Here is a 144,179-nt window from a genome sequence, read left to right on the forward strand (position 1 = left end):
TCTTTGTGCTTGCTCCTGACCTTTATTCTGCCTCTCTCTGCTCATTACTGCCCTTCATTCTGTCTCTTTTTGCTCGATTTTGACGTTTAGTTTGAGTCTTTGGGATAGTTTCTCTCTGACCTTTATTCTGCCTCTTCCTTCTCATTGCTGCCCGTTATTCCTACTCTTTCTGTGTGTTTCTTACCTTTATTCTGCCTCTTTCTGATCATTTCTGACCTTTATTTTGTCTCTTACTGCTCAATTCTGATCTCTATTTTGCCTTTTTTTGCTCCTTTCTAACCTTTATTCTGCATCTTTCTGCTTATTTCTCATCTTTATTCTACCTATTGCTGCTGATTTCTGACCTTTATCTTGCCTCTTTCTGCTTCTGCCCATTATATTGCCTCTTTCTGCTAATTTTGTACCTTTATTTTGCCTCTTTGTGCTCATTTCTGATCTCTATTTTGCCACTTTCTGTTTGTTTCTATCATTTATTCTGCCTCTTTCTGTTCTTTTCATCTTTAAACTGCATGTTTCTGTTTGTTTCTGACCAGTATAATCCTTTTTTTTGCTAATTTTGTACCCCTATTCTGCCTCTTTCTTATCATTTCTCAGCTTTATTCTGCCTCTTTCTGCTTGTTTCTCACCTTTATTTTGCCTCTATCTGCTCATTGCTTACGTGTATTCTGCCTCTTTCTTCTTGTTTCTGTCCTTTATTTTGCCTCTTTCTTCTCATTGCCGACCTGTATTCTGCTCGTTTCTAACCTTTATTTTCCCTCTTTGTGCTTGTTTCTGATCTCTGTTTTGCCTCTTTCTGTTCGTTTTTGACCATTATTATACCTCTTCCTGTTTGTTTCCCATCATTAGTCTGCCTATTTCTGTTTGACTCTGACTTTGTTTTTGCCTTTTACTGCTCATTTCGGACTTTTATCTTGCTTCTCCTCATTCTACCATTATTTTGCCTCTTTCTGCTTGCTCCTAACCTTTATTCTGCCTCTTCTGCTCGTTACTGTCCTATTTACTGCCTTTTCATCCTCGTTTCTTACTTTCATGTTGCCTCTTTCTGCTTATATCTAACCTTTATTGTGCCTATTTTTGCTTGTTTCTTATCTCTATTTTGCCTCTTTCTGCTTGTTTCTCATTTTTATTCTGCCTTTTTCTGCTAATTTTTTTAACTTTATTTTGCCTCTTTCTGCTATTTCTGACCTTTATCTTGCCTCTTTCAGCTTCTTATGCCCATTATTTTGCCTCTTTCTGCTCGCTCCTGACCTTTATTCTGCCTCTTTCTATTTGTTGCTGTCCTTCATTCTGCCTCTCCCTGATCAGTTCTGACTTTTAGTTTGCCTCTTTCGGCTCATTTCTGACCTTTATATGGCCTCATTCTGCCCATTTCTGACCTCTATTCTGTCTCTTTCTAATCATTTCTGACCTTTATCCTGCCTCTTTCTGCTCATTCCTGACCTTTTTCTGTCTCTTTCTGTTCATTTCTCACCTTTATTTTCCTTTTTTCTGATGGTTGCTGACCTTTATTCTTCCTCTTTGTGCTCATTACTGACCTTTATTGTTCCACTTCCTGCTTGTTGGTAACCTTTCTTCAGCCTCTTCCTGCTCATTTGACACCTTTATCTTGCCTCTTTTTGCTAATTTCTCACCTTCTTCTTAACTCTTTCTGCTAATTTCTCACCTTTATCTTACCTCTTTCTGCTTGTGTCTGGACTTTATTCTGCCTCTTTCTGCTCTCTTCTCACCTTCCCCAGGACTGCAGGTGGAGCCTGAATGCCCCCAGGGTCACTGCTGTCTCTCCACCTCCTGCGGAAGCTGGCATTGCTCTCACAGACAGGGAGTTGCTAAACACCCAGCTCTCTGTCTGTGAGAGCAATCCTTTCGTCTGTTTCCCTACCTGCTCGACAGCAGGCAGGGACACAGACAAAACATCAGCTTCCAGCAAACAAGAGTATTTGCTGGAAGTGGGGTGCTTGCTCTGACATGGCAGGAGCTTTCAAAGTTCCCACCAAGTTACAGTAAACAGCTATGTCCTGGTGGTGGGCGCCCCTGGACTTAGCAGTAGCCTGCCGTGGGGAGTGGCAGAAAAGGAGAGGGGCCACGCTGCTCCCCTCCTGCTGCAATGTATTGCTGCAGGAGGGGAGCAGCGTGGCCCCTCTCCTTTTCTTTGGATGGCGCACACTGGGGAAGTGGTGGTCCCTGGAGCTGAGAATGGCCCAGGAAGGGGCCGCTTGGCCCCCATCTTTCTTTAAAAAATAAAGCCATGGGGAAGTGGTGGGCCTCAGAGCTCGGGGTCTGCGTGGGCCCCATAAGAATTTTTTTAAAGCCCTGGGTACGTTGTGTGCCCTGGGGCTCAGGAGTCTGTGATGCCCCTCCAAGCACTTAATAAGGAGCCCTGCGGAAGAGGCGGTTCCTGTGGTTGTTTTAAGCCTTTGAAGGGGACCCATTGCGCCCCTCCATTGTTTATAATAATTCTCCACATGCCTTCAGATTTTAGACCACCTGTGGGCTATACTTTAAACAAGCATGGTAGCCTACAATATATTTTTTCAGTAAATGCTTTTCTGTCATGACGTGGTCCCATGAGGATCCAAGACCAAGGCTTCGAGGGTCAGGGTATTCCTACCCTGCCCCCTTTTCTTTCTTTTTACCATTTTTTTGTGGGAGTCAGCTGAACCTAAGTCCTAAGATGGCTGCCAACAATTACTGGTTGAATTGTTAATAGCCAATCAGAGCTCTACATTTCCCTGCATGAGCTCGTTATTATTTGCGAAGTCATCGTGGCCAAAGATATCACTAATGGTATTTTCTTAAATTTGCTCATTAACTACTAAACAGATTTAAACCAAATAACAAAAAGCACAATCTGTGTAAACAAAGTACCTTTCTGCCAAATTTGGTGTAACTCTGTTCAGAGTTTCTTGTTGCAGGCGTATCTAAAGACCCCATGGGAGTTAACATGGGAAAATTCACTTTTTTTTACACTCCTTCTCATCCCCCGCTTGACTAATCATCCTGAAACTTGTGCAGATTTATCAACAGGCGCCAAAGTTAATGGCAAGTCACAAAAATGGAAACATGATCCTATCTATAACATGGTCCTATCTATAACTATCTGAGGGCGACCGTCAGAATATAATATGTATTACCTACTGGCGGTCACCAGTAGGTAGTTATAGGTAGAACCTGGTTTCCAAAGGAAGACATTTTTTTCCTTTGCCTATAACTTTGAAGCCATTTGATGAATCTTCACAAAATTATCAAAACTGGTAACACGCTGAGTTCAGCTGCTGTCCTGAAAGTTTTAGGGTGATCCGTCAAGCCAGAGCTGTGAACCGGGGGGTACTTAAAAGCATGTTTTCCCCATCTTAATTCCCATAGAACCTTTAGACATGGCTACAGCCCGAACTGCTGGATGGAATTACACCAAATTTAGCAGGAAGCTAGATGTGGGTCCAAGGAAGTGTCTTTTTGTGATTTGGTATGAATCTAATCAGTAGTTGCAGAAAAATGTGAAGAAATGCCCAGTTGTATATTTAGGGATGCAGTATGTCCGTGACCCCCCCAGATCTAGTGCAGAGATCTGATTTGGTTGCCAGCACTTCAAACCAGAAAGTGTTGGCAGACATCTTGTGACTTAGTTGAACTGATTCACATAAAAACATTAAAAAAAGAAAGTAGGAGGGGCGTGGCTAAGCGGCCGTGAGGAATGGCTGCTGCTTAAACGGGCTCTTCCCGAACTACGGCACTAAATTGCCTTGCAGCCTGCTAACCCGGACAACGGCCCTCCCGCGGTGCCCAATGGGATAGCTGGTACCCCCGTGGTGGCTGTGAGGTGGCTCTCCGGCGGGCGGCTCGCAGTTTCATAGACATTCAGGCGCTCGGCCGAGGAGGCGCCTGGACGAAGCAAGATGGCGGCCCCGATGCGCTGAACAGAGCGCGATCTCCCTTGCCCTTTGGCGACCTCCTGACGACTGCTCCCCCTCCACCAAGTGAGTCGTGGAGGGGGGCTTGGCTCCGGTGGGCGCTGTGGGGGCTACGTGAACAAATTGGAGAGGCAGCGACCTGATCGCCGCTGCCGGTTGCTGCGGTAGAGTCGTCCCCGGATCGGGGAGTAACTCTAGGCCCCGGCTTGGAGCCTACCTGCAATCCGGCAAAGTGACGACGGCGCGGCGCAGCTGAGGCGGGGGTGAGAGGTGGCGCGGTCCGCGCTGACCCGCCGCAGCCCACATATCACACGGCGGTGCCTGCGTGGACCGGGACCTCCTGGTGGCCTCTGGGAGAGCTCCGTCCGGACCTGGACAGCGCTTGGGGTGACGACGCCTTGGCAGTGCCTGGGGTAGACTGCGACGCTGGGAGGCTACTGGGGCCCACTGGATGCCGGCCGGGACCCTTGTGTCACCCTCTCCTTCCCCGCCTTGCTCAAGGCGGCCCCGGCTGAACTGCTTGGCTGCCGATTGTTTGACCCCTCCCCTCCTCCATAGCAGACTGTGAAGTACTGGAGGCTGCGTCGAGCCATTTAAGGATCCAAGGGTGAGGGGTGTGCCTATCGGTGATCTGTCAGACGTGAGATGCAACATATATAGATTACTGCGGTCCTGGATGCCGGTGGCAGCGCGCTGACACATCTTCCTTGCCGTGTCTAATCGGCTGGCCTTTCGCTGGGGGGTGACAATGGCGTCAGGAAACAGGAGCTCCAAGAATAACGTCCAGGCAAGGCTGTCTAAGTATGCGTGGCAGCAGGGTGGAGACAAAGTGGATTCGATGAGACCGGACAAAGATGGCGCGAGAGGGTCATCTCCACAGCCGAAGGAGCCCACGCTCCATGATGTCTTGGCAGCCATCCGGGATATGCGCACATCTATGGACTCAGTAACAACAAAAGTTTCGTTACTACGTGTCGATTTTAAGCAGACAAATGAAAAAGTGCGCGAACTCAAGGTGGTGACGGCGGCACTCCAGGATGATACTTCCGAGCTCCAACGCCAAATGTCGGACATGGAAAAACGACAGGCTCGTATGGCACAGCAGCTCGATGATTATGAAGGGAGGGCCCGTCGCAATAATGTCCGGAACCTTGGGGTTCCGGAAAAAACGGAGGGGCCGGCGGTTGACCTTTATGTGGAGGAGCTAATCACGAAGCTTTTGAAGCCCAAGTCACTATCTGCATATTTCTCCATAGAACGAGCCCATAGAGTGCCGGGCAGGAGGCCTAAAGTCGGGGCCCCTCCCAGACATATTATTGCCAGAGTCTTTAACTTTCGGGACTGTGATAATATTCTACAAACTGCCAGAGCGGGCCTCCCACTAAAGATTGACCACTAGGAGGTCTCCTTCTTCCCGGATTTCACGGCTTGGGTCTAGGCGCAACGACGCAGCTTCCAGGCAGTGAAACAAGAACTGCAAGGCAGAGACATCAAGTACGCGATGCTTTTTCCAGCGAAAATAAGAGTAGAAAGGGACGGTAAATCCTGGTTCTTCGACTCACCTGAGGCGACCTGGGACTGGCTGGATGGATGGACTAAAGTCAGAGGCAAACCAGGTTGACGCCGCGGCGCACCGGAGCGGGGACCTGGAGATGACCCAGAGTCAACAGCGATGGGTGATGATCTGGGGGCACGAGGCCTCTCGGAACAGGAGTGAGAGGCACAGGAAACCTACAGGAGGACTGCCTTGATGACCACTTGCAAGTATTGGGGGGGCGGGCTGTTTACGAGGGGTGATGCTGGGAATAGATAATAAGATGTATAATGTGGTGAACTGTATTTACATAGACATGTTATGGCGATTCTTCATAGGCAAATATTCTTGATTGCGGGCTGCAGTGTTATGACCTTTCATTTGATAATTATGCTGAGGGGGGGGAGGGAACGATTTGCCTCTGCGCAATTAGTACGGGTGGAGGACTCACAGGCACTCTGCCGGGTTGGGGGGTGGGCAGTTTACAGTCCACGGGCAGGGAAGCAGGGAGGGGGGTGGAGGGAAGTCAAGGGGATGTTTCAAGGGTAAGAAGGTGAAGTGATAATGGTGAAAGTGACTGTAATGATTATGTACAAATTCAGATTGCATTGTTTGAGGGGGGATGGGTTGGTTGCACTTTGTTTTGTGCTTTAGTTTTGGACTGTACTTCAAGGACACAAGTGTTTGCTGGGGTTCCAATGCTGCTGAGCTTTCAAGGATATTTTAACTATGATGGCGGAGGGGGTCTTGGCTGATGTGATAACATATGATAGTGCCCCGATTATGGCTCCGGTACCCCCCCTGACCCTGCTCACCTGGAATGTGCGCGGTTTAGGGGACAAAATCAAAAGGGGGCTGGTGTTGCAGTATCATTGGTACTACTTCAAGAAATGCATCTGGTGGGGTCGACATGTAAGGCTTTGGATCGATGGGGTTACACAATGGTGATACATTCTGAGTTCTCCTCCCGTTCTAGGGTGGTGGGAATCCTGATGCGTAAAAGTTCTCCCGTGGTAGTGCAACAGGTGTGGAAAGATGCAAGCGGGCAATTTGCAGCTATCTCCTGTTTATGGGAGGGGAAAAGATTTAACGTGGTATCGGTATACATTCCCCCTGCCCTGCACTTGATAGCTTTCCCCACCATCAGTGCATTTTTGCTCGCGCTCCCGGACGGCGAGCTCATAATGGGCGGAGACTTTAATGCAATTCTTGATGTAGGTCTTGACCGCCACCCCAACAGGATGACAGGGATGAAAAAGATAAGGCTAAAAGGCTATGTAGAAGCTATGGGTCTTACAGACAGGTGGAGGTTCAGGAACCCCGGGGAGCGTGGTTACACTTTTTATTCAGGGGTACATAATTGTCTTTCTCGTATTGACCATTTCTTTGTTTCTACTGACAGTCTGCCACACATACTGGATGTAAAGATAGGTCCAAGGGGTATATCAGATCATTCTCTGCTTCTTATGGTGTACACCTCTCATGTGAGAACCCGGAGGCGTATTTTCCCGATCTCACCCCACTATTTGCAGGTTTCCAAAATTAGACGGGAACTAGTTGCGACTACAACAAGTTACTTCCAAGAGAATGTCACTTCCGTGGAATCACATGGGGTCCTATGGGAAGCATATAAAACGGTGCTAAGAGGCCAGGCGATAGCCTCAATAACAGGTCACAGATGAACTGTACAGGAAGACCTGGTAACACTAGAGCGAGACCTAGACCTTTTGCAGGCCCAACACGATCAAGATCCTACTGAGGCGACTCAACGTCAACTACGCCTTAAACAGGCGGAATTCACGGAGTATCAGCGGGTGCAGGCCAGACCAAGGCTTCTGTGCATCCAACATATTGTGTATGAAGTAGGCGATAAGGCAGGGAGGCTTCTAGCATGGCTTGAAAAGAAAGACAAGGCTTGGAGTGCGATAGCACAGCTTCACTCCACCGATGGTACGGTGCACAGTTCCCCCATGAATATAGTAAACACGTTGGCTGATTACTTTGAAGCGGTTTACACATCCTCTTCAGACATGTCTTCTGAGGAGGCACAGACTTACATTAAAGATATTCAAATGCCCTCCATTTCAGATGCAGACGCTGTTCTTTTGGAGTCTGACTTTACTGTGGACGAGGTTGTGAGCGTTATCCACTCCCTGCATTCGGGTAAGGCTGTGGGGCCAAATGGAATCCCAATAGAACTATACAAGCGTGTCTCAGATCATGTAGCTAATAATCAAAGGAGAATGGACACTAGTTTCTACAAAACCATTAGTTTTAGTACCCGAGGCTACTTCCGGTGCATGTAGAAGTGTCCAGAAATCAAAAAAAGGGGGAAAACTAAGCTAAAAAATAATGTCTAGTCAAAAGGAAAATTTTAATATAAAAGAACGACTAGTCACTATCATTAAGAACCATTGCGATATATAGGTAGTTGAGTTATTGGGCTACCATATCATTTTAGAAAAGTGTCGACATGTTTCAGCTCATAGGCCCCACAGGGGTTTGGGGAGCTTTCGTCAGGACAATAACAAAAAACAAACATACATAAAAATAACACTCACACCTTTTATGTGTATATCGCCATGGTTCTTAATGATAGTGACTAGTCGTTCTTTTATATTAAAATTTTCCTTTTGACTAGACATTATGTTTTAGCTTAGTTTTCCCCCTTTTTTTGATTTCTGGACACTTCTACATGCACCAGAAGTAGCCTCGGGTGAGGCAGGCATCCTGCACGTTAATCGTTGACCCAATGACTATGCCAGGACTCCTGATGGGGCGGAAAAAAGATATACCGCAACGATAATTCCAGGAAGTCTATGAGGGTTTTCGATAAAAAACTAATGGTTTTGTAGAAACTAGTGTCCATTCTCTTTTGATTATTAGTAACTTGTGTAGGGGAAACAAATGGACTTTCTATCCTCTTCCCTCCATTTTTGATATTAGTCAGATCATGTAGCTCCGCATTTATTGCACATGTTTAACGATAGCTTGGCCATTGGGGAATTACCTAGAGATCAACGGACCGCAAAGATAATAGCCATACCAAAACCCGGTAAGCCCCCAGACGACTGTACGTCATATCGACCTATTTCGCTATTGAATGCGGAAGCCAAAATACTCGCCAAAATGATCGCTGTGCGCCTAACCCCGCATTTGGAGACTCTGGTGCATCCGGATTAATCCGGATTCATGCCAAACAGGAGCACTGCTTTAAATCTACGAAGAGTTCATGCGGTTACGGCACAGATCCCAGTCCTATCAGAACCGGCTGTGATCTTATCCCTGGACGCACGAATGGCCTTTGACATGGTCGAGTGGCCGTATCTATTTGCGGTGCTGCGACATCTTGGCTTCCGGCCGAAGTTTTGCGCATGGATCAAACTTTTATATACGAATCCACTGGCACATGTTGTGGCCAATGGCCATATTTCCAGGGATTTCCGGCTGGGTCGTGGTACGTGTCAGGGATGCCCCCTGTTGCCTCTGCTTTTTGCGTTAATTCTGGAGCCGTTGGCAGCATGGATAAGATGGGACCCCGTGATAACGGGTCTCAACCGGACTGAATATTGGGAGCACAGCATATCGTTATATGCTGACGATATCCTTCTTTATTTGACTCGCCCCAGGCGTTCTCTCATTGTCCTCCTTGACATCTGTGAGATTTTTGGGAGGGCTTCTGGATATCCCATCAATTGGGCCAAGTCGGTATTATTTGTCCTCAAGGGTCCCCCACCAGTCCTCCCGAACGACTGCCCCTTGAGGGTTACCGGCGAAACCTTCAAGTACTTGGGGGTGTGGGTGACGCCGAACCAGGAGATTTTCTTTCGCCATAACTTGCTGCCACCATTGGAGCAACTCCGCACGGATGTGACGCATTGGCACACCCTACCGATGACCCTATTAGGAAAAGCCGCTCTATTTAAAATGATGACGCTACCGCGACTTCTGTACATCCTAGAAAATACCCCATTTCTGGTGCCTCCAAAATACTTTCAGTCCATAAATGCATTAGTCGCGGGCCTACTCTGGGGGGACAAACCTCCACGCATTTCCCGACTAAAGTTGGTAAGGGGAGGGTTTGATGGAGGCATCGCGCTTCCGGATGTCCAGTTATACTATTGGGCATCACAACTTAAGATCGTAAATCACTGGCTCCACGCCCCGCAGACAAAGCCCGCGTTCGAAGCGGAGGATTATGACCTAGGGGTTGGAGGAGTGATGACCGCTCTCTATGATCCCCGGGGTGTAGCAACCCTGATAGGCCCGACAGCCCACACGGTGAAGCTCTGGAACATGGCATCAGTACGTCTCAAATGTCAGAATACGATCACGCAGATGACACCATTTTGGGCGTCGCGCCGCCTCGGCCTTCTTTGTAACAGTAAGGGATTTGAGGCCTGGGACCGCATAGGAATTTCAACAATAGGATACATTTATAGACGGGGCAAAGTCCTTACTTTTGATCAACTAGCGGCACAGTACACCTTGGCGGAGACGGAACGTTTCCGTTACTTGCAAATCACTCATGCCCTGCGGTCAGTACTCCTGGCAGAGGGAAAACTACCTGAATCTACTCCCCTAGAGGTTAGACTGCTTACGGAACACATGCTTAACAAGGCGACCTCACTGGTTTACCGTAAGCTAGTTAATAATATGCCTGACCCTATGGATAGACTTAAAACCGCCTGGGATACAGACCTAGCAGATTTAGCAGGAAGCTAGATGTGGGTCCAAGGAAGCGTCTTTTTGTGATTTGGTATAAATCTGTTCAGTAGTTGCAGAAAAATGTGAAGAAATGCCCAGTTGTATATTTAGGGATGCAGTATGTCCATGACCCCCCCAGATCTAGTCAAAGATCTGATTTGGTTGCAAGCACTTCAAACCAGAAAGTGTTGGCAGACATCTTGTGACTTAGTTGAACTGATTCACATAAAAACATTAAAAAAAGAAAGTAGGAGGGGCGTGGCTAAGCGGCCGTGAGGAATGGCTGCTGCTTAAACGGGCTCTTCCCGAACTACAGCACTAAATTGCCTTGCAGCCTGCTAACCCGGACAACGGCCCTCCCGCGTTGCCCAACGGGATAGCTGGCACCCCCGTGGTGGCTGTGATGTGGCTCTCCGGCGGGCGGCTCGCCGTTTCATAGACATTCAGGCGCTCGGCCGAGGAGGCGCCCAGACAAAGCAAGATGGCGGCCCCAATGCGCTGAACAGAGAGCGATCTCCCTTGCCCTTTGGCGGCCTCCTGACGACTCCTCCCCCTCCATCAAGTGAGTTGTGGAGGGGGGCTTGGCCCCGGTGGGCGCTGTGGGGGCTACGTGAACAAATTGGAGAGGTAGCGACCTGATCGCCGCTGCCGGTTGCTGCGGTAGAGTCGTCCCCGGATCGGGGAGTAACTCTAGGCCCCGGCTTGGGGCCTACCTGCAATCCGGCAAAGTGACGACGGCGCGGCGCAGCTGCGGCGGGGGTGAGAGGTGGCGCGGTCCGCGCTGACCCGCCGCAGCCCACATATCACACGGCGGTGCCTGCGTGGACCGGGACCTCCTGGTGGCCTCTGGGAGAGCTCCGTCCGGACCTGGACAGCGCTTGGGGTGACGACGCCTTGGCAGTGCCTGGGACAGACTGCGACGCCGGGAGGCTACTGGGGCCCACTGGATGCCGGCCGGGACCCTTGTGTCACCCTCTCCTTCCCCGCCTTGCTCAAGGCGGCCCCGGCTGAACTGCTTGGCTGCAGATTGTTTGACCCCTCCCCCCCTCCATAGCAGACTGTGAAGTACTGGAGGCTGCGTCCAGCCATTTAAGGATCCAAGGGAGAAGTGTGGCTCACTGGTTAGAGCAGGCAGACCCTGAGGCAGAGGTCAGACCCGGGGCCAGGGTTCAATTCCCGACGCGGCAGGGTGTTGAGCTCAAATGTCCACGGACTCGATAATTCTCGCTTCGGTGCCTGACCTAATCATGGGTTCACACTCTGCAACTCTGGGCATTAAGCTTGCTTAATATCCACAACGGCCCCCCCGCGGCGGGATGCCTGGCTTTCACCTTGGGGATGCCCTGTAGGTGCTATCTCACAGGGAAAAACCAGGACGGGTTCCCAAGGCAAGCGTGGGGATACCCCTTCGGGGGTCAATTCTGGCGCTATATAAGAAATATAATAATAATAATAAAAGGGTGAGGGGTGTGCCCATCGGTGATCTGTCAGACGTGAGATGCAACATATATAGATTACTGCGGTCCTGGATGCCGGTGGCAGCGCGCTGACACATCTTCCTTGCCGTGTCTAATCGGCTGGCCTTTCGCTGGGGGGTGACAATGGCGTCAGGAAACAGGAGCTCCAAGAATATTGTCCAGGCAAGGCTGTCTAAGTATGCGTGGCAGCAGGGTGGGGACAAAGTGGATTCGACGAGACCGGACAAAGATGGCGCGAAAGGGTCATCTCCACAGCCGAAGGAGCCCACACTCCATGATGTCTTGGCAGCCATCCGGGATATGTGCACATCTATGGACTCGGTAACAACAGAAGTTTCGTTACTACGTGCCGATTTTAAGCAGACAAATGAAAAAGTGCGCAAACTCAAGATGGTGACGGCGGCACTCCAGGATGATACTTCCGAGCTCCAACGCCAAATGTCGGACATGGAAAAACAACAGGCTCGTATGGCACAGCAGCTCGATGATTATGAAGGGAGGGCCCGTCGCAATAATGTCCGGATCCTTGGGGTTCCGGAAAAAACGGAGGGGCCGGCGGTTGACCTTTATGTGGAGGAGCTAATCACGAAGCATTTGAAGCCCAAGTCACTATCTGCATATTTCTCCATAGAACGAGCCCATAGAGTGCCGGGCGGGAGGCCTAAAGTCGGGGCCCCTCCCAGACATATTATTGCCAGAGTCTTTAACTTTCGGGACCGTGACAATATTCTACAAACTGCCAGAGCGGGCCTCCCACTAAAGATTGACCACTAGGAGGTCTCCATCTTCCCGGATTTCACGGCTTGGGTCCAGGCGCAACGACGCAGCTTCCAGGCAGTGAAACAAGAACTGCGAGGCAGAGACATCAAGTACGCAATGCTTTTTCCAGCGAAAATAAGAGTAGAAAGGGACGGTAAATCCTGGTTCTTCGACTCACCTGAGGCGACCTGGGACTGGCTGGATGGATGGACTAAAGTCACAGGCAAACCAGGTTGACGCCGCGGCGCACCGGAGCGAGGACCTGGAGATGACCCAGAGTCAACAGCGATGGGTGATGATCTGGGGGCACGAGGCCTCTCGGAACAGGAGTGAGAGGCACAGGAAACCTATAGGAGGACTGCCTTGATGACCACTTGCAAGTATTGGGGGGGCGGGCTGTTTATGAGGGGTGATGCTGGGAATAGATAATAAGATGTATAATGTGGTGAACTGTATTTACATAGACATGTTATGGCGATTCTTCATAGGCAAATATTCTTGATTGCGGGCTGCAGTGTTATAACCTTTCATTTGATAATTATGCTGACGGGGGGGAGGGAACGATTTGCCTCTACGCAATTAGTACGGGTGGAGGACTCACAGGCACTCTGCCGGGTTGGGGGGTGGGCAGTTTACAGTCCACGGGCAGGGAAGCAGGGAGGGGGGTGGAGGGAAGTAAAGGGGATGTTTCAAGGGTAAGAAGGTGAAGTGATAATGGTGAAAGTGACTGTAATGATTATGTACAAATTCAGATTGCATTGTTTGAGGGGGGATGGGTTGGTTGCACTTTGTTTTGTGCTTTAGTTTTGGACTGTACTTCAAGGACACAAGTGTTTGCGGGGGTTCCAATGCTGCTGAGCTTTCAAGGATATTTTAACTATGATGGCGGAGGGGGTCTTGGCTGATGTGATAACATATGATAGTGCCCCGATTATGGCTCCGGTACCCCCCCCCCCTGACCCTGCTCACCTGGAATGTGCGCGGTTTAGGGGACAAAATCAAAAGGGGGCTGGTGTTGCAGTATCATTGGTACTACTTCAAGAAGCTCACCTTTCCGGGGCAAGATGGCGGCCACTTAGTGGCCGGTGCAGAGTTGCGGTGAGGGTGCTGTATGTCTTTTGCCCGGTGTCCGTCTGAGCAGAAGCAAGGTGCGGCAGGGAGCGGCAAGTAGCGGAAAAAGGAAACCGACCGCGGTAATGCTGTCGGCTTTTACCGTATCCATCTCGTTTAGGGTACTTCTGCGGGGAGCGGTGTGGACGCTGGAGAGGCTCGTTGCTGGTCGAGGAGGCTTCTCAGCAACAGGAGGGCGGAGCCTGATGCGGAGCCGGCGGAGTTCGCGGAGCAGAGGAGTAACGAGAGCAGAAACTGCGGGAGTTTGTGTACACAGCTGCTCTGGGATCCAGCAGAAGTGGCTGTCGGCGGCTGACGGCGTTGGACGTGCATACACGCGTTCTGGGCGGCTGCAGAGACGGCTACTGGTTAGAGGTATGGCACCTAAACAGAACCAGGGTTCCAAAGCAAATATCAAGAAAAAGGGAGCAGTAAAGGGGGAAAATGAGAGCACCGCCCCAATGACATTTGCGAGGATAGTCAGCTCCAGCCCCAGTCCCAGCAAAAGAAAAGGCAGCAAGGTGTTCCTAAGACACCTAAGACTCGGCAGGCTGCTACAATTGTGGACTTATTCACAAAAGCAGGCAAGGAGAAAACTCCTAAAGAACTGGAAGGGGACATTGTTTCCAGTGAGATGCTAAATGTGGCCGCAAGTTTGGAAAATGGTCCGGCGGCAGCAAGTTTGAGCCAGGAATCCCTTACAAGCCCTCCTGGGAAGGGGCAGCCAGCTGGGGACCACCATCCCTCGGCGCAAAGTGCTGGTGTGGGGCTCAGTGGCAGACCCCCTGGCATAATAATACCCCCAGAAGCAGCACTGGATGAAGCTATTGATGGGGCGACTGGCACTAGTTTTGAGAAAGAGAGCGCTCCAAGTGAAGCCTTCTATTCTGTCTCGGATGGTGGAGCAGAGTGGTCTGAAGATGAGGATGAACGTAGCTCTTTTGTGGAATCAGAAAGTGACCCCGAGAACGATCAGCCGGCTACAGCCTTGAAACTCCAAAATGCCGCAGGGGATCTACGACAAGAACTAACCTGGGACCACTCCTCGACTTTACCACTGCAAGGTAGCCCTCTGCTGGGACAGACACAATTGTCTCTGTTGGAGACAATCCATCAAGAGATCTTAGCACACAGAGAGGAAACGCGTCAAGACAGTCAGAAATCCCAGGCCGCTATGAGAAAAATGCAGGGAGTGGTTCGGAAACTCTCTAGAGCTTGTGCCACCACGGGGGATAGAGTGTCAAATTTGGAGGAGAGGGTGGTGGCTACAGAAGCCGAGGTGGCAAAGGCAGTGGAGAAGGTGGACTCACAGTACTCCCAGGTTTCAGACATACAATGGAAGCTGGAGGAGATGGAGAATAGACTCCGAAGGAACAACCTAAGAGTCCTGGGAATTCCGGAGGGGATTGAGGGGTCCGACATCAGGTCCTACGTCATTAAACTTTTTCAGCAAGCCTTTCCCGAGCTGTCCGGTTGGGACTGGCCAAATGAACTACAAAGAGTCCATCGTACCCCGTTTAAAGTCCGTCGGAACGCCAAAGAAGGGGATAAACCCAGGGCGGTGCTGATTTTCCTTGGCAATTTTATCCTACGGCAGGCAATCGCAGAGAGGGCAAGACCTGATGCCAGGAACAGCTGTGATGGGGTTTCGTTCTTTGTCCACCCTGATTTTTGCTACGTGACGGTGGAAAGGCGCTGGCGCCTCAGGGGGTTGATCAAACCCTTCCAGGACAGGAAACTCCAAGCCTACTTAATTAACCCAGCGCAGTTAAAAGTTATCAATGAGGGGAAAACACTGTATTTCTCTTCTGAAATCAAGGCCAAGGAGTATCTGGACAGTTTGGGCAAATAGGCTTTACACGGGGGATATTATAACGGTAATAGCGGGTGCCTCTAGCTGAAGGATAAGCTGATTCACATGCCCTGCTTCTGTTTGTAGCTTTTTCACGATTTGTATATCTTTTGGGCACAGTTTAGATTTAAGAGAAGTATATTGCTGTCCTCACCGCAAACACTGCACTTTCATCACATGCACAGGCTAGTTCTGTGCGCCTTGCTGAGTGGGGGGGGGGTGCAGGGTGGGTTGGGTTGCAGAGGGGTTGGGTGGGGGTTGGGATTGGGAGGGAACTGGGAGGGTGTGGCAGGGAGAAAAAAGAAAATGGGAGAAAAAGTTGCATCAATGGTATTGTATTTGTGGTTGTATTATCTGGTTATAAAGGGTATCTTAGGAACCTTGGAAGGCTTAAGATATATGGTCAATTGGAGGATCAAATTAAAAGCAAGGATGGCTGACATTAGAATTTGTACAATGAATGTGGGTGGACTAAATGATTGGCAGAAGAGACAGAAATTGGCATATTTTGTTAAATTTAATAAGATTGATGTGCTATGCCTCCAGGAGACCCATATTCCTTGGTCAAAGCGGAACCTGATGGCTATCAATGGGTACGACTTGGCCGCCTGCTCATCACAATCCTCTACAATTAGGGGTGTTGCTATATTGATCAGGAAAGCCTTGGGAGGTGTGAAAAGGACAAAGGTGGATAGCTGTGGTAGATGGGCTATAGCAGAAGCAGAGATGGGCTTTACTTTGTGTGCAGTGTATGGCTCGAACAGCGATGACCCTGAGATCTTTAACCATTTGGAAATTGAACTAGCTGGATGGCCTGCACCGCTTTTAGTATGTGGCGATTTTAATATCTCTGCAGACTGGGTTAATAAGGGGCAGTATGCCGGGTGTAAACCTAGGGTGTTTAGGGCCATATACGCACTTATGGACTCACTCAGATTAGTGGATATCTGGGGGACTAAGGAGCCCCAAAGTTCTGGAGTTACTTATTTCTCAAATCCAGCCCAGAAATATTCTAAACTGGACTACTTCTTTATCTCTACCCCTGAAATTAATAGAGTCAGCATATCCAGGCTACCAATGTTAATATCCGACCATAATCCTTTAGTAAACGTATACCAAAGAGAGAGGTATGAAAGGGTAAGATCCACCTGGTCCTTTGAGAGGAGGCTACTGGAAGAGACCAGATATGTAGCCCATATCAAGAGGTGGACGGATAATTTTTTCGCTGCCAACAGATATAGTTCCTCTCGTAACGTAGTGTGGGAGTCCTTTAAAGCGGCATTCAGAGGTGAAACAATTAGCATCGCAGCCAGGCTGAGAAGTGAAGATAGGATTGAAGAAATGAATTTAGTGAAGAGGTTAGCAGAAGTAGAAGAGGAGCACATTAAGCATATCACTCTGGGGGGCGATGACAGTAGCAGTCATAATACCCTATCAGCAATTAAGGCAGAACTGCAGAGATTGATAACTCAAAAGGCGATAGGGGAATATCAGGCCACTAGAACTAAGAGATATGAAACGGGAGAACATGCAGGCAGAGCCCTAGCCCTTCGATTACGTCAAGAGAAGTCAAAAAATGTCATCCTAAAAATAGTAGTGGCAGGGAATTCACAGGGGCTAAAGAGATTCTAGGGGTATTCAGGAAATTTTATTAGGGATTGTATCGTGGAGAGGTTATGGATACGAGACAAGTGGATGATGTCGCTGATATAGGACCTCGATTGGATAAGGCACTTCAGGAAGAGTTGGATAGGGATATCACGGAAAAGGAGATCAAGGCTGCCCTACAGGAGCTAGCCTCAGGGAAGGCTGCCGGCCCAGACGGCATTCCATTAGAAGTGTATAAGCGTATTGAACCAGAAGTTATGCCGCTTTTAATTGATCTCTTCAATGGAGTAATATGCACCGGGCAGATCCCGGATTCTTGGAAAGAAACTAAAATTGTGATATTTCATAAAAAGGGGAAGCCTAGTGAGAACCCGGGGTCCTATCGGCCAATCTCATTGATCAACGCCGATACTAAGTTTTATTCAAAGATCTGGGCTTTGAGGTTGGGCAGGATTATCGGCGGTCTTGTTTCCCCTTGGCAGCATGGGTTTGTCCCCGGACGTGGCACCACGGATCATACCAGCAGGGCAATAGCCTTATTTGACGCCCATGCTGCCACGGGAGGCGAGATGGCCATTCGACCGTGTGGACTGGAGTTTTCTTTGGGGTATCTTGGAAGGCAGAGGGTTTGGACAGAAAACCATCAGAGCACTTAGAGCAATGTACTTAGAGCCTAGGGCCAGAGTCACAGTTATGGGGGAGAAGTCTGACCTGTTCTCCATAGAGAGAGGAACGCGCCAAGGGTGCCCGTGCTCTCCGATCCTCTTCTCTCTTTACATTGACGGTGACCCCCTCATTCAAGCCATCTTGGGTTGTCCGAGGCTAAGTCCGGTGGTTTTTAATGGATTCGAAAATAAAATCCTAGCATACGCAGACGATCTTGCTGTTTTTTCAACAAATCCCCAACAGGCAATGGTTGTTCTGTCTGAGCTCACCAAACAGTTTGGTGCTTCATCAGGGTATCTATTGAATGAGGCAAAGACACAAATTATCTGTACAAAAAATATAGCAAAGAACAACTCCAGATATGTTGATGCAGCAATTTATTTAGGAGTGAAAATTAATGCTTCAGTAGGGAAAATAGTCGAGGAGAACTATATACCGCTCTGTAAATCTATAGAGACTGATCTGAGAAGAATGGATGGGCTGCATCTCTCATTGATTGGGAGGGTTAATGCGGTCAAGATGACAATGTTCCCTAAGATATTATATCTCTTTAGGGCAATACCGCTACTCCTGGATGAGAAAATAATTAAGAATTTGGAATCTGTCTGTATTAGATTTATCTGGCAATTTGGGAAAGTAAGGCGGTCTACAAATTTATTGTCACTTCCAAGAGAAAGGGGTGGGCTATCTCTGCCAAATCTAAGGTTGTACCACTGGACCTGTCTTTTATCACAAATGTCGGTACTTTTTCAGACAGAGCCATGTTCTAACGAGGTAAATTTTGAAGATCAGCAACCCCCCTCTATTTATGAGTTGCTGTTAGGTAGGAAGGCGATGGGCCTAATGCTCTGTGAAGTGGACCGTAGATTTTATAAGAAAGCCAGGTATAAGGTTATAGACAGTGTTTGGCGGGTGTGGTCGGCCTGTCGAAAGCAGTGTAACATCCCAAAGATCAATCCTTTCCTACAGATTTACAACTCAAGCCTCTTTTCAAGGATAGGGGCAGATAGGACTTTTAAAATTTGGAGGGGGCTGGGCATCAAGACTCTGGGAGAAGTAATGAATGGAGATGTAGTTGTAAGCTTTCTGGCCCTGCAAAATAGGTTTGGAATCCCCTCCAATCATTGGTTTGTTTATGGTCAACTGCTTAGATCTTTGGGGGCACTCAGACCAAGACCATTACCCCACGATAACTGTCCGCTTTTGGAGGCCTTGACTAAAGGCTGTAAAAAAATTAAGACTTTGTATAATATACTTCTCTTGGAAGTGCAAGATGATGTTGAGAAAATGGAAGCAGCATGGTCTAGGAAACTTGGGAACCCCGACGTAGATTTAGACCTGGCTCTACTACTGAATAAAAAGATCCTTAGAGCCTCAAATTTACGGGCCCAGCATTATAAAACTGTCTTTAATTTATACTACACACCCTCTAAACTGTTTTCTTGGGGTCAGAGGGATGATGATACCTGTCCTAGATGTGGGGCAGGACAAGCAGACTTATTGCACATGTTTTGCAATTGTAAACTCTTGACCCCTGTAAAGACTGAGATTGAGAAGCTCTGGGAGGGGCTGCTAGGAAAAAAGATTGTCCTATCCCCTACCTTAGCAATAACGGGCATTGATTTTAATCAAAAGCTGGGGAAAGAGGAAGAAGCACTCGTTTTTATTTCTGTGGCCGTTCTTAGGATCTTAATTTCAGCAGGGTGGAAGGATGTGGTGGCTCCGTCCTTCCAAATGTGGCTTTCTAGGTTTCTGGGAATCCATAATATCGAATCGTGTCTGTACGAACAAAAAGGGGCGAAATGAAGAGAGTTTGGGAGGAAGATCTGGGCCCCAGTAACTAATTGGAGGCAGAATAAGCTCTAATTAGTGGAGTTTCTTATTGTTTTTTTTTAATTCTATTATCTGCTTTTATCTCTCTCTCTTATTCGATGAACTGTTTTTTGTATTGTAAGACAAGATGTATTCGGCTATTTATTGCCTATGGATTGTATTATTGTACTGTCGTTCATACCCGATGTAGGATTATTCTTGTTCTTGATTGGATTAATTTATTAGTATCTGTTTTTTTTCCTATGATGCACTGTAAAATCCCTAATAAAAATTAATAAACAAAGGTACTACTTCAAGAAATGCATCCATGTAAGGCTTTGGATCGATGGGGTTACACAATGGTGATACATTCTGAGTTCTCCTCCGGTTCTAGGGTGGTGGGAATCCTGATGCGTAAAAGTTCTCCCGTGGTAGTGCAACAGGTGTGGAAAGATGCAAGCGGGCAATTTGCAGCTATCTCCTGTTTATGGGAGGGTAAAAGATTTAACGTGGTATCGGTATACATTCCCACTGCCCTGCACTTGATAGCTTTCCCCACCATCAGTGCATTTTTGCTCGCGCTCCCGGACGGCGAGCTCATAATGGGCGGAGACTTTAATGCGATTCTTGATGTAGGTCTTGACCGCCACCCCAACAGGATAACAGGGATGAACAAGATAAGGCTGAAAGGCTTTGTAGAAGCTATGGGGCTTACGGACAGGTGGAGGTTCAGGAACCCCGGGGAGCGTGGTTACACTTTTTATTCAGGGGTACATAATTGTCTTTCTCGTATTGACCATTTCTTTGTTTCTACTGACAGTCTACCACACATACTGGATGTAAAGATAGGCCCAAGGAGTATATCAGATCATTCTCCGCTTCTTATGGTGTACACCTCTCATGTGAGAACCCGGAGGCGTATTTTCCCTATCTCACCCCACTATTTGCAGGTTTCCAAAATTAGACGGGACCTAGTTGCGACTACAACAAGTTGCTTCCAAGAGAATGTCACTTCCGTGGAATCACATGGGGTCCTATGGGAAGCATATAAAACGGTGCTAAGAGGCCAGGCGATAGCCTCAATAACAGGTCACAGATGAACTGTACATGAAGACCTGGTAACACTAGAGCGAGACCTAGACCTTTTGCAGGCCCATCACGATCAAGATCCTACTGAGGCGACTCAACGTCAACTACGCCTTAAACAGGCGGAATTCACGGAGTATCAGCGGGTGCAGGTCAGACCAAGACCTTTATGTGGAGGAGCTAATCACGAAGCATTTGAAGCCCAAGTCACTATCTGCATATTTCTCCATAGAACGAGCCCATAGAGTGCCGGACGGGAGGCCTAAAGTCGGGGCCCCTCCCAGACATATTATTGCCAGAGTCTTTAACTTTCGGGACCGTGACAATATTCTACAAACTGTCAGAGCGGGCCTCCCACTAAAGATTGACCACTAGGAGGTCTCCATCTTCCCGGATTTCACGGCTTGGGTCCAGGCGCAACGACGCAGCTTCCAGGCCGTGAAACAAGAACTGCGAAGCAGAGACAGCAAGTACGCGATGCTTTTTCCAGCGAAAATAAGAGTAGAAAGGGACGGTAAATCCTGGTTCTTCGACTCACCTGAGGCGACCTGGGACTGGCTGGATGGATGGACTAAAGTCAGAGGCAAACCAGGTTGACGCCGCAGTGCACCGGAGCGGGGACCTGGAGATGACCCAGAGTCAACAGCGATGGGTGTTGATCTGGGGGCACGAGGCCTCTCGGAACAGGAGTGAGAGGCACAGGAAACCTATAGGAGGACTGCCTTGATGACCACGTGCAAGTATTGGGGGGGCGGGCTGTTTACGAGGGGTGATGCTGGGAATAGATAATAAGATGTATAATGTGGTGAACTGTATTTACATAGACTTGTTATGGTGATTCTTCATAGGCAAATATTCTTGATTGCGGGCTGCAGTGTTATAACCTTTCATTTGATAATTATACTGAGGGGGGGGAGGGAACGATTTGCCTCTACGCAATTAGTACGGGTGGAGGACTCACAGGCACTCTGCCGGGTTGGGGGGTGGGCAGTTTACAGTCCACGGGCAGGGAAGCAGGGAGGGGGGTGGAGGGAAGTCAAGGGGATGTTTCAAGGGTAAGAAGGTGAAGTGATAATGGTGAAAGTGACTGTAATGATTATGCACAAATTCAGATTGCATTGTTTGAGGGGGGATGGGTTGGTTGCACTTTGTTTTGTGCTTTAGTTTTGGACTGTACTTCAAGGACACAAGTGTTTGCGGGGGTTCCAATGCTGCTGAGCTTTCAAGGATATTTTAACTATGATGGCGGAGGGGGTCTTGGCTGATGTGATAACATATGATAGTGCCCGATTATGGCTCCGGTACCCCCCCTGACCCTGCTCACCTGGAATGTGCGCGGTTTAGGGGACAAAATCAAAAGGGGGCTGGTGTTGCAGTATCATTGGTACTACTTCAAGAAATGCATCTGGTGGGGTCGACATGTAAGGCTTTGGATCGATGGGGTTACACAATGGTGATACATTCTGAGTTCTCCTCCGGTTCTAGGGTGGTGGGAATCCTGATGCGTAAAAGTTCTCCCGTGGTAGTGCAACAGGTGTGGAAAGATGCAAGCTGGCAATTTGCAGCTATCTCCTGTTTATGGGAGGGGAAAAGATTTAACGTGGTATCGGTATACATTCCCCCTGCCCTGCACTTGATAGCTTTCCCCACCATCAGTGCATTTTTGCTCGCGCTCCCGAACGGCGAGCTCATAATGGGCGGAGACTTTAATGTGATTCTTGTTGTAGGTCTTGACCGCCACCCCAACAGGATGACAGGGATGAACAAGATAAGGCTGAAAGGCTATGTAGAAGCTATGGGTCTTACGGGCAGGTGGAGGTTCAGGAACCCCGGGGAGCGTGGTTACACTTTTTATTCAGGGGTACATAATTGTCTTTCTCGTATTGACCATTTCTTTGTTTCTACTGACAGTCTGCCACACATACTGGATGTAAAGATAGGCCCAAGGGGTATATCAGATCATTCTCCGCTTCTTATGGTGTACACCTCTCATGTGAGAACCCGGAGGCGTATTTTCCCGATCTCACCCCACTATTTGCAGGTTTCCAAAATTAGACTGGACCTAGTTGCGACTACAACAAGTTACTTCCAAGAGAATGTCACTTCCGTGGAATCACATGGGGTCCTATGGGAAGCATATAAAACGGTGCTAAGAGGCCAGGCGATAGCCTCAATAACAAGTTACAGATGAACTGTACAGGAAGACCTGGTAACACTAGAGCGAGACCTAGACCTTTTGCAGGCCCAACACGATAAAGATCCTACTGAGGCGACTCAACGTAAACTACGCCTTAAACAGGCGGAATTCACGGAGTATCAGCGGGTGCAGGTCAGACCAAGGCTTCTGTGCACCCAACATATTGTGTATGAAGTAGGCGATAAGGCAGGGAGGCTTCTAGCATGGCTTGAAAAGAAAGACAAGGCTTGGAGTGCGATAGCACAGCTTCGCTCCACCGATGGTACGGTGCACAGTTCCCCCACGAATATAGTAAACACGTTGGCTGATTACTTTGAAGCGGTTTACACATCCTCTTCAGACATGTCTTCTGAGGAGGCACAGACTTACATTAAAGATATTCAAATGCCCTCCATTTCAGATGCAGATGCTGTTCTTTTGGAGTCTGACTTTACTGTGGACGAGGTCGTGAGCGCTATCCACTCCCTGCAGTCGGGTAAGGCTGTCGGGCCAAATGGAATCCCAATAGAACTATACAAGCGTGTCTCAGATCATGTAGCTCCGCATTTATTGCACATGTTTAACTATAGCTTGGCCGTTGGGGAATTACCTAGAGATCAACGGACCGCAACGATAATAGCCATACCAAAACCCGGTAAGCCCCCAGACGACTGTACGTCATATCGACCTATTTCGCTATTGAATGTGGAAGCCAAAATACTCGCCAAAATGATCGCTGTGCGCCTAACCCCGCATTTGGAGACTCTGGTGCATCCGGATTAATCTGGATTCATGCCAAACAGGAGCACTGCTTTAAATCTACGCAGAGTTCATGCGGTTATGGCACAGATCCCAGTCCTATCAGAACCGGCTGTGATCTTATCCCTGGACGCACAAATGGCCTTTGACATGGTCGAGTGGCCGTATCTATTTGCGGTGCTGCGACATCTTGGCTTCCGGCCGAAGTTTTGCGTATGGATCAAACTTTTATATATGAATTCACTGGCACATGTTGTGGCCAATGGCCACATTTCCAGGGATTTCCGGCTGGGTCGTGGTACGTGTCAGGGATGGCCCCTGTCGCCTCTGCTTTTTGCGTTAATTCTGGAGCCGTTGGCAGCATGGATAAGATGGGACCCCATGATAATGGGTCTCAACCGGACTGAATATTGGGAGCACCGCATATCGTTATATGCTGACGATATCCTTCTTAATTTGACTCGCCCCAGGCGTTCTCTCATTGTCCTCCTTGACATCTGTGAGATTTTCGGGAGGGCTTCTGGATATACCATTAATTGGGCCAAGTCGGTATTATTTGTCCTCAAGCGTCCCCCACCAGTCCTACCGAATGACTGCCCCTTGAGGGTTACTGGCGAACCCTTCAAGTACTTGGGGGTGTGGGTGACGCCGAACCAGGAGATTTTCTTTCGCCATAACTTGCTGCCACCATTGGAGCAACTCCGCACGGATGTAACGCATTGGCACACCCTACCACTGACCCTATTAGGAAAAGCCGCTCTATTTAAATGATGACGCTACCGCGACTTCTGTACATCCTAGAAAATACCCCATTTCTGGTGCCTCCAAAATACTTTCAGTCCATAAATGCATTAGTCGCGGGCCTACTCTGGGTGGACAAACCTCCACGCATTTCCCGACTAATGTTGGTAAGGGGAGGGTTTGATGGAGGCATCGCGCTTCCGGGTGTCCAGTTATACTATTGGGCATCACAACTTAAGATCGTAAATCACTGGCTCCACGCCCCGCAGACAGAGCCCGCGTTCAAGGCGGAGAGATATGACCTAGGGGTTGGAGGAGTGATGACCGCTCTCTATGATCCCCGGGGTGTAGCAACCCTGATAGGCCCGACAGCCCACACGGTGAAGCTCTGGAACATGGCATCAGTACGTCTCAAATGTCAGAATACGATCACGCAGATGACAACATTTTGGGCGTCGCGCGCCTCGGCCTTCTTTGTAACAGTAAGGGATTTGAGGCCTGGGACCGCATAGGAATTTCAACGATTGGATACATTTATAGACGGGGCAAAGTCCTTACTTTTGATCAACTAGCGGCACAGTACACCTTGGTGGACACGGAACGTTTCCGTTACTTGCAAATCACTCATGCCCTGCGGTCAGTACTGCTGGCAGAGGGAATACTACCTGAATCTACTCCCCTAGAGGTTAGACTGCTTACAGAACACATGCTTAACAAGGCGACCTCACTGGTTTACCGTAAGCTAGGTAATAATATGCCTGACCCTATGGATAGACTTAAAACCGCCTGGGATACAGACCTAGGTGATCTCGACAAATCAGACTGGCAAACCGCGCTCTCCTCGCCTCAGGAGGTCGCTGTGTCATCATTGCTCAGACTGGTACAATTAAAAGTCCTACACAGAGTATATTACACTAGGGTCACACTACATAAGATAGGTAGAGCCACACACCAATATTGTCTGAGAGGCTGCGGAGAAGAGGGGATGTTCTATCATATTATCTGGGAGTGCCCTGTGATTGCTAGTTACTGGACCAAGGTAATGCAAACCATATCCCAAGTGGTTCATGTTTTGTTGCTTCCTGAGCCGAGACGGTGTCTATTAAACTTTTGGGAACCGAATGACCTGAGTAACCCCTTGCAGGCTTGGGCAACGTTAGGTATTATGTATGCTAAACTAAATGTGGCCAAGGCATGGGGATCCCCCGTGTCGCCAGCGCTCAGAGACTGGAGCAAGGATTTAGACTCCTCAATGTTTGCAGAAAAGATGGTGTATTTACATAGGAAATGTCCGCGAAAGTGGGGGGCAATTTGGGAAAACTGGAATGAATATAGAGGAAATATTTGTGAACCACCCCAGTTAGAAAGCGATACTGATTCGGATGGTTAGAGAAGAAAGATGGGGATATTCAGGATTGAGGGGCTGTTGCTGCTGAGATATGTTCATTGTGATATTTGTTTTATCTTGCGAGCTTACAATGTGTCCACTACGTGCCAACATATTAATTATGTACGATTGATAAGTACACTGTAACCCTTGAAAAAGTCCAATGTTTACTGTTATTATCAATAAAAATTGTTTAAAAAAAAGAAAATAGGATTACATGCAGAGGAGCCTCATGACTCCCCTGCTGCCCCGGGGACCACCTCCTCCCTGGGGCTCATAATGTATTAATGCGGGGTACCTGCTAGGCCTCCCTGCAGTCCAGGTGACAGCCACCTCCCGGGGGCAATAAATAATAGATACAAATATGGGGGCCTGACTGGCCCCTCTGCAGCCCCGGGGGAATGCTACCTCCCCGGTGTTCAAATCGTATATATGCAGGTGTCTGTTGCAGACCCCAGGGACCCCTACATCCCCAGGGCAAATTTGAACAAAGGAGGGTGCTGCACGGCCCCCCTCATGGAGACCTAGATGGCCTTGGGGTCTGCCACCCCCCAAGTCCAGCACCAGCAATGTCCTGGAGTGCCCACCCCAGGACATTGCAGTTTGCTGCGGCTTGGTGGGCGCAGTGCCAAAGCAACCAGTGCTCCGCTTTGAGCATTTTGCTCTCGCTGGCTCAAAGTGGAGCACAATTTAATTTAACACACAGGGAGCTGCATGTTACCAGGAAGCTGGCATGGACCACAGGGGCTTCAGACTCTCACTGCGGGGGCCGTGGGTGGGACCAGGACAACCACACTACAGGCCGGGCCAAGGGATGGGGTCAGCATGGGAGGAGGGCCACTCAGCCCTCACTCTATAAATTGCATTTTTGTTTTAAAGAAATGGCCGAGCCCTGTGTGATTGGGGTCCCCAGGGTCAAAATCGGCATGGGGAGGGGGCTGCTTAGCCTCCCTAACTCATTTTAAAAAACTTTTTTTTAAACAATAAAAAAACATTCAGTAAGTTGCCGGAGACATGCCCCTTTCACCACCACTCTGCAAACGCACCGCCTAGCCCAATGGTGTTTGGAGGATGAAGTCCCCTTGGATTCTAAGGGTACTTTAGGTCAAGGGACCCCTTATATTACTTTCAATAAATCCCAGACAGGGGAATTTCTGAGTGGACTTGTAGGCCATGCCTCCTTTATCCACCACTCTGCAAACACATCTCCTGATGCACTGCTTGTTGGGTAAAGAATTCCACTTTACTCCAGAGGGCCTCCGGGATAAAGTGATCTCATCAGTGATGTCATTTGAGATGTCATGTGTGAAGTCGCTGACCATGTCATGAGTGATGTACTATGTGAAGTCATAAGCAGTGTATTGTGGGGGCATGAGTTATAGCTTACTCAGCCAACAATAACTGCCAAATTTCACTGGTTTTGAATGAGTGAAACTTGAGTCTAACTATAACATCCCTGTAACCTTTGTGTTTTTTTCCAGTGTATTTCTAAGGTTTTTTATTTCATTTTCTAACTATATCTTCCCTGAACATTTGTTTTTTTTTCAGTATAAACATATTACCTACTGGCAGTTGCCAAAAGATGGTTATAGATAACCATGTTTCCATAGGAAAATCATTTTTTGATGTTGCTATATCTTTGGCACCATTTGACCAATCTTCACAAACTTTTCCTCACAAACTTGCCCTGGTGATTCTTGTTGTGAATAGAACGTTTTGGGGTGATCCATCAAGCAGGGGTTGACAAAAAAGGGTAGGTCAAAAAAGTGTGTTTCCCATATAAATTCCCATAGAGTCTTTATACACACCTGTAGCCCGAACCGCTGCATGGAATTACACTCAATTTTGCAGAAAGGTAGATTTTGTTCCACAGATCACACTTTTTGTTATAAATAGTCTTGGAGATATTAAAGGAATGTGTATCTCTGGGTGAAGCCTAGGCACAGATCACATTGTGGGATCTGATTGGCTGCCAACACTTCAACCAGAAAGTGTTGGCAGCCACTTTTGACTAATATACATGATTGCACGTGTCCCGCTTCACTTCCCTCAGCACGCCAACTGCAGAGCTGCTGACGCCCCCAGAGGGGCTTTGCAATCAGGGACTGGGGACATCCCTCACCTGTGGGGGCAAATCCAGCACGCCGCACGGGACTCCAGGGTCCAGGAGTCCGTGCGTGATTTCACCTGCACGGAGGCCCGCCCACAAGCCACCCAGCTGCATTTAACGACTTGCCGGACCCGCTGGCGCGGGTCCCGCTTCACTTCCCTCAGCACGCTGACTGCAGAGCTGCTGACGCCCCCGGAGGGGCTTTGCAATCAGGGACTGGTGACATCCCTCACCTGTGGGGGCAAATCCGGCATGCCGCACGGGACTCCAGGGTCCAGGAGTCTGTGCATGATTTCACCTGCACGGAGGCCCGCCCACAAGCCGCCCAGCTCCACTTAACATCAGCCTGCCCACGCAGCGCGGGACGTGCGCTGGACGATCCGGACGAAGCCCGGACAAAGGGCGGGCCGTCTGTGGCCGTCCGGGGACGGAGGAGGACGGGACGGGCCTACCCCCCTAACATCCATCTGCTAAAGGTACTGTTCACCCATTTCTATCCAAGTGCCAGTGGTCCTAACGGCCAGGAACAATGGTGAAAAGGAAAAACCCAGAGGACCCCATTGATTCTGCTATAGGGGCTGCCAAGAGAGGGAAACATGCCAAGAGACAGAAATGCAAGCCCCCTAGAAAGCGCCAGCTCAATGCAGGGGCAAATTGTGTTATGGACCGACTTGATTAAATTGACTAACTGATCCATGACTGTACAGAATTGCTGATTCCCGATTTAGGGGGAGATGACGGCGTAGTAACTAGCCCAGTGGTTACAGAGGGGGGAAGAACAAAACAAGGGGCCCAGCAGTCATACCTAGAATGTTTATGGGTAAACCTTCTACTGGGGTGAATCTACCAGTTCCCAAGACTACTGAAAAAAATCCTGCAGCGAGTGTAATAAATGTAGACCAGATTACTGAAAACCTCTCAAACATACCCTGTTCTAATAAGTTTACAATCCTAGCCCATAAATTCTCATTTAGAAAGTGGGCCAGATGTGATAGGTTCAGACTTAAGACCTACAGAAATCACCACCGAGATATTCCCCGTGATTGCTGATAATTGTGATAACCCACTGTTAACCTAGTAAATCATTTGTGTGCTCTAATGAAGGGTATGCAAGTTAAGATTGATAATTTAACTACTGCTGTTAATAACTTAAAGATGGAACAAAATAAAGCTGTTGAAATACCTAAAGTCCCAAGCCCCAACCAGATAAACGTATCAACCCACGTAGGAACTGTCCCCTCCGTGTTAACTAATAAATTAAGATCAGATGTTGTAGCACCCAAAAGCTCTAGAAAAAATGAGTCTTCCAGACCAGGGAATATAGTGCCGCCTGAAAATATCCAACCCCATGGATACAACTCAATTCCACCAAAGGGATTAACAAGGCAATCTGTGGATAATCGACCACCCAGATTAACCCAGGCTCGGCAAAATCCCCCACCTAGCCGGCAGAAAATAGGCTATGATAGGTCAAATCCTGGTCATACTACGCCTAGTTCTAATTTTTCCATAACTCCTCCAGTATATTTGATAAACATCCCTAAGCTCCCTGTTGGCAGGGAACGTGAAACTCCTGACTCCTTGACCAACAAAGCTATCCACTGGATTAGGTACGTAAGAGGATGTAGATCAGTGATCAGGGAGGATATTCTGCGCACAAGCAGGCTAACTTTCCAGGGCAATGCCTACGACTGCAGAGAACGTATCTTAAGAAACCCAATGGTGGCTGGAGAACTACTAAATTTAGAGTATAGATCCTGTTCCCCAGATTACTCCAGGATTCAGATGAGAGCAACCCCCCCCCCCATTCCTGGAAGCTTACAAGAGAGAAAGGGGATGATAGTCTATATGGGGAAAGTTCGAGACTAGACTCGAACGATTGACTTCAATTCCTACCCTCAATCGATTCAGCAAGGGAAACAGGCAACAGTAAAACTGCAGGAGTGGATGCTAGCTTTACTTTAGTAAACACTCCTACACATCTAATCTCACTAGCCTGTCCTGCTGATGAATTGATCCCCCCCATTATTCACCAAGAATCTACAGGGGAGGCTTGCCTTGTGCCCTGTGCCGTTTACTCTGGCTCCGTTCTTTCATGGAATATAGGTGTTAGCGGATTGGGCATTATTCATTAGAAAACACGAAATATGCCTATTTCAGGAAACTTGGGCCCTGGAGGAAATACACTTCCCTGGTTATCTAAATTATAGTATTCCTGCGGTGAAGGAAGGGAAGGGGAGACCATCTGGAGGGCTAACTATTTGGGTAAGACAGGACCTGGGGATTGTAGTAAAATCTATTCCTACTAACCATAGAGATCTCCAAGTCCTATTTATAAAGTTTCCAAATCTTGTTCCAGTTTATGTTTATAATGTGTATGTAAGTGGGGAGAAAATCAGAGGGTCTTGTGTTCTTGGAAGATCTACTGGAAAACCAATGTTCATCTTACAATGTAATTGTTGGGGGGGATTTCAGTGTAAATTTTGAGCCTCTCATGAAAGGAAGCTGGAATGTGTCTGAGGAGGAGGACAGAGTGTGGGGGATCCCCAAATTAGAACTTGAACCAGTCAGTAAATGGACTGATATAGTGGTTCAAATGAATTCTATCTGCTTAAATAAGTGTCTAAGAGCAGCAAATGGAAGGACCGCAGGTGATAAGGATGGGGCACTCACATTTAAAAGTGGCATACGTAAGAGTAGAACAGACTATAGTCTGCTCAACCTGGGTCTGTGGAAATACCTTCAGGATATGACGATTATAGATAGGGTTGAGAGTGACCACAATCCCTTGTCTATGAATCTCACCTACTGGGAATCTTCCAATTATCCTGGGGGTGCAACAGTTCCTATTCTCGCCCATGACATTGTGATATCAAATGACATGCGTCATGTTCGATGGCCCAAAGTTTCTCTTTACAAAGAGAACTTAGATTTTATTACTAGCAAGGTTGGCCAGGCTAAATCAGATTTATTATTGATATCAGAAGGAGACAATAATACTGCAAAATCACAAGAAGGAACTAGGATCCACGAGGTCCTTTTTGGCGAACTTAAAAGCCTTTTTGTTAAGCCCTGTAAGTGGAAAGGTCCCCATGCACCGGAAGTACCCCGTTGGTACTCAAGTGAATGTAGCAAGGTCCGCCTTGACTTGGGACTAAGCATGGGCGAATTTTGCGGATCTCGCGTTCGCGAATTTTGCGGATTTGCGGATTCGCAATCCGCAAAATCCGCGAATTCCTGCGAATTTGCGGATTTTTTTTTTTTTGTGTTCGCCCGTGTTTCTGCCAGTTCGCGAGGGTTTTTACAATTTCGCAATTTGCGAACTTACCTGTCGGGTCGCAAGTTTTGCGAACTTGTTGTTTCTACATGTCCAGCCTGTTTGGGACACTCTTCTTCATCACTGCCACTCTCTGTCACCACTGCCACTCTCTGACTACTCATGCCACCCTCTGGCCCACCCATGCCACCCTCTGTTTCATCACCACACCCTCTGGTTGTCCAGTGTACATTATTTTCGGCAAAGCAAAGCACACCTTCCCTGCCTCAAGTGACCTGAATTAATTTGGGGCTGATTAATGTGTCACAGAATATTTTTTTAGCTGGCACCTGCTTCCTTAGTGCGCCCTGATTAGTGATCTTTTGCACTTGCTAAGTGCTTTCATTGTTGCAAAATTAGTTACAACACCTGCCCTGCCCCAACTGACAATAATGAATTAGGGGCTAATTAATGTGTCACTGAAAGAATTTAAAGTTCCAGCCTGGCACCTGCTTGTCTGCTCCTTTAGCTGTAAATCAGGACCTTTGTGGCATACAGTTAAGGTCAGAGCAGGGTCACACAAAATAGTTGCAAGCAGGCAACCGAATTCTGGAGGGCCCCCTCAGGAAGCACTACAAAGAATCGTTACAAATCATGAGGTTGACCTTTTGCACCTGCTCATTGCTTTTGCTTTTGCTGAAATCGTTTTTCGTTTTTTTTCGCGCTATTCGCGGGGCGCGGCGTCGTGCGAAACCGACCGCGGAAGCCGCCAATTCGTGCGAATGAGCATTTTATTTTTTTGCGGCTTGTTGTTTCGCGAGTTTTTTTGCAGTATTCGCGAGCCGCTTGCAGCGCAACACGCGAATTTACCCCAAGGTCGAGTACGGGCGCGGCCATTTTGTTTCCGTGACGTATTTCCGTTTCCGCCCGCTATGTATAATCTCGCGCACTAAGCGCATTGCGAGTAGAGGTTCGCACGAGATCGCGCGGGAAATCTACAGGTTCGCACGAGATCGCGAGGAAAATCTCGCGCGAACTTTCTTTCGCGCTCGTGAACGGGCGCCGGCCATCTTGTTTTTCATTCATTTCCTGTGTCTGGGCATGGTGTTTAATCCTCTTGGTATCTTTGCCATCCTTTGCTTGTTTTCAGTTTTTTTTTTACGATTTTGCTTCTTATCTATCCCTCTCTTTTCCTAGCTGTATATTTTTGTCTTTTCTGCTATTTTTCTTTACTTTTAAACTACTTTTTTAAACTCTTTTCTTTTCTTCTTCCCTATCCTATTCTTTCTTAATTTTCTACTTCTTCCTACCTTACCTGCCCAGACCATGGTCAAGCCAGGCGCCGTGAAGCTGCCCAGGCACTTGAGGGCCGCAGCGGCGGCGGGGAGTAGTGCTGGACCCAGTGGCAGGACAGCATGCGGGAGATTGAGGGGGGAGCAGGTGACGCGACGGGAGATCTTCAGCCCGGAGGAAGTGGGCGCGCTGGTCTACTTCGTCCAGCGCCGCCTGCCCAGGACCATCGCGGAAGGCGGCAGGATCGCGGCCGGCGGCTACAACATGCGGGAGCGCCGGAAGCGGTGGGAGAAGGTGTGCTGGGCCATATCCCACCTCTACGGGGTCCAGCGCACCTACAGCCAGGTCACCCATCGCTGGACGGACCTCCTGGACCGCGAGCGCGACCTGCTGGACCAGCTCGGCTTGGAGATCCCCGGGCTTGGTGAGTAGTAGTAGCCATTTAATCACTCACTACTATGATGTTTTCTCCTGCTCTGTGTTGTTGTATTGCAAATATTTGTTTTTTACATGGAGCAAGCCAATAATGCCGCTGATGACGATTACATTGTAGTTAAATTATATTTCAAAATCTTCTGTGCATTTCAGGTGCACTGCTCTCCTTCTCAGTGGCGTTGCTACTATGCTTATTTGTTTTCTATTTCGTGGTCTCATTGGCCTGAGTAACTATTATGTATGAGTGTACTTTACAGAACTGCGTAATGCTAGACACTAGGGGGCAGATTACATTTACAAGCCCCTTGCGCCACGTTTACGTTGCCTTGCGTGACGCAACAGCGGCGTAAACGTGCCGCATCCCTGCGAGTCATTTACAGCATGACGCATCTAGGGAGATGCGTCATGTTATAAAGCCATGGGCCTGCACCACAATGGGTGCGTTCCTAGTACGCAGGGTGGGCGCCGCGGTCCAGCGGCTGTGCGCCTCGCAAAATTGCCTGCGTGAAATGTACAAGATTTAACGCAGGCACTTCTGCGACGCTGCTACGTCAATTCAATTCCTTATGTCTGCTCGAAGCAGGCGAAAGGACTGACACAGCATGTTAAGTATTGGGTGGCCCTGAGCATTACTGGAGTTGCATTGCGTTGGCGACGTGACTCCAGCGATGCGCCGCTCTTACGTGACGAGATGCCTCACGCAAGTGCCTACCCTTGCGCCAGGGCGCGCCGCATTGTAAATGAGGCACATCTGCCGTGTCGCAAGGGTAGTTTTGCGTGACGCATTTGATCTGGCGCATCTCTGGAGATGCGCCAGAACGCGTAAGTAAGTATGCCCCTAAGGGGCAGAATTGCAATTACCGTCGCATCCCTGCAAAGTAGCAGGGATGCGCCATTAATTGTGCGGCCCGCTACCACCACCAAACATGGTGCGCCGTATTTGCAATGCGGCGCACCATGGGCCCAAAACGTCACCGAAGCTTTACTGCTGGAGTTGCGTCGCAACGATGGCGCAGCTCCATCAATGCTCTGGGGTACCCTATCTCCCCAATGCTGGGTCAAGCCGTACGTCTGCTTCAAGCAGGTGCAGGGTTTGTGTGACGCATCATTGTCCTAAAGGTGACTGATTGATATTTTGTAGATTTCCCTCAGCCACTATTAGGATGTGTTCCAGCGCAGGAATGCCCTCCCTTGCGCCGGAACGCCCCCTGATGGCGCAGGGCTTTATAACGGGATGCATCTCCCAAACGCGTCACGTTGTTATAATATTATACGCCGCACCATGGCGCCCTTTTTTGTTTAGCTGCTGCGTCACAAAAGTCACGCAAGAACGGCGCAAAAGAGCCGCAAGGGCTTAAATCTGCCCCTTCCTTTGTAACCCTGACAATAAGAAAAATAGTGGCGGTGGATTGATAGTTTGACTATTTAAATGACTGGTAATGTAGCAGGCAACTGTTAGTGTTGTCACTGATCTGACTGAAATCACAATGGAGTTTGTCTGTCACTTTGCGTCTTGCCTGCGGACTGCTGCCTGCCAGTCCTAGGTGAACGTTTCAGTACTTTGTTTAGTGAGTTACGTGACTTTCGAAGTCACAGGTCCGCAAATAAATGAAAAGTAACCATAATCAATATAATTTCGCAGAAATATTTTGTTATTGTTCTTTTGAAATGTTTGATTTGGTTGACATTGACAAGCAACAATCATCCATGTTTTCTGTTCTTTCTTTCATGTTGTACGTCAGCTCCCCCCAGGGGCGAGAGGAGGACACAGGAGCAGCAGGCGGCGGATGCTGTTCATCAACAGGGCCAGGATCGGGCAGGCGAGGGCTCCTCTGCTGGCCCCAGTAAGTTTTCATTTTAGACTAGTACCCATTTTTCCTAGCGTTCCTCATTTGACTTTTTTCAAAATTGTCTTTGCTCTTCTTGTAGACTGTATCTAAATTCTTATCCTGCCTCTACTATGACTCCCTGTGGTATTACTAGATTATTCTTATTAGTCTGTCTGTGTAGCTAACTAAGATTGCACGGTTGGCGAAACTCCCATGATTCTAGTCAGCAATAGCTCTATCAACTTAGTGCAGTCCTCTGGGATTGTCCATAATGTCTTTTGAACTGTTCTATCTGGACTCATGCTTGCAAAAATTGCAAAACCTTTCGCTCAGTCACTCTAGTCTGGACCAAAAAACACAGATTGTATTTAAGTTTAAAAGCTTTATTAAAAGTAAACACATTTATTAAAATGAAGTCATAATAAAACTAAACGTTTAACTGATAATGGAAAAGTGGTTAGTGCTGACGATTAATTGAAGACATTTCTTGTGGTCGAGCCGAGCTCTCACCTGGTTTCAACTTGATCTTGTTGTTAGAAGTCCATCTTCTGTCTGTGTGGAGAAAAATGGTGCGTGTTAAAAAAACAGATTTCATCAGTTGTGCCTAAAAGTGCAGCAAGACAACCTTCCCTGGAAAAAGGGACATTTTTTTTAAGTTTAACGTAGACAGTCACAAATTACATTGTTTTCACATGTCTTCATTCCTAGACCAAATACTAGTGACTAGTGAGTGCTTTATTCTAACATTCCTAAATGTACTTTGTAGGTGGAACATCTGGTGGCGGGGCCAGTGTGGAGGTGGTGGTGCTCGACACGGAGGCGGAGGGCGATTCTTCAGGGGAGGAGGCGGCGGCGGCAGCTGTGAGAGTTGAGACGGTGGTGGTGGCGGCCAGAGGTAAGCTCTTATATATTCCTTACTTATTGAGATTGAAGACTAGCTGGGAAGGCAAGAATATGAGATGCATGGCTGGGTGAATGATGAAGCAATGATGGGTGGAAGGACAACAGCCTGGGTGGGTGACACAGAAACTGTATGTGTCCATATACCTGGATCATGCTACTATCTGACTCTTAGATAGCATATGTGTATCTAGAGCAGGGGTACTCCGAGTACGGCCCGCGGGCCGGTGGTGGCCCGGCAAGCCTTCGTTGGCGGTGCGCAGACCTTGCAGACAATCACTGCTCCCCCGGCCCCCACAGAGCAGAGGCTTTTTTGTATTTCACCTGTTAGCGCCCCTGCATCTCCACTCTGACAATCACTGCTCCCCCGGCCCCCACAGAGCAGAGTGGAGATGCAAGGCCACAAAGAGGTGAAATAGAACAAAGCCTCTGCTCTGTGGGGCCGGGCAAGCAGTGATTGTCAGGGTGGAGAAGCAGGGGCGCTAAAACAAACAAAGCCTCAATAATATGTTAATGGTCTTTTAAAGACCTGTTAAGTACTTTGGTGTTGTTGTCTGTGTGTGCGCGTTGAGGAAGCGGTCTCAACCCGGGCTGAAGGCTGACACAGATAGACACACACACAGTGAGATGACAGAGGGGGAGGGAGAGGGAGGGCAGGAGGGAGAGAGAGATGGAGGGAGGGCAGGAGGGAGAGCAGGAGGGAGAGAGATGTATGTAAATGCTGGGTCTGGTGGCTCAGTGGATGAGGGCATCTGCTGCAGGGACCTGTGTGCAACCTCATGGTCACAAGTTATCGTTTTGCTTTAGCCCCGCCCCCTCTGACTCCGCCCCCACCAGTGCGGCCCTCGGCCCCAAACTACACTGTAAATGTAGCCCCTGAGAGAAAGTTTGTGAGTACCCATGATCTAGAGAGAGTAGATGGTCAGTGGATGAACTAAGTGTAACTTTGAAGAGCATGTAACACTGCACCCGCACGTCCGTTCCAGTGTAGGAAAGGCAAGGAAAAGAACTTTTAATTTTGTCCAAATACTACCATAAATAGTAGCAGTAGTTTGTATTGCAAGCACTGCATAGATCCGGTTATTATGGTGGCCACTCCCTACCTCTCTTAATAAGTTTAGTAGTACTCAGTCATTCATGTGTGGATGTATCACTGGTCACTCAATAAAAAGCAAAGCACCTAAAGTCATCCCATATATAAGCAAAAACATCCCATGTGAAGTGATAGATAATCAGATTATTTATCTTCTTCAATTTTCCATTTCTAGTACTCATTTCCACTGTAGGGTGAAAGTTAAATTAATTAAGCAGTAGCCCTTGAGTTGTAACAGAGTATTCTCAGTGCCACCCGTAATAGAAAAGTAAGAGATTCACCACCTGCATGTACTGGACGGGTACAGTAACGCAACGGCAACGCAAGTCTAGGTCACTCCTCATGGCGTGCGTCTCTTTTTCTCGGGTACAAGTTTACCGCGCTGGCATTATGCCGGCTTGCAGAAAATAACGTACCAATTTTCCAAAACAAGAGATAAGAAGAAGAATAAGACTGGTGTACTTTCATAGTCGACTCCAATGGAAGTCCACAGTGCTCATAGAATTTGTTCCTTAAACTCCCACTAATGTTAGAGCAAGGATGAAGAAGTGTGAGGTTAGATAGATACTGGCCTCAATAGTTATGTAATGCGCTTGCAAGTTGCTAGTTGTACTGCAGCACAAATTTCTGCTGAATGATTGAGTTAATCTTAAAGAGCATTGGTTACAGACTATGTCTTTCTTTCTTCATATAGGTTCTCCTTCCAAACGAACAAGGAGGAAGGAGCTGGCTAGAGCGGCCCGGCAACGGAGGATCGAGGCCACTGTTGCGGAATATCGGCGGCTGGTGGCCCTGGAGGACGTGGAAAGTGTGCAGTCGACAACTACGACAACGTCGTCTGCATCGGCCTCCGTGGCCCCACGGGCTGCCACCCAGCACAGTGGTCCACCGAGACTGAGCCGGGCTGCCAAAGGCAAACGCCACCGCCGAGCAGCAAGGCCAACAGCTGCTTCTCACAGGCCTTGCACCTGCAAGGCAGTGAAGGCACGCCTGCGCCGCACTACCCTGATGGTGTCCCGCCTTCAGCAGGAGCTCGCCTTGCTCCGCGAGGAGCATGATGCCCTGGCCCAAAAAGTTAACAGCATCCACCCATAGTGTCCCTTGCCCCTTTTTTAGAGACTTTTGGGGGGTGGGAATTGGGAGTTGGGTTTTTGGGGACTTTTGAAGGACAATCGTTGGGGTTAGGGAGGGTCTTGCGGGAGATTATTTTGTTAGGGATATAAATATACTTTTTCAAACTTTATCTGAGCATACCTGTTTTTTACTGCTTGCCTGGTGGGTGGGGGTTTAACGTTGACTGTTTTCCTGAAAGTTTAGTTCCATTTTCTTCCTTTAAGTGTAAATGCCCAAATGTTTTCAACACTAAGTGCCTCTCACAGACTAAGTGAAGTGAATCCAAGAGTCCTAGGACTTTAGTAGTACTACCTTCAGTCTCTCGTCTCTCGTACTAATACTCCATTATACCCCCAAACCACCAAACGCTTATCTTACCTGTAATTTGTGTTTGAAAGTAGGGCTAGGCCCAGGGCTGGCTCCACGGGAAACACCGAATAACGTTGGCAATCTTGGTCGGATAAAATTTCCTCATAGCGGTGGTACTAGTGGTGTGACACAGTGGCAGTTGCATGCCTATGAAAAAAAAGAAAATGAAATCTGGTTTGTCCTCCTGAGCAATTCAACGGTACAACTGAGAATATAGCAGGTGACAGAAGTACAGTAGAGCAGTGCCACATTGTAGCCTAACAAATGGTAAAGTATAACTACTAATTCGGTTGAAGTTCTTTCACATTAGCAATGGTTCTTTGTCAAGCAGAGTAAGAATATATCATCGACAACTGTGGAAAGAAAGAATGCGACAGTACAGGGCCTGTGTGGAATTATTGATAACGATATTCAACATAAGGTCTCTGTAGCCAGATACCCGAGAGCCTTGCTGGTCACTATAAATCCATTCACAACAACACTCAATGGGGTTGGTCTGGAAGGTGTCAGGTTTACTCCCCGTGATCCAGTCGATGCAAATATGGTTCCACCTCCAAATGTCACCAACACCCAGAAGTGTAAACACAGGGTGTTCGAGGCATTAGGCGGGGGAGAAAAATAACAAACTAAAATAAAAAATGTGGGATGGGTAAAGGTAGGGTCAGCAGGGAAAGGATACCTGTAAGAGAAGACAAGACAGGCATCAGTGAAGTGATGTCCTAACATACAAGGGTACTCTCATATAGTCTCACTAAATAGTCTGCAAGTCTCCCGCCTACTCATGGGAAATGTAGTTTCATAGTACGGTAGGCGCTTAGGGGCTGCGTAACCTGACAGAAGGTATAGTAGATAGAAAAGGAGAAATTGCTTTTTTTCTAGGTGTCCCCTCACTCACCAGGGTTGCCCCTTGGTGACATGCTTCATCATTGGGGCCATCCCAGTCCTCTACGGCCTGGGGCGTGCTGCGACTTGCGAATTACGTAGGAGCACTTACAAATGACTATGTGTGGTGCAGATAGTGGAGTGGACTAAGTGATGTGTTAAGGGATCAATGTAGAAGCCGAGAGAGAGCCAAGAAATGCAGTCACAGTCAGAGAAAAAGGCAAGGGATACTGTATCTATGTGGTTGTAGTGGTCCTGTTGGAAGTGGTAAGTAAGTTGCCCGCAGAAAAAAAATCCTCCTATTAGCGGCACTCCTCCATTGCAGCCGACGCTTCGTCCACCGATGTTGGTCACCAGAAGACACCCTGTCCACTGCCTGCCTGATGCTGAATTGTGGCTCGCTACTGTGAAGCCTGACTCCATCCTTTTTTCCCCATTGCAGAGACTGAAACCCGGCCTGTAATTATTCAACGAAAAACAGGAAGTGATATAATATTACAACACCACTGATAAATAAATATAAGGTATGTAGGCTGTGGAGTGCAAAAAGTCACAATTTGTTTTTCCTAGTAGACAGTACAATGTTTTTGAAAGTGCGTACTCTGAGTCACCTTTTGAAGGATAAATAAGTATGGGCAAATTAATGTAGCGGATCTTGCCCCTCAAGCTAGGTGTACTGTAAACTGTGTTTTAGAACAAAAATAGATCTTCCTAGCAGTGCTCCCACCCAGACCCTTACTAAAGCCAGTCGCAAAAATGTAGAAGACCCCCAATCAAATCTCAAAAAACGAGGCCTAGCAGAAAACTGGTGACAAAACTTACTTTGAAAGTAAAAGTAGGCCGAAGTACCCTAATTACCCATTACCCACCGTGGATTGCATTCAAACCACTTGCAAGCAACCAAGCAAAAGTAGCCATAGCCAGCATCGCTCCAAGACTCGAAATCCCCCCCACTCAAACACATGCAATAGAAATACTGCTAACCCTAACGAACCCTAAGTTAAGAATAGTGGCAAAGGCTTTCTTTAACTATGCCAAATCCCCCCTTTCCCACCATGGATTTTCTTCAAATGACTTGCAACCAAAATTACACATTCTCACGAGTGCTCTAAGACCCCAGAACTCAGTTTGAAAAATCTAGAACACCCCGATACACATGCAATCCTGCTGCTAGGGCTAACCCTAACGAACCCTAAGTTACAAAAAGTGCCAAAACTAAAGGCTTTTCCGCGCGGATTTTGTCCCAACCACTTCTACCCGGTATTAGACCTTCCCAGGAATGCCCCAAGACCCGGCAACCCACCCGCCAAGAAGCGTAACACCCCCAAACAGGCCAAAAGCAAAATCTCATACTTGCAATATTTCTGGGCCTTCGGTCCAAACGCGCTGCGTAGCTAGGCCATAAGTCGGGGTTGGCACGACGGATTTCCTGAAAAGCAAATGCAATCAAGATTAGAGTGTCCCAGCAGTGCTCCCAGACCACGAAACTCACCCACAAACACCAGGAAGCCCCCCAAACAGGCCCCCGAAAACGCTACATAGAGCAAAATGTCAGAAATAGCCCAAAAAAAAATCGGCCTGGATTTTGTCCCAACCACTTCTACCCGGTATTAGACCTTCCCAGGAATGCCCCAAGACCCGTCAACCCACCCGCCAAGAAGCATAACACCCCCAAACAGGCCAAAAGCAAAATCTCATACTTGCAATATTTCTGGGCCTTCGGTCCAAACGCGCTGCGTAGCTAGGCCATAAGTCGGGGTTGGCACGACGGATTTCCTGAAAAGCAAATGCAATCAAGATTAGAGTGTCCCAGCAGTGCTCCCAGACCACGAAACTCACCCACAAACACCAGGAAGCCCCCCAAACAGGCCCCCGAAAACGCTACATAGAGCAAAATGTCAGAAATAGCCCAAAAAAAATCGGCCTGGATTTTGTCCCAACCACTTCTACCCGGTATTAGACCTTCCCAGGAATGCCCCAAGACCCGTCAACCCACCCGCCAAGAAGCATAACACCCCCAAACAGGCCAAAAGCAAAATCTCATACTTGCAATATTTCTGGGCCTTCGGTCCAAACGCGCTGCGTAGCTAGGCCATAAGTCGGGGTTGGCACGACGGATTTCCTGAAAAGCAAATGCAATCAAGATTAGAGTGTCCCAGCAGTGCTCCCAGACCACGAAACTCACCCACAAACACCAGGAAGCCCCCCAAACAGGCCCCCGAAAACGCTACATAGAGCAAAATGTCAGAAATAGCCCAAAAAAAATCGGCCTGGATTTTGTCCCAACCACTTCTACCCGGTATTAGACCTTCCCAGGAATGCCCCAAGACCCGTCAACCCACCCGCCAAGAAGCATAACACCCCCAAACAGGCCAAAAGCAAAATCTCATACTTGCAATATTTCTGGGCCTTCGGTCCAAACGCGCTGCGTAGCTAGGCCATAAGTCGGGGTTGGCACGACGGATTTCCTGAAAAGCAAATGCAATCAAGATTAGAGTGTCCCAGCAGTGCTCCCAGACCACGAAACTCACCCACAAACACCAGGAAGCCCCCCAAACAGGCCCCCGAAAACGCTACATAGAGCAAAATGTCAGAAATAGCCCAAAAAAGAATCGGCCTGGATTTTGTCCCAACCACTTCTACCCGGTATTAGACCTTCCCAGGAATGCCCCAAGACCCGTCAACCCACCCGCCAAGAAGCATAACACCCCCAAACAGGCCAAAAGCAAAATCTCATACTTGCAATATTTCTGGGCCTTCGGTCCAAACGCGCTGCGTAGCTAGGCCATAAGTCGGGGTTGGCACGACGGATTTCCTGAAAAGCAAATGCAATCAAGATTAGAGTGTCCCAGCAATGCTCTCAGACCACGAAACTCACCCACAAACAGACGGAACCCCCCCTAAGAGCACCTCAAAGGCAAGCAAGTCATCAAAAACACAAAAAATTTTCCGCCTCGGATTTGGTCCAAACCACTTTTAGTGCTTCCCAGCAATGGCCCCAGACCCGTCAACTCACCTGCAAAGAGGTAGAACAACACCCCCACAAGTGCTGAGTCTTTCTTCATTGGGCGTAAACCAGCCCTCTGCTTTGATGGAAATAGGAGTCTGGAGGAGGAGGATAGAGGAGCATGTTCTTCTGAACTTGTGAACCTGAGGAATGCAGACTGCGGCACCTTCAAATAAATTAGCAAACAAGTGAAGACAGTTCTGCTGATGGGCTTGTTTTTGTGATTATCTGATTAAAGTTTGAATTATATTAACTGTGCACAACAAAGAAAGACAGACACACAGGAATAAAAGTGAATAAGGATGAAAAAGAAAGTTATTGATTCGTTGTCTCATTTTCAGGGCTCGAAGTCGGTATCACGGTCCAGGAATAAGAATAAGGCTTCGTCATCATACTCTGCGAATTCAGCCAGGGTGAGGTCAGTGCCACCTGACAGAGTAGAAATTCCCTCATCTATGTTGCTGGCCACCTGCTCTTCATCCGGCACGCTCTCTCGTACTCTTATATCTGGTGGTATGAGGTGCTGATTCATCTTGATCATTGTTAACCTCTCCACATTTTTGGGCGAGAGGCGGCTCCGTTTGGGAGTTACAATCCCACCAGCCGCACTGAAAACCCGTTCAGAAGACACACTTGCGAGTGGGCAAGACAAGTAGTTTAAAGCCAGGTTGGTGAGCTGTGGCCACAATTCTTTTTTCCCATGCCAATACGCCAATGGGTCAGAATTAACATAGACCTCTGTGGAGTCATTCAGATAGTCCTTCACCATCGACTCAAGGTCCTCCTCCAAGGTTCCTCCACTTTGCGTAGCTCTTGCTGTGCCTCTGACCTTTTGAGAACCAAACCCACGCAGAGCTAGCCAATCCTCTTCAGCCTCCAATGTTTCTGTTGTCTTTCGTGCAGATGATCCGGTTGCCGGTGTCTTTAACGGCTGAGAGGTCACTTGTGCCACAGCCACAGGTGCAGAAGTGGATTGTTTTGACTGGGGATGGCCTGCTGATGTACTGCCATTTCCTTCAATTTCCAGCCGTTCTGTTTCAAACTTCTTGGCTGACAAGGCTAGCCAACGTTTGTACTTTGTAACATCTTCATCACCAAAAGCAAAGAATGCTCTGCCTGCCAGCGCCTTTTTGTAGCGTGGATCCAGAATAGTAGCACAAATGTAATGCTGTTCTGAGTGGATCTTTTTAAGACGTTCATCACCTTGTAGGAGCTCTAATAATTGCTCAGCCAGAAGCAAAGAGTCTTTCTTTTTGTCATCTTTTCCAAACACAGAACACACCTCCTTCAGTTGGTCCTCCAGCATGTACAACAATGGGATAGCTTTTCCCAAATTAGAGTCCTCCTTGCTGACTGCACGCGTGAAGACCTCAAAAGGACGAAGCATGCGTGTTAGGCTTTCAACTATGTTCCATTGCGGCCCACCCATCCTCAGCTCCTCTATACCCTCTTTCAAGAAATATTGATCGAGTTGCGTATACTGCTCATACAGACGCTCAAGCATGTAGAAGGTTGAGTTCCAACGTGTTACCACCTCCTGGATGAGTGCTTTCACTGGCATTTGACATTGATATAGCATGCTCCTCAGCTGCTTCCGGGCCTTAAAAGAATGCCTGAAATGCTTGCAAATTTTTCGGCAGTTCTCCAATACACTGTACGCTGCACTGCGTTTATTACCCAAGAATTTTTGGACAACCAGGTTTATACAGTGCGCCAAACACGGCACTCTGAAATAGTAACCGTCCCTCATGGCCTTAACTATATTGGAGCCATTGTCCGTGGAAACATAACCAACCTTGCGTTTTAGTGGGGACAGACAGTTAAGGACCTTTGAGTTAAAGACATCCAAAATGTTTTCTGCTGTGTGACGTTTCTCCAAACCAAACATGGCTAGTGTTGCATGTTTCCGAGCACCTTTAAAAACAATGTTAGTGTCAACACCTGAGTTTAGCTTTGCTTTAGCCCCTGAAAAAGAGACCCAGTGTGCAGTGATGCACATGTAATCAGCGCCTGCGCCACTGGTCCACATGTCTGTTGTCAGATGTATAGTGTGAACAGCACTCTTCTGCAAAGCTGCCCCAATCACCTTCAGAACATCTTCATGTAGTGCTGGAACCGCAACTCGGGCAAAATAGAACCGGCTAGGAACCTTCCATTTAGGGCAGAGCGCTGTCACTAATTCTAGAAAACCAACCCCTTCTACAAAAGAAAAAGGGAGAAGGTCCAGAGCTAGCATTTTAGCCAGCTTAGTGTTATACAGACGGGTCATTGGGTGGTTGCGTTCATATTGCGCTTCTGTAAACAACATCTTTTTAATGTTGCCCTGGACCAATGATTTACGGGATGATGATGATCTCTTCGACCCAGTTACGCTCGCTGATGAACTTTTCCGCATTGATGTCTCACTCTCTCCCACACTCTTAGTGTGGCTCCCATGGGGTGTGCTGCTGACATGGGAACTGGGTGTAAGTGAAGTGTTTGAATCGTCTTCTTCTACCTCCTCGTCATCAGCAGATGACAAATCAACGTTTTCATTACGTGCAATTCCGGCTTGCTTGACCGCCTCTAGGTGCGGAAACCATTGGACAGCGTGCCTTCTCTCAAGATGACCTCTCTGGCCTCCGGTACCATAGTTAGAACCAAGCTTACCACGACTAAATCGAAGCTTACAAAGGCTACAAATGGCTACGTTTTCCTTTTTTGGGCAAACACTAAAGAAGTCCCAAACTGGAGACTTGAAATGTCTTCGGGGGCCGGAGGAGGCGGCGATACTGGTGGTGGTGGTCCTGCTGCTAATGACAGATGAAGTGGAGGATGTGGATTGCCGAACTTCAGTACGTTTTGCACTTTCACCACCACGAATTGAGGTCGAGGACGAGGTGGGTACCTTCTTGCGGAGAAATATGGAAGCGGTAGGTTTTGGTGTACTACTTAACTCCAAATCTAATGATTCCATTTCCATTGCCTCCTCGCCGACATCATCATCACGCTCAGCAGCTTCTCGGGATAGGGTCAAAATGTCTCTTTGCTGCATGCCCGGTGGGGCTGCAGTGACCTTTGTGATGACTGGCTCGTCGTCATCGTGAGAGGCTTCATCACCAGCAGTATCTGTCACTTCTTGTTGAGCCTCATCACACTCCATAGGTTTGAGTTTTTGGACGACCTTCCTTTTACGCTTAGGTAGCGGTGTCAGATCATGGTGTGCCTCACTGTCAGACCGCAGTTGTGGTTCCCAAGACAGATCACTTGCATCAGAACGAGGTGGGCTTGAAGAAGATGTAGACACCCCCCTTGATCTTTTCCTTGCTAGGGATGTGGAAGACAATGAATGATCATCAGGAGGAGTGGCTTCCAATGATACCTCAGCTTCATTGTCGATTTCCAAATGTGCCCCTACTTCGGGAGGAACAACTATTGTGGGCACTTGTGAACCTCCATGCACCTTTGCTTGCGCATCTCCTTTTGCTGCCTCTCCTTCCACATGTACTTGGGCGTGTACTTGCACATGGTGTTGTTGTTGCGGCTGTGGTTGTTCAACACTTGTCAGATGAGTTACAACAACCTGTGTTGATTCAGGGACATTGCTGCTACTTTCTTGCGATGAGCCAACATCACTGGTCGATGGTGATTGGAGAAGTACACTGACTGCCTCTGAAGCACTCAAGGGCTTTGACTTAAGTTGGCGTGGTGGTGGAGGCACTGAACCCAATGGAGCAGGGGTGCTGCTCTCAGCTTGGTCCCCAGCAGATCCTGCTGCTGCAGGCGTACTTTTTTTTTTGCTCCCAAAAAAAGTGGCGGGTGGCACACCAGCCTCCTTGGTAACTTGCTTCTTCTGCTCCTTACTAGCAACTTTCTTGCTAGAGGAGCTACGGAGAACTTTCTTTGGGGGCGGGGCCATCTTCTTCAGAGCAGGTCAGACAGCAGGCCGCAGTTGCACGAATTGTAGAGTTGTCTGAGGCCAGACGTGACGTCGCGTGACGTTATGCTGCACACACACACCGCTGCAGGACTTCTTCCTGGCACTGGTGGTTCTCTTGAGTCTTATGCACCTAAAAAAAATGGAAGACAGAGGAACATCAGTTCAGTTATAGAGCACAAAAAAATCGAAAAACACTGCAAAATCAGCACAATCCCAATCCATCCATGCCCTCCATAATGTTTAAATTCAAGACAACCCACAGAAAGACTAGGCCCATGCAAGACTCACTACCCCTGGGCATAAATAAAGGTTGAAAAGTAGGCAAAATGGTTGGAGGCCTAACAACAAAGCCTGCATTCAAAATGGCCACTTGCCTGCCAGCACATGGCCAGTGCCTGTAGCTGCACTCAAAATGGCCACCAGCCACATGGCATGTCCCTCCCCATGAACACCCCCAAAAATCGAAAAACACTGCAAAATCAGCACAATCCCATTCCATCCATGGCCTCCATGATGTTTAAATTCAAGACAGCCCACAGAAAGACTAGGCCCATGCTAGACTCAAATACCCCTGGTGAAAAGGCCACAAGTACAGGCCAAAAATCGAAAAACACTGCAAAATCAGCACAATCCCATTCCATCCATGGCCTCCATGATGTTTAAATTCAAGACAGCCCACAGAAAGACTAGGCCCATGCTAGACTCAAATACCCCTGGTGAAAAGGCCACAAGTACAGGCCCAAAAATCGAAAAACACTGCAAAATCAGCACAATCCCATTCCATCCATGGCCTCCATGATGTTTAAATTCAAGACAGCCCACAGAAAGACTAGGCCCATGCTAGACTCAAATACCCCTGGTGAAAAGGCCACAAGTACAGGCCCAAAAATCGAAAAACACTGCAAAATCAGCACAATCCCATTCAATCCATGGCCTCCATGATGTTTAAATTCAAGACAACCCACAGAAATACTAGGCCCATGCAAGACTCACTACCCCTGGGCATAAATAAAGGTTGAAAAGTAGGCAAAATGGTTGGAGGCCTAACAACAAAGCCTGCATTCAAAATGGCCACTTGCCTGCCAGCACATGGCCAGTGCCTGTAGCTGCACTCAAAATGGCCACCAGCCACATGGCATGTCCCTCCCCATGAACACCCCCAAAAATCGAAAAACACTGCAAAATCAGCACAATCCCATTCCATCCATGGCCTCCATGATGTTTAAATTCAAGACAGCCCACAGAAAGACTAGGCCCATGCTAGACTCAAATACCCCTGGTGAAAAGGCCACAAGTACAGGCCCAAAAATCGAAAAACACTGCAAAATCAGCACAATCCCATTCCATCCATGGCCTCCATGATGTTTAAATTCAAGACAGCCCACAGAAAGACTAGGCCCATGCTAGACTCAAATACCCCTGGTGAAAAGGCCACAAGTACAGGCCCAAAAATCGAAAAACACTGCAAAATCAGCACAATCCCATTCCATCCATGGCCTCCATGATGTTTAAATTCAAGACAACCCACAGAAATACTAGGCCCATGCAAGACTCACTACCCCTGGGCATAAATAAAGGTTGAAAAGTAGGCAAAATGGTTGGAGGCCTAACAACAAAGCCTGCATTCAAAATGGCCACTTGCCTGCCAGCACATGGCCAGTGCCTGTAGCTGCACTCAAAATGGCCACCAGCCACATGGCATGTCCCTCCCCATGAACACCCCCAAAAATCGAAAAACACTGCAAAATCAGCACAATCCCATTCCATCCATGGCCTCCATGATGTTTAAATTCAAGACAGCCCACAGAAAGACTAGGCCCATGCTAGACTCAAATACCCCTGGTGAAAAGGCCACAAGTACAGGCCCAAAAATCGAAAAACACTGCAAAATCAGCACAATCCCATTCCATCCATGGCCTCCATGATGTTTAAATTCAAGACAGCCCACAGAAAGACTAGGCCCATGCTAGACTCAAATACCCCTGGTGAAAAGGCCACAAGTACAGGCCCAAAAATCGAAAAACACTGCAAAATCAGCACAATCCCATTCAATCCATGGCCTCCATGATGTTTAAATTCAAGACAACCCACAGAAATACTAGGCCCATGCAAGACTCACTACCCCTGGGCATAAATAAAGGTTGAAAAGTAGGCAAAATGGTTGGCGGCCTAACAACAAAGCCTGCATTCAAAATGGCCACTTGCCTGCCAGCACATGGCCAGTGCCTGTAGCTGCACTCAAAATGGCCACCAGCCACATGGCATGTCCCTCCCCATGAACACCCCCAAAAATCGAAAAACACTGCAAAATCAGCACAATCCCATTCCATCCATGGCCTCCATGATGTTTAAATTCAAGACAGCCCACAGAAAGACTAGGCCCATGCTAGACTCAAATACCCCTGGTGAAAAGGCCACAAGTACAGGCCCAAAAATCGAAAAACACTGCAAAATCAGCACAATCCCATTCCATCCATGGCCTCCATGATGTTTAAATTCAAGACAGCCCACAGAAAGACTAGGCCCATGCTAGACTCAAATACCCCTGGTGAAAAGGCCACAAGTACAGGCCCAAAAATCGAAAAACACTGCAAAATCAGCACAATCCCATTCCATCCATGGCCTCCATGATGTTTAAATTCAAGACAGCCCACAGAAAGACTAGGCCCATGCACCACTCACTACCCCTGGTCAAGGCCCCAACAACAGGTCAAAAATCGAAAAACACAAAATTTTACAAAAAAAAAGAATCGAAAAACACAGAAAAATCAGCACAATCCCAATTCATCTATGGCCTCCATGATGTTTAAGTTCAAGACAACCCACAGAAAGAATCAGTCCACCCACCACTGAGTACCCCTGGGGAAAAGGCCCCAAAACAGCCCAAAAATCGAAAATCCCAAAATTTTAGTTGCAGCAACTGTAATGCCCCAAACAAACTTACTTGTAAAATTTCTAATCCAACAGTGATCCAAAGAAAGTCAAAAAGGCCTCAAATCCAAAGATCCAGCAGCATCCACAAAAAGTAATCCTTCCAGGTCCACATCCGAATGAAAAGTGACCAGGAGATGGACAAAGCACTGGGAGGAGCCTGCTGAACAGGAACAGGAAGTTGAAGACTATGGGGCACTTCCTTCCTCCCACCCCCCTGCCCCCCTCCCCAAAATGGACTCCTCGCTAAAAAAGTGCAGGCAAATGTCAAACTAAGGAGTTATTCACATAAAAATCATCATTTCTAGAAGGTTTATGCTGCTTGCTGGTGGATTTCTTGTGCAGAATTGCAAATTTATATTTTCGCTCGCCGCATCTCAAATCTCGCAATTGCGAAGTACCGCGAGACGTGATCTCGCCGTACTCGCGTTGACAAACTATCGCTGGCAAGCCGCGATGACGTAATCGCGCTCGCCAATTCCCGCGGGATCACACAGCAAGATCCAAAATGGCGCAGCACTCGCAAACTATCGAAAAAAACAACTCGGCAAACGATGATAAACGCCGCGCGCCGCAAAAATTGTATCACCAACGCCGCGCGCCGCCAAAAAAATCCGCTGCGTGCGAATTTGCGGATTTTGCGGGAAATCCGCAAATCTCGCGGATTGCGGATTTCCCGAAAATCCGCAAAATCCGCGAGCGGAACGGATTTTCCGCCCACGCTTACTTGGGACAGGCAATTAAATCCAAGTCTATTGAGAATATCAGGGCAGCTAGGCTGAAGTACAAAAATACTGTCTCAAGAGCTAAGCGTGATTGGGATGAGAAAAGATGGAATGACCTTAAGGAAGCAGGTTCCTGTAAAGACACACGTAGATTTTGGAATGTATATAAATGGGGTCTTGAGGGTAATCCGGATAAGCCACAGAACTGGGTCCCCCGTGAAAAGTGGGTAGAACATTTCCAGCCACAATATGCCAAGAGACAGGATTCGCAGCCAGTAATGGAAGTCCCTTATGAAGTCCTAACTGAAGATTTTTTTAGTCTGAGGGATGTACAGTCTGTATTAAGCCTAGTGGTTCCTGGTAAGGCGCCCGTATTGATGACATACCCGCAGATCTTTTTTTGCAAGACCAAAATTCTTGGGGGTGTTATATTCTCCTTTGGGCAAACATGATAGCTAGGGGAGCCCCTATACCTATCTGCTGGAATGGGGCTGAGATTATTCCTGTTTTTAAAAAGGGAGATAAGTCCCAGCCATGCAACTATCGCCCAATCAGCATGATTGACACCTCCCAAAAAATATTTGGCCGGCTGGTTTTAAATAAAATACTTGATTGGGAATGTAAAAACAAGATCTTATCCCACCTGCAGGCAGGGTTCAGAACCTCAATCAGCATGGTCGACCAGGTGCTGCATTTTGCGATGCTGTACTGGAAGACCGTGCTGATTGAACATGGAAGTTTATATGCCGCTTTTATAGAGTTAAGAGCGGCATTTGACCTGGTTCCGCGCACAGAAAACCACGTTTATGAGTTTTAATGGTTCTAAATCTTTTAAGGGTACCATGGCCATGAACCAGCGACCTTTGGAAAGGGTCCAAGCCTTTACCTACTTGGGTGTTTGCATTGACCGCAATTTGTCATGGAAACAACATATTAAATTGGCCATCTTAAGACATAGGCAGTTAACTGGAGCTTTGTGCCTTGAGCACCAGAAGTCCCTTACTAAGCCAATATCTGTGTTGGCGGTCTATAATGGTAAAGCAGTTAGCTCCGCCTTGTACGGGGTTGAAATGTGGGGATGTGAAAATCTTAAGGGGATGACAATCTCTGAAAATTCCTTTCTAAGGAACTTAATTAAATTACCCCAGAGTACCCCCATGAAACCCCTTTTTTACGATCTAGGGTTATCCCCAATAGCGCTTATAGCATCCTTTCGTCCAGTTTTATACTGGAGGAGGATCTGGACCAAGCCGGAACTTGAGATCTCCGCTATGGGCTTGCTTGACATCATTCGTATTGACATCTTTCATAAGATCAAGTGGTTAGAGCACATTCGGGGTCTCCTGACTAGCATGGGTCTGCGGGATTTATGGGAGGCTCCTACAATTTCAAAGTTCCCGCCTAAGAAGACCCTAAAGACTTTGTATTGGCAGTTTGTGGCATCTGGGTCCTACAGGACCATAGCCCCAGGGTCTTTGACCGGAATGTTTTTGGATATCAAAGATATACCAAAACTGGAACCCTTTTGGGACGTTATCTTAAGACCTTTTGATCGTAAATTATTTTTTCAATTGAGGATTGGGAGTCTGCCGGTAGGGGCATTCACCACTAGATGGTCTCTGGGGGCTAAGGCTGTTTGTCCATCATGTTCAGTTCGCCCGGAAACTATTGGACACCTGTTATTTGAATGTCCAGTGTACACAGAGCCAAGGAGAAAGTGGCTTCGCCCGATGTGCCGGTTAATGGGTACTGACCAGGGGTCAGTGGCAGTTCGTATTATCCGTTCCTGTACTGACATGACAGTTTATACAGCTGTGGCAAAATTCTTGGGCTGGGCCTGGGTTATCAGAAGTAGAATGCTCAAAAACTAACATGTAATCATTGTACAAAACCTAAATTTTTATTCATGTGTATATTTACCCAATTTCTAAGTTGACATGGTTTTAATTGTACTGAAATCAAATTTTAATTATATATTATTTATTTAACTCCATATTTCCAATGGACTGAATTGTATAGTGAATGTAGGGGTTTTATGTGTAAATATGAACTATTCTTAGATTTTACTTATATGTTTGATCTTTGTTTGTACGTACTGTTAGCTTTTATGACAATCGTCGAATAAAGCTTGTTTGAACTGCACTACATGATTGCATTCCATTGAAATGCATTGTAGTGAATGGCAGGTTTTGAGTGTCACAAAAAGGAGAATGTAAAAAGGATGATAGCTGATTGTAGTTACAATATAAATCATTTGTTTATGGTACCATACTAATTTTAGGAATTGTGGTGTGTTCTAAGGTAATTATACCCTGTGGAAAAGAATTCTGCTAGGATTTCATGAATCATGTTTGAGAGAAAAATGTGTTCCCATGATTTTCCCATAGAGTTTATGGAATGTGCTCCAGAAACTAAAATGAGAATTTTTTTTCTGTAAATACACATTATCATTCTCAGTCATATGAAAATGAAGTCTGACATTCTTAGTAAATCATGTACTTACAACAGGGGTAATGTGTGAGTTGATTCCCTTTTGTTCTACTGCGGCCTCCCTGAGTGTTCTAAATAACAAATAGAGAGCTAACAGTGTGGCAAAAGCATGCACACCTAAAGCCATGCTGATTGAATCAAACTGGTACAACTTAAAACATTTAATTTAGAAAGGAACAAAATGAGGGGGCTCACTTTGTCATAGAAATTATGGATAGTGCTGTAAAAAGAAAAACTTTCACACATTTTAAGTGATTTCTCAAATATCTTCCTCTTATATTTCATTAAAACATTCTGAAATACCTACTGAAACATGCCCTTTCAACACCAGCAGCAGACTGACTGTTAACTCCTGGATGATCAGCAGCTTTACTACAGTGTTTTATTGAGCAACTAGAGTGCTAATTTCTGAATTTATGCAAAAGTGTGGCACATCTGAACGCCATCTTGATGGAATCGAAGAAACCTGACAGCATTTCTACTTGGGATACTGCATTAAACAAGGAAATTAGGGAGTTTCATAAAAAAATAAGTCCCTCCAAGGTGGCCACCAGAGATAAAAGAGATCTGATATAGCACAAATATCACCCAAATGTAGCCCAAGTATAGCCCAATGACAAAAGAGTGCAAAATGCTCAAAACCCCAATACATTTGATTCAAATCTTTGCTATATAACAGACTTGATTCGTAGGTATTGGGGTGCTTAACATGAGCACCAGTTGCATTATAGAAGGACACATTCATTTTTGTAGGCACGGGGAGATTACGTGATTTGCCCAGCATTACGGGATGTTGAGCCGATACCAAGACTCAAACACGGTTTCCTAGTTCCAAAGTTGACAGCTTTGGTTGTTACACAACATCCTCTCGACAACATTTACATATGGCTTAATAAATCAAGTAGAAGAGCTTTTTGTACTGTGCACATCTCAAACACTCATATTTGAAGGTGTTCTCATCTGTGATAAGGAAGAAAAAGTTAGAAATAAAATATTTGCCTACAATCACACAATTTGCTCAGTGGGGAAGACAAGATTGACCCCTGTTTAATAGTTTCAAATCGTACAATTCACCTGCTGGATAAGAATCTCTTTCTCTAATCTGTCTGTTTCACATCAATAGTTAATGCTTTGACGTTAATTCCTAATTCTGGCCAGCGGAAGAGTATCCCCTTAAAATATTAGATTATATCCCTGCATTGAGATGCATTTACTGATAGGTTTTAAACTTCAGCTTATAAACATTCCTGTCCTCATCAAAGATAACAGTGCCATTGGTGAACAATAAGAGGCAAGTCAGTTGTCATGTGTGCCCAACATTATAAGCTATTGAATCAAACACCATAGGTTTTTGCAAAGCGCACATCCTGAGCTCGCCTATTTTAAGATGTTCTCATATGTGATCATAATGACAATGGTGGCAAGTTGAACCAATTCTTTGCCGTGAATCACACAATTTGGTCAAGCAAGGAAACCATCATTGTGCTAGATAGGAAATTCTTTATCCCCTTTGCTGGAGCAAGGACTCGTGAAAAAGAGACTTGCTTTAAAGCAATCTTCTCATGTAACCTATAACCCCGTATTAAACCTGGGTCGTGAAAATAATAGGCACTACACAACATTTATGAGAAAAGACGAAGATTGCCTGTCTGTTTTATTAATAAGTAACTCAAGTGTAATTCTAAAACGGCCCCTAACCAAAAATCTTTAGTGCGCATGCATCTACTGCATCTACATAGTATGATGTATATTTTGCTAGGAGGGAACTTTCTGCACTTGCGCAGTAGTTAACAAAATGGCCCCTTGAAACTCACATGCTTGCTGAAAAATTAAACTCAGCTATTTTACTAATGCTAATGAGGGGAGAGTAATAATAAGTAAATGGGATTAGAGTAGGCCTGGGTGGTAAATTCCGTTCCGTTAGCGGAATTTGCGGAATTTGAGTAATTTCGCATTCCACAGCGAACGCAAAATTGCCCAAAATTCTGCGTTCCGCGACTTTGCGAATTTTTTTGCTTGTTCGCGTTCTCAAAATGCGTGTTCGCAAGATATTTCCCCCAAGCACGCAAACCTCAATTGCGAACAGGAAAAAGGCATTGCGAACATGTAATTCCGTGTGTTCGCAGAGATTTTTTACCGTTTCGCCGAGATTTGCGTAACGCAATTACGCAAATTCCGCCCACCCCTAGATTAGAGTAAAGATAGGTGGTATACAGTGGAACAATTTATCTTTGATTTTAACATTTGTCTTTTTGACTCTTTCAATAGTGCTTATTATAGACCTAGAATCATGAGCCACAGTCTATTCCCTCTCGTTCTACCGCACATGTGTAGTGCAACCAAGCTAGAAGACGCAATTTCAACTTGAACATCGTCCAAGGTTGCTGATGGATACTTTCCTAAGAACCGGAATGACAGTCCACTGAAATGGATGGGAACCTGCAGACTTTTTTTATAATTTGTGACAATTACTTTGTGAATGAGGGTGGGAAATAAAGTTTAAATAAAGAATTAAGGGGATGAGTTTATTAACAAAGTGCTAACTGAAAAGAGTAATATGTAAGCATGGTGTGATGATCACCTCCCCTTGCCTGTCCAATCAGAGTTAGTATTTTCATAAGTTTGAAACATTAATGGGTCCTCCCAACATACAGAAAGGTAGAATTGAGATAGCATTAGTTAGTTATAGAGTCTGGAGACAGAGATGCTGAAGCATTGAGACCGGAATGCTTTCGGAGTGACAAGTGGTGCTGAAGAAGAATCGAATTGCTGAACCAATTATCTTAAGTAAATTAATTTAGAAGAAGATTGCGGAGAATCTCAAGGAGGAAGAGAAGCCAGAGAGGGGTGCTAAGCAAGCATCGGAGATAGAGAGGTCGTCTGTCCTGTCCTGATTCCTGTTCTAATTCCTGTCCTGAAGTCTTTCTTTGCCAGATCTTTCCTGGGGAACCCCTACCAATTCCTAGGCCTGAGAGCTGATTTTCACACCATTCTAGGTAACTAATATTATATCTGTGTGTGTGCTTGTATGCTTTTCTCTCTATCCTCTCCCTTCCATGCAGTGTCATTGCAAAGTATAAATGAATGCATTTTGATTGATTACTTGAATTTTCCTTCCTGTGTGATACAGAGTTTGTTCTGTACTGAGTAAGTGGTTCACATGAATTAATCTGAGATAAAATTCAAAATACATCCGACTATGTGATCATTTCCAATGTGTAAGTGTATTGAAATCTTTTGTCATTTCACCATCAACTAGTTCAACTAATGGTCCATTGACCAGAGGAAAGAACTCTTTGATCCGTGAAAGATTAATTAGGGACTAGAGATAACTAATCTAGAGAATTACAAAACATGACCCCAGCGGTTATTGCCAGTGCGTTGTGAATTAATTTATGGGCCCAGGTGAGGATGTGGTGTTAGATTACCTGTTGCTGGTAACCTGCTGGATCAGTTTTCTGGTAGCAGAGCTATGGTTATTATTGACTTGTTTGGTGATAAGTATTGATTATTGATTATCTATTTGTGTTAGCTTTTGTTTTATGCTGCCCAGAATTTCCCGGAGAAAAAGTGAACAGTGGGTGGCGACAGAAACCACACTGCAGTGAGGTTTCTCATCTGGTGGAATAACACTGAAAAGCTAGGTAGGGCTGGCAATGTTAAACTAGGGACTATTTTATGTAAAAGTGAGAGTGATTGATAGCATAGCGTTCACTGGTGAAACTTTGGTCTTATATCACCTAGTAAGGGTAACACTGAAGGAGTATCAGGTTCTTCAGAGCTAGAATGAAGGGTAAACGGAAAGTTCTACTCTCAGTGTATGAAAAGTAAACAGAAGGTCTTAATCAAAGAAGAGTGAGTGGTAGGTTTTACTGGCAGTGAAAAGAAGTAAACTATCCTTTGATTTAGTGGAACAGACAGAGTAGCAAATGTTTATATGTCTTTGTTAATGGAATTTTTGAAAGAAAAGTAAGGAAAAGAAGTTTGCGCATTACCTTGTAAAGGGAGGGTCAGTTGCCGGATTGGACCTGACATCACAGTGAGCCACACTGGGATTGGCGGAAACAGCAGGTGTGTGTGACCAACGCAGATTGTAAAGGAGTGGTCAGTAGTAAGGAGCAGAACTGATGTCATTCGAAAGGCCGCGCTAGCATTGGTCAGATTACAAGCGTGACCTGAAACCTGATTGGAAGCCGGAATAAGAACTACATTTTTATTGGTTAGTGAATATTTGTATGCTCATTTCTCATTTGCCTTTTTGTGCGAGTAGCCCTGACAGGAAAACTCAAGGTTTTGCTGATTTTTGTTTTATTCATCAAGTGTCTAAAAAAATGTATGGAGAAAGGAGAAAAGTGTCATTTATAAAGAAAATTTAAAATTTCTGCAAGAAAGATAACCCTGTTTTAACTAGAGAGGGAATTCCTATCCCACCACCTAAAACACCTGCTTTATTTCTGATGATGAAGAGAGGTTATCATACATGTGTATGGTTGGAGAATTGGATGGAGTATACAAAGAATGATGGTGTTTTGGCTTTTCCAGCGCATGTTACCTTTAATGGAAGAATATTACAGAATTTGAGGATGTGTATGTATGAGTTTGAACCAAGACCTAGGTTAACTCAGTATTAGGCATTAGAAGAATGGGAGAAGGAGGCATTTGAAAGAGAAAAGGGTCAAAGAGGAAAATTTAGAGGATTTTATACAACACATATGTATGGGTCACGTGAAGAACAAATGAAACAGTGGAGAAGAGCAATGGTATCAGAGGGCTTATATCCAGTATTAATGGCTGACGAACAGACGGGGAGTAAGTGTAAAGAAAAATTAAAACATTTGAATATGCCAGGATATGGTGAACCTGAAGATGAGTTATTAGAGGACATTTTGAATAAAAACCCTCCATCGTATCAAAAAGGACCAAGTAGAATTGCCTCAAGTGCACCAATATTAGGACCACCCTTGATTCCACAGGTTTTGCATGAGCAGACAGTTAATAGACTACTTTATGACAAAGAAAAAGAAGCAATAAATAAAAATAGAGAGGCATTAATACAGAAAATAAGCCAACTAAATGTAAATCCTGAAGCATTGACCATACCTGTAACTATAGGCCCTGTTGTTCCTTTATATGGAGATAAATTAAATTGTCCAAAATCACCAGCTACTGTAATGCCTTTAAATAATCCCAGAAAAGAAATCATAGTAACTGAGGACCAAGCCAGTGACTGTGATTCAGTAATTTCATTAATGGATCTACTGATAAGAGACAATGTGAATGAAACCCCAAAGAGAGCTGTACCTAGCAGTTCAAAAAAGAGAGAACAGTCACATCCTCTGGGGTCAGGAGTGCCACGTCAGTAACACCAGAAGATTTAGAAAGATGGGCACAAGGGATTGAAAAACAGAGTTCACCACCTAAAATATTAGACATTTACAAATTAAAGGTAGAATTGGATCAAATAATTGCTGGAAATGTGGGAATAGATAGATTGAACACCCATGATGAAGAAGAATTGTTGTTCGAGTGCAGAAGTATAACTAGAAATGCGAGACTGTTTCATGAGAAGTTGACAGAACTATCCTCTGAGATGGGAATAGATATATGGAGGTCAAAAGTATTACAAAAGCCTTACCGAGTAGATTTTACTGATAAGGATTTGGGAAAATATGAATGTGTCTGGAAGAAAATTGCAAGTGAAAGAATTACTGAGTATTTTGCAGAAATGGGGAGACCTTGATAAGTGGAGAGTAAGTTGGCAAAAGAAAAAGGGAGAAGCACAGGCTAAGGAATGTGTCTGCTGCAAACATGATAAAAGAAACAGGGAAAGTAGAACGATTGTGCCCCATGAGACAGGTACCTGGTGGTGGATATTTGCATGTTCCATGGAGTCGACAAGATATTTTGTCTTTCACAAACGAGTTCCCAAAATTGAGAGAAAAGTCAGTTGAATGATATAAACAAGTTGAAAGGTTTGTGAAAGTTTTGAAGGTTTTGTTGAAAGATTTAGATGGTCTGTTTGCAGACCTATGGACAGAATGTAAAATCACAGTAGATTGGCCTAGTGAAGAATATACGAGAGATTCAAAAACAGGAGCACCCTCAGATGATGTGATGAAGAATTATTACCAAGTAATTACATTTTTGAAATGGAAAATACCTCCAAAAGAGACAGATTTGATAAAAATATATCGAACCACACAAGAGCCAAATTAATCTGTTCATGCCTATTATGAACGATTACTGCAGGTATTCAAGGAGTATAGTGGTTTTGAAACCATTGGAGATGAGGATATTGGATATTTTGTATATTGATTTGTTTATGAATTAAAACCAGCCCTGGACGAAGAACTACACTCAGTTCGCGGAGTTTGCGGAGTTTCGGCAACTCCGCGCTCCGCGGAGAACGCAAAGTTGTCGAATACTCCGCAAACTGCTGCGTAGCGTAGTTCTCGCGCGCTCAATAGAATTTTCGCGTGCGCGAGGATGCTTGTTGGTAAGATCGAGTTGCCGAACACGCAGAAACTGCAATCTGGCACAGAATAACTCGCGAACACGTTAGTAGTGACCGGAAATAAGGGGACGCGAGCGGGCGGGACAAACCTCATGGGTAACTTCGCGCGCTACACATCCCGAGCATGCAGGCAATCAATCAATCAATCAATCAGGATATTTGTATAGCGCGCTACTCACCCAGATGGTCTCAAGGCGCTTGGGGGAGGGAGGTCCGCTACTGCTCGAACAGCCATGTCTTGAGTTGCTTCCTGAAGCAGAGGTGGTCTTAAGTCAGGCGGAGGTGGATGGGGAGGTAGTTCCAAGTCTTGGCTGCCAGGTAGGAAAAGGATCTTCCTCCCATGGTGGATCTTCGGATGCGTGGCACGGCAGCGAGGGCGTGGCTGGTCGATCGTAGCTGGCGGGTGGGAGTGTAGAAGGTCAGGTGGTTGTTGAGGTACCTGGGGCCCAGGTCGTGGAGGGTCTTGTGTGCGTGGGTGAGGAGTTGGAACGTGATTCTCTTGCTGACGGGGAGCCAGTGAAGGTCTCTCAGGTGTCCGGAGATGTAGCTGTGTCGGGGGATGTCCAAGATGAGTCGTGCGGAGGCGTTCTGGATGTGTTAGAGTCTTTTCTGGAGTTTGGCTGTGGTTCCGGTATAGAGGGTGTTTCCGTAGTCCAGTCGGCTGCTGACGAGTGCCTGTGTGACCGTCTTCCTGGTTTCGGTGGCGAGCCATCGGAAGATCTTTCGGAGCATGCGTAGGATGTTGAAGCATGATGATGAGATGGCGTTGACTTGTCTGGTCATCGAGAGGGAGGAGTCCAGGATGAAGCCCAGGTTGCGTGCGTGGTCCGTTGGTTTGGGTGCGCTGCCCAGGGCAGGGGGCCACCAGGAGTCGTCCCAGGCGGAGGGTGATGATTCAAGGATGAGGGCTTCCGTCTTGTCTGAGTTCAGTTTCAGGCGGCTGTTCCTCATCCACTCGACTACGTCTTTCATCCCTTCGTGTAGGTTGGTTCTGGCGGTTCCTGGGTCGTTGGTGAGGGAGAGGATCAGCTGGGTGTGGTTGGCGTAGTAGATGATGTTGAGGTTGTGTTGGCGTACAATGACTGCGAGGGGGCTCATGTAGATGTTGAAGAGGGTGGGGCTGAGTGATAATCCTTGTGGTATGCCGCATATGACTTCGGTGGCCTTGGATCTGTACGGGGGGAGGTGGACTCTCTGGGTTCTTCCGGTGAGGAACGTGATGATCCACTCCAGTGCCTTCTCTTGGATTCCGATGTTGCTGAGGCGCTGCACTAGGGTGCGGTGGCAGACCGTATCGAATGCTGCGGAGAGGTCCAGGAGGATGAGGGCCGCTGTTTCCCAGTTGTCGCGCAGGGCTCGGATGTCGTCAGTGGCTGCGATGAGGGCGGTCTCGGTGCTGTGGTTGGCGTGGAAGCCGGACTGCGAGTGGTCGAGGCTGGTTGGGCGAGCGCAATTGGTGATCCACTGTGTGAGGTTGTTGGCTGCTTGGTTGAGGTCCGTTGAGCTGGGTTCTGGCTCAGTGAAGTGGTGAGCTGGTCGGTGGTGATCTTGTTCCAGTTCCTGCGGGGAACCTGTTGCGGGTGGTGGTGAGTCGTGGTCTTTCTGAAGCTGAAGTGGACGCAGCTGTGGTCTGTCCAGTGGAGTCCGGTGGAGTGGCTGAAGGAGATGTACTTGCTGGAGGAGAAGACTGGGTCAAGCGTGTGTCCGGCGTAGTGGGTAGGGCTGTTCACCAGTTGCATGAGTCCGAGGTTGGCGAGGTTGTCCAGCAGGGTGGTGGTGGTGTTGTCGTTGTTGTTCTCCAGGTGGAAGTTGAGGTCCCCTAAGAGGATGTAGTCAGCGGAGGCGAGGGCGTGCGGGCTGATGAAGTCTGCGATGTCTTCGCTGAATTGTGTGCGAGGTCCTGGGGGTCTGTAGATGAGGGTGCCTCTGAGTGTGGTCTTGGGGTCGGTGTGTATCTGGAAGTGAAGATGTTCGGCGGCTGTGAGGGTGTCGTCTGAGTTGGTCATGATGCGGATGGTGTTCTTGTGGACGATGGCGATACCTCCTGTCTGGTTGACGCGGTCTCTCCGGGTGATCTTGTATCCGTCCGGGATGGCGACGGCGATGTCGTGCGCTGAGGAGGCGTTCATCCATGTTTCCGTGAGGAAGGCGACGTCTGGAGATGTGGTATCGAGCAGGTTCCAGAGTTCCGCGTCGCTCCCGAAGACGAAAAACGGCTCGTGAACGGGTCAAGAAAGCTACTACGCATGTTCGCGGAGTTATGCGTAGTTCGCGGAGTGCAAGTGCATCTTCGCGTAGCTCTGCGGAGTGCGGCTACGCGAACTACGCCCAGGCTTAATTAAAACCCGAGATTAGTCAAATGATCCAACAACATAAAATTTGTTGGCAAAGTAAGACCATAGATAAGATATTAAAGTATGCTAAATATTGTGGAGACGATATTGAGGATAGGCATAAGAAACTAAAAGAAAAGATGATGTGGGCACAAGTGAAGGAGGCAGAACAGCAGGGAATAAAATTAGATGGCCAAACCAATGGACAGACAAAAGAACAGAATCAGAATGATAATGTGGCAAGTGGTGGTAAACAAAAAGGAGGAATGAACAGAGAGGATACGAAGAAAACATTTCCTTGCCATGGATGCGGACAGGTTGGACATTGGAAAAACTAGTGTAAAAATATTCTAAATAATAATGCCCCAAATCAAAATTTAAATCCACAGACACAGAATGAGCTCGTCATGACGACGCCCTTTTTCGTGGAACGTTCAGCACAGCAGGGGAATTAGCCCCGCATGGGCGTCCCGCAGTGGTCATGCAGAGCTCAGCTCGTCATGAGCACAGCGCCACTGTGCCTCGTGACGAGCTGTGCTCACAATGAGCACCGATGGTGTTAAAGTAGGAGTAGTTCTGAAATTGATTGAATGATTAAACAAGGCATTCTAAAGGAAATAATGAACAGTCCTTGTAACTCACCTACAATAGGTCTCAAAAAGCCTTGTGGAAAGTACAGGACAGTGCAATATTTAAAGGAAATCAATTAAATTATAGTACCATGTTGTCCTGTAGTACCAAATCCAGCAGTGATTTTGTATAGGATACCCAGGAATGCTGGATGGTTTACTGTAATTGATTTGTGCCAAGCCTTTTTCTCTATTCCTTTACACCCGGACAGCCAGTATAGACAAAGAGTTTTGTGGGTAATGGGTTGTGCACGATTTTGGCCAATTGTGGTCGCAAAGGGGATACATGACTTTTTCAGGATCCCCTATTAGAAACAGAAAAAGGGTGAAAGAACTATTGGAAGCAATGCAATTGCCAAACGAAATAGCAGTGGTCAAGTGTGCAGCTCACCGGTCAGGAAATGACAAAGTGACAGCTGGTAACCGTTATGCTGACCAAGTTGCTCAGTATTGCGCTGGAAACAATATGTCAATAAACAAAAAAATTTAAACAAGTGGAGTCAGCTGCCAACTTATGTCATTTTCAGTTTTTGCAACATGGGAAGAGGTGAGACAGTTGCAGGACGAAGTGCAAGAAAGTGAAAATGAAAATTGAATCAAGCAGGGTTGTGAACGTAGGAAAGCTGATGGTGTGTGGGTGTATCATGAGGGCAGACCAGTTATGGCAGATTGTTTGCTCTCACAAATGGTGAGAATGTACCATGGAGACACACATGTTGGCAGGGAAAATATGATACGACAATTCAGACAGGATTGGTACAATCCAAGATTTAGGGCAGTCGCAGAAAGTCTTTGCCAGACAAGTTTAACTTGTCAACAAATAAACCCAGGAAGAAAGACAGTGGTCAGTTGGGGAAGAATTGGGAAAGCACAAGAACCATTTGTGAGGCTACAGCTAGATTTCATAGCCCTACCACAATGCAAGGGATTCAGTTTGTTTGTTTTCACGGTGGGTGGAAGCATACCCCACAAGAAGAAATGACAGCATCACTGTTGCCAGATTATTGTTGAGGGAACTCATTCTACGATTTGGTTTTCCAGTAACTTTTGAATCAGATAGAGAAACTCACTTTAACAATGAGATAATTTGAATCATCTGTGAAGCATTCAAGATTGAACAGAAACTGCCCTGTGCATACCTCCCAGAGGCTTCTGGAGTGGTAGAACAATTGAAAGGCACAATAAAGTCAAGATTGGCAAAGGTGTGTGCATCCACTTCAGTGAGTTGGCCAGATGCATTGGCTCTTGTGCTGATGGGTCTCAGAAGTATTCCTGACAGAAACACAGGACTAAGTCCCCATGAGATTAACACGGGAAGAGCAATGAGACAAGAATGTATCCCAGGACAAAGATTGCTGAATGTAACTGATGATCTGGTATTGGATTATTTCCAAGGATTGGTTGACCCGGTGCGTTCTATCTCTCACCAGGTTGGAGAAGACGCAGTGCCAGGCAGCTGGATCAAGAACATGATTTGAGTCCTGGAGATTGGGTGGTAGTAAAGAATCACACCATAGAGTCGTGTCTAGCACCAGGGTGTGATGAGCCACGGATAGTCATGTTGGTCACTACTACAGTAGTGAAGTGTGCAGGCCTGCCAAACTGGGTACATGCCAGTCATACAAAAAGAGTGCCAGCCCCTGTATAGGAAAGCTCACAATTGACACGAACAGTTGAAGTTGCTAAAGGTTGTACAGTCAAAGATCCTGGAGAAAGGGACTCTGGAGAGTTTGACAACGAACAACCAATGCACAAGTCAGGAGGACTGGATACCAATATTTGACATACCTGAGGTCTTCATCAAAACACAGAGTAGAGCAAAATTAGAAGAACAGAAGAATAGTGAGGATCAGACTGTTATAGAAGAACATGCTCAGCAAGAATTGAGCTAAGAAACTGGAGATTCTGAGCAGGACCAGACAGGTAAAGAAGAACATTCTCAGGAAACAGACCAATTGAAAGACCTGAGCAGGGACAGAGATAGATATAAAGAACACGTTCAGGCAGCAGAAGATAAAATTGTAGTAAGACCTGAACAGGACCAGTTAGGAAAAGAAGAACAAGCTCTGGAAGAAGAAGGAAAAGAGCTATCTGAAAAAGTACACGAACAGGAACAGCTAGAGACAGAAGAAAGAGTTCAGGCAGAAAAAGCCACACAGACAAGTCCTGAACAAGGAAAGGTAGAGAGGAACTCAGAAGACGAAGAAAATCAAGTTGTGCAACAACGTAACAAAAATAAAAGGGCTTTTGAAAGAAATCAAGAAGGTGAAAGTGCAGTGCAAGTTAAAAGGGTCAGAAAAGGTGATAATTGGCCAGTTGGGGTCAAAAGGTTAAAATATCATTTAAACACAATAAATGAAGATCCAGAACAAGTAAATGAAGTTACAAATCAAACTCAGGCTGAACAGTCAATTACTAAAAATATCTGTAGAAGCTCAAGATTGAAGATATTAAACAATAAGCTCAAAGGACCTGAATGGACCTATGTGACCCTTGAAGAGTTTGAGAATCTAGATATAAATGAAGAATCTGATGAAGAAGTAAACATAGAATAGATTGACAAAGGCGAAGTGAGGCCTCCTTAAAGTTCTCAAAAAGATTCTGATTCCAAACCAAAAAGAAAGAAGAGAAATCTTCTTGAATCAAAATGGCTGAGGCCAGATTTACAGAAAGCCCAAAACGAAATTGTATATGAGTTTGGCTATTTTTAACAATAGCAGTTCCCTATCTTATGATTACCAATGAAAAGAATGACACTAACCTTAATGAAAAGACAGCTAACTTGAAAGGAGATAGAGTAGAATTAGAAACATCAGATGAGATAGATTTACATCACACAGTAACTGACAACGATACCTCTTTAAACGTGTTCACAAAGTTAATATTTCAGTATGTAGACACAATAGAGATTAGTGATTGTTATGTTTGTATGAAATTACCTACTTCAGTGGCTGAGGGAGTGACATATCCCCATTTACCTTTAACATATGGTATTTCATGTAGCATATTGTCAAGTTTATTTTATAGAACAGGAAAATTACAATCGTATTATTCTAATATAGATGTAGTGTTTATAGAAACTCCTATTCAAAAGAATATGAATCTAGTACGTAGAAGTTTTGATGCACAGTTTTTGGGTGAATTTTTCCGAACAATGAAATCATTAGATACAGAAATAGTACATAAAGAAAATCTAAGATGTTCATTATGTGACGAAGAGAAAGTGTTTTTGAATTTAGTTGAGGAAAGGAGGCAAGATTTCCAAAGAAAAGCTGCTGAACAGAAACATCATATTCCATCATGGGCAGAGAAACAAGGAACTTATACAGCTGGCAAAGAACATGCTGCCATTTCCCTAGATTTTGTAAAGAGAGGGAAAATATGCCTACATAGAATAAAGACAGAATGTAATAACAAATGTATTGGTTCCAGTGAATGTGAATATAACTTCCTCATTTTAGGAGGTCGAGGACTAAAAGGGGGGCACTGATCCATTATTTCCTGGAGTTCACTACGTGTGTGGGAATAAAGTTTATTATAAGCTGCCTGCCAGGTGGTATGGGAGTTGTTATTTCAGAATAGTTTTTCCAAAGAATTACCACGTCAAAAGAATCACTGGAAGCAATGAAAATGCTAATGAACTAACACGTAGAAAGAGAGCTAGTTTTTCAGAAATAATAGTTGACATATTCAGTGCATTGATACCTTCAGTAGGAGTTGTACTGAATTCAGATAGAATCTGTGAATTGTCAACAATAGTTGATCGTCTTTCGAATGATACTGGTGGAGGCTTCTTGATGATTAATACAGAAATTGCTGCAAGTAGGTCTATGGTTTCGCAAAATCGACTTGCGCTTGATATACTCTTAGATAAAGAGGGCGGAGTCTGTAAATTGTTGAAGGCGCAACATTGTTGCAATTATATACCAGACAAAAGCACAAAAATTAAGGGATATATAAAGAATATTACAATAATGGAAGAAGAATTGAAACCACTGGAAGTTGATAATGTATGGGAAAGACTAACAAAAAGTATTTATTCAGTAGGGAACTGGTTTTCCAATACAGGGAAAAGTTTCCTAGGACAAGCATTTTTTTCCTTTAGTAGATATAGCAATAATAGTGTTATCAATAATCATATGGGGTAAGTGTTGTACTAATAAACTGAGAAGAATGAGATATGAGATAAATGAAAAAGAAAATAAATGAGATTATGAAGAGATTTAGTTGGAAGAAATTAAAGGCAAGTTAAATGGCCAAATGAAAGGATTAAGGAACAAAAATGAAAACAATAATGGAAAAGGGATAGGAAAGAACTCTTTGAATAGTGAAAGATTAGTTAGGGACTAGAGATAACTAATCTAGAGAATCACAAAACATGACTCCAGCGGTTATTGCCAGTGCGCTGTGAATTCATTTATGGGCCCGGGTGAGTATGTGGTGTTAGATTACCTGTTGCTGGTAACCTGCTGGATCACCTGTTTTAAAGCAAAGGTTAATACTTTGCCTTTATTTCTGGCTTCCTGGGCATAGAATGTAGGCGGCAGGCAGAAGCCACATTAAAGACCGTCTTGTTTTGAGCTCAAGGGCCCAAGAGGAACGCAGCTTAGTAAAAGCACGCATCTGGCATGAACATTCGGTGGCTTGCCCACTTCTACTTTCTTAGTACTACAATCTGCTGCAGCAGGTAGCGTCACTGAGATGGTTAATTTAGTACAGTCTCACCATGACTTAGTCTGCTGTTTGTTAAATTGGTACCATCTGCACAGTTTCTCAGAAGATATTACAAAGTGAGGTGGGCTATACAAATGTTGCAACACAAATGCTTTGATATTTTCTGGATTCAGTCCATAATTTTGTGAACAATAAGTGCTGAGGCTCGAGATTTTGCCCAGAAACCAAAGATATGGCTGTGTAGTTCGGACTGGACTGTTCCCATGGGGCACAGGGTCAGAGCTGATTTGCATAAAGCCATTATCTAGCCCAGGGTGGAGTGGAGTGCAAACAACGATGGATTTAGGCCCAGATCCTTGTACTGGGGTGAATGTAAGACATTGATCTACATTCTGTCCATCAAATTGTTTTTTGTAATTTTCTCCCTGAGTGTACTGGGGTAGCTCAGACGTGGGTCCCAGAGCCTCCACACCACTGGAGTAAAGCTAGCTGGGCTGATGAGAGGTGTTACCTCGAAACCGGTCCGGTCCTCGGATGCTTGATTCCGGTCTGGGAAAGATATGGCTGTGTAGTTCGGACTGGACTGTTCCCATGGGGCACAGGGTCAGAGCTGATTTGCATAAAGCCATTATCTAACCCAGGGTGGTGTGGAGTGCAAAAAACGATGGATTTAGGCCCAGATCCTTGTACTGGGGTGAATGTAAGACATTGATCTACATTCTGTCCATCAAATTGTTTTTTGTAATTTTCTCCCCGAGTGTACTGGGGTAGCTCAGACGTGGGTCCCAGAGCCTCCACACCACTGGAGTCAAGCTAGCCGGGCTGATGAGAGGTGTTACCTCGAAACCGGTCCGGTCCTCGGATGCTTGAGTCCGGTCTGGGAAAGATATGGCTGTGTAGTTCGGACTGGACTGTTCCCATGGGGCACAGGGTCAGAGCTGATTTGCATAAAGCCATTATCTAACCCAGGGTGATGTGGAGTGCAAAAAACGATGGATTTAGGCCCAGATCCTTGTACTGCGGTGAATGTAAGACATTGATCTACATTCTGTCCATCAAATTGTTTTTTGTAATTTTTTCCCTGAGTGTACTGGGGTAGCTCAGACGTGGGTCCCAGAGCCTCCACACCACTGGAGTCAAGCTAGCCGGGCTGATGAGAGGTGTTACCTCGAAACCGGTCCGGTCCTCGGATGCTTGATTCCGGTCTGGGAAAGATATGGCTGTGTAGTTCGGACTGGACTGTTCCCATGGGGCACAGGGTCAGAGCTGATTTGCATAAAGCCATTATCTAACCCAGGGTGGTGTGGAGTGCAAAAAACGATGGATTTAGGCCCAGATCCTTGTACTGGGGTGAATGTAAGACATTGATCTACATTCTGTCCATCAAATTGTTTTTTGTAATTTTCTCCCTGAGTGTACTGGGGTAGCTCAGACGTGGGTCCCAGAGCCTCCACACCACTGGAGTCAAGCTAGCCGGGCTGATGAGAGGTGTTACCTCGAAACCGGTCCGGTCCTCGGATGCTTGATTCCGGTCTGGGAAAGATATGGCTGTGTAGTTCGGACTGGACTGTTCCCATGGGGCACAGGGTCAGAGCTGATTTGCATAAAGCCATTATCTAACCCAGGGTGGTGTGGAGTGCAAAAAACGATGGATTTAGGCCCAGATCCTTGTACTGGGGTGAATGTAAGACATTGATCTACATTCTGTCCATCAAATTGTTTTTTGTAATTTTCTCCCTGAGTGTACTGGGGTAGCTCAGACGTGGGTCCCAGAGCCTCCACACCACTGGAGTAAAGCTAGCTGGGCTGATGAGAGGTGTTACCTCGAAACCGGTCCGGTCCTCGGATGCTTGATTCCGGTCTGGGAAAGATATGGCTGTGTAGTTCGGACTGGACTGTTCCCATGGGGCACAGGGTCAGAGCTGATTTGCATAAAGCCATTATCTAACCCAGGGTGGTGTGGAGTGCAAAAAACGATGGATTTAGGCCCAGATCCTTGTACTGGGGTGAATGTAAGACATTGATCTACATTCTGTCCATCAAATTGTTTTTTGTAATTTTCTCCCTGAGTGTACTGGGGTAGCTCAGACGTGGGTCCCAGAGCCTCCACACCACTGGAGTCAAGCTAGCCGGGCTGATGAGAGGTGTTACCTCGAAACCGGTCCGGTCCTCGGATGCTTGAGTCCGGTCTGGGAAAGATATGGCTGTGTAGTTCGGACTGGACTGTTCCCATGGGGCACAGGGTCAGAGCTGATTTGCATAAAGCCATTATCTAACCCAGGGTGATGTGGAGTGCAAAAAACGATGGATTTAGGCCCAGATCCTTGTACTGCGGTGAATGTAAGACATTGATCTACATTCTGTCCATCAAATTGTTTTTTGTAATTTTTTCCCTGAGTGTACTGGGGTAGCTCAGACGTGGGTCCCAGAGCCTCCACACCACTGGAGTCAAGCTAGCCGGGCTGATGAGAGGTGTTACCTCGAAACCGGTCCGGTCCTCGGATGCTTGATTCCGGTCTGGGAAAGATATGGCTGTGTAGTTCGGACTGGACTGTTCCCATGGGGCACAGGGTCAGAGCTGATTTGCATAAAGCCATTATCTAACCCAGGGTGGTGTGGAGTGCAAAAAACGATGGATTTAGGCCCAGATCCTTGTACTGGGGTGAATGTAAGACATTGATCTACATTCTGTCCATCAAATTGTTTTTTGTAATTTTCTCCCTGAGTGTACTGGGGTAGCTCAGACGTGGGTCCCAGAGCCTCCACACCACTGGAGTCAAGCTAGCCGGGCTGATGAGAGGTGTTACCTCGAAACCGGTCCGGTCCTCGGATGCTTGATTCCGGTCTGGGAAAGATATGGCTGTGTAGTTCGGACTGGACTGTTCCCATGGGGCACAGGGTCAGAGCTGATTTGCATAAAGCCATTATCTAACCCAGGGTGGTGTGGAGTGCAAAAAACGATGGATTTAGGCCCAGATCCTTGTACTGGGGTGAATGTAAGACATTGATCTACATTCTGTCCATCAAATTGTTTTTTGTAATTTTCTCCCTGAGTGTACTGGGGTAGCTCAGACGTGGGTCACAGAGCCTCCACACCACTGGAGTCAAGCTAGCCGGGCTGATGAGAGGTGTTACCTCAAAACCGGTCCAGTCCTCGGATGCTTGATTCCGGTCTGGGAAAGATATGGCTGTGTAGTTCGGACTGGACTGTTCCCATGGGGCACAGGGTCAGAGCTGATTTGCATAAAGCCATTATCTAACCCAGGGTGGTGTGGAGTGCAAGAAACAATGGATTTAGGCCCAGATCCTTGTACTGGGGTGAATGTAAGACATTGATCTACATTCTGTCCATCAAATTGTTTTTTGTAATTTTCTCCCTGTTGGCACCATTAAAGGTCAGGGTACTAAGTCTTTATTATACTTCATGCCTCCTTAATCCACCACCGGACTCTACCTACGTTGCTATCTCACTCTTGCAGGTTCTTTTCATCTCTGCTTCTCCCTTTGTCACACTTTGTCCATATTTCATTCCATTCTTCTTTCCCCCTTTTGTTTTATTTCTCTATTTTGTCATCAATCAAAATCTGTTGATAAAAAGTATGTGCCAGATCCCACAATTCTGTGCCAGATGGCCCTGCCTGTAACCATTGGTTTAAAATAAGCACTAACTGGATCAGGCCTGTGTACTAGGTAAGGGAGAAGTTTCACAAGTATGCAAAGTCCACCTGTCGTAATCTTGTTATAGACTCACTCAGTGGGGCTTAGAGCACAGTTTACTTCTGATGATTGTAGGGTGGCCAGGTTTTCAAAGCCAAACACCAGGACAACTAGTAAGAGTTATGTCAGGAATAGAAAGACGAGTTACTGACACAGCCCTATGGTATTATGTATCTCAAGAGACATCGCTATTACTGTTGTTTTTGTGGTGATCAAACAAAAAGCGAAATGGGAAATATTGGACTGTGCTATAAAATTGCTCATTTCAGCTTAGACATATGGGGCTGTAAGTGAATCTGCGCTATGGAGTTCTGCTGAGCCTGGAATAGCATGGTATATGATTTGGGGCCATATGTATCAAGAAATCGATTTGCGAATCGGAATTAGCGATTATTACCGAATCGCTAATTCAGAATCGCAAATCGGGATGTAACAACGCAATCGCAAATTTTTAGCGATTCGCTGGAAATCGCCAAATTTGTACACGATGCAATTCAGCGATTCCTTAACGTTAAAAATCGCAAATTAGCGAGTTCGCAACCAGTAAATCGCCAAATAGCGCGATCGCAGGCCGAAAATCGCTAAATAGAGATGTTTCCACGCGAAAAATCGGCAAATTAGCAATTTTCTGGAAACATCCAATCGCAATCCTGATGCATAATGATGACATCACCATCCAGGAAGTGACTGATTTCCCATGGTGCTTCAGGATAGAGACAGAGAGTGTGAGAGTGTTGTTTGGAACTCAGGAGCCATGGCAGAAGGTGGAAACCAGGATGCCCCAGCAAGCCAGCAGGAGCAGCAAGAAGGGGAAGCAGGCAGGAAGAGGAAGCTCAAGTTTTCAGAGGCTGAACTGGAGACCCTCATCACCGAAATGGTACCACACCATGAGACATTATTTGGGAGGAGTTCCCACAAGGTGCCAGAAGCCAGCAAAAGAAGGATTTGGGAGGGCATCCAAGCCAAAGTGAATGCCCTAGGAGTCACCCACAGGACAGTGGAAGTGTTGCGGAAGCGCTGGTATGACCTGCGACAGCGCTCCAAGGAGAAGTTGGCTGCCAGGCTGGAGCAGTCCCAGCTCACCGGTGGGGGAACCTCCAACTTCCCTGACTCTACACCACTGGAGGAGCTAGTAGAGGCCACACTGCCTCCACAGAGTGTTGCGGGCGTGTCCGTGCTCGACAGCTCAGCACAACCAGCTGCAAGACCAGGTAAGAAGCATGCCTCCCCATCCTAAACCACCCCCAGCAACCCCCTGCAGCAACCTAGGGATTAGGGGTACCACATGGCAGGCTAGAGCAATTACACAGGCATACACAGCAATGCATTATGGGAGATGTAGTCATCATAGTCTGTAATGTTGAATGTAGCAACAGAATTTCACTTTGTACAAATGTTCAGGTCAGGAAAGGTGAATGACACAAGTAAAGTCAGGGAAGACTGTGAAAAAATGTATTTGAACATCACATATTATGACAATGTAATTAATGTGTGCTGTTCTATCCACAGCACCTGCAAGTGGGAAGGCTACAGCCACTGCACCTGAGACAGGACCCCAAGCCTCAGGAGAAGGCAGCCATGGCCATGAATCAGATGGGGAGGACAGTCCTTTCATCCGGCCACAGGGACAAAGTAGGAGGAACGTCAGGCCATTCAGGATTATGGATGACGATGAGGATGAAAATGAAAATGTGCAGTCTGATGCACCAGTACCCCAGCAGCAGGAGTCCAGACCAATGTCCAGAGGCAGGCGTAGACCCCGCATGGCCATCAGCTCCAATGTCCAACAAGATGAATCTGTGTTCACGGGCCTGGAAATGCACATGCTGCAGGTTCACCGCCTGCAAGCGAAACACATGAAGGCCATTCAGAGGGAGATCAGGGCAGGGAACAGAGGAATACGGGAGGAAAACAGGGGGGCTTTGCAGGAGCTGACTGCAGAGTTGAGAGCGGACCGCGCAGCCAGGCGCAAGGAAATGGCCCGCATGGACCACTACACGCGTGCTATTAATCGCCTGGCCTCCTCCACCAATATGCTGGCAAGGCGTGCCATAGAGACACAGTGTGAATTCTCGCATGGTATCCAGGACATAGCCACTGTGGTGGTGCAGTCAACTGCCACACTGGATGAGCTGCGTGCGCTGTGCACTGCTGGACCCGGGGTGCTTACCCCCAGTGAGGAGGACTCACAGTCGGTGCGGAGCTCAAACACACCACCACCCACTGTTGAGAGGCGCCGTAGTGGCCGGAGCACCAGGCCTGCCACACAACAATAGGGACTGCAGCAAAAACCAAATACCACACAGGTAGTAAACACGTTTGCAAAGCAAGAAGTTGTCAGTGTATCATTTTCACTCACCTAGAAGTAGTTTCGCATGATCTCATCACGCCTCTGTCGGCCAGCTGCAGCAGCAGCTACGCCAGCTTCCTTGTGTATGGGTCCAGGACCCTCCAGGTCAGAGGATTCTGAGTCACTCAACTCCATAGGTGTCCCTTTCCTGGTTGCAATGTTGTGGAGCAGGGCACAAGCTACAACAATTTTGCAGCACGTCTCAGGGCTGTATTGGAGGGCTCCTCCACTCTTGTGTATGCATCTGAATCTGCTCTTCAAAATCCCAAATGTTCGCTCGATGGTGCCTCTTGTTGAAATATGTGCCCGGTTGTAGCGCCGCTCCCCAGCAGTGGCAGGATTCAGGTAGGGTGTTAGGATGAAATCCCGGACTGCATAGGCACTGTCCCCTGTGGGTGGAAATCTTTAAAGGTCAGTCACTGTGATGCACATGCTGGCCATGTCAAATGTGGGCTGACAGTGTGTGCTGTTACCTAGTAGGTATCCCTCTCCAAATTCCCCTCTTGAGAGTCTACGGTATAGCCCACTGTGTCGGAATATGAAGGCGTCATGTGTGCTTCCAGGGTACTTTGCCACTATATCGGTGATTATGTTGTGGCATCAGACACCATCTGTATGTTCAGTGAGTGGTAGCATTTCCTGTTCCGGAATACATACTCTATGTTTGAGGGGGGTGAAATGGCAACATGTGTTCCATCTATACATCCTATGACGTGGGGGAATTGGGCTATGTTGTAAAATTCCTACTTGGTCTGTGCTAGTTCCTGAGGGGTGCTGGGGAAGTGTATGTGATGTTGCATCCTATGTGTCATGGCGTCGAGGAACGCATGGAAAAAGCACGACAGGGCACTTTGGGACACCACTCCTGCAGAGGCTATGACTCCCTGGAAACTACCTGAGGCCAGCAGGTGTAGTGAACAGAGGACCTGGATGTGTGTGGGTATGGCTTGTGTCCTGCGGGTGGGGTGTTCTAGGTGGGGCCTGAGTTCCTCAATCAAATCAAGTATGCTGTCTTCCTCCAGTCTGTAATGGGTGTAGATATCCTCCTCAGTGCGTTGAAAGATGGTGGTGCGCAACCGGAATATCCTCTCCTGCCGTCTCCTCCTCTGCGCCAGAGCTCTCACTCTTCGCCTCCTCACTATCATGTACAGCCCGGACATTGTGGTAGGGACTGTGTTGCATTCTGGGTTTCAATTTATAGTTTGCACCTGGTTACCACCTGCTCCCACTTGATGGTAATTGTGATTCCTTATTTTGTGATTTTGAGTATTTCGCTATTTGCGATTGTTTGATACATTCCATTGCGATTTCTAAATAGCGATTTCCACTTTAGCGATTTTCGCAAACAGGTTTCATCGCTAATTTGGAAATCGCTATTGTAATCGCTATTTTGCATTTTCGCAACGCTTGGGAATCGCTACTTTGCGATTCCTTATTTTGCATTCGTTTTTGGCTTCATACATTGCGATTAGCGATTTTTAAGTCACAAACGCTACTTTTTAACGAATCGCAGCGTTTGCGACTCTTTTTTGGTTCAAAAAATATGGCCCTTGGATTGCTGTGTGCTCACATTTAGCGAATTTCACCCACAACCTCACACTCTGTAAGCATGGCATGAAACAAAAACATTGTTGCAGTTGGATTACTTAAAAAGGCAAAGACAACATGTTTGACATTCTGAGCTTTTTGCCCCTTCTTTTGCAGCAATGGTAACAAAAGGCAGCAGTTTTGCTCGTAGCATGGCTGCCATATTCACCGGGTCCGTGTGTGACTGGATGCTCCACATCAGATTTTTCTTTTCAATATGGGATTTGTAGTCCTTGTTTTATCTTTGGTATAAGCAAGACTATAAGTCACAGACTGAAATTAAAAAACCTAGAAAGCAGAAACTAGTCACACATAGACCTGGGAAACTTGTCAGGGGTGTGGAGGGATACCCATCTTTGTATCCTGGTTGGATAGAGGGGTGAGACCCGTCATGCCTGTGCACTTTCACCTCAACAAAGCCACAAGAATTTCATTTAATAAAACATGTCAGGATGGGTAGGTGTAATTAAAAAAAGGTACTATCCCAGCAAGTCTGCATCATCTGGTCACCCTGAATCTCCATTTGCCATAGTGTACCAAGTCCTTTGATCCTTCACAGCGCAGAACCAATCCTTTTAAATCCGTTTTTTTACATAGCTCCAACAGGTTACCCTGCAGTCGCTTCAGAGTGTAGGAAATACAGTAAGCAAATAGAAAAGTCAAAACAAAGTGGTATCCACACAGTCGCAGTGAGCAGAGGAAGCTTCGTACATCCAGGAGTATGTGCTGAGAGGCAATGCTATCTCACTAGTGTCACATAGTCCATTCCAACTGACTGTCCATGATCTATTCAGTCACAACCTACAATTGAGTATCCATCTATTTGACTTTCATTCACCAAAATTAATGAATTTCCAATTGTCTATATTCACCATCCGTCCATTCATAAATCCAGACACCATGTCAGGGCCTTGAAACAATACTCCAGATGATCCTGAGACAAAAGACAATAGAGGTGATCTCCAAACAAGGACAAAACCTCCATATGTGCCCCCCCACCCTCATACCTTGACACAACACTCCAGCTGAGTACTGCAAAAACAAAAAGGTGGGCTCATTTCCATACTGAATATAGTCGAGTTTGTCCTTAAACACTGGAGAAATACCTTCCTGATTGGGTTTTAAGCACTCAGAACGGAATCCAAATTGCAGTGCATACATTGGATGAGGCTGGGAGGAAGTTACATGTCCAAAGTCATCAGCAAAGCATACATAATAAAAACATAGGGGCAGATTTACAAGGAATGGATGCATCTGCATAGATGCCTCAGTTTCCTTGTGCCAGCGCTGAATGGCTTTGAGCCACTATGGATGCGCTATAAATACAATACAGTGCTCCATGGTGCAAGGATTAACAGATGTGTCAGAAATTCTGACGCATCTGCTGGCACAAAAGTGACGGATTGCTGGAATTGAAAAAAAAAAAGCTTCTCTTTAGTAAGGTGAGACCACTGCGTCTTACGTCTACAGTTTTAACTTAATTTGCGTTGTTATACTAGTCCCAGTCTAATCATTTGAGTTTTAACACACCTATCCTTAGTATTCCGAACACTCCCCCTTTTTTAATTGTGGCTAGGTTGGGTTCCAGCTTGCTCTAGCCAAGATGAACCATGAGCAATTGGGCCAAGTTTGATGACATTATTTACTGCTATATGCATGTCTTTCCCTCTTGTCATCCCTGTGCAGGTTTCACTAGAAGTGGCGGGACTACTTGCCCGTCGCCCAGTACAGTGGTAGGTAGAACATTCCCCATACCACTTTGTGTAGATAGTCACCTTTAGGTCCTGATGAAATGCACTGTATCTTACTGAACACTTACCATGAAACACTTCGACCAGTAACACAGAGTAGAGCATTTCTCCCCTGGACCATAGAGCCAGCGAGCCGCCTCTCTTTAATCTTTTTTAATAAGGTAGATGACCACGTTATTAAACTTACTCAGTGGACTATCTAAACTTTTTTAATACACCACCCATCCACATCTACACTCTTCCCTAGGGCCCTCACACCCACTGCACTATACGGCAGGAACAAAAGATCTCCGTCAAAGAGCCCTTCTACGGGTGCCCGTCGGGTATTTGCACCCAGCCCCGGCCGGTAGTGGGAGTACCGGCCGGGCGGTGATGTGGGGAGGGGGAGGGGGAGGGTGGGGGGTAGTGATGTATGGATTATGGAGTGTAACAGGTAAGTAAACATATAAATAAATAAAACTAATTTCGTTGCGCACACTGCATCGCATTTTGTGATGCAATGCATGCAGACATTTGTTTTATTCATTTATATGTTTACTTACCTGTTACACTCCGTAATCCATACATTACTACCCCCCACCCTGCCCCTCCCCACGTCACCGCCCGGCCGGTACTCCCACTACCGGCCGTGGCTGTTTGCACGCCGACCCGACGAGAAGCAAACCCACATGATGAAGCATGACACCTAGCTTGCCTGGTGTGTGAGGGTTTTTAGTTCCTAAAGGGATTTCCCCCCCTTTCAGTGTGCCTTCATCCATTGTCTGGTTTATCCCCTGCCTTCTTTTAGTATCCTCCACTGGGGAACTGCGCACCCTTCTTTGTTTAGCATTGCTGGAGTTGCTCATGAAAGTGCTGCAACTCCAGCAATGCGCCACAACAAATGTGTGAGTCCCATTTAAAAAGCCCTGCGTCATTCCTTACGCCTGGACTGAGCAGGCATAGGGATTTTGACACACTGAAGGCATAGAGTGACGCAGTGAAATCTTGTAGATTTTTCTGCATCAGTTCTACATGACTTTTTGCGTGGTGACGCACACCCTGCGTACATTATACCTGATGCAGGTATAATGTGACGCAGGGCTTTACAACATGACGCATCTCCCTAGATGCGTCTCGTTGTAAATTGGCTGCATTTTTTACGCCACCGCTGCGTCACAAAAGTAATGCAATGGCAGCGCAAAAGTGTCGCAAGGGGCTTCTCAATTTGCCGCATAGTCTGTACCTGGACTTTTTAATCATTCATACTATATGGTAGCAGAACATCCCCCTAATACAACAAGTCTCATATGTTTATTCTCCTTTCTGAAAATATGTATCTATTGAGACCCCTTGAGATTGCTTCAACAAATAGGTCATTGGTTTGAGTCCCTCACAAAGCCAATTTAATCTTTTACCTTTCAGAGGAAGATGATTCAAGTATGGTTCAACAGGATAATGGCACTGTCAAATATTCACAAAACTTTGAATTTGAAACAGAAAAATTGGTTCATACTTGTAAATATAACAACAGAACAAAAAATCTAGAAGACATCCAGGTATACAAAAAAGAAAACGCCCATTTTCACCAAACATCCTCAGGCAAGTGTATAGTATAATCATAAAATGCTAATGAAAGTACACTGTCTGCTTCTTTGTTTTCAAAAATGTTAAGGCAATTAAATCTGGGCAGAATCTTGTCTTGGTATCATTGCAGGGTCCATACTCCCTGAACCAAATATTCCTGGCTACAAACATAGAGCACGGGCTGCAGGCCCCTGGTCTGAGAGCTCCTGACTGGGGCTGGAGTGGGGGGGCCCTCAGGTTTTGTGACGCCACTGGTAGCTCTTGGCCTCAAAAGGTGCGTCCCTAACTCCCAGGAAGTGCTAGTGGTAAACTGGATTCAGATTGTGTCCCGCGTAGCACTCGCGAATGAGTCTAAACTACCCCGTGAGTGGTCTACACTGTCAGCTCATTAACATCTTTACAGTTCATAGAATTCTGGGTCCAATGAGAGATGTGCACTCATGGCACTAGGCTAATCAGGACGCAGTCCATATTTCACCCCGGCTGGAGCAGCGAACTGTGTACTTAACAGCAATGGATGAAGTATTAGCTGTCGTCTTTTCAGAAATGTGCCACCTAGGAAGTTGTAAACTTTTTTAGAATTGATTAATTTGCGGAGTTACGTAATAAACAGTCATGGATGAAGTATGGATATGTGTACCTTTCAGCTATAGTACATTCGCGGAGTGTTGTACATTTTAGTCACACCTGTTAATTAAAAAGCAATCTATGGGTCAATAATGGCGTTATGTCCTTTTCGGTCATTGGTCTGTTGAGAAACTGTGCACCTTCCAGCAATGGGTACGTTTCCCCTGTGAGTCAATCTGAGAATTTCATTATTTCCCTATACCTGGCTAACAGTCGACATTCGCTGTCAGAAGACCAGTTCTACCTCTAACTTTGAGTTACCCGTCTTTGCCTTGGACCTTCACAGCGCTTTGCTGCATTTCGGAATTTAAAGAATTATATAGACATAGAATTCCACCTCCGAAGCCATGTAGTGAGATGTGCATTTTTAAGTCATTGCTTTAAAAGAGGCCTGCACCCATTCAGCTATTGGCTGAACAAAAGGTGTGCCATTCTGGAGATGTATAATTTTCCATTCTGAGTCCGCTCGGGAGCTGTGCTTTTTCAACCTTGGCTCAAGGATGGGGGCGGGGTACTTTTTAAAGCTGTGGCCTTATGAAAAACACATTGTGACAACTGATCCAGGTATATGTCAGTGGAGACTTGACATGCTAAGACTCCTGGAGAAACAATGGAGGCAAGTGCCCTCCACAGATAATTTGGCCACGCTTCGCTCAGCAAAATCCAAGTACCACAAGCACATCTTCCTTGGGAAAGCATCGCACTTCAAAACCCTTCTTGACCCAGACAAAAATAGACCCAAAAAACTATTCGATCTCATCAAGATTCCTAACTGCTCCCCCCCAACCTCCAAGTTGGAGGATTCTACAAAGCAAGCAGCGGATTTCGCTATATTCTTCGATGAAAAAGTGAAATCACTTGTGGATCAGGTCGCTCATCCTACCCCTCCAGAGGAACGCAAATCCTCAGCCATTTGGCAGAACTTAGACCCCATCTCTGAAGATGACCTCCTCAAGTGCATCCGCGAAACAAAGCCCTCCAACCATTCTCTGGACCCCATCCCCAATGCCATTGCCATTGACTTCTACACCCATTCCCTTTCCTATTGGACCACTCTGGTCAACCTCTCCCTTTGTCAAGGCACCCTTCCTGTCTCCTTCAAAACTGGGCAGGTCACCCCTCTGCTTAAAAAACCCACTGCTGATGCGAAAGACCTCAACAACTTCCGCCCCATCACTAATCTACCCATTCTTGCGAAGATCACAGAAAGATGTGTAGCGAAACAACTCTCTCGTCATATCAAGGACAATGATCTTCTTGACAATTGCCAGTCCGGCTTCATCCAAAACTGCAGCACTGAAACAGCCCTACTGCAAGTGGTTGATGACATGCTGAGGATACTCAATTTGGGGGGGATCCTGTCTTCTAATTCTCCTTGACCTTTCTGCAGCCTTTGACACTGTGAATCACAACACCCTCCTCAACACTCTTCGACAGAGAATGGGCTTGGAGGGCACTGTGCTTAGATGGTTTGCCTCCTTCCTCTCAGATAGATCCCAAATGATCAAAATAGAGAACAGTCTTTCATCTCCTGTCAAGGTGTTCCTCAAGGCTCTATTCTTGCACCCACTTTGTTCAATCTCTATTTAGAACCACTGGGAAATCTCCAAAGTAAATCCGGGATCCACTATCATCTCTATGCAAAAGACACTCAAATCTACCTCAAGGTTGCCTCCACTCACAATCTCTCCATCCTAAGCTCTACCCTCGACTCCATTCAAAACTGGATGTCAACTCATCAACTGATTCTGAAACTCGCCAAAACTGAATTCCTCCTCCTCTCCTCCTCACTCTCTCCTCCCCCGGTTCAGTCATGGATGGATCAGATAAATCTACTTAACAATAAACCCATCATTGTCGACAGCGCAAAATCTCTTGGTGTTATACTCAACAAAAAACTCAATCTAATCTCCCACATCAATTCCATTGCAAAGTCTGCTCGATACCAATTGCGCCTTCTTTGGGGAATTCATCGCTTTTTCCCGGAGCAGGGCCTTAAAACCCTGGTGCAATCATTGGTCCTCTCCAGACTGGACTACTGCAATTCTCTTCTTACTGGCCTCCCCAAATCCCACTTGTCCCCCCTTAGATCTGTTCTCCATTCAGCAGCTCGTTTCATTTATGGGGCCAAAAGAAGTGACCACATCACACCGATGTTATCCACCCTCCACTGGCTTCCCATCGAGGCTAGAGCTAGCTACAAGAATGCCTGTATTACCCACAAAGCCTTGCACTCCTCCTCTCCTCGCTACCTGGCGAACAAGCTGAAACTCTCTGGAGGCTCTAGACCTTCATATGATGCGGAAAATCTACTGCTTGAACCTCCCACTTTCAAGAAGGGAAGATCGATGGCCCTATCCTTTTCAGGCAACGCGGTGAGAATATGGAACTCACTTCCGCCTCAGCTCCGGACCACCACCTCCTCCCAGGTCTTCAAAACGGACCTCAAAGTTCTCCTCCTCCAAAGACACCTCCTACAGTAATTCACGCCCTCTCTATTATCTGAAGGAAGACCTCCCATCACTGAAAATTATTCTCCATGACTATGGAAGTGCCTTCCCAGTGTGCTCTGGTAGTTTGAGTGTTTTTCCCATTTATTGCAGTATTATACTTGTACCTGTGTATGGTACCCTTTTGTAACTTGCACACGTCACTTTTCTCTTGTAACACACTGTTTTGCTACCTCTCACATTTTGTTTGCTGTTGATACAGGCACAAGTGCCACCATTGCCTACGTAACGTCTGTTCTTGTGCCTCTGTGTCTAGCATATATTGCAGTATTATACCTCTAATTGTACTTTGTTTTCTCTTGTAACCTGCACACTTGTCACTTTTTCCTCCTGTATTGCACTGTTTGCTACCTCATATATTTTGTTTGCTCACAATTGTCACTTTTACCTCATGTAACTTATCGTCTGCTTTTGTAATTTTGTTCATTTGTAATTGTCTGTTCCTATTCTGAAGCCCTCTGACGCCTTCGGGTAAAGTCCGCTCTATATAAAAACGCATAAATAAAAAATAAATTAAATAAAAAAACATGGCTTGACTCTGTGATCTATCAGCGCCCTCTAGAGGACGCAGCAGAGTTCATCATAGCTTTCTATTTTCTGTCAGCGTGTTTTATACTTTTCTTGATATTAGTGTTTTTTCCATAAAACATCGTTATCAAAGCAGATCAGAGAGTCTGTTGGTTTTAAAAGTAGACATCTGGAAAACCATCCTAACCAACAGCCATGTCTGAGTTTATAGATCACACACCACATGGAGCTCCCCGTGACCGCTAACAGCACTTTTATGTGAATAAAAAAATCTAACATGCTTTCACGTGTCTTATCTTGGCATCAATTACTTTGATTATCAATTATTTCAAAATGGTATCTCTCTAACGGTCACGGTGTTCTGACGCCCTCCCTCCCTTTTATTAGCAAAGCCCCGCTATATTTGCCAGCTTCCTGGAATTGCAGACGCGCGTTTTCTTTTCCTTAGGCGGCTCTGTCGATTCTGTTCTGCAGCACCCCAACTTCAAAATAAGCCTTAATTTTGGTGTGCATCTCTCGTGACGCAGGCTTGTCTCTTCCGCTTTAACCATGTTGTTTCGTAAAAGGTCGGGGCAAATCGTGAGAAGCAAGTATACTGCTGGAGGAAACAGAATGTATGGATTGATGCAGTGAACGGTTGCGGAGAAGTGTAGCAGGGCCATGTGCACATCTATCGAACATGTGCTTTTGCCACACTGCTCCGACATACACTTAAAAAGCTGTATTAGTAACTGAGAACACTGTTGAAGGCACCGCCCACACGCAGTCAAGGTACCCTTGTTGCATAAATGAGCTCAGGTGCACAACTATACACTTAAAAAGCTGTATCAGTAACTGGGAACACTGTTGAAGGCACCGCCCACCCCACACGCAGTCAAGGTACCCTTGTTGCATAAATGAGCTCAGGTGCAGAACGATTCCCTGTAGTTCTCAGAAGCACGCTCCACTGGGGGTTGCTGTTTTCCCGGGCTCAGCTCATCTCGTGGATTCGCTTACGCTGTCCTGGTGGAACTATCTACCCGAGCACTCAACATCACACACTCGTTTGTACCACTCATCGGTGAAGCTCATTGTCCCACACCTCCCTTCACGCAGAAGGGACACACAGGTCAAAACTCCACAGGCCTTCCTTCTCACTGAGAGAACATGCATGCAGCATGCATGTTCCACCACAAAAAATCCAACTCATTGATCCAGCCCTTCAACACACAGGGGCAGATTTACAATAACTGGCGCATCCTCAGGGATGCGCCATTTATTGTGCGCCGCAGCTCCGCCACCCATGGTGCGCCGCATTTACAATGCAGCACACCATGGGGCAAAAACGGCACAGATGCGTGACGCATCTGTGCCGTAAAGGTGGCGCATTGCTGGAGTTGCGTCACAAGCGCGACGCAGCTCCAGCAAGGATCGGGGGGTGCCCTATCTGTTCAATGCTGCGTCAAGCCTTACGCCTGCTTCAAGCAGGCGCAGGGTTTTGACGCAGTATTGGCCGAAAAGTGACTGAGTGAAATCTTGAAGATTTCACTCAGCCACTTTTGCGAGGCGCACCTGCCCCAGAACGCCCACCCTGCGCAGGAACGCCCACATGTGGCGCAGGGCTTTACAACGTGACGCATCTGCCTAGATGCGTCACGTTGTAAATGTGTCGCAGGGATGCGCCACGTTTAGGCCGCCGTTGCCTGACCAAATGTGGCGCAAGTCCAACATAAATCTGCCCCACAGTATGCAAACAGCAGCAACTGTGCATGCCACACTGCACTTAATCAAGATGCATGGCGTCACAATCAATACAGAACCATAAAATACGGCACTAACAGAAAGCAAACACTCGATTGTAGGTCATTCAACTTCTGCTGCAACCCGATCAGCCAAGGCTTGGCACCTTGTGTTCAACCACCGGCCCAGGGACTCCATGCCACTGCCTGTCATAACTACAAAGAAGCACCGTCAGCACAAGAGACGTTGCTAATGATTGCTCATCTTGCATCTCTCCCACTGCATGGTCACTCCATACCACTGCTTATCACAAAGGACACAACACAGCGACAAGCATCACCTTTAAAGCAACACATTCCTTGTAACTGGCAAAAGCCGGAATGCCTTCTCCATAGGCAGCATACCGTTGACTGGACTAAATAACAAAATAAAACAGTCTGTCTTTTCCCGGTCGTTTTTCCACGCTCCCCCCTCCCACCGCTGCTGCCCCCATAGGCCCCTTCCCTCCACCGTCCTCGCTCCTGCCTCCCAGCTGTGCCCACCTCCCCCATATAATGCCGGCCGCTGCGTGGTGAGCAGCCAGGTCGCTCTCCACCCGGCACAGCTCCACCAGTTGTGCCCGTGACTTCCCCCCTGCTGCCTCCTGCTATCGTGAGTTCGCCGCTGCTGGGCTGCGCTTAGTGCCGCTTGCTTCATTGTCCTCTGCCTGTAATTGTGTGATTGTGTCATTGTTCACGGTCCATTGCCTGGTTTTCCTTTATTCTCCCCAGTATCCCAGTCTCCCCCCCTTTTCCTTCTGTACCCCTCGCTGTTTTATTTCCCGTTTCCGCTGCAGCTCCCCTTTTTTGCCTTCTGTATCACGTTCCGAACACCCATTCGCCACCCTGCTCCCACCTCCCAGCTGCTCCTCCCTCCCACCTCGCCTTAAATGGCAGCCGTGCACAGCAGGCGTGCCGCAGGCGCGCCAGAGGCAAGCCCATCTGCGCCCGTCCGCTCCAGGACCGCTCCCAGCGCCAGAACCCCTGGAGCCCGCAACCACCACAACGCCAGACTCTACCACGACCTCCGCACTCTCCACGCACTCAACACCAACCGAAACCACAGCTACTTCCAGGCCACCCCGAAAAGCACCCATGGACCCTTCTCCTGCCGTACCTGCAGCTTCACCTGCGTCAGAACCTCCATACCTCCTAGAACCAATTCCAACCACCTCTGAACACCCGCTCCGCACGCAAACACGACGTCGAGCTCTGGGACCTGCTCGACACGTCCGCCCCAGACATTGCCTTCCTGACCGAGACCTGGTGGAACGACCTTTCAGCACCTGAAATCACCCGGACGGCTACAAGATCACCCCCCAGGGACCGCACCAACGGAATCAGAGGAGGAATAGCCATCATCCACAAGGCCACCCTCAAGGTCTCCACCCACTCAGACAACACCCTCAAAGCCGCTGAACACCTGCACTTCCAGATCCACACCAACCCCAACACCACCCTCAGAGGAACACTCGTCTACAGACCCCCCCCGACCCCAGGCACCGTTCAGTGACATCATCGCCGACCTTGCCAGCAGCCACGCACTCGCCTCCATGGACTACATCCTCCTCGGGGACCTGAACTTCCACGTCGAGAACAACAACGACACCAACTCCGCAACCCTGATCGACAACCTCGCCAACCTCGGCCTGAGACAACTCGTCACAGCACCCACCCATGCCGCCGGCCACACGCTTGACCCCATCTTCTCCACAAGCACCCATGTCTCCTTCGACCACACCGCAGAACTCCACTGGACCGACCACCACTGCGTCCACTTCAACTTCAAGAAACCCACCACGCACCACTGCACCTAACAGCTGCCCCATCGCTGCTGGAGCAAAGTCACCTAAGACCAGCTGACCACCACCCTTGCCCAGAACCCACCCGCCGACTCAGACGCCGCTGCCTGCAACCTCAAACAGTGGATCAACAACTGCGCCAACACCGTCGCACCATTCAAAAAACACTCCAACAGCTGCACCAGCAAGAAAGCCACCTGGTTTACCGAAGAGCTCCAGACCTCGAAACGAGCATGCCGGAAACTGGAGAAAAAATGGCTCCTCGAACAAACACCGGACAGCCACACAGCACACAAGAACGCCACCCACAGACATCACCACCTCATCAGACTAGCCAAGAGATCTTCCTTTAAAACCCGCCTGGAGAACAACGCACACGACAGCAAGGAGCTCTTCAGCATCATGAAGGAACTCTCCAACCCCAGTGCCAACACTAACGACATCACTCCCTCACAAGAACTGTGCAACTCGCTGGCCACCTTCTTCCACCACAAGATCATTGACATCCATGACCGCTTCAACACCTCGACCACCCCGACAACGCCAGTCCCCACCCGCCCGACGAACGCCACACACATCAACGGCCTGACCTCCTGGACCAACGTCAACGACCACGAGACACGCAAGGTCATGAACTCCATTCACTCAGGATCTTCATCTGACCCATGCCCACACCACGTATTCAACAAAGCAGACGCAGCCAATGCAACCCAACTATGGAAGGTCATAAACATCTCCTTTGAAACAGCGACATTTCCGGAAAGCTGGAAGCACGCCAAAATCAACGCCCTCCTCAAGAAACCCAAAGCGGACCACAAGGACCTCAAGAACTTCCGGCCCATCTCCCTGTTCCCATTCTCGGCGAAGGTCATCAAGAAAATCATCAACATGCAACTGACCCGCCACCTCGAGGACAACAACCTCTTAGACCTGTCCAAGTCTGGATTCAGAAGAAAGCACAGCACCAAGACAGCCCTCATCGCCGCCACAGACGACATCAGGCGCCAACTAGACAACGGGGATACATCAGCCCTCATCCTCCTGGACCTATCAGCCGCCTTCGACATGGTCTGCCACCGCACACTAAAGACACACCTCCAAGAAGCAGGAATCCAAGAGAAGGCCCTCGACTGAACCACGTCCTTCCTCCACGGCAGAACCCAGAGCGTCCGCCTCCCACCCTTCCGATCCAAAGCTACCGACATCATATGCGGCGTAGACCAGGGCTCATCCCTCAGCCCGATGCTGTTCAACGTCTACATGGCCCCCCTTGCACAAGTAGCCCACCAGCAAGACCTCAACATCATCTCCTATGCCAACGAGACCCAGCTCATCCTCTCTCTCACCAAGGACCCGCACACCCCCAAAACCAACCTCCACGAGGGAATGAAGGCCATCGCCGAATGGATGAGGAGCAGCCGACTAAAACTGAACTCCAACAAGACAGAGGTCCTCATCCTCGGACCGACACCCTCAGCCTGGGACGACTCCTGGGGGCCGACCACGCTGGGAACAGCACCAACATCCACTAACCAAGCACGCAACCTTGGAATCATCCTCAACTCCTCTCTCTCCATGTCAAAGCAGGTCAACGCCGTCTCCTCATCCTGCTACAACACCCTCCGCGTGCTCCACAGGATCTACAAATTGATACCTACCGAAACAAGAAGAACGGTAACACAGGCCCTTGTCAGCAGCAGGCTGGAATACGGCAACGCATTCTACGCAGGAATCCCAGCCAAACACCTGCGATGACTACAACACAGCCAAAGCGCCTCCGTCCGACTGATCCTCAACGTCCCTCGCCACAGATACATCACCCCCACCTGAGAGACCTACACTGGCTCTCCGTAGTCAAGAGGATCACCTTCGAGCTCCTCAACCACGCACATAAAGCACTCCATAACACCGGACCAACCTACCTGAACAGCAGACTCAACTTCTACACCCCTACCTGCCAGCTCCGATCCACCAACCTCGCCCTCGCCGCTGTCCCCCGCATCCAACGAACGACCTCCGGTGGCAGATCCTTCTCCTTCCTCGCCGCCAAGACCTGGAACACCCTCCCTACCCACCTCCGGCAGACACAAGACCTGCTCACCTTCAGAAGACTCCTCAAGACCTGGCTCTTCGAACAGTAGCAGCACCCATCCCCCTCAGCGCCTTGAGACCCTCACGGGTAAGTAGTGATCTTTACAAGTTGCTTGATTGATTGATTGATTGAACAGTCATATATCTTACAGGGCGACCTCTCTTGTAATGGTCAAAGGCCCACGCGCCCTACACCAACATCCACAACCACCCACCAACATGTGGATCCCCTTCTGTGGACCTTCTCACCAGAAGTCATAGCGTCTGACACATTCACCCTGGCACAAACCTAACACCGCTCACTCATCCTTGACCACGGGGGGAAAACTATCTTTTACCATTATGCCAAAATGCATTTCATACCATACACATCAACAAAAACTACACGCAGAATTAACATTTCACCTCACACTGGCTGTAGGAAGGTACCTCCTGACTATGGTTGCCCCCAACTTGTTGCCCTGTGTTTTAGCTGGTTTTTGACATAGTCGACCTGGGGCCTTGTCAATCAGGACCCCAGGCCTACTGCTCTCTCTGTAAAATGGATTCCATGTACCTTAGGTACATTTCCAATTGGTACTGGGCCACCTTATCAGACCCTGTAACTCAGGGCATAGGTGTACCCAGGGCCTACCAGGGGCTGAAGCATGTATTATGCCACCCCTGGCTGGCCTCCTAAATTTGACACAACTGGCTGCATGACAGCTGGGGCAAAGTCGTGTAATCACCCTTTGCTGTAGATATAGTATACCTATATCTATCCCTAAAAATGGACACACAGATTCCTATCAGTCACTCCTATGGCAGGCCTTGACAATCCTGAAGGCAGAGTGCTTGGAATCGTGTGAGATGGTGCTCTGGCATGAGCTGAGCCTGTCTGCAGCTTGCGGAACCAAGTCCTAATAGCTGTTCCAAGATAACGCATACCATATACTCTTAAGTGCATTATAATCCTCGCGGTTAAATGGTATCTTTGGTATTGCTTTATCAAAACATGTCGAGTAAGGTGTCATACGAATTGGAATACTAACCCCTCGCCAATTCTGGTGATGGGGTTAGCATTCCACCCTTCTAGAGGGACACGACATGTATGTAACTGTGAACCCCGGTCAAAGTTAAGCGAAGCCTCAGCTCCACAAAATGGACGCTGCCACCACAGACACAAGTCTGACCCCTGCAGCTGGGAGTCCTTCCAGCGAGGGGAGCCTGGACAAAGGGTTTCCTGTCAGGGGCGGTGCTAGCACCATCCCAGACAGGGTTTTGTGTATCCTGGGTAGGCAGGGCTTTACAGGAAGGTGACTGCTGAGTGGCACCCTGGTGCTCACTACGCATAGGCCGGTCAGAACCAGTTCCAGGGGCACACCAGCCCCTGGCCTGGGGAAAGTCCGGCATGGGAAAGGGGTGTAACCACCCCCCTCCTAGTCCCACCCATAGGCAGGACCTAGTCACCGGGTCAGCCCCTTTTCTTAGTATAAAGATAGGAGCGGGCCCCCTGTTCAAATTAGATCATCTTTGGAATCAAGACACGACTTTCTGCGAAAGGACATCAAGATTTCTTCTTCAAGATTCTCCCTTGTGGCTAAGGAGTAGTCACCCTGCATCCGCAGGCACCATCAAGAACACTGCGGTCTGCTGCAAGTCCTTCCTCAGGAATCCGACGACCCAGCTCGACGAGACCCGGCTTCCCTGGCACCTCTGACCTCTACTCACCTCTACAGCCAAGCTGAGAACCGTGAGTGCGACGAGACCTCGAGGGACCGACGATCGCCAAGACTGCACGACTTCTTCACAACAAGCCCGCTGAGTGTCCCTCTGGTGAGTGCTTTGGGGTCCGAGAAGCCCCGACCCTGAGCAGCTCCAGCACCGAAGATCAGCCCTCCAGCATCTCCACGATCTGCGTGGGGCCCTTCTGCTTTTTGCTGCTCACCACGTTGTTTGGCTACTAGCCCGCTGGCGTGTGGCCTTCTGAACGACGCCCGACGACATCACTGCTGCTGGTCTGGTTGCTCCAGACTGGCCCTTGCTTCCTTCTTCAAGAGAAGCACCCCGGACCCTCCTGGTCCACTCCAGACGCCATTTTGAGTCCACCACGTAGGCTTGAATTTGCCAAGGCTTTGTTGCCCAATCCTGGGTCCAGCGACGCCGACAGCTTCATCCATCATGGGACAGCTCGCTCCTCCATCCTGGTCGCCGACAACGCCTCCTGGTCCGTGAGATCTGCGAGCACAGCGTCACCCACTCACCTAGTCGAGGTGACTACCATCCGGTGCCCTCCTGGTGCCACCTGACTACTGGCTAGTAGTCACGAACTTGGTCCCCTCTGCTTTCAGGTGTCATCCATCTTCCAGATCCAGGCTTGGATCACTTCGAACTCTCTTCACTGGTCGCCTGCCAGCATCTTTCTTCCAGGCTCCTGGTACGTCTACGAGGATTCCCGACGTCTTTTGAGACATATGCAGCTGCAGCCCCTGGGCTAGGTAACTTCGGCATTTCGGTGCCCCAGCATAGCCTCACTATCCAAGGGTCAGAATCCACTTTCGTTTTCCTCCTACCAGGTCGGATTCGCCCGAGAACACTAACTTTGTGAAATCTAGCTACCATAGACTTTGTCCCGCATCACGCGTGAGAGTGCACACTCTGCACCCGAGTCCCCTGGGTCTCCTAGAAGTAATCTAACGATTCTATAGCAAGTCCTAGCGATTCCAAAGCCTATTAGTACTGTACTTACCTGCTAGTAATTTCGCATTCCACTTTCAGAGTATATGGTTTTCCGTGCCCCTCGGGCATTTCTATATACTGTGCTAACTTAAGTATTTTCGTAAGAGTTTTGTTTTGTGCTTAGTACCCTGTCCTCATAAAGAGTACAGGGCTGTTGTGATTTTAATAAATACACTGTTTATTTTCATAACACTTGTGTGGTGTCCTTTCACTTGGTGTTCAAGGGGTATATGTGTGGTATAACAGCTGGCTTAACACGCCCTCTCGAGTCTTTAGCCTTAGACTGCTCGTATCCACACTACTAGGATAGCTGGTCTATAAGGTTGACTTACAACCAATCATCAATAAGGGTTGCTGGACTGATACATAGTGTTCACTAGAATAGTGAGCACTGCATATCAGGCCACCTTCTCACACTGGCTACCATGCAGCAAAAGATACATACAGAATCTCTTGCACTCCCAATAAAAATGCTGTCACTCACTAAACACTTGATTTGTAACAGCAGCATTTTCCAACCACAGAGCAAAACATCATTCAATGCACATCAATGCAATACCTCAGTCACGCCAGTGAAACACACCCTAACTGTGTAATGTTTTATGTTTCAAAAGGCTCTGCTGAGAAGATTTTGCTAGCATTTCCCTAGGGTGCATCTGACTCTCAGATGGTGCTACAAATAGTCTATCCACTAAATAATATGTCACCCAATCAATATGATTGCTAAAACACTGTCATTAACATATATGTGATTGCGGAACTTTTGCTTACCTTACGGTGGACTTTGCCCAGCTACAAAAGAGTGATTCCTAAAGTCAGATAGATACACACGATAAAAATCTGACTGGTGCCCATGTTGAAATGAGTCCTGTTTCCCAGCCACAGAATTCCAAATTCCATACATTATTCGGATCACTGCATTTTCAATAAGTACACACATGCGCTGCCGAACCAACAGAGTTTCTTTTCTGATTAAGTATATGTTGCAAAGTCATCCTGTGCCCTGGGCACCCCCCATCTTTTTGCTGACTGAAACTGGTGGTAACTGACTCTGACTGCCCCTGGGCTCAGTTTTACCAGGCCCAGGGCCAGTGCCAAGCTAAAAGGAACACATTAGAATACAACTAAGACACCCAGCATACACTAGGGTACACTATGGTATGGTGGGGTACCCCTGTAATTGGCATGACCTATCCCATAAGCCCCTAGTATTTAATATGGCAGGGGACTGAAACGACATAAAAGTCTCAAGTATCCTGGGGCATGGCAGTTTAGAAGCCAACAGATGTTCTGCACCAGCATGTGTGCAGTGCTGAAGCCTGAGGTCAGTTTAAAAGCAGCACTGGTTGCCAGGACTGCTTTTAAATCTTAAATTGTGCCCAAACTCGACTTTGGGGGTAGGGGCCCTTAAAAATAATGAAAAACCTACCATGTTTTTGCATATTAGGGACCCCCAGGGTCACCCCTAGGTATCCCAGGGGTGGGGTGTCAGTTATCTATTAAGTACGCCCTTATAAAATGAGTTTTTATATGCCTGGGTAAAGTGAAATTTTACATTTCACTCCCCACATTGTATTAAAGAGCTACTCAAATTCGACATAGATGCTAGAAGAATTGGGTAAGGAGGATCTGCAATATTTCATCAGATTCAGAACCCCTGAAGTCTACCCTAGTTGCACAGGGGGTGGGGGTCCAGTAGAGATTAGGGAAATACTTATACAATATGTTTTTATAAACCCTGGTGCTAAAACACTGGCCAAGTCATTTTCCCCATTGCAAACCCCATGGCCCAAAGGTTAACATGGTAGGAAGTTATTGATTAATAAATGTTGATAGGAGAGTACTAGCCAGATCATTCAAGTCAAGTCAATTTACTTTATTCTGCATTTTTCAAAAACATCATAAAAGTGCAATTTAAAATAATAATAATATACATTTTTAAAAGAGAACACAAAAACTATTCCAGTTACAATTCATTAAGCCCCCATCCAACCCCCACATGTAACACATAATTTAGGGTGGGCTTCCTTCAACAAGTCCCCCTTGTCTCTCTCAGTTTGACTGCTAACCTTAAAAAACTCGTTATACATAACGGGGTCAAAGGGACTTTGGCCATTTGCAAATATAAAAGGGCCACCTTGGTGTGCTTAAATATAATTTTTTTCAGCAGACTAACTAAAAAACGGCGCCAGGGCAATGAATAAAAAGGGCATAAAAATACAAAATGAAGGGTATCCTGTGGAGATTGTTGATCGCAGCTGCAGGGACCCTGAAGCTCAACTGAACTAGTAAAACCTGCCTGATCAGCCAGTACATGGTGTAAAAGGTTGAGCCTAAAACGTGTGATTAAAAATATGCCCTGGATGTTGTGTATTAGGGCAAGATAAGGTTCTATTCCTTCACAGGTCCTCACTAAGCCGTAAGCTTTAATTGATTATTTACCCCATTCCCTCTCTTCTCTAGATGAGGTTTTATAACTAAAAAACATCTCCTTCTCTCTATCCTGATCCTATAATTCCAGTCGGCTTTAGGAAGAGATCCTTACAGCCAATACTTTCAAAAACGACCTTTATGTGCTGCAACCATGGAATATTCATTTCCCTGTCCCTACCCAGGCGGTCCATGATTATATGTCTAGTCAGCGTGGCCTCGGGATTGACCCAGATCTTTAGCCATGCTAGCAAGGGCCTGACCTGGACCTTGTTCCCTATAAATGCTCCACCCAGTTCTTTGTGGGCGATGTAAGAGGGAACACACTGTAGGACTTTGAGCAACCTTCTCAAATATTTATTCTCCTCAACCTGCAGTTTGTCATAATCAATGAACCCCCAAAGTTCCACACCATATACATCTTTGGAGCAGCAGATTGAGTTATTCAAATTCATCATTTGCTCCGGGGACCACCGTCCTAGTCTGCGGCCGAAGTTCATGATTGCCTCTGTACTGGACACTAACTTATTGCAAAGCTCCAAAATTAGTGCTTTAAAATTTAAACGCCCATCAAATAAAATGTCCAGATACGAGAAGCACTGCACCTTCTCTAGGCTGTATTCGCCTATTCTATAATTAAAAGGGAAAACAAAAACAGCGCCAAAATGCACCCCTGTCGCACTCCGTTAGCGCAAAGGAAAGATCAGTGGTTCTGCCCTCTAGATTATACCTAACTTTAGCCGAGGTGTTCCAACGTGGGACTCTCAGAATCTTAATAAGATCTTGATTTGCCCCTAAGTTGCTCATTAAATCCCACAACTTCTCCCTATTGACACAGTCGAATGCTGCGGTGAGGTCCATAAAGGCTAAATGAGCTGCTTCATTATTGGAAATGGTGTATTTAGCCACCAATAGATATAAATTTAAGCATTGATCTGTTGTGGATCTTCTAGCCCTAAATCCGTACTGGGCGCCAGCCCAGTTCATCAGGCGAGATAAAACAACAAGGCCCAGTACTTTGGCAGTTACATCTATAAGGGAGATAGGGCGATAGCACTGAGGACTATCTCTATTTCCCTTTTTAAAAATGGGAACTATTATGGCAGATGACCACGAGCGGGGGAGCCCCGTAGCTATAGCAGCATTTATTACTCTTGTTAAAATTGGTGCCCATAGGTCCACCTTACTTAGAAAAAGGTCCGGGGGGATCCCATCCGGTACTGGTGCCTTATTTCTGGTGAGACCCAGGATACCAATAGTAATTTTTTCCAGGGTGAATTCTAGTGTGACATTCCACCACCCCTCCCGCTCCTCATTAACCTGTACCTCGCTGTTCCCACAATTATAAAGCCCTCTAAAGTGCTCCATCCACTCTTCAGGTAGAACATTGGATCCAATCTGCGGGCTATTTGCGTCTTGAAAACAGGGGTTATTAACTATCTTCCAAAAGGTGGTCATGTCTTTCCTTTCAGCAGCTCCTCTCAGGTCCTCCCAGGTTTGTGATTGGAGTGCACTCCTCCTACGCTTTACTGCCTGCTTATAAATTATCCTACATTGCGCGACCCTGTTTTTATCCCTTGGGTTGGTTCTTAGGGCAGCTCTTGAATTCCTTTGTGCAAGGGAGCACCCTCTACATAACCATCTGGGATAATTTTTAAGCTTGCCCTGCCTTGATTTCAGCAAAAGACCATCTATTAAGTGGCCTATTTCCTCAAATGCCTCCACTAAGGATGGTCTTACCACTAATAAGTCTAAACATTCCTCTAAAAAGTCTTTCCCTTCTTTTGCAAAAGACCTATAAAAACTTTCGCCGTGAATCCTTGGCCATTTCAAACACCTGCCCTGATCCGTAACTTTCTCTATATTTCTTCCACTCCCCCTCTTTGTGGTCCTACTTGTATTTATCTCTGCTACCGACAGTATTGGGGGTTATGGTCACTAAAACCGGTCAGATCTATTGAGAATCCCAATAGCCACTTCTTAAGCAATTGGGACACTAGTATGAAATCAATAAAGGAACTACAACCCCTTCCCTTAAAAGTAGGGTTAACTGGTTTGTTAGGCTCAAAGATCATTAGATCCATTGTATGTTCACGCATGTGGTCTTTCATACCCTACTCAATTCCCTGGATTCAGCGTATGCTCAAAATGTGGACCGTCCTCCAAACTGCAAGCGGCCCAGTCCTCTCTAATGGGTGACAAATTTGGGCACAAATGACAATTGAAGTGCCCAGCTATTAAAAGCATGGGTACTGTTGTACCCTGCTTCTGGTCCATCAACAAACTTAATCTTTCATCTAGCTCTCTCACTCTAGAGCCTCCTGCATTATAAAAATTTAACAAAATTATATTAGGGCCCCTATTTTTAAACCGGAGGCCTATTATGTGATCTGAATTCCATTTTAGATCAGTCCAGACCCCTTCCAAACACAAATGTACAAATATTAGAAGGCCTCCCCTCGCTCTTCCGGCCATAGACTTACTTGCCGGATCCCCAAAGGATTTATACCCAGCCAGGTGAAAGTTAGTGCAATCTACCGCCCAGGTTTCCTGTACACAAATTATTTAAAATTTGCTAATAAATTTCAACCATTCCTGATTTTGGAACTTAGCTGACAGGCCTGCTATATTCCAGGAGACGAATTCGAGAGGGCTCCCTAGGGGATTTGGAGAGGGGCAAGTGCCTATGATAATCCTATCACTACTTGGAAAAACCTCCATTCTAGGTGGCCTTATTTTGCAGGAAGGAAGCTGGATCCCATTTGGGCTAACACCTCTTAAATGCTCCTCCCCTGTGGTATTAGATGTGGGGAAGCCACATTTGACACATTTTCTTGGTTTAATTCCTCTCCCTGTAGTCAGTCCTCTTCACTAAGATTTCTTCCCAAGTAAAGTGGGGCATATTTATTAAATAGTTGAAGTGCCAGCCCACCCCCCTCCCGCGGGGGGCTATCTGGCGGCCGTGTAAATCTCCTCCCCCTAGACCATTAGGAGCCTGTCTATAAAAGAACCCCAGTGGTAACAGGCCAATACTTGAGGAGTCCCCCGCCCACGGTTGACTTTTGAAAAAGTGAAGTGCCTCCTGTACATGCCAGGGAAGTCTAAAATTCACCACTATGCAGTCCCCCTCAAAAGTCTTACTAGCCTTGACTATCCAGGCTACTCTTCTTGCCATGAGGATCTGACTATGATTTGCCATGCTAAAGCCTGCATATCTAGATAGCCAGTGGGCTGCCTTATTAACCAACATTCTTGTAGATTCGACAGTGTTCCCCTTCAGGGTGGGCACACCAACCAGAACTAACGTATATGGCCCAGAAGCAGGTGGGAGATCTAAGCTCAACAGCCCTTCAGTTCCTTCAGCCCCACCCACGTGTTTGCTTACCTCTAAATTGCTCACAGAAGCCCTCCTCTCATCTCCCTTTGTTGTTTTAGGATCAGGCCCTACCCCCCTTCCCTCGGGTACTTCACCATTTCCACCCCTCTGTTCCCTACCCCTGCTCCTTCCTCCCTCCTGCGTTTCACACTGTTTACCTGACCCACCAGCTCCCATGCTAATTCTCACATTCTTCTGTGGGTCTCCCCGCACCCCCCCCCCCCCGCCCTGCCCCCAGTGACTCTTCAGTGCCCGGGCGCAGGGTCCCAACCGGGTCAGGATGTTGACCTTACACCTCATAGGGATTCTTTCCTCCACCATTAACAATGCCACTTTACTCAGATAGCATCCCCAATCTATTGAGTTTATCCTCAATGGTCTCTAACTTCTCCAACAGAGGGTTAATAGCCTTGTCTATGAGCCTCTGGAATTTGGCCAAAATATCACAGTCCGTGCCAGTTTCTTTCATCTCCGCCTTACTGCTAGACTTCCCAAATTGGAACAAATCAGTGCTGCTCTTATTATTGGGCTCAGCCCTCGAAGGAATAGACTCGGTGGGGAGGCTAAAATGTTCTTTGGTTTGCATTTGTATTTAGTTCCAGTGAAACCCCCACCCCTTGCACATTTCATTACAGCCCTGGCCCTCTCTATATTCCTTTTGATGTTTCCTAGTAATACCTTATATGTGTCATCCATGTATTTAAATAAGGCTACGCAGAGCTCAGGAAACGTCTCACAATACATGCTGGCGTATATTAAAAACGCTGCCATCCAATTCTCAATCGTCACCGGCACCTTAGGCCTTTTAGCCAGCTCATATTCTTCCTCCTTCGAGCCCTCCTTATCTCTCACCTACTTGTGCAAAAGCTTCAAGAGCTGTACATATTCCCCCTTCCATATCCGTTCTTTGGTGGCCAACATTAGGTGTGCCCCCAAAGGTTTGGTGACCCGCATATAAGGTAGCTTTTTTATCTTCAGCTCTTTGCTATGTAACAGGTCCTTGCCCCCCCACCGCCTCTGTGTTCGTCCTGCTTTCCACCTTTGTGCCCTGACCTGTCCTGCACCCCCTCCTCAGGGTCCACCCCGTGGCTTTAACAAACCTACCCTTGTGTAGCCTACCTTACGGCACCCCCCCACCCCTTCACACCCCGTCCCCACAGACAGCATTTTTGGTTTTGCCCGTGGTTTATCCACCTCACCTGGGCCCAGATGTAGGTAAATCTGATTTACCGACTCTAGAATACCGAATTTTACCGATTCGGTATTCTAGATTCGGTAAATCAGATGTAGGTAAAAATGCAGTAATTTTTACCGAATCTGTATGATTCGGTAATTACCGAATCGGTATTTACTGATTCGGTAATTGCCATTGATTCCTATGGGCCTACAGGCCCATAGGAATCAATGTCAATTACCGAATCAGTAAATACCGATTCTGTAAAATTACCGATTTTGCAAGGGTGACAGGGTGTCACTTTGACACCCTGTTGCACCCCTGATTTTGACTTGTGTGCCATGTGACACACATACATGCCCTTAGGCACACATACATGCCCTTAGGGCATGTATGTGTGCCACATGGCACAGGGTGCATGTACACAGGTATTCGTTATTTACCATGCAAAAGAATTACATGGTAAATAACAAATCTGTAATGGCCTGTGGCACTATTTTCAGTGCCACCTACATCTGGATTTACCGATTCGGTATATTTACCAATTCGGTATTTTACAGAATCAGTAAATTTACTGAATCAGTAAATTTACAGATTCTGCATATTTGAAGGCCCCTACATCTCCATTTGCAAATACTGGTCGGTAACGGTCGAAATCGGCCGTTACCGACCGGTATTTGCCAACCTACATCTGGCCCCTGGTTCCAAAGAGGATGCCCAGACAGGCGCCGACCGCCTCGCCGCCTCCACTACATATGCCGCTGGCCGAGGAGCCCTCACCACGGGGCCGTGTTCTCTCGTAGACCTAGCCACCACTGCCTTCCTGATCACCGGAGCCAGCAACACACAATGAGAAACATCAGAGGGTCCCCCCTCATCCTCCTTCCTCGGCTCCCCCTCTTCGGGGGTATCCTGATCATAGTCAAGCACAATAGCCTCCTCCTCATACTGTGCCACTGCTGTAAAACAACACCCCAGGCCTTACCGGGCCCCGTCTGTCCCATATCAGCCCTAACAGCCCCTGCATGACCTCCTTGCGCGGGAGCTGACTGTACATGCCGGTGTCCCCCCAAGCTTTGACCACCATGTGATATCTATCCGCCGCTAAAGTTGACCATTGCGTTCCCCTGGACGTTGGGGCCAGCGAAGCCGTGCCAGTCCTTCATGTGCTGGCTGCGGCGGGGTCCCACGCCGGTACAGGCTGTGCTGTGCTCTACCCTCCCTTCTCTTTGGCGTATGTGGGCCTCACCCACCCTACCGAGTCTGCCATGTTGCAACGCCCCCAACCGGCAAAGAAAAAGTTTGGAATGATGTGCTGGGCCCCTTACTCCATTCTAGCGTACCCTCTTCCATAACACCCCCAGGTCCCTCAACCCCTGGCCTGCTCCCCACTAACCCAGAAACCCCGGCGAGTCCCCCCGGCAAAGAGTCCCCCACCTCCTCATCAACGCTCCAATCCAACATGGCCAGGACCATCACCAATGCCTGGCCCCAAGACCGACCTGAGCACCCCCCATGTCCTTGCTCGCCCCCCTCAGCCCCGAGACTTCCACGCTGCTCTGGGGAAACGCGCGCTCCTGCCCCGACAGAAAATTGGGGTCCCCCTGCAGGACGCCCCCTCTCTCCGCTGTCTATGACCCCGTCTGCCCATGAGGGGGCAACATCCAACCCCTCCCACAACTGAGCTCCCCCAGCCGGCTCCAAGTCCCCAAAAACGTCCCCCGTTCCCCCCAAAACATACCCCCATCCCCCGCTTCTCCCCCATCGCCCCCCACTCACACCGGGTTCAGGGCCCCTCCCCCATCCCACCGCTGGAGCGAGCCAGGGACCTGTCCAAACTATGGGCCCTGCCACGGACCAACCCGAGCCCATCTCACCCTCCCCCTAGGAACTCCACCCCCCCACCGACATCCTCTCCACCCTACTATTGCCCTGTGGGGAGAAAAGAAGGGGGCTATATGCTGCACCTTCCCTAGGGTACTCCATGTCCTCCAAAGAAAGCTCCTGAAATTTTGCACGCCTAGGGGGAGCCATATCAGCCAATTCCCCTGTGCCATCCTGTAGAAAACCCCCCACCATGCCCCCTAAACCGTCCCCGCCTCTGCCCCCTTCAAGCTGGACGTGTGCACCTACCAGAGGAGGTTGCCTCCCCTGCCATTACTCTGCCAACTCCAGACCCTACCACGCCCCCCGGCGCTCTCGCTCTGCTTCACTGCCTCCCTTTCCCCAGTCGGAATCCTCGCCTTTAAAGGCCAGTGAGGGGAAGCGCCGCTTGTTGGCTCGCGCTATCCCCCGGCCCCCCTCGACGCAGGTGTGGAAGCGGGCTTCCCCTGAAGGCCCGAAGGCAGGGAGGCTCTACAAATTACCCGGCAACGCTGACCGCTACATGCGTGGCCTTCCTGCCCCGCGCCCAGACCCGCACACTTCCCCAGACACCGTGTCGGCCCCCGCCCGCATCACCACAGCAGGGGCCACCTTCTTGACTCTCCTGTGGCCCGCTCACTCACCGGCGAAGTCCAGACTTTCCTGGGGGACTTGCATGCCGCCGCCACGCCTGCGGAGGCCTGTCGCGCAGGCCGCGACGGGCCCACCACTTCCCCCACCACAAGGTCCATCCGGCCTGCTTCAGAGAGCAGCCGGAGGGCTTCAAGAACGCGGTAGTCCTTGTCCGCCATCGTCGCTTCGCCAAGCCGCAAAACAGTGACAACTACACCCCACTAACCACACTAACTATACTAAAAATACAAAAACTACACCTAAGCTCCCAGCCACCAGGTCACCAAACCCAGGTGGCTGGGAGCAGGAGCCCAACCCTTTTATGGTTGGGCTCCAATTGGGCTACTTTTGGGCTATAATTTTTCCAGCCCAAAAAACAAAATGTCCGGCCTGTGCCCAGCAACCCCACTCCCCCCTGCCCCTCCCAAAGTGGCTGTGGGGGGGGGGGGTTGGGGGGGGGGAACCTACCTGCGGTCAACCACTCCCCCAAGCCCCCCGTCTGGGGACCGTGTGGCTGTGTCACATAAAGTGAACACTGGACGTTCGAACTATGGGCTCTGTCATCATTTTGGGCTGACGGCGTTCTTCAATAGATGAAGAGCTTATGCAGGGGTATTTTACCACGTTATGCAGAGTGTAAAAATGGAGCTACTCAAGATGCTTTGTGATCCGGCCATACGTGCTTATTTGGGTCTAATGCTCACCCGGTTCTCCATGAGTGATCTGAAATATATCTGGTTTAATGCGTAAGTAGAAAAAAGGTACTTGTTTTTTGTATTCTGCGTTTTTTAGCAGATACTAATGGATTTATGACATTGCCGCACACTTTTAAATTTGAAATGCCATCCTTTGTACATTTCATCACATAGTTCTATTTTTTAGAGAGTCCCCACAAAACGCACGATTAAGATCTATAGTGCTTCTTTCAGTATTTCCCATGCCTTTCCGTCACTGAAAGGATGTTTGTGTTTTGTTCTGCGGCAAACCTCAGTATTCCCCGATCACATGTAGCCATGGCATCCCCTTCCTCTGAACCAACTTTTCGCTGACTGGTCTCCAAGACATTGCGCTTCTTGTTTTCCATTTTAATCCCTCATGTATGAGCGCTGAGTTCTCCTATCAAAGCACGTTTGCCTCCAGAGCGTAAACCACCCTTCCTATAATCACATCTTCCAGCGGCAGTCGCACGCTGCTGGGCCATCCCAGGTGCTCATTGTTAGTTGGAGTTCGTTGTCCACAGAAGGAGATTGTGTGCGTACAGGCGGGTTATGATGAAAACAAAACGGCATGTTCTGTAACAGCACAATGACACAGCGTACTGACGCCTCCCTAATACACTCACCTTAATCGTTGTCAGCATGTGCCCTGTGGCACAGTGGCAGGGGAGTTGCCACAAATACAATGCCCTCACTTCGGAAGTGAAGTCTGAGAGGGAGCTGTTTCAGAGTTTAGGGATGGTGCTAGATAGAACATTCTGGAACCAAGGCCCAGATGTAGGTAAATCTGATTTACCGACTCTAGAATACCGAATTTTACTGATTCGGTATTCTAGATTCGGTAAATCAGATGTAGGTAAAAATTCTGTAATTTTTACCGAATCTGTATGATTCGGTAATTACCGAATCGTATTTACCGATTCGGTAATTGCCATTGATTCCTATGGAACAATGAAAAAGTGGCTTGTCAACAAAACTGCTGACACAGACTTAGCTGCGCGCAATCAAAAAGAATTTATAATGATCTGCCATTTTAACTTTTTCTCTGATACAATTTATTGCTGTTAATTCACAGTAACTTTCATCATATACAATGAAATACTAGTTTTTTTTACCACTAGTTAACATTTACACAAGCATTTTTCAAAAATACATCATTCAGTACATGAAAGAAATAATCAGTCCTAGGTTCAGTTCTTAATAGCCCAATGCATTTCGGGACAGTTTGTGGGTCCCTTCGTCAGGGGAAACACTGTAAATAAATACATACAGGCACATCAGTAAGTTTAAAAAGCAATGGTAACATTATAACATGTTGGAAAATAGCAACACTAAAAGAATATCCGTCACCAAGAGACCACCGTCAGTGCAGTGTGTAAAAAATAATAATAATAATCATGCAATCACTCACACCATCAGTTGAGGGCCACACCCTCTGAATGATCCGTAACTTCTATAGTCAACCATAAGCGGTATCCGTGTCCTGTAATATTAGTATAAACGTTTTCCAAGTAGGCATATAAAGGTCATTGACCTAATACATCACAGTAAAACACTACTGAACTCCAAACTTATCATACCTTTTGTAAACCAACGAGACAACTTCAGTTTCTTTAGATCCGAAGTTACTCTAAGCCTCTGTGCGTTTCCGCTCGGAATGTCTATCTACGAACAACTCTTCCTTCCTGCTACACGATGTAGTCAAACCCTGTCAAGTTTACCAACAAAAGCCAATCACTATATCATGTTTAAAATACACACAGATAACTGCATGTATACGTTTTTCTCCTATAATCTCACCTCCTGATAACTCCGCTGTCTCGTGTCGTGAAAACCCGTTCTTCCTGTGTGCTCCGGTAACAACAATCCAGTAACACGCTCGAGTACGGAAAACACTTACTGATTTAACCAGACTTACAAGCCTCCCTATTGGTTACTCGCCCGACGTGTCAGCCTGTCTAAACGGTTCTTACTTATTTCAACTGACTACGTGATTAGTCAAAGATTTCAACTTTAATCAAACACTCAATGTGAACAAAAACAACACCAGGCCGTGTTCAAAAATATGAATGCCGAGTCGAACATGAAGATGAAACGCTTTTCGTTCAAAGCAAGGAACTAAAAAGTAACGTGATAAAAATAATAAAAAGCAAAGAGTAGATGTGTGAAAAATGAATAAAGAATGAATGAAACAGAAATAAATTCAAAAGACATGTTCATTGTCACCATTTAAGACTTTCAGCAAAACATTGTAGCTCAGTATGTTTACAGATAGCTACTAAGTTCAATACGATCATTAAGACCCCCTGGGGTCAGAGTTCCAAGCATTTTAACCCAATATATTTCTCTCTGCAGTAGTTTTTTATTCATGTCAGTACCTTCTTGAAATTACACTACCTCAAGTATTTGGAATCTCAACTGCGCTATAGTGTGGTGTTTTTCTTGTCAGTGTATTGCTAAAGGGGATGTTGTGGACTTGTTTCGTATACTGCTTTTGTGCTCAGAGATTCAAATTTTTATTTTGCGCTCAGTTTTTCCTACATAAAGTAGCCCACATGGACACTTTATGGTATGTATGACTTGGTTTGTGTTACAATCACCTTCAAACTTCAATCGGATAGATTTTCCTGTCAAAGGATGAGAGATCAAATTTACTGTGATTGCGTTGTTACAATGCACACAATTTGCACATCTGCGCATTCCTTTGTAGACCTTCTTTTTCTGTATTTCTGTTTGTCTGAGTAATTCCTTGTTGTTTTTAGAGCGAGTGTACGCAAATAAAGGTTTATCCCAAAAAAGTATTGTTAAAATCAACTTCCTGTTGCAAAAGTTCCCATCTTTTGTTGATAATATTCTTGATTTTCTGAGAGTTGATCGAATATTTGGAAACAAACACGTTGCGTTTTTGTTCAGTCTTTTCCTTTTTCAACAATAAAATGCTTCGATCCTCTTTGAGTGCTTTAGTCTGTGCTTCTTCCAATAATTTTTCAGGATAACCTCTCCTTTTGTAATTCTCCCTGTGCTCATTGATGTATTCTATGCATTTATCTTGCTTTGTCACTATTCTCCTTAATCTTAAGAATTGTGAGTATGGTCGATTTTTTAGCAAATTTTGAGGGTGAAAACTTTGGAAGTGTAACATACTGTTTTTATCTGTGGTTTTTCGATGGAGTGTGGTGATAATATGTTCTCCTTCTAGTTCTACATTAACATCTAGATATGCTATTCTTGATCTGTTTGTGGTGTGTGTCACTTGAATTCGTGGATTCTTCATGTTTAAGTTCAATATGTTGTTCTCCAATTGTGTTTCTGAGGCGGACCATATTAAATATCAGGAGTAGAAAACACATAGCAACAGAATCCACAACACCAATAAAGATGTCAATAATTGGATCACCTCATGTGCCAACTCCCTGTCACACCTCAAACACAGCAATACAACAATATACAGACCCCAGGCCTGCGGGTACATGAAGGAACAAGGAGTGCTGAAAAGCCACTGCAAACAACTGAAGTGCAAATAGAGAATGAGCCTGGAAAATGCAGACCACTAAATGATCCGGATGACCAAACCCATAGCTCTAGTGGATCACATCAATGTCAACACCAACAGAAGCAAATACATCTTTGGTATTGTGAAAGACTTCACCTCACAAGCGGCCACTTTACAACTTGATAACCCCCTCATAGGACCTCTGAAATAATCTTTCTCTTCACTTCAGCAACAAAATCACCAACATTTACAGCAAATTCAACCCACAACCAGTCCCTACAGACCTCACCAAATGCCTCCCGATTTAAGCCAAAGAATCAATAATAAGCACATGGCCCATCATCATGCCAGAAGAAACCCCCACAACAATGAAGTCTACCAACTCAGGGACCCAATTGGACCCCTGCCCCCACCACTTCTACTTTAGAGGTCTGCAACCCATCAGCACCACGCTTGCACCCATTATAAATGCCTCAACCTTTTCCACAACCATATCAGATGCTTGGAAACATACAAATGTCCTCCCAGTGCTGAGGAAACCCTCTGTGGATCCTTTATTGCGCTCCAACTACAGACCGATTTCCCTGCTACCATTCCCATGGTCTTAAAGAAAATTATCGACAGATATCGCACTGAACATCTCAATGACCACCATCTTCTCAACACTACAAAGTCTGGTTTCAGACCAAACCACAGTCCAGAAACTGCCCTTATTACCCTCACAGATGGCCTCCACATAAATCTGGATCGAGAAGACACAGAGGCTCTCATCATCTTCGACCTCTCCACAGCACTAGACCCAGTCTCTCACCCCATCCTCACCCAACATCTAAACATCAGAACACACACTCTGGTTGATCTTCTCCTTTATGACTGGAAGGACCCAGTCAGTCAACCTTGCACTGTACACCTCACACGCCCATGATCTCATCTATGGAGTATCTTATGGATCCTCCCTGAACCTGACTCTCTACAACGCATACATGATCTCCCTATCCAGCACAATCCGCTATCACAACATCAACGTCCTCTCCATGACTGAAATTATCCACTGGATGAAGACCAACTGTCTAAATCTAAACATCAACAAAACTGAATTTGTGATCTTCGGGAATAGCACATCACTGGGTGACTCCACCTGGTGGCCAACAGAGCTTGGACCGACACCCGCCCCCACCTACCATGCCAAGAACTAAAGGATCATTAGCAGCAAACTTGACTTGACAGCCCAAGTCAATTCAGTCACAGCCTCATTCTTCCATTTTCTGAAAATTCTGAGGAAGATTTTCAAATGAGTCCCAATAAACAGCTGGAAACTGTTATGCACACACTGGGTACAAGCAAGCTGAACTGCGGGAACACATTCTATGCCCGGATCAACGAAAAACTCACCAGAAGACTGCAGACCATTGAGGGTTCAGCAATCAGAATCACCCTCAACCTCTTACATTGCACCCACATCACAATGCACCTGAAGTTGCTCCACTGGCTCTGAATTCACAAACAAGCACAATTCAAACTCCTCATCCACACTTTCAAGGCACAACATACTTCAGCAATTGCATCTGCTTTCACAAACCTTCCAGACACTCCGCTAAGCCGGACTCCTACTTGCATGCATCCCACTCGTACGATAAACCATAACTGACAGTTGGGCCTTAACACACATGGCTCCTAAAGAGTGTAACGACCTGCAGCTACACAAGGGAGCCTGCTCCTCACTTCTTAAATTCCGCATGAAGCTTGAGACCTGGTTTTTCGATTAGACCACCAGGCCCTAGGTGTGAGTAGACTCACATCTGCTCAGTAGCAGGATACCCTTCAGGGTGATAGTGCTTTCCAAAAACCTGCATAACATAATTATGACACAACAAAATAGGTGTTAAGGAAAAAAAATTCAGACTGCCGCTGGGGCTTAAAAAACAACTGACTAAACTGTCATAGGTTACAGGAGCTTTAATGTTCAAGAAATAGCAACTAGGAATTAACATTCAATTGCTGAAATACGCTGCTGTTTATTTTCCATGGTTGTCACGTCTCTTATTTTTCTACACTCTCACTTATGCATGTTTCACCTAACATCCGAAATCTCCTCTCACGCATTTCATTCATCTGCATTCCCTGTTTACCACAAGTGAGTTTTCGCTGTCCACCATTTGCAATCGCCACCGAGGTGCAGCCGAGGGTGTCCCTCGGCATGTACGGATAATTAATTGCTCTGCTAATTAGGATGTAAACTCCGACCATTTGTCCTGTGGATATTCTCCTTATCCTGTTCTTCCTGTCCCCAACCTCATGGCACCAATTGGCCTGTTTAATGGGTTGTAGTCAAAGTTCACTGGGGAATACCTTGTGATGACGTCAAACATTTCTACCGACACCAAGCTAGGGAAACTCCCCTGAGATGACCAGCTCTGTTACTACTTGCCAGCGAGGTTAGTCAAACAAGCCTTTGCGTGTAAGTAAACAATCTCAGGGGACTTTGCTGTTATGAGTTTAACGTGTTTTTTAGTTTAACTCTGAACATTGTCATACATAACGTATTTAAATCTGAAAAAAGTTTTTTTTAAAGTGGTGTTAACACAGTATGCGATTTTTGAATATTAACAAACTGGTTTTGTTCCATAAAATAGTACTCTGTCTGCAGACTAATTCCAAACGCTTTCTCTCATGTGTTAGATGGATGCTAGTGGACCATATAAGGGATAGGTGAATTGTGGGTGCCATGTAAAACCTGGTTATTGATATTTATATACTTATTCCGGTGGTTTCACCTATGGTTGCAGCGCTATATTTGACCAGACTCTGGTGGAAACAAAAAACCTTCTATCCCTTCCAATAGGTGCAGACCAGTAGGTCCCACATCCAGCACTTAACACGAAGCTCTTCTTCAAACCAAACCCCAAGATTTTTTGCTGGCTTCCCTTTAGAGGCCAGACATGGGTAATTGGAAGGCAAGAGCTGCTCTCTGCAATTCGAGGGAAATGTGCCAAACAGCAGAATCTCCGATTTCCCTTCATTGCATTTGAACTGTGCATCTGCCATCCAATTAAAAATTAAGGCGATGCAATGTTGGGCCTGAAGTACGGAGACGGCCCCTTTAGCCCAGGTGAAGAGCAATTGGGTGTCATCCGCATACACCATCCCGATAGCCCCCAACTCCTCTGCTACATATATCAAAGGAGTCATATAGATGGCGGCCACAGCACCAGACTCCCTTTGATCAGTGAGGCATGATTCCATATGGCAGGCCTGCGACACGTGGTGCCACTAATCCTGTTCAACGCAAGACGGCGACAAGTGGATGAGGGCTCAGGCCTACCCTGCGGACCAGTAGGTCCCACATCCAGCACTTAGTCACGAATCATGAATGGCAGAGTCCTAATCAGTGAATGCACGGAAAGGAGTAAGAGGAAAATGCGACTCAGTCCGTACGAAAGTCGGATCAGAGTCACATAGGTGATCGAACACTATCAACAACTGACCTGGTGCCATCAACCCTGTTCACCGCAAGTCAGCGGCCCGTGGCGGTAGGCTCGTGCAGGATGCTGTGCATCCCGGGCCACTAACTCTGTGCAATACAAGTCATGGGGGCTTTATGGTTGACTGGTTGTGACCTTTACGATGTACACTGTTGTCGATTTCTGACTGCACCAAGCAGCCCTTGCCGGCTGGTGTGCACACACCCCACACATATCCGAACACAGGTGTCACTCGGTATGTGTGCCTGCTAATAAATGTGGCTGTGCGCACGTGCCCATAGCCATTCACACCATCTGAGCAAGTGTGTCCGTGTGGTAATTCTGTCAGCATCATGGGCACGGGCCCTGCAACATCACAGTGTGCTGTCTCCAGCGGCCATTACCATGTCACCTCAGCGTTAGCAGTGACCCTGGACATGTAGCTTTGCGCTCACCCCCTGCATGCACAAGCAGCATGTGCTGGTCCGGCATATGTCAGGTCAGCTCAGGGGTGCTCTGATCTGGCAGGGGGAGCAGGGCGTGGCTCGGACCTGTCCTTGGGCAGGAAGTGCGGTAAGTGTGTGTCTGTGTTGGGGTGTAGTCACCACCAGGCCCACAGTAGTCGATGTTGCAATGTAGCATGCACCAGGAGGACGGGCCCGCACGTACGGAGACATGTAGGAGCGCAAGACCGCTCGGGGTCTTGGCATATACATGCCAAGTGTTATGTGTATCAGTCCTGTGGATCCATGAGTCAGTGCCGGCCTCATTCGCAGGGTGATCACAGCCAGCCATGGGCTGTACACCTGTTTCTGCCCTGTACGGATACTTGGCCTACACTCACGTGGTCCCACACCTTCAAAAGCCTGCGTAGGGTGTTGTTGGCAAGGCGCTGGACATGGTTGGACAGGCATTACAATGGAGTGCCATAGCAGTGCACGTGATGCAACATTTCCAGTGCACACCAAAGTGTTTGGGCTCGTGGGATGGAGGAGCAGCTGTGTGGCAACGTAACACACACTGAGGCCGCTCTTGTGCCACGTGCTGGGCATATCCTCCATGGTTCCCAGGGTCGCAGACCTCCCACCACACCCACGACTGGCCTCTGTACATCTCCTGTATGCATGCAGATGGTGAAGTTACTGTAGGGATGAAAGATACTTTGTCCGAACTATCAGGCGGTAGCACATCTGCAGTTCCAAGCAGGAACTTGCATGTGGCCAGCCTCCCCTGACAGATAAAATAGCATTTGCTTGCGACTCCCACAGTACACACTGCATGATGTGAGACCAATGTGTACACATCCCACATGCAGGAGTACTTGGTTGTAGTTAGCGTGCGTGAAACGGCCTTTACACGTACTCCCACCCCACCCCAGGCCTACACCCATTGCGCACAGACACTGCTCATTGCACCGAGCACATGGTGTTTACAGGTCGACGACGTTTCGATGCCTCACTTAAATACAGGGCATCATCATCAGGACAAAAATGTAAATCATGTTTTGTCTAACTATATTTTGAGACATTTGTTTAACACATTTGTTTAAACCTGTTGATCAAATAATACGATCTTGACAGAGGGCCGGTATTGGGTAACTAGAAAGGATTAAGCCATAAACATGTCAGTCGGCTTCAGTCATTATCTGCATAAATTCATGAGTTAGTTGAGATGATTGTCATTGAGTAAGTGGAGGAACTTACTATTGCCAAAAAACCCTCCCTCCCCGTTTTACTTATAAGCGGGGGCATTTTGATGCCCTGTATTTAAGTGAGGCATCGAAACGTTGTCGACCTGTAAACACCATATGTACTAAATATTGCTTTAACAAACCTTTACAATGGTGTATTTGAAGTGAATCAAGTCTGTATAATTGAGTACTAGAACAGACCACCTTGTACGTTTTTTGTAAATAATTTTTCCTTCTGTTTTGTCTTTAAACTGGTGGTTATGGGCTGTGCCCGCTTGATATTTATATTGAATTCTTGAGCTATTTTTTAAAAAAAATCTTGGAAAATAATAAATTCTGTCCGGCTGGACAAAGGACATTCATGATATTCGGTGTATGTCTATTGCTGTTGTGATTCAAGAAAACTAGGGACCACTGTTCCTTAAAATAGATTACTGCCGAAGGTCCCTTGTATAATTCCTTTGGGTCTTCCCTTGTTCTGAGTAGCCTCTATTTGTAGGTCTGGATGAAAATATATCTATAGGTGTGTGCTGAGTGAGTACATGGATGCCCTTAAGCACTTATTTCTATCGATATCTCTGTCCATGTGTCTGCCTCACTCAGGTGCCTGTGCATGTTTTGTCTGCGACTGCTTAAATATTGTGTGTAACTGCATGCATGCATTTCTGAGTGTATATGTGCCTTCGTATGTTATCTGTGCATGTGAGTTCTTGTATATGTATTGGAATGTGTGCATGGGTGTCTGTTGCTGTGTCTGCGTAAATGCCTGTGTTTCTATTATGCATGGGTGTTTTATTGCTTTTGGCACATAGTACAAATTACTTTTTCAAGCATAGGCCATGGCTTTAGGGGGTTCTGCTTTTCTATTCTGTTTCCATGCTTGCTTGTGGATGTATCTGCAGTGGTATTAAAGATAAGCCTGCCACTGCTAGACACCATTTTGTATAATCCACCCGTTCAACACCCACCTGTCCTTTTATGAGTCCATTCATCCTTTTCTCTGTTTATCCATCCATAGGGCCACATGTGTGAGTGTCTAAATTATGTGACTATATGTGTAAATGTATGTCTGTCCATGTGCATCTATACACATGGGCAGCTGTATGCGTGTCTTAGTGCCTATATATAGGTCCTCCTTGGTTCTCCGTTGTTACCTGCGAATCTGTTTGTGCACGGGTGCCTGTGTGGCTTTTCAGCTGTGCATACGGGCGCTTAAATGTCTATTAACCAGGTGCAGGAAGGAGATGTTGCCCAGTAACTAATTTGGTGATACCCGGAATCCAGAGAACTGCTCTCTTAGCCTTACTTTGCAAATTAAATTACATGGTTTTTATTCTCTGCACATAATTTTATAGCCCTGTTGTGTTCCTCCGATTGCAAAGTTGTGCAATGTGAACAATGTAAAGTAAAAATAACAGTTCTGTACATCATCCCAATCACGTTTTCTTCCTTTCACATCCTCGTCTCTGTAATCTTTGTTCACATGGGCAGATAAGTTCTATATGCAATTGAATGGTACGTCAATGGGCTTTACTGGGGCTCCAGTATATGCCAATACTTACATGGCAAAATTTGAGGAGGATCATATTTTCAGTCTTAAGGAGTGGACTGACAACTTGGAATTTTTTTGTCGCTTTATCGATGATATTTATTTATGCAGATAATGACTGAAGCCAACTGACATGTTTACGGCTTAATCCTTTCTAGTTACCCAATACCGGCCCTTTGGCTTCAATCCTGTCAAGATCGTATTATTCGATCAACAGGTTTAAACAAATGTGTTAAACAAATCTCTCAAAATATAGTTAGACAAAACATGATTTACATTTTTGTCCTGATGATGATGCCCTGTATTTAAGTGAGGCATCGAAACGTCGTCGACCTGTAAACACCATATGCTCGGTGCAATGATCAGTGTCTGTGCGCAATGGGTGCAGGCCTGGGGTGGGGTGGGAGTACGTGTAAAGGCCGTTTCACGCATGCTAACTACAACCAAGTACTCCTGCATGTGGGATGTGTACACATTGGTCTCACATCATGCAGTGCGTACTGTGGGAGTCGCAAGCAAATGCTATTTTATCTGTCAGGGGTTGCTGGCCACATGCAAGTTCCTGCTTGGAACTGCAGATGTGCTACCGCCTGATAGTTCAGACAAAGTATCTTTCATCCCTACAGTAACTTCACCATCTGCATGCATACAGGAGATGTACAGAGGCCAGTCGTGCGTGTGGTGGGAGGTCTGCGACCCTGGGAATCATGGAGGATATGCCCAGCACGTGGCACAAGAGCGGCCTCACTGTGTGTTACGTTGCCACACAGCTGCTCCTCCATCCCACGAGCCCAAACACTTTGGTGTGCACTGGAAATTTTGCATCACGTGCACTGCTATGGCACTCCATTGTAATGCCCGTCCAACCATGTCCAGCGCCTTGCCAACAACACCGTACACAGGCTTTTGAAGGTGTGCGACCACGTGAGTGTAGGCCAAGTGTCCGTACAGGGCAGAAACAGGTGTACAGCCCATGGCTGGCTGTGTTCACCCTGCGAATGAGGCCGGCACTGACTCATGGATCCACAGGACTGATACACATAACACTTGGCATGCATATGCCAAGCCCCCGAGCAGTCTTGCTCTCCTACATGTCCCCGTACGTGCGGGCCCATCCTCCTGGTGCATGCTACATTGCAACATCGACTACTGTGGCCCTGGTGGTGACTACACCCCAACACAGACACACACTTACCGCACTTCCTGCCGAAGGACAGGTCCGAGCCACGCCCTGCTTCCCCTGCCAGATCAGAACACCCCTGAGCTGACCTGACATATGCCGGACCAGCACATGCTGCTTGTGCATGCAGGGGGTGAGCGCAAAGCTACATGCCCAGGGTCACTGCTAACGCTGAGGTGACATGGTAATGGCCGCTGGAGACAGCACACTGTGATGTTGCAGGGCCCGTGCCCATGATGCTGACAGAATTACCACACAGACACACTTGCTCAGATGGTGTGAATGGCTATGGGCACGTGCGCACAGCCACATTTATTAGCAGGCACACATACCGAGTGACACCTGTTTTGGATGTGTGTGGGGTGTGTGCACACCAGCCGGCAGGGCTGCTTGGTGCAGTCAGAAATCGACAACAGTGACCCACTTGTGGGACACCCCCGCGCCGCACGGCCACCAGCTGCTGCGTGTGCCCCTTGCCTGCCCTCTGCCTCGCTGCTGCCTCGTTTGCCGGTTGCCGGCTGCCTCCGCTGCGGTTGTTTTTGCCCTTGTTTTGTCGATAATTTGTGCCTGTTTTGTTTTATTTCATTTTGCCCTTGTTTTGTCGATTATTTGTGCCTGTTTTGTTTTATTTCATTTTGCCCTTGTTTTGGTTTTCCTTCCTTGTTGTCCGCCTACCTCGCCGCCCTCCGCCCCCCCTTCCTGCCACCACCGCTTTTCCCCGCCCCTTTTTCTATTCTGTACCCTCCTCGCTCCCGCCTCCCAGCTGCTCCGCCCACCCGCGCACTTCGCCTTAAATGGCGACCGTGCGAACGCACAGCGGTCATGCGCAGCGGGCGCGCCGATTGTGCGCCGAAGGCGCGCCAAAGGTAAGCCCGTCTACGCCCGTCCGCGCCTGGACCGCGCCCAGTGCCAGGACCCCTGGCCCACGAGGACCCCGACCGACCCGCCTGACGTACTCCGCCGCCACCCTCACCGCTCTCAACACCGGCCGACTCCCAGAATGCCATCAAGCCACTCCACGACGTACCCACGGACCTTTCAGCTGCCACGCCTGCAAGTTCACCTGCATCCGGACCAGCCTCGCACCAGCACCCGCCAAGTCGAACACCAGCAGCACCCACCTCAAGTGCATCCTGCTCAACACCCGCTCCGTCCACAGACACGCCATCGAACTCTGGAACCTCCTAGCCGCCACAGCCCCTGACGTTGCCTTCCTCACGGAGACCTGGATGAACGCCTCTTCAGCTCCCGACATCGCCATCGCCATCCCAGAGGGCTACAAGATCGTCCGGAGGGACCGAAACGCCAACCAGATGGGAGGAGGCATCGCCATCATCCACAGGAGCACCATCCGTCTCACGACCAGCACCGACAGCACCCTGACCAGCGCCGAACACCTGCATTTCCAGATCCACACCAACCCGAACACCACCCTCAGAGGCACCCTGATCTACCGACCCCCTGGACCACGCACGCAATTCAGCGAGGACATCGCCGACTTCGTCAGCCCGCATGCCCTCCCCTCCGCTGACTACATCCTCCTGGGAGACCTCAACTTCCATCTGGAGAACAACAACGACCGCAACACCAGCACCCTGCTCGACAACCTCGCCAACCTGGGACTCAAGCAACTGGTGTCCACCCCCACCCACCTCGCCGGACACACACTCGACGCAGTCTTCTCTTCCAGCACAGACATCGACTTCAGCCACGCCACAGAGCTTCAATGGACGGACCACAGCTGCGTCCACTTCACCTTCAAGAGAACGACGACCCACCAACACCAGCAACAGGCCGCCCGCAGAAGCTGGAACAAGATCACAGCAGACCAGCTCGCCACCTCCCTGAGCCAGCACCCTCCTGCCAGCTCAGCGAACCCCAGCCAGGCCGCCGACAACCTCACGAAGTGGATCAGCAACTGCGCGGACGAACTCGCCCCACTGAGGACCCCGCCTAGCAGACCCGGCAGCAAGAAGGCCCCATGGTTCACCGACGAACTCAAGAGCTCCAAGAAGAACTGCCGAGCCCTCGAGAAAGTCTGGAGAAGGGAACCGACACCGGACAACAGGACCTCCTTCAAACTTGCCACCCGGAAACACCACCAGCTGATCCGCGCCGCCAAGAAAACAGCATTCAAGGACCGGTTGGACAACAACGCACACAACTGCAAGGAACTCTTCAACATCGTGAAAGAGCTTTCCAACCCCAGCGCAGGAAACAACGACATCACCCCATCGCAAGACCTCTGCAACTCCCTCGCTTCATACTTCCACAACAAGATCGCGGACATACACAACAGCTTCAACAACCAACCAACGCACACCATGACCGAGCAACCACCCCCCACCACCACCCTCCACGCCTGGACCCCGATCAGCACCGAAGACACCATCCGCACAATGAACTCCATCCACTCCGGATCACCGACCGACCCCTGCCCTCACCACGTCTTCAACAAGGCCGACGCTGTCATCGCACCCCACCTGCGAGACATCATCAACACATCCTTCGACACCACCGTCTTCCCTGAGAGCTGGAAACACGCCGAACTCAGCGCTCTACTCAAGAAACCAACAGCGGACCCCACCGACCTCAAGAATTACCGCCCCATCTCGCTCCTCCCGTTTCCAGCCAAAGTCATCGAGAAGACCGTCAACAAGCAGATGGCCGCCTTCCTCGAGACGAACGGATCCCTCGACCCCTCACAGTCCGGCTTCCGAGCCAACCACAGCACCGAGACCGCCCTCATCGCCGCCACCGATGACATCCAAGCCCTGATGGACAACGGAGAAACAGCGGCCCTCATCCTCCTAGACCTCTCCGCGGCATTCGACACGGTCTGCCACCGCACCCTAGTACGGCGCCTCAGCAACATCGGAATCCAGGACAAGGCGCTGGAATGGGTCATCTCCTTCCTCGACGGAAGAACACAGAGAGTCTGCCTACCACCGTACAAGTCAGAGGCCTCCGAAGTCATCTGCGGCGTCCCCCAAGGATCATCTCTGAGCCCCACCCTCTTCAACGTCTACATGAGCCCCCTCGCGGCCATCGTACGCAAACACAACCTCAGCATAATCTCCTACGCCGACGACACCCAGCTGATCCTCTCCCTGACCAACGACCCCGCCGCCGCCAGAGCCAACCTGCACGAAGGGATGAAAGAGGTAGCCGAGTGGATGACGACCAGCCGCCTGAAACTGAACTCGGACAAGACGGAGGTCCTCATCCTGGGCTCCTCACCCTCCGCCTGGGACGACTCCTGGTGGCCTCCCGCCCTGGGCACCGCACCCAAACCGACAGACCATGCACGCAACCTGGGCTTCATCCTGGACCCCTCCCTCTCCATGACCAGGCAAGTCAACAACGTCTCCTCGGCGTGCTTCAACATCCTACGCATGCTACGGAAGATCTTCTGGTGGATCCCCACCGAGACCAGGAAGACCGTCACCCAGGCCCTCGTCACCAGCCGACTGGACTACGGCAACGCCCTCTACGCCAGTACCACCGCCAAGCTCCAGAAGAGACTCCAGCGGATCCAGAACGCCTCAGCCAGACTCATCCTCGACATCCCACGAACCAGCCACATCTCCGGACATCTGAGAGACCTTCACTGGCTCCCCGTCAACAAAAGAATCACCTTCCGCCTCCTCACCCACGCACACAAAGCTCTACACGACCAAGGCCCGAGCTACCTCAACAGCCGAGTCAACTTCTACGCTCCCAAACGCCACCTCCGATCAGCCAACCACGCCCTCGCCGCCGTCCCCTGCATCCGAAGAGCGACTACAGGAGGAAGGTCCTTCTCCTACCTGGCCGCCAAGACCTGGAACTCCCTCCCTCCCGACCTGCGCCTGACCCAAGACCACCTCTCCTTCAGGAAGAAGCTGAAGACCTGGCTGTTCGAGCAGTAGCGGCACCCGCCCCCTCCCCCCCCCAGCCCCTTGAGACCCTACGGGTATGTAGCGCGCCTTATAAGTGTCACTGATTGATTGATTGATTGAGTGTACATCGTAAAGGTCACAACCAGTCAACCATAAAGCCCCCATGACTTGTGTTGCACAGAGTTAGTGGCCCCAGATGCACAGCATCCTGCACGGGCCTACCGCCACGGGCCGCTGACTTGCGGTGAACAGGGTTGATGGCACCAGGTCAGTTATTGATAGTGTTCGATCACCTATGTGACTCTGATCTGACTTTCGTACGGACTGAGTCGCATTTTCCTCTTACTCCTTTCCGTGCATTCACTGATTAGGACTCTGCCATTCTGATTCGCGACTAAGTGCTGGATGTGGGACCTACTGGTCCGCAGGGTAGGCCTGAGCCCTCTTCCACTTGACGCCGGCTTGCGTTGAACAGGATTAGTGGCACCACGTGTCACAGGCCTGCCATATGGAATCATGCCTCACTGATCGAAGGGAGTCTGGTGCTGTGGCCGCCATCTATATGACTCCTTTGATATATGTAGCAGAGGAGTTGGGGGCTAAGGTGATGGTGTATGCGGATGACACCCAATTGCTCTTCACCTGGGCTAAAGGGGCCGTCTCCGTACTTCAGGCCCAACATTGCATCGCCTTAATTTTTAATTGGATGGCAGATGCACAGTTCAAATGCAATGAAGGGAAATCGGAGATTCTGCTGTTTGGCACATTTCCCTTGAATTGCAGAGAGCAGCTCTGGCCTTCCAATTACCCATGTCTGGCCTCTAAAGGGAAGCCAGCAAAAAATCTTGGGGTTTGGTTTGAAGAAGAGCTTCGTGCTAAGTGCTGGATGTGGGACCTACTGGTCTGCAGGGTAGGCCTGAGCCATCATCACTTGTTGCCGGCTTGCATTGAACAGGGTTAGTGGCACCACGTGTCGCAGGCCTGTGATATGGAGTCATGCCTCACTGATCGAAGGGAGTTTGGTGCTGTGGCTGCTGCCACGGACTTGGGTTCACTGTCATTCAGGACTCAGGACACAGTTCCACATGTGGGACCTACTGGGCCGAAGAGGATGCCGGTGGAGTATGTCAATGAGAAAGGAGTAATGTGGGCCAGCGTCGGGGGGGCAGGGATGGTCTGCAGAGGCTGCAGAGATCGCAGGACTGGTGCCTGGAGCTTGCACTGGCACGTGATGAGCCCTCTTTGATACACACGGGTGTAGGCAGGTGTGCGGAGACTTGTTGATGCACTGGGGCAGGCATGTCTGGTGACCAGTGGCCACTACACTCCATGCACCAGCAGTTGATCTCCACATGGCCATTTACGTGGTTTGCACTCTGTGGTCTGTCCGGCACCTCCACGCCACACCTGGCATTGGGTAGGTTCACATTTCTTAGTCACTTGCTGCTCTCGCACATGCCTGCTCCTTGCCTCTCCTCACATCCTGCTATTGTGCGTCTGTGGTGCCATGCCATGGCTGGGTTGTGGGCATGGCAAGGCCGGATTCCCAATGGAGTTGTGTTGTCCTGTCTGGTCGGTTTGTATGTTGTGTGTCATGTTGAATGTAGTTGTGCTGCGTGCCCACTGGCAGTGTCATGAATTGCATGACTGTGTGCTGTAGGTGTGTGGTGTGTTTATTTTGGACATACCAAAGGGCACTGCATTTCCATGTGTGCCATCCTAGGAGTACTGGGTGATGATGGACTGTCGGGAGATGTGAGTATCATGCACTCTGTCTGGGGAGTTGGCCACAATATTGTTGAGGAGTCCCGGGCGGTCCACTATTGCCTGCACATTCATGCTATGCGTGTGCTTTCTGTTGTAGTAGTTGTGTGCAGTGAGGGCAGGGGGCACGAAGGGTACATGTGTGAAGTTGATTGTGCCTGACACGTGAGGGAATCCATCTATGGCGTAGTGGCCATGCTTGGTCTCCAGCTGCTCCTGCGCTGTGTGGGTGACGTGGGGGTGCTGGGGTACCAGGCTGATGTTGGCATCCAGGACAGGTGTGATGACCTTGGAAGGGGCTGGTTGTGTGACTCCTCTCACTCTGACCGTTGCTGGTTGGATGGTACCAGAGGCCGGCATGTGCTGCGCAGCCGGCATCTTTGTCTGCAGAGTGATGTTGGTTGTCCGCTGGGTTGGACAGTCAGCAGGTGGAGGATGTGGGTCAGGATGCGGGGGATGGTTTTGGACCTGTAGTGGGCAATGGCCTCCTCTGGGTCTGGATGGGAGGTGCATTTCAGGTGGGTCCGCTGTCTTTGTGTACGCTGCCTCTGTGGTGTTCCCGGGGGTGGGAGGGGGGTCCTGGGGTGATGGTGGGCCTGGGGTGGTTGTGGTGGGTCTTGTGGCCCTCATGGGTATCCAAGTTGCATGATCATTGTCTTCATGGCATCTGTGGGTCTTCAGGTGTGGCTCTTGGCTGGGCTCCATTTTATCCTGCAGGTAGTCGTCCTGCTTAACACCAGCAAAAGGCAGCTGTTAATTCCCTGCTGCTACCGCGGTTTATCGCCTGTTTTTGGTTCGCATTGCAGATCTGGCAGTTTGTTGGGAAAGTGGTGTTGTGGTTTTTTTGTGAATTTTTGCACGGGAACGCCTACTCTCCATCTCATTAGGGTTAGTTGATGGTGTCATTTTGATACATTTTCGGGGCATTATCGCGGGAATACTGGCGATGTTTCCAGTTTGCACCAGCTTGTGAATGGGGTGTTAAATCTATCTCCACTTTTGATGCGTTAAGATGGAGATAAATTGGAGTCGAGTCCTTGTGAATATCCCCCTAAATCTCCCCGTGCCTAACAAAAAGAATGTCTCCGTCTGGAACGCAACTTGTGGTAATGTAAAGCGCTCTGATACCTTTGGATCTAGTTCTCGCTAAATGAAACTAAAAAAATAAATTAAAAAAATTATTTAAGCAGCTTTAATTAATCAAACCTAAACCAATACATTCTATCAGCTAAAAGTGCCAGGAAAGACATGGAGAATATAGCGCTCTTTATTTAGCTATCTTGTCAACCCTCTAGAATAGAAAAAATAGCAACATAAATAAAAGGTTTAAACAGTATTTACAGTCTGCGCCTATTGGAAGGGATGGAAGGTTTTTTGTTCCCACCAGAGTCTGGTCAAATATAGCGCTGCAACCATAGGTGAAACCACCGGAACAAGTATATAAATATCAATAACCAGGTTTTACATGGCACCCACAATTCACCTATCCCTTATATGGTCCACTAGCATCCATCTAACACATGCGGGAAAGCGTTTGGAATTAGTCTGCAGACAGAGTACTATTTTATGGAACAAAACCAGTTTGCTAATATTCAAAAATCGCATACTGTGTTAACACCACTTTAAAAAAAACTTTTTTCAGGTTTAAATACGTTATGTATTACAATGTTCAGAGTTAAACTAAAAAACACGTTAAACTCATAACAGCAAAGTCCCCTGAGATTGTTTACTTACACGCAAAGGCTTGTTTAACTAACCTCGCTGGCAAGTAGTAACAGAGCTGGTCATCTCAGGGGAGTTTCCCTAGCTTGGTGTCGTAGAAATGTTTGACGTCATCACAAGGTATTCCCCAGTGAACTTTGACTACAACCCATTAAACAGGCCAATTGGTGCCATGAGGTTGGGGACAGGAAGGACAGGATAAGGAGAATATCCACAGGACAAATGGTCGGAGTTTACATCCTAATTAGCAGAGCAATTAATTATCCGTACATGCCGAGGGACACCCTCGGGCTGCACTTCGGTGGCGATGGCAAATGGTGGACAGCGAAAACTCACTTGTGGTGAACAGGGAATGCAGATGAATAAAATGCGTGAGAGGTGATTTCGGATTTTAGGTGAAACATGCATAAGTGAGAGTGTAGAAAAATAAGAGACGTGACAACCATGGAAAATAAACAGCAGCGTATTTCAGCAATTGAATGTTAATTCCTAGTTCCTATTTCTTGAACATTAAAGCTCCTGTAACCTATGACAGTCTAGTCAGTTGTTTTTTAGGCCCCAGCGGCAGTCTGGATTTTTTTTCCTTACCCCCTATTTTGTTGTGTCATAATTATGTTATGCAGATATTTTGAAAGCACTATCACCCTGAAGGGTATCCTGGTACTGAGCAGATGTGAGTCTACCCACACCTAGGGCCTGCTGGTCTAATCGAAAAACCATGTCTTAAGCTTCTTGCGTAATTAAGAAGTGAGGAGCAGGCTCCCTTGTGTAGCGGCAGGTCATTACACTCTTTAGGAGCCATGTGTGTTAAGGCCCAACTGTCAGTTATGGTTTATCGTACAAGTGGGATGTATGCAAGTAGGAGTCCGGCTTAGCGGAGTGTCTGGAAGGTTTGTGAAAGCAGATGCAATTGCTGAAGTATGTTGTGCCTTGAAAGTGTGGATGAGGAGTTTGAATTGTGCTTGTTTGTGAATTCAGAGCCAGTGGAGCAACTTCAGGTGCATTGTGATGTGGGTGCGATGTAAGAGGTTGAGGGTGATTCTGATTGCTGAACCCTCAATGATCTGCAGTCTTCTGGTGAGTTTTTTGTTGATCCGGGCATAGAAGGTGTTCCCGTAGTTTAGCTTGCTTGTGCCCAGGGTGTGCATAACAGTTTCCGGCTGTTTATTGGGACTCATTTGAAAATCTTCCTCAGAATTTTCAGAAAATGGAAGAATAAGGCTGTGACTGATTTGACTTGGGCTGTCAAGTCAAGTTTGCTGCTAATGATCCTGACGTTCTTGGCATGGTAGGTGGGGGCGGGTGTCGGTCCAAGCTCTGTTGGCCACCAGGGGGAGTCACCCAGTGATGTGCTATTCCTGAAGATCACAAATTCAGTCTTGTTGATGTTCAGATTTAGACAGTTGGTCTTAATCCAGTGGATAATTTCAGTCATGGAGAGGACATTGATGTAGTGAGAGTGGATAATGCTGGATAGGGAGATCATGTATGCATTGTAGAGAGTCGGGTTCTGGGAGGATCCATACGATACTCCATAGATGAGATCATGGGCTTGTGAGGTGTACAGTGCAAGGTTGACTGACTGGGTCCTTCCAGTCATAAAGGAGAATATCAACCAGAGCGTGTGTTCTGATGTTTAGACGTTGGGTGAGGATGGGGTGAGAGACTAGGTCATGTGCTGTGGAGAGGTCGAAGATGATGAGGGCCTCCATGTCTCCTCGATCCAGAGTTATGTGGAGGCCATCTGTGAGGGTAATAAGGGCAGTTTCTGGACTGTGGTTTGGTCTGAAACCAGACTTAGTGGTGTTGAGGAGATGGTAGTCATTGAGATGTTCAGTGAGGTATCTGTCGATGATTTTCTTTAAGACCATGGGAATGGTAGCAGGGAGATAGGTCTGCAGTTGGAGAGCATTGAAGGGTCCACAGAGGGTTTCCTCAGCACAGGGAAGACATTTGTGTGTTTCCAAGCATCTGATATGGTTGTGGAAGAGGTTGAGGCATTTATAATGGGTGCAAGCGTGGTGCTGATGGGTTGCAGTCCTCTAAAGTAGAAGTGGTTGGGCCGGGGTCCAATAAGGCCCCTGAGTTGGTAGACTTCATGGTTGTGGCGGTTTCTTCTGGCATGATGATGGGCCATGTGCTTAGCATTGATTCTTTGGCTTAAATTGGGAGGCATTTGGTGAGGTCTGTCGGTTCTGGTTGTGGGTTGAATTTGGTGTAAATGGTGGTGATTTTGTTGCTGAAGTGAAGAGAAAGATTATTTCAGAGGTCCTATGAGGGAGTGATCAAGTTGTAAGATGGCCGCTTGTGAGGTGAAGTCTTTCACAATACCAAAGATTTATTTGCTCCCATTGGTGTTGACATTGATGTGATCCACTAGAGTGATGCGTTTGGTCATCCGGATCATTTAGTGATCTGCATTTTCCAGGTTCATTCTCCATTTGCACTCCAGTTGTTTGCAGTCGCTTTTCAGCACTCTTTGTTCCTTCATGTACCCGCAGGCCTGGGGTCTGTATATTGTTGTATTGCTGTGTTTGAGGTGTGACAGGGAGTTGGCACATGAGGTGATCCAATTGTTGACATCTTTATTGGCGTTGGGGAGACTGTTGCTATGTTTGGGTCAGTGAGTGTTGAGAGCGGTGCCCCAGTCTTTGTCAGTAATGCTGTTCCAGTTTCAGCGGGCTGGTCTGGCAGAAGTGCATGTGCATTAGAACAGGAAGCGGTTGCTAAACCTGAAAAAGACGTGGTCTGTTCAGGGGACAAGTGCAGGCTCGATGACCTATGCTGTTGAAGGTAGTAAAAATATAGGGGCTGATTACGATGGTGGACAGTCCGTCTGCCATCGTATCGGGGATTGGAATAGACTGACATGCCAGCAGTCCCTTAGTAAGCATTACACTGCAACCGCCACTATGGCGTCACAATGCCTATATTTTACATTGCGGCGGGTGCTGCTGCACCCACCGCAATGTAAAAACGAGACACTGCAAATATCCCTGCACTGCATGGGAGGCACCATGCAGTGCCTGTCACATGGTACAGGGATAATGCCCCCGAACACCCACAACCATGGGCCAGGGAGAGGGGAGCCTGCTATAGGCCCCCAATGTCCCTTTCCGACAGCCTTTTCATGATCAGTAACCCGCCATGAAATGGCTGGTAGAAGGGGCATTGTAATCCCTACGGCGGTGTCTAATAGGCACCACCAGCATTGTAGGGACTACAAGCCCCTCAAGCCCCACTGGCGGGCTCAAGGAGCCTGGCTGATGCATGGTGGTTAAACTTGATGACCGCCACACATCTGCCTGCCATCATATTATGGCGGCTGGAAAAGTTGGTTAGGAGGGTGGGGAGACCGATATCGACAGCCTGTCAGTGGCGATCCCCCCGCCATTGTAATCAGCCCCATAGTGTTCAGGTGGTGCCTGGCAACATGGGTAGGTCCTTTTACTTGTTGGGTGAGGTCCTTGCTTCTCATGTCTTCAATGAGTGCTTTTAAGTTGTGGTCGGCATGGCGTTCCAGGTGGAAGTTCAGGTCTCTGAGGAAGATGTGATTGCTAACATCAAGGGCGAGTGGTCCATCAAAATCTGCGATGATATTGGTAAAGTTCATGTTGTGTTTTCAACACCTCTGGGGCATATTACCAACAACTAGCGATAATTATTGCTAGGTTGGCTTAGCGGCAATAATTTTATCGCCGTGTAGCGACGATTTTTATCGCTTAGGAGCCTTGATATTATCAAGGTTTATCTCCTAAGCGATAAAAATCAGCCGAAATGCATGAATATCGCTTAAAAGTCAGCGATATTCATGCATTACCGAGCAAATGCTCTTAGCCATGTTATCCACCTCCCTTTGGATAACATGGCTAAGAACTGCTCAGGGGCAGGTGTTAGCTTTTGGAGATATTCGCGCTTAGCGCGAATATCTCCAAAAGTTGGTAATAGGAGATAGCGATGTTAGCTACGGTTTCCAGTCGCGAACATCTTGGCACGCCCACTTTGCATGTCATTAGTGATAAATATCACTGACATGCAAAGTGGGGCCCAAGATGGTCGTTATCTCCTACTAACTGTCGCTAACTGGTGTTAGCGACAGCTAGGTAATAGGGAGATAATTTTAACTCCGCTTTCTTGGCTTTTAAAGCCAAAAAAGCAGAGATAAACCCCCTTGATAATATGCCCCTCTGTTTCTTGTCTCAGACATTAGTTCCTGAAATAACTATATATGTAACTGTATGAACTGATTGTGGGAGCAGGGAGATCGCAGTTCAGCTAGGGATTACTAGACACCTGTTGTGTTAACTGGTGCCTTTTACCTTTGATGTCTCACGTCCATTTTACAATTGGACCCAAAACTGAGCACCAATTATACCTCTTTAACACTAGGCATTTGAGACTTCTAAGTAGAGTGGTGTAAGGTTTATTCACGGGGAGATGTTTGCTAGAGGCTCAGAATTCAATGCATTTTATTCACTCTTAATAGCCAATACTACTCAGATAAATGAACAGAATACATGGGAAATTAATGGACAATGGGATTGAATGACAATGGCATCTGTCAGTGCAGATCTTTAGCTTATTGGCTTTATCTTTGGGGTCAGCCACCTCTCTACCATCAGTTTTGAGCACACTTCACCCACAGATTAACAAACAGTACCATCTACTCTGGAATACAGTGTTCATGTCTATAGAGGGCAATGAAGTCAAGTTTTCAGTTGAATAATTTCAACAGCCAAGCTTGTCCTGTGTAGGACACAGGAGATCAGAATCAGCAGTGCTTAATAATAAAACAATAAGTGCTGGGGGCCAAAGTTTGGCACGGAGGTTCACAGCTGGTGCTATCTAAGGTCAGGGTGCTAAATATAAAACCTGCATAGCCTTGATTCCACCTTGAGCCTCCTTAATCCACTACCTGACACTACCTGCTTCTTCATCTCAATCTTGCAGGTTCTTTTTCTCCCTCTTTTTCTGTCAAGGCCCACTCATCAGTAACCTATGCTCTTGCACTGGGACGATGCTGATCCACCTCTCACTTCCAAACCAAACCACCGACCATGGATTACTTTACCCTTCTATTGATGAGACCTTCAGAAGGGAACAGGGGAATGGGTGGAGAGAGAGAGAAATGCTGCAAAGCCATGATGTGAGGTCTCTTGCTTGTTCTTTGATATGCAGCGTATCTTCCTCCACACTTCGTGGGTTTCCTGCTTCATTTGATAATGATGTGAAGTGTACTTATGCAAGCAAGTAACAGAGAGCTTGAGTAACATGACAATGCAACATCACATGTTGGTATCACACAGATGTCAAACATGCATTAGGTTCAAAATCCCTAATAATTTTTCAACTACCCCTTGACTTCAGGAAGTATTGCAAAAATATTGTATAGAATGTCCAGGTGCGACAATATTTCTGGTTAACCTGTCAGCATTCTCTCCTTGGAGGAGTAACAAAGTTGCAATTGAAACTATTCTCAGTCCCTCCTCATGAGATTTACTATTACAATGCGTATAGTGATACTTTCATCACTCTCTCCTCATGGGTGTAACAATGACTCAATGTGAGCCCTCAAACATTACCCAAGTTCCCAAAAGTTCCAGGAAGGGTGGGAACGCTAGTGCTAAGTGTTTGAGTTTTAAGCGGCAGTGCACCAACCTTTAGCACATCTTTTTCTTTTGTTTGTGCAGGTTCAAGATGTTGAGCCGGTAGAGCTCAGAGGATCCTGACAATGACAATAACAATTTTAGAGGTAAGTGATGTTCCCTGGTGGGACGCAGGTGGCTTTAGGTTCCATGCAAGAGGTGGGAGATTTGTATTCCAGATGGGAGGCAGGAGACTTGGGCTCCAGGCTGGAGGTAGGAGACTCGGGTTCTTGGCAGAAGGCAGGAAGGAGAGATCTTCTCTCCCAGCGAATGAGAAGCCAAGCAGTTCTACGTGACTTTGGCACAGTTTAAATATTATTTCCTAAGCAAGATGGTTGCCATGACCATGTGACTGTTGAACTCTTGTGTTTTCTAATAAGGGTTGAGTGTCACAGATTACACCATGAGAATCAAGCCAGAAGCTATCCTGGGATCCTGGGAAGCATGCTGTGCATACAAATTATACAGTTCAAGCTGGGGGTACTGCAGCCAACAATGGACGAGCATAAAGAAGGGGAAGTTTACAATGGAGGCCCACAATGAGGTCACATAAGGCACAAGAAGTGTGGGAGTTTCTAACAGTTTCTCCTGTAAAGGCTATACCACTGGGTGCGGTTCAGCAGGATAGCAGGCATGAAATAATTGCACCAATCGAGGGGATAGATATGGGAGGCAGGTTTCCAGGATTGGTCCTCTGGCCCATATCCCTTCCAGTCTATTAAATAAAAGAGAATTCCAGGTGTTGATCTACTGTCATGGGAGGAGAAGGTTTGTTGGTATGGGCTTTCGGATTGTGTTGATGAAGTAAGTACACATGAAAGCCCTGATGTATAGGTGAATTATCTGGTAATTTCAGTTTGGCAGCTATCTGGGTTAATGACGTTTTGGATCAGAAAACAGTCCCAAAACTCTGGGTTGTAACTTCTTAGGTCTGACCAACCTGAGATTTTAATGGAGAGCCACATTAGATCTCCTTTGTGATGTGTGGGTTGCAGATTACAGATTTTGTTTGCTTGTTGTTTAATTTGCTCTTTGCTACCCTGTAAAAGTTGTGTCATAGTTTTCTGCAGTTGGAAGAGAGTCTTATGTACTCAATGATGGAGGGTACCATGCTTGCTATTGAAAGAAATTCAGTTGGCAGTGCCCTTGAATGTCTTCCAATTAAACAATAAAACGGAGAACAACCTGTAGCAGTCTGATCAGAATTGTTGTGAGTGAATTCTACCAAGTGTACAAAAACTTCACATTCACTAAACAGGGTTGAGAGAAGACACCATAGGATTTGTTTTAAGGATTTACTTACTCGCTTGTCTGCCTATCAGTTTGTCAGCTTTTATGGACCATGTAAATTGTCACAGTGTACCTAGCTCCTAAGAGTTAGTGTCCCAATCTTCGAATCTCAATTTGATGGCTAAAAACAATCTCTCTGCTACTGTGTAATTTTTTTCAGCCGGTTACAGTTTAAAAAAAATAGCAATCGGATATAGGTGTCCCATGTTGTTGTTCGACTATGAAAGGACCCCCCTAACAGCTACCTGCGAAGCATTGGGCTTGACAAAAAACGGTTGTGTGGGATCTGGATGTTTGAGAACTGGAGCTGAAGTATGTCAGGTTTTAAGGTGGTGAAAGGCTTGGTCAGCTTCTTCCATTCATCGGAAAACTGTCTTTTTCTTTAGGATGTAGGAATGGGAGATCATAAGTTCAGTAAAATGTGTAATAAACATCCTATAGAAGTTGGCAATCCCAGAAAGCTCTGCACTTCTTTCACAGAGGTAGAGCCGGCCAATCTAGAATTACCTTAAACTAGTACCCTAGGAATTCTATTGTTGTGCCATGGAAAGTGCATTTGGCCAATTTCATGAATAAACTGTTCCCAGCAGGCGTTGCAAAACTTCCTTAACGTGAGAGACATATTTGGATAGGTTCTGAAAATAAATAAGTATGTGATCAATATATACAATGACAATCCAAGAAGTCTCTCAGTACGTCATTGATATAACATTGGAGCGCTGCCAGGGTGTTACAGAGTCCAAAGGGCATTTATTTGTATATTATTTACAAAGCACGAACAAGACCCATACGGGTATCAGAGCACTGTACAGAAATGGCAAAAACAAGGGTAACAAGCTTAAAGGGGCAGTAAGTGAGGTTACAATGAGTAGGGGGTATCAGGAGACAAGGGACATTTTGGTCAAGGGATCTCAGGGCGTCATCTACATGTTTTGCAGTGGCATTTGTAGCCGTCAAACATTCGCAGTTTACCACCTCCTTCAAGTAAGTGGTAAACCACTTGCAATGGGGAAGGGGTCCCCAGAATACCCCTTCCTCTTTGTGAGTATGTAGGAAAATACTTTTTAGGAGCAGGTAGTGGTCCCAGAGACCACTGCCTGCCCTTAGAAAATGAAACTGAAAAGTTTTATGCATCCCGTTGTCTTTTAAGAAAAACGGGCTGCATTAAAAAAAAAAAATCTGCTTTGTTAAAAAAGCAGTCCCAGACACGGTGGTTTGCTGACCCCAGCAAGCCACCATCCCTGGGAGGGCTGGCATTCCCAATGGGCTCGCAAATTGTGATAAGCTTATTAATATTAATGAGCCTCTCAATTTGCAACCCCATTAGGAATCGCAAAACAGTGTAATAACACCATTGTAAATGTCATTTAGCACCTCGCAATTTGCGACAAGCAATGAGTCGCAAGTTGCGAGGCTCTAAATGAAATGGCTGTACATTCGGCTCTAAGTCCCCAGTAGGACCATTCTAACATACCAAGGACAAATGAACAATTTGATGTTGAATCAGGCCTGAAGACAGCTCAGGGCCATCTACTGCTCATACTGGCTCCAGTTTTTTGTTCTGAATTGGTGGTATTTTCAAGGTGGTTGCCAAAGTTATGCCTAGGAAATGCCTGGTGGCCCCAGAGTCTATCAACATGGGGAGAACTTTTCTTTGTTGGGGTGACAAAATCAAGGTAACTAGGACTGTCAAATTGCACACAATTTTCCTATTGAGTTAGCTAAAACTGTGAGGTTTCATCTAGAGCCTTAGTCAGTAAGATGACCTCGACCCTTGCTGACTGGTCGTGTTTTCATTAACCTTATCGCCAATGGGGGGCGTGGCCACGGCGGCAACCGTAATGGCCTCTCCGCTGTGAGGCTCCTCCGAGCGGGCTCCCACTACGGACGAGAAAGGATGTAAGCTGCACCCCTGCCGACACCAAACACCGTGTCCTGCCTACCGATGGTCCGGGGCTACCAGCGAGAAGTTGCTGAGTCGCGGGAGCGGCTGGTCGCGACGACTGCGGCGGAGGGGATCTGAGGCCTCCGGACCTCGGCGCCATCTTCCTGCTGCGCTGGTGCACCGGGTGAGTGCGGCTCAGCCGATGGCGGTCACGGCCCCGCTCCTCTATGCTCCTACCCCCGGCGACCTCCCGCATTAACCCCCCCTGCCGCTCGGTCCCGTCTTTTCCCTGGTTTTCCAGGCTCTCGGGTGCGGCTGAGGCCTTCGGCCCGGTGGAGTGTGGGAGCCGGGGACTGGATTTAGGACTCATGCGGACTTGGGGGACTTGCTGTGGGCGCTTGCGGGGGCGGGGGAGGGGCGGTCCGCGTGACTGCTGGGCGGCCTGGGGGCACTCCCTGGTAATATACAGCGGCCCCGCCGTGCGACCAAGCAGCGCGCCACCCTACACTGCTGCCACAAGGCCTCTGCTTGCTACGCCACAATTGAGGTGGCTCCTTCCTGACTACCGTGGCACTCCATCGCGCTGTCTGTTCCTGGCTGGTCGCCCCTGCTCATGCTTCTTAGGCTGAGGCCTGACCACTTGTCTGTCGCGCTACCCACACTATCCGGGCTTTGGTGGTCTACAGATCGGCCTGCTTTACCATTGATCCCTGCTCTTCGCCTCTGTTGCTGCGTCTGCGGCCCCGCCATACGTCCTCCACAATGGGGAAGAAGGATCCTGCCCAGAGGACCCTCAACTTCGACAAGACTCCCCTCCCTGCGGCCGACCCCCCTCCGGGGGCCGCCTCGGGAGCTCCAGTGGCGCAGGACAACGGCGAGGCGACGTCCATGATGGCCGCCATGATGGGGGAGATGCGGGCCGGCTTCAAGGCCCTTGATACCAGATTCGACAGTCTGGAGCAAAAACTGTCTGCCATCAGCTCCACTGTGCAAGCCCACGACCGGCGCCTAGACCTGGCTGAGTCTAGAATATCTGACCTAGAGGACGGGTCCTCCAAGTCTCTAAAGCGGCTGGAGAGGGTAGAAAAGATTCTTAAAGATGTCCCCATCAAGAACGAGGATTTGGAAGCGGGCAGTTGGCGGAACAACATCAGAATCCTTGGCGTGGCGGAGACTACAGCCACCGGCCGGTTCAACACTTTCGTGGAAAACCTTCTCATTGAACTGTTCGGAAAAGACACTTTCACGGCTGGCTTTGTTGTGGAAAGAGCACACAGGTCCTTGGGCCCCAAGCCACGCACTGGGCAGCTGCCCCGACCCATCATTGCCAGAATAATGAACTTTCGTGACCGTGATGCCGCGCTTCGGGCGGCCCGAGAGATGGGGGAGGTAAGATGGCAAGGGAGCAAGTTGTCCTTCTTTCCGGACTGTACAGTTATGGTGCAAGAGGCTCGGAGGAAGTACACCAGCGTCAAGGCGGCACTTCGTAATCTTGGCCTTAAGTACAGCATGCTCTACCCAGCCCGGCTGAAGGTGGACGTTCATGGCCGGTTTCGCATCTTTGACTCTCCAGCTGAGGTCCAGGACTTCTGCCACACGTTCAAAAAAGGGCCGGGATCGGCCTCTGGCTCCAGACCCACCTCTCCCCTGCAGCCGGACACACAAGCCAGCGCTGACTTGTTCACTGACGCTGGTCTGGGCTGACTGTCCATAACGCTCTGGTCCTGGTCCCTTTTTCTATTTGCAGGGATGGCTAGCAATCCTTTGGTTCCTATTCGTTAATGACATTCTCCTCGTTCCGTTGGGTTGCCCGCTCGGGGGCTAGCGTTGCTTCCCCCCATGGCGTGGGCCGATATGTTCTGCTCCTTTTCTTGGGGTTTCTTTGATTTCATTATGCAGCTACTTTTATGTGCTTTTACTACTTTGCATTTATTGTCCTGCATTGCTGCTTTGAAACTAGTGGGGTTCTGCCTCTCATGGGGTGCTGGGAGGCTGGGTGGTGGGTGGGGGTGGGGGTGTTTGTATTTTCCATGTTTTTTTCTTTTTTTTGGTATCTGATTGCGAGACACAAGGCACTGGTTTGTTCATTGACCACTTCTTGCCCACGATCCTTGATTTGACTCTATGTCCCAGATAGGTTTGCAGACTGGCCCTTCTAGTCTAACATTGATGACATGGCATGTCCGTGGCTTGAACTCCACCCGAAAACGTAAACAAGTTCTACAGTATGCAGAGAGACATAATGTTGATGTACTTGTTTTACAGGAGACGCACATGGTTCAATCAGACACAACTTCCTTTGCACGGGGTTGGGGCGCCCACAGAGTGTTTTCAAGCTTCAGTAGATATGCACGTGGTGTGGCAGTTTTAATACACAAACGAATACCCTTTGTCTTGACGGGCAGCAAAATTGATGGGGAAGGCAGATATGTGATACTCAATGGGCAGCTGTTTGGTTATAAGATTACCATTGTGGGGGTATATGGTCCTAATGTTGATTCCCCGGCCTGCCTCGAGGAGCTACACCTGGCACTATTACACGCAGACATTGACTTACTGGCGATGGGGGGCGACTTCAACTTGCTGATGAACCCCGGTAGAGACAGCACATCCCCCTCCCCTGACCGCAAACCGCTTTCCCGCGCTGCGATGGCGGACATTTGCTCACACTTTTCACTTCGGGACATAGAAACCACGCGACACACTGTCTCCCCTTCCTTCACGCACCATTCCGGCTACCACAACACGAGTACCAGGATTGACTACTGGATCCTTTCTCCAGGCCTGGCGGGTTGGGTCACTGATTTGCGCACCCTGCCTCGCACCCTTTCAGATCACTTTCTGGTGATTCTGACGCTTGCGGTTCCCAGATTGGGTGGGTATGAGCGGCAGTGGTGATTTCCTGGGCGAGCACTTGCGGACCCAGTCTTCACAGAGGAGATTCGCTCAGTGATCGATGACTATTTCGACCTTAACACTGGCTCGGTGACCGCATGGGCCACACTGTGGGAGGGTTTCAAGGCTACCATAAGGGGGGTGTGCATCACCAAACATGTTGGAGCGCTGCGTGAAATTCGAGCCACCCTGTCCCGCCTAGAGACCGACCTATTGGCTATTGAATCCCAGATCCTTGCTGACCCCTCCCCGGTCAACGAAACACAACGCATTGAGCTCCTTTTGAAGTTCAGGGATGCGGCAGACAGGGAACTGAAGTACCTGGGCAGGTACCATTCGGCGCACCAGTATGGCGAGGGAGACAGACCGGGCAGGGTACTGGTCCAATTACTGCGCCCACCTCGGCAGGCTGCATACATTACACAAATAGCTGATGCCGACGGCACGCCGCACTTCACTACTCCCGCCATTTGCAACACATTCTTGACTTACTATAAGCGACTTTACAAGTCTGCCCTGACTGACGAACGCCGTGACCCCGGCCCATATGTTAACAAAATTGCCATGGTCTTCTTGGAGATGTATATGCAAGATTTCTTGGCGCATCCCATCACGCCCGAGTTGATCGCAGAAGCGATAGACTCACTGAAGGGGTCCTCGGCTCCGGGCCTGGATGGCTTCACGGCTGATTTCTATAAAGAATACAAGGAGGAACTGGTGCCCATTCTGGTCGAGGTCTATGCCGAGGCCCTGGAGTCCGGTATTCTCCCCCCTATGCTCCGTGAGGCGGTAATAGTATTGTTGCCCAAGCCAGGCCGCGACGGTTTGCAGTTCATACCGCCCGCTGTCACTCCTGAACCTGGACTCTAAAATCCTGGCCAAAGTACTCGCAATGCGGCTTGCGCTGCTGGTGAACTCTATTATTTCACCGGTACAATCTGGTTTTGTCCCTCAGAGGTCGACATCTCTGAACCTTCACACGGTCTTCTCGGTCCTGCACAGAATTGATCCTGCCATCCCGGCTGCCGCGGTCTTTCTGGACACCGAAAAAGCTTTTGACACTCTGGATTGGCCCTTTTTTTTTGATGTGATGCGTAGGATGGGCATGCCCGCTATTTTTGTGGCGACTGTTGAATTGCTGTACACAGCACCCATGGCACGTATTCGCCTTAACGGCACTATCACCGACAGGTTCACCCTCTCCAGAGGTACGCGACAAGGGTGCCCCCTATCCCCCTTACTTTTTATTTTGGCAATGGATCCTCTGGTCCGACACTTCCAAGAGAAGCATTTACATAGGGGACTCCAGTTCCGTACTGGGCCTCTTTTGGTATCCCTTTACGTGGACGACATGGTTCTATACGTCCGCACCCCTGAGCCCAATTTGCAGCCCCCACTGTCTGAAATTACGCGCTTTGGCGAATATTCGGGCCTTAGGGTTAATTGGCACAAATCGCAATTGTTTCCTCTCACCCTCGCCACTGCTAGATGGCCTTGCTCCCTCCCGTTGGAATGGTGCGAAGACTCCGTTAAATATCTTGGGATACATATCCACCTAGATACCGTGTCCATTATCCGCCTGAACTATGGACGCGCCCTTGATTTTTTGGAGGATAACACTGACCGATGGCTCCGCCTCCCTTTATCGATGGCTGGGCGCATTGCTATAGTGAAAATGGTGGTTCTTCCCCGGTTTTTATATCTCTTCAACAACATTCCCATCCCTCTCACAAAGGTTTTTTTCACCCAATTGCGCACTGCCCTGCTGAGACTGGTGTGGGGGGGGGGAAGCGCCCTCGCCTTCCCTGGGGCACACTGACACTACCTTTCGAGAGGGGCGGATTTGGGGTCCCAGACTTCCACCTCTACTACCTGGTGGCTCAATGCTCATATGCCCACCCCTGGTACCATCCTGATGCCAGGATCCTACATTTGAAACCCGAAGCAGACGCTGCGCTCCCGGTGTCTCTGGATGCCGTTCTTCCTAGAGGCCTCCCGCGCGACCCACACGACATACTTCCTCTCACCACGACGACTTGGGCTTGGAACAAACTTAGACGCTTGCTGCACGTTGACACTCTGTACTCTCCTGCCCTCCCGCTGCCCAACCCACATTGGCTCCCTATAACAGGCGAAACAGTGATTAGTCGAACACTCTCTAAATACCAACTGAACACGATTGGTGATCTATTCCCCGATGGCCATACTATCTCTATAACCGAAGACCCCCGCTTTACCGAGCGCACTTTTATGGATACTTTTGTGTTTGCAAGACTTAGGGCGCTGATGCGGGCTACATTTCCCACCTTTCCGTTGCCACCTGATGACACTCAGGCACTCACATCCATCATCCAGAATTCTTCGGGGGCCCACGTTGTGTCCAAACTTTACAAACTTTGCCTGTCCTCACTCCCATCGTCCGACGAGGCGGTTCGCGCCGCATGGGAACTGGATCTGGGCGCTCAGATCTCTGACGACCAATGGGAGGCGTGCTGTGCCATGACCAATTGCAAACAAAACAGGTGATGGACAGAATGTGGATCAATGTCACACATTCACCCCAGTCCAAAGATCTGGGCCCAAATCCATTGTTTTTTTGCACTCCACACCACCCTGGGTTAGACAATGGCGATATGCAAATCAGCTCTGACCCTGTGCCCCATGGGAACAGTCCAGTCCGAACTACAAAAGCCATTTCCTTCCCAGAACGGAATCAAGCATCCGAGGACCGGACCGGTTTCGAGGTAACACCTCTCATCAGCCCGGCTAGCTTGACTCCAGTGGTGTGGAGTGCCTGGGACCCACGTCTGAGCATCCCCAGCGCACTTATGGCGGCAATTGCAAACAAAACAGGTGATGGACAGAATGTGGATCAATGTCACACATTCACCCCAGTCCAAAGATCTGGGCCCAAATCCATCGTTTTTTTGCACTCCACACCACCCTGGGTTAGACAATGGCGATATGCAAATCAGCTCTGACCCTGTGCCCCATGGGAACAGTCCAGTCCGAACTACAAAAGCCATGTCCTTCCCAGAACGGAATCAAGCATCCGAGGACCGGACCGGTTTCGAGGTAACACCTCTCATCAGCCCGGCTAGCTTGACTCCAGTGGTGTGGAGTGCCTGGGACCCACGTCTGAGCATCCCCAGCGCACTTATGGCGGCAATTGCAAACAAAACAGGTGATGGACAGAATGTGGATCAATGTCACACATTCAACCCAGTCCAAAGATCTGGGCCCAAATCCATCCTTTTTTTGCACTCCACACCACCCTGGGTTAGACAATGGCGATATGCAAATCAGCTCTGACCCTGTGCCCCATGGGAACAGTCCAGTCCGAACTACAAAAGCCATGTCCTTCCTGCCATGACCAGGGAGGTTTCAATGAATCGCAGGCACAAACTCATACACTTTAAATTCCTTCGACGGCTGTACCACACTCCAGCGTTGGCCCACAGAATCGACCCAGCACGTCCCCACACTTGTCCTAAATGTAACGCCCCTCAAGCCGACTTTGCCCATCTTTCCTGGACCTGCCCTAAATTACACTTTTATTGGGTTGAAGTGCACGACACACTGGGTGCGATATTGGGCCTGTCGCTATCTGTCCTACCGGAGATTGCCCTGATGGGATATGTGTCCAATTTTCCCCGCAAAATTCGCAAGTTAGCATCGATTTGCTTCCTACTGGCCAAGAGAGAGGTCGCACTGCACTGGTGCTCAAGACGAGCTCCCTCTGTTGCCGCGTGGCTAAGGAGTGTGGCATACTGCAATTTAAACAGTGTGGAATATTCTGACCAACTCCCGACCTCTTCCCGCCCTACAGACATTTGGGGTCCGTACCGCCAATACATTTCAGGGAAGGCACTTGAAGCGCCCTCTCAGTCCCTACATCCCAATATACCGACCGGGGTGGGCTAGACCATGGGACACCCATTCCATACACCCACTCTGGCGCTGCCGCTGCTATTACTTGCCGCCGCCTCTTGGTTGTGGGTGCAGGGTCTGGATAGGTGGAGACCCGGATACCGATCCCGACTCAGGGGTCTTTATGCCTACGATGGAGGTTGTTATTTTCACACTCATGCGGCCCAACTCGTGGCCCTTCACGACAATTTTGAAGTGCGCGAACTCCTGCTCTCAGTCCAGCTCATTGTTGGGTGAAAGGTTCATCAATTGCTCTTACTGAGATGTGGTTCATTGTCACTAGCTTGTACAAATGTTCGTTTTGCTAACAATTTTTGCATTGCCTCTTTGAATCTATGGAAATTGAGTAGAAGAGGGTTATTAGTTTCAATAAGGAAAATTGGCCATTTAGTTTCTATGCTGCCCCAGTAGGAAATAATGAAGGCTACTTCAGGGGAATCTATTAGAAAACCGCCTGGTTTACACCAAAACGGCAATTATATTGATTCATAAACACATCAAATTTATATTGATTTATAAAAAAAATGCTCAGGTGGAGCCAATGGCACTGGGGTTGGAGTCGTAGCGGCAACGTTCACTGGCTGAGAACCCCCATGAATTAGTAATGTCATAGGTTTCTGGTCTCACCCGCAAAACCTAAAAGAGTCAATAACCGGATATGTTTCCTTGGGTGCAGCTCCCAAATCACTTAACCAAGGAGTATAAAAGGCCTATACCTATGTAATTCCTCTTTTAAATTTAGATTTTGTAGCCGTAAAGATTGAAGTTCACTTTGAACCATTACTAAGGCTCGGGCCATGTCCACTGCACTAACGGGCTCCTCACTCAAAGACTGTGCTAAATTGTGCGTGTCTATCTGATCATGTGGATCCATATCATCCACACAGAAGGGAGGTAGTAGGCATGGATGTGTGTCTGGACACTTCCCCTGACACTGTCCTTCTTTCGCCCCCTACTGTGGCTACGGAGGAGGGAGCTTCCTATGCTGTGGTGGGGAGCGGGGCAACCGGGGTCCTCGGCCTTGAGCTCCCTATGGTAGCAGTCAGGACTAACCTCCTGACAGAGGTGCTTCAGCCTGCAGCTTCCTCTTCTGAACCCCTTTTGCCATTCAATGAAGCCCTCACGGATGTCTTCCTAGACACTTGGTCCTAGTCGAACACAGGTTCTCCTGTGGATAGGACGATTGCCCAGTGACACCACTCCGCTCCAGGTAACCCAGCATTCATGACTAAACACCCCTCCCCTGAGAGCTTGATTCATTCCCTTCTGCTCTGCCAGATAGTGAATCCAAGAAGCTGGACCAGCTGGGGAAGAAAATGTTGTCGTCCTCCAGCTTGGCATTGCAGTCAGTGAATGCTGCATGTCTCTTGGGCCGCTACTCCCATACTATCTGGAATACTGTCACGCAGGTGCTGCCTCAGTGCCCGGAGGAGGCCCAGGCAGACTCAGTGCTGGAGTGCTTCAAGAATTCTCGAGCTACGGCCTGATCCTTTGGCCTCTCTGCTACCTCACATCGTTCTCAGTCTGCCTTTCACCCCTTTAGTGGCTAAGGAAGGGACGGCCAGCCACATCTTGTCCCGCCAAGCCACAGAGTCATGCAAACTGCCCCGCCTCTACATGGCTGCAGATGAGGGACCCAGTGTCCTCATGGGTAAGGGAGCCATGAGGCAGGCCGGTTCACCATTTCCCCCCATGTTGCAACCTCCAAACATTCCTAGTCCGACATTTCAGGCCCATCAATGAACAGTTTGAGGCAGAATTCGCCATCACCTCCTCCACTGGCAATTCATCACGTCTGACAGGTGGGTTCTGCAAGTAGTCCAAAGGGGCTACTCCCTCCCCCGCAAGAATATCCCTTTCTCTATGCCATCTTCTTACGATCGCATGATGGAGGATCATTTGGCACGTCTCCACCAGAAAGTATTGTCTCTCTTGGCCAAGGGAGCTATAAAGAAGGTCCCTGTGCCAGAAGTAGGTTATGGTTGTTATTCCTGCTACTTTCTGGAAGGTAAAGTCCTGCATCGTATCTTAGACCTTCAGGCCCTCAACTTCTTCCTCCGGAAGGAGAAGTTCAAAATGCTCACCCTAGCCCAAGTACTGTCTGCACGCGACACAAGAGACTGGCTGGTGGTGCTGGACTTGTAGGACGCTTATTTTCATGTACCCGTCTTGTCAGCCCACAGACATTACCTTCGGGTGGGCCACGACCACTTTCAGTTCACAGTGCTCCCCTTTGGCTTTACCAGTACCCCTCTGGTTTTCATAAAGGTGATGGTGGTGGGCGCAGCTCATCTGCGCAGATCAGGGGTTCCAGTCTTCCCCTATCTCGTCCCAGGCTGTTGTCTCCCAATTCCAGACTACGGCGGACCTCCTGCATTCGCTGGGTTCACTATCAACGTGCCGAAGTCACACCTGACTCCCTCACAGATGCTCTCTTTCATCGAGGCGGTTCTGGACACAGTGCAGTTTCGGGCCTATCCTCCTGAGCAGTGAGTCCTGTACGCCTTTCCACTTGTACCATTTCTGCCCGGAGTGCTCAAGAAGATCAAGCGAGACCGGGCTCAAGGATCTTCTGTCACAGGGGCAGAAGAGAGTTCTTCACCCAAACCTGTCCATCCTCCACATCCGTGCGTGGAGATTGAGCGGTGGCATTTGACAGCTTTTGACTTTCCACCCGAAGTCTGTGATGTCCTGCCACTAAAACGGTATACACCTGTAGATGGAACACATTTGTGGCATGTTGCACCGCAAAGGCTCCTCCTTTTCTGCTCCTCTTTCAGAGGTTCTCTTGTATATACTTTCTTTGCCTCAGCAGGGTTCTGCCTTGGGCACTCTTACAGAATACCTTGCAGCCATCTCTGCTTTTCTTCGGCTGCCAGATCAGCCTTCTTTATTCAAATCTCCTGTCGTTAACAGATTCTTTGAGGGCCTTACTCATCTGTTTCCTCCATCTCCTTTGGTAATGCCCCAATGGGATTTAAATCTGGTTCTCACCTTTCTTATGTGTGCTCCCTTCGAGCCTCCATAACTGTGCCTCTGGTTGCAGACTCTCAAAACTGCCTTTCTTGTTGCCACCACCTCTGCTCGGAGGGTGAGCTAGCCGCATACTTTCTCTCCTAATGCCCCTTTTCTATCTGTCTGTCTGGATAAAGTCGTGCTTCAGACCAAGCCTTCATTCCTTCTTAAGGTTGTCACACCTTTTCATGTGGGGCAATCTCTGCCCACCTTCTATCCACCCCAACATCCCTCCAAGGAGGAGGAGAGACGCCAGCGTCTGGATCTAAAACGTGCATTATGTTTTTATCTTGATCGCACAAAAGACTTCAGAGTGGATAATCAACTCTTCATTGGCTATATGGGTACCAAGAAAGGTCAGGCTTTCAAAAAAAGGACCATCTCCCTATAGGTTGTCCTCTGCATCAAAGTATGCTGTGCTTTGGCAAAAAAGGACCCTTCTGTGGGGTTTCGTGATCATTCCACAAGAGCAATGGCAGCAACCGCAGCATTAGCACGCGGAGTTTCAGTCCTTGACATCTGTCAGGCTGCAATGTAGGTATCCCTGTACAAGTTTACCAGACACTACGGCCTTAATATCCAAGTCTGGAGGGATGGGTACTTTGCCCGGTTAGTTCTCCAGGACTTTCTGGTTTGATCTTGGTTTGCATAACCTCTTACAGGGATGCTATTTCTGGGGTATTTATTCTAAGGTAAGGAATCTACAACTAATAGTCTCTATCAGATGAACAAGTTACTTACCTTCAATAATGATGTATCTGTTAGGGACATATGATAGCTGTAGATTTGTAACCGCACCACCCATTCTCCCCGCTCTGCAGACTGATTTCTAGGGATAGGAACTATCCTAAAGGGCCCTAGTTTTGACGCACCAGTGGTCAGTGTCTTTCATAGCTCTGCACTTCTGGTTTGAAAGTCATGTTAAGAACTAATGTCAGAGCACATGGGCGGCATCTATGTAGCTCCCGTGGCATCATCCCAGCGCCCACGATGCCGATGACGGACACAGAGCCGACCAACACCACCTTATGACACACAGGGGTAGTGCTGAGGAAAAAATCTCCAGATCCAGACTTATGCCTGGGGGAAATTTTAAGGTTAGCGATCTACAACTAACATATGTCTCTACCAGAGACATCATCACCAAAGGTAAATAACTTGTATAACAATTCTCTCCCTAATACGTTTAGAGGACTTGTGCCACGAACAGCAAATTGTTGATTTTCTTAAAAAAAACTATTTTTACAGGGACCTTCTCTGAATTGGATCGGTAATCTGTTTATTTGAAACTCCTACAGCTTGGATCTTCTTTCCTAAGAGTGGTAGATCTTGGACTCTCACAGATCTTATGGTTGATCTGGTAGCAGCAGTATCTATCAGAACTGATATGAGGTTGCCATTTACAGAACCATGTAATAATGGACCACTCTGGTCTACCTCCAAAACTGCGCCAAGTACTAAATCTTCTTCCTCTCTCAGCCCCCGTCATTGGGAGGTGTCGGAGCCAGGGAACTGTTGAAACATATTTTGATTTATATTCTTGCAGGAATTTGCGTTTGGTTTTGGCACCTGGCTCACACTGAATTTTGGGTTTTAACTATTTTGTGGGACCATTTGAGTCTGTGGGATCTGCATTGTCCGGACTTGTTTTGCATTGGCACCTGCATCTACTGCACTAGCAATTTTGCATCTGAACTCTCCTCTACATAGGTACATTTCCAATTGCATTATCAGGGTTAAACTTACACTCCACTCCCTCTTTCAATGCCAAACCCTGTGACAGATGTGACAAGGAATCATTTTCTTTAATGATGAAGCCTCCATTCCTGAACCTGGGTCAATAGGTACAGAGCAATTAATGAACTTTGGAACACATGCAAGTGAGCTGGAAATTTTCCAGAAAAGTTTGCAAGGTTTCTACCCCTGAGAACTTTTTTAAAGTGATAAAAATGTGTGCATTTGTCAGCAACATTTTTTATAGCCATTTTTAAAGGGAAACTTTACCAATATTGCACAGAATGTCTAACTTTTCAATCTGCAAATTTGAGAGATAGAGGTGGGAGAGCCATTGAGAGCTCGAGCCTACTGCCTGGCTCTGACTAAGTTTGGAATCCTTTTGGACTTATGAGCTCAAAATAAGGGATGCCTTCACGTGGCACCTGCCTGCTACCCATGCCCTAATTTCTAGTGCCAAGAAATGGTGCCCATTTTCTTGACTTTCAGAGTAAAATAGGGCAGTAAGAAAATATATATCCATCAAGTGGCTTAACTGCTCAAAGCCCACTTAACCAAATTGTGTGATCCTAAACATCAGAGTCTGGCTGCTGCACTCAGCTGGTTCAGGAGGTCCCTGACACCTCTCTATTCCTGCACACAGATCTGGATGCAGTAATTACAAAGCACCAGAGGAAAAGTATAATGAGGAAATATGAAGGAAGGGCAGGGCAAATGAGAAAAAGAAATTTGGAATGAAATAAAAAGAAAGGACATTAACATAGAACGGCGGAAATGGAGAGAAAGGATAAGAAAGGTGGCAGGAGAGAAAAAAGATGTAAGAACAAAGGAGAAAATGAGTGCAAAAAAGCAGGACAAGGGCAAGCAAAAGTTAATTATTAAAAAAACACTGAAGAAGGCTCAAGATAGCTGAACTCCTGGCATTGCTGACAGCCACCTCCACCGTCTGGACCTCCTGCTCCAAGCATCCACTGTCCCCTTAAGCCTTGCAGCAACCAAGCCGGCACAGACTCCGGTTTAAAATCTAGACCTACCCTTTTGCATGTCATCACAGGATGCTGTGGGATCACTTGGGTGGGTCCTAGAGACCCCTATGAATGGAAGCACTGGGCTGTTAAGAGGTAAGCCCCTGTGTAAAAAAAAACAACGGACATCGTCTGACACTTGCCCACTAGCGCAGGTGCCTGAAAAATGTGCCTGGCTGCTCGATGCCGCGTTAGTGTGAGTCAGAGAGTGTCAGCCAGGAACTGTTTAGTGCAGCGACGCACATTCAATATGTTAGGAAATGAAGATGGATGGTGTTGGAGATTACCATCCAGGGGGTGAGGTTCCGTGACGATTGTAAGTGGTGTTTTTGACTCGCACGAATATGGTCGAGTCTGGTATCTATGAACCGCAAATGACGAGTTTAGTAAGTGTGCGCAGTTTCGCTGTGCTAACTTAAACCGTTTGTTTGTTATGTGGGTTTTTCATCTGTACCCACGGGTTCCATCTTAGATACGGCATCCATTTTGTCTCTTGCCCTCAAGTAGCCAGCGAACGGACGATGTCCGCTTCGCGACCCTGGGACTCCCAAGTAGGCATGGGCGGAAAATCCGTTCCGCTCGTGGATTTTGCGGATTTTCGGGAAATCCGCAATCCGCGAGATTCGCGAATCTCCCGCAAAATCCGCAAATCCGCGAGCAGCGGATTTTGCTCGCACTGCTCGCACTGTTCGCGTGAGTTCGCGTGAGTTCGCGCCCCGCGAATAAGTGCAAAATTGCAGAAATACGATCTTAGCAAAACTGAAAGTAACTACTTACCAGGTTCAAAAGTTCAGGCTCATCATTAGTAGCCATTGGCTGTAGTGCTTCCTGAGGGGCCCCTCCAGAGTTCATTTGCCAGTTGAAACTATTATGTGACCCTGCTCTGAACCTCAGAATAGTTACACATATGCCACAAAGGTCCTGAATTACAGCTAAGGGAGACAAGCAGGAGCCAGGCTGGAAGTTAAAATCCATTAATCAGCCCCTAATTCATTATTGTCAGTTGGGGCAGGGCAGGTGTTGTAACTAATTTTGCAACAATGAAAGCACTTAGCAAGTGCAAAAGATCACTAATCAGGGCGCACTAAGGAAGCAGGTGCCAGCTAAAAAAATATTCTGTGACACATTAATCAGCCCCAAATTAATTCAGGTCACTTGAGGCAGGGAAGGTGTGCTTTGCTTTGCCGAAAATAATGTACACTGGACAACCAGAGGGTGTGGTGATGAAACAGAGGGTGGCATGGGTGGGCCAGAGGGTGGCATGAGTAGTCAGAGAGTGGCAGTGGTGACAGAGAGTGGCAGTGATGAAGAAGAGTGTCCCAAACAGGCTGGACACGTAGAAACAACAAGTTCGCGAAACTTGCGACCCGACAGGTAAGTTCGCAATTTGCGAAAGTGTACAAAACCCTCGCGAACTGGCAGAAACACGGGCGAACACAAAAAAAAAAAAATCCGCAAATTCGCGGGAATTCGCGGATTTTGCGGATTGCGAATCCGCAAATCCGCAAAATTCGCGAACGCGAGATCCGCAAAATTCGCTCATGCTTACTCCCAAGATATTTGCGGAAGACACATGTTCTTTGTAAGTGTCTTTATGACGAGGGGAATGATATTGTAAGGCAGATGGCGCCGCTCGAGGCTCATCTTGCCGCACGGGTTTATTGTCTCAGCCGTGCATCTCATTAGGCACGTCCCTTTGATGCCTGTATCTCGTGTTTCCCGATACCTCCCCTTTTACACCCTTTCCGATTTCCCCACTGTCTCCGTCTTCCTCTGCACCTGTCTTTGTTCCTATTTCGATCTGTTTTACTGCCGATTGGAATGTACTAATATTGGGAAGATGGGTTTTTACAGTTGGGAACCGCCAAATGTTTCCGCACTTATGTCCCGGACCTTGTGTGTTTCAAAGTGACCAAAACGACCCCTCTGGGGGATGATTGTGGGAACCGGGTTGTAAACTTTTGTGTACCCTGTTGCCCTATGGGTAAAAACTGTATAAAAGGAGCGATCCACAGAACCAATTTGAAGCAGTCTCCCCAAGTTGCACGTGTTGTACTTGTCGTGACTTCTGTGTTCCCTGCAGTAAATAAACCTTGAATCTTTGACGCCGAAGGAAGTGTCCCGTGTCTCTGTCATTCGTACGCCGGAGCAGGTTACCCGCGAAGGTTTCAGGTGTTGTGCCCTGGCACCGCTGGGTCTTAAAGAACCCAGTCCTTCAGTTGGCGCCCAACATGGGGCTGCATCAGTGGTACCGGTCCAAGCCTGACGATCGTGAGGAACTTCGTGTGAAATCTCCGAGGGAAGGTGCACTCCGCTTCATCGATCCTGTTGTCGAAACAAGTGGCCCGAAGACTTTTCCCGCGAAGATTCCCGCCTCCTGACGGCTGCGACGGACTGCTGCCCTGACTGTAGACCTGTTTTGGCGCCTGGCGTAGACCTTGGTATAGCGAGACGATTGACGGGCCTTCCTGGTGACGCCATCGATCTTTGAGTTAAGTATTTGTGGGTCGCTCCCAGAGTCCTTAGTAGTTGACACTTTGCTGGTGCTTTTGTCATATGCACCTTTGCGAGTGTTTTTTGTTGTTGACGCTGTGTGAGTGTTTTTGTCGGTGACACTTTGCTAGCGTACTTTGTTGTGTTATTTGACGACTGCAGCCGCCAAAAACCGAGGGTATTAGCTCTTTGCTGGGACTTGGTAAATCCCGTAACCCTTGAAGTTTGTGAAACTCGGCTAGTGTGCAAGATGCCTGGTCGTAGTACTTTGTTTAGTTGTTTCAGACCTTGTGGTACGGATTCCCGACTGGAGGACTCGTGTCCGATACCTCCGGTTGGAACTCCCACTTATGAACTGTACAGCAAACATGGGCTAGGCCCGATTACTTTTAATGAATACTGGATCAAATACACGAAGAAGGACGGTGACCTTCGCTGGCCACCACATGGTAGCTTCGAGGCCCCGATCTTAGATAATCTAGAGGTTAAATTGTTCGCGAAAAAGTCAAGGCCGGCCATGTTTGATGCCTTTCGGTTGTGGCGTAAAGAAGCCCGACAGAAAGAAATCAGACAGACTAAGCGAAATCAGAGAGATAGTGCTGGTACCATTGTAAAGAAAGCAGAGCAGTTTCAGCATGATAAGGAGGTTAAGGAAAAGGAAGTGTTTGACAGATTACAGCGTATGACTATAGATAAATGCTATCCTGCTTTGCCTACGGAGTCGGAAAAGAAGGATGAGTCAGTTGAGGATCCTTTAATGTCCTATTTAATGAAGTCGCCACCTCCGTACGTACAGGGTACCACAGTCCCTGTGATTCCCCCTGTACCTGTTCCTGCACCTATTCTTCCTTTGCCTGTTCCTCAACCTGCACCCGTTCTTCCGACTGTTCCTGCTCCTTCGTCTGTTGCTATTCCTACTGCTCCTCCGCTTCCACATACTCCTGCTCCCGCTACTGCTCCTGCTTTGTTAACCCCTGCTGTTGTTTCTGTCTCTACTCCTTCACTTGTTAGTCCTGTGTCCTATACTTCTCCCTCTACTCGTAGTCGTAATTCTCCTCTTGCGGCTAGTTTCTTTCATTCGCTCGGACCTGTTCTTGGGTCCGCTGGTTCCGATGGTCCTCAGAGACGTAGTCAGCTTCCTGGTAATAGGGAACGTGCTTCGCTATATAATATGGCGATGGGTTGGATTACGCACCCTCTTAGAAATCCTCCTCGTATTGTACTCGACACGTTTTGTCAGTTCAATATACCAACCCAGAAATTTGTGTTCGAAGAAATGTGTAAGGTCCTTCGCGATCAGATATCGGCCGACGCACCTGACGAGGTGCTGACCGCTTTGTCTGATTTGCAGCTTCAGTTTTCGGCTGGACTGATAGTGGATACCAATGTTCGACGTGCTGTTGAACGGTTGCTATCTTTTCGTCCCGCTCCTATACCTCAAGCCTTGTTTGTTGAGGATATTGAAAGACAGCCAGATGAGTCCGGTCAATTTCCTATGCGAGAAGTTCCACCAGTGTGGATGCCTGGTAATCCTGGGGCAAACCCTCCGATCCCGCCATTCTTCCAGAGAGTATGGATACACCTCCCATGGAAAAGGTCGGAAGTGTTACAGGTGAAGCAATCTTTGCCTGACCCTCGCAAAAATCCTGCGGGGTATTATAAAGAATTATTGCAGCTCGTAGACGCTACAGTAATGAATCTCGCCGATATTGACATGTTGTTCGGCAATGTCGTACCGCAACCGGTATGGGCTAAGATTCGTCAGGAAAATCATGCAAATGAATTAGGTGGTGATTGGGCAGCCATTGTAGCGGCAGATGGGTTGCAAGTTGGTGGTGCTAAACCCGACCAGTTGATCACTGCTCTCCCTCAAAGAATTATAACATTAATGAAAACTCTTATGCCAGCTATGAGGGTAAATTGGGACAAATTGTCAGCTTGTAAGCAGAAAAAGGACGAGAGTGTTTCCGACTTCTTTACGAGGTTCGAGGAGGCATTCATCGACCATAGTGGTCAGGATATGAGCACTGAGGGTGGTCAAAGGTTGTTTGTGGATAAATTCGTTTCGAACTTATTGCCCGATTTGAGCAATAAATTGAGAAATTCAGAAAGTGCATGGGCCGTTTCTACTTCAGCTCAGATATTGGCTACGGCACAATATTATGAAAATAGAGAGAAAGAAGAAAACGACCGTGCTGATAAAAAGACGAAAGAGCTTAAAACTAAAGTGCTGCTTCAGCAAGCGTATC

The sequence above is a fragment of the Lissotriton vulgaris genome, chromosome 4_1, assembly GCF_964263255.1.
Source record: "Lissotriton vulgaris chromosome 4_1, aLisVul1.2, whole genome shotgun sequence".
Lineage (NCBI taxonomy): Eukaryota > Metazoa > Chordata > Amphibia > Caudata > Salamandridae > Lissotriton > Lissotriton vulgaris.